The sequence below is a fragment of the Mya arenaria genome, chromosome 3 (assembly GCF_026914265.1).
Source record: "Mya arenaria isolate MELC-2E11 chromosome 3, ASM2691426v1".
NCBI lineage: Eukaryota > Metazoa > Mollusca > Bivalvia > Myida > Myidae > Mya > Mya arenaria.
The window spans coordinates 19042995-19181458 of record NC_069124.1 but is presented as its reverse complement, the minus strand read 5'-3'; the positions used below and the strand labels follow the sequence as shown (position 1 = coordinate 19181458).

Genomic DNA, 138464 nt, shown 5'->3' with positions numbered 1-138464 from the left:
ATCACTTAAATATTCGTTAGACACGTGTTATATGTGACACCACTTATTGCGCATTTTGAATGCTAAATTTCACTAAACACACATGACGAAAGTGCTTTATTGAAATGACTTGCACAATTAACGTATCAATATTGCAACAAGTTTATATATATATATATTTCAAACGCAGAGTATTTTTGAAACATTAATGCAGAAAAATGATGATTCATTTTTGTATTTTTAATCCATTGGGTCATTTTAAAAACAGACAATGAATGCAGTCAAATAAACTTGGGACGAAATCCGTGGTTGCTATGGTGTAAAATAATGATCATAAATCGTCGAGAAAATACTTCGTCAATGACAATCCTTCAAAAAAGAAGTTTGAAAGAAATTAACATACATAGAAAAATTCACTCTTTATGGCATTTTTCATGAATGATTATTTCATTTGTAATAATTCTGCTCGATGGCCTAAAATGGCACGATGCGGCTCATATATCATTGTGCTAATCAATATAAGTCCAAACAAGTGTTCAGTAGTTTCCAGTCTTTAGAAAATAGGATTGGAATGCGTGGTTTATTTAATTTCGCTCTTTATAATACTTGATTTTACCCAAAACAAAGAACTACCAACTATTATTCATTTCCTTAAGGCTTCAATGTATAAAAAGAGGTGTAAAAATAAAAATAAATATAATATGCGGTTCCTTATGTTAATTGTTTGAAAATTCAACATTGATGACTTAATATATGGCATGGATCATTCAGAATTTGAGGCACACGACGTTTATTTTCGACAGAACTGTTAAGGTTTGAATGCCATGTTACATGAAGTCTCTACGTGAATCTCCCTGTCGGAACTTAGTGCAGCACGGTTAACCGACATTTAGCATGTGAATGAAACAAACATCAATTATGTACGTCGAATATAGTATGTACTACACAAACGTATGGCAGTCAAATTTTGAGTGTCGTAAGTCGAACCATTTCGACCATTTAGAGGTCATCTTACTAATGAGCGTATGACCAGATAGTCTAAAAAAAAATAGGGAGCCGTTTCAATTAAGGATTTTAGTCAATATTCTTAAATTTGTATAAACCCCACAGATTGTAACACATATATTTTTTTTTTATATTTCTCAACGTTGACGTGTTTATTTTCAATGTTGGCTGAAGTTCAATTCACACAAATGTGAAGCAAAATAATGAAACTATGACACTAAGATAATTTTGATCTACGACTAAAATCGAGAAAGATTTTAATAGAAACAGTCCCCAGGTACTGAAGACACATTGGAATAACATTTTAACTTTCAAATTCAACTATAATAAGAATGAGTTTTCGAATCAGATCTTTTGTACAAAAACCTTTCATTAAGCTTGAGTAATTAGCTAAATTGATCAGCTAAAGGTTGTTAATTGAGCTCCATGTGGTCTCAGTGGACCGTCCTGTACGATGACAATGAAGCGATTCCTTTCGGACAACGTACTTCAAACAGAAGCAACATATATTTCTTTGGTTGCGTGCCCTATTCCCGTCAACTACATTTTTTGTTGATTTAAGAGCTCTATCACGGCAAGTAAAAGCTTATAATGACATTGGCCTATTAACTAATTCTCATTTACTCTCATTTCCATACCATAACTGACGTAAATTGAAGTATTAGCCTGGATCCAATTCCATCCCTGTTGAACGCATTCGCATATACTTTCCAGTATTGCTATAAAGGGCGCACACTAACAAGGCGGTTTCTAATTACATGAATATGTATATCAAAAATAGGTTTCCACCATTTTTTGCTGATACTGCAATTTGTGGACTCGCATACTTTCAAAACCGGGGACACACAACCAGCACCGGGGAGAGGGACACATCTTGCACCAGCGGTATTTAACGGTGGGTGGGGCACACAGCTCGTAGCACCGGGTTTCCATATCAAGCATCGGGGAAAACGCTCTAACACCGGGGTTCCACACCGAGCTCAGGAAAAACACATTTAGCGCCGGGGACAAAATTCTAACACTGGTGACACATATCTACCACCAGTTGAAATGCACATTTAGCACATGGGAAACACATCCAGAACTGGTTGGCTACATTCAGCACCTGGCGCACTGGGGACGCATAGCCGTCAACTGGGGCACATATCCGGCACCGGAGACATATATCTAGCACCGGGGATCCACATCCAACATTGGAAACACCCATATAGCATCTAGAACACAATTTAAACATTGGTGACAGATGTCGATCAACATATTTAGCACCGGGGAAACACTTCCAGCACCACATCTCAAACCGGGGGCAATCAACTAGAACCGGGGGCACACATCTAGCTTCGGGGCACACATCTAGCACAGGGCTCACATCTAGCTTCGGGGCACACATCTAGCTTCGGGGCAATCATCTAGCACGGGGGCTCACATCTAGCAAGTGGGCTCACATCTAGCAAGGGGCACACATCTGGCACATGGGGTCAATATCCAACCCCGGGGGCTCAAATCTGGCTTGGGGGCTCACATCTAGGTTCGGGGCACACATCTGGCACATGGGGGTATATTCAACCCCGGGGGCACACATCTGACACAGAGGGTCAATATCCAACCCCGGGGGCACACATCTAGCACGGGGGCTCACATCTAGCACATAGGGCCATATCCAACCCTGGGGGCACACATCTGGCACGTTGGGCCATATCCAACCCCGGGGGCACACATCTGACACATGGGGTCGGTTTCCAACCCCGTTGGTACACATCAAGCACATGAGGTCAATATCCAACCCCGGGGGCACACATCTAGCACATGGGGTCAATATCCAACCCCGGGGGTACACATCTAGCACATGTGGTCAATATCCAACCCCGGGGGTACACATCTAGCACATGTGGATAATATCCAACCCCGGGGGTACACATCTAGCACATGTGGTCAATATCCAAACCTGGGGGTACACATCTAGCACATGTGGTCAATATCCAACCCCGGGGGTACACATCTAGCACATGGGGTCAATATCCAACCCCGGGGGTACACATCTAGCACATGGGGTCAATATCCAACCCCGGGGGTACACATCTAGCACATGGGGTCAATATCCAACCCCGGGGGTACACATCTAGCACATGGGGTCAATATCCAACCCCGGGGGTACACATCTAGCACATGTGGTCAATATCCAACCCCGGGGGCACACATCTAGCACATGGGGTCAATATCCAACCCCGGGGGCACACATCTAGCACATGGGGTCAATATCCAAACCCGTGGGTACACATCTAGCACATGTGGATAATATCCAACCCCGGGGGTACACATCTAGCACGGGGGCTCACATCTAGCTTCGGGGCACACATCTGGCGCATTGGGCCATATCCAACCGCGGGGGCACACATCTAGCACATGTGGTCAATATCCAACCCCGGGGGTACACATCTAGCACATGGGGTCAATATCCAACCCCGGGGGTACACATCTAGCACGGGGGCTCGCATCTAGCTTCGGGGCACACATCTGGCACATTGGGCCATATCCAACCCGGGGGCACACATCTAGCACATGGGGGGCATATCCAATCCCGGGGGCACACATCTAGTACCTGTAAAACACATCTAATCGGGGGCATAAATCCGACACCGGGGGATCATCTGTAGCACCTGGCCACACATCTAGCACCGGGGGCCATAACCAGCCTCAGAGACACACCCAAACCCGGGGTCACACATCTATCACCAACGCCCCATACCTTAACCGCTTTAGAAGAGAATAATTCCAAAATTTGAATGGAAATTATTGTTCACCTAATAACATTATAACAGGATACTGGAAAGATGAATTAAATGCTAAATGATCGAGTTCGTTGGTGAGCCACATTTTCAGTATGCTACATGAAGGGAGATAAACATTGTTTAACATCGAGACTTCAATGAAAGTAAACATAAGGTTCAACTAAGGGTGAATTTAAGTGCTCACTGTTTTGAAAACATTCGGTAAAATGCATGAAAAATACAAAAACCTGACAACACCGCCCTGTATGTGTGTCCACTCTACACGCACATCTTGACAACGTCAATCTCCGGCTGTGCTGGATGAGTGCGTCTAGCAGGCATGAATATTCGGAGCGCCGATAAATTGTATCGATGATTCTCAGAAATAATGGGATATGGTTACTATCAATTTCTTATCGGACAATTAATATGGAGGAGGCTAAAAGCCGATCAGAGCTGTTTCTATTTGTGTGTGGGTAACTCGCTCTCAGATATTATTATTTTAACATTTTTACAGCTTCAATATGTTGAGATGTGAAACGTTTTAATTCTGTCGAGATAACAAATTTATTCAATTTATGGGAACAAATAGCGCGCTTATTGTGAAAAATATGGCAGAGCTTTTGAGACTTTGTTTAGTGAGGAGCGAATTATGTTAATATTAACTTACTGAACATAACAATTACATTCAAGTTTAATGAAACCATTTATGCGGGATATGTTGACATTATACCTGGTATTCGCACTTCAAAAAAAACAAAGGTATGGATTTGCTCTTCAACAACCTTGGAAAATCAATTACATTCGCTCGTAAAATTCATAAAACATTTAATTATTCATATTGAATTCTGTGACATCTATGACAACCGATTTGTTTCAAAGAGTTTCACTTCACGATTCACTGAAGCAAGAACAATTGGCGTTAGGCTCGTCTACAGAGAAGAAAATGTTTATATAGATAGGGTATAAAGTATACCAGTATACTTTTATTCAATTGTGCGAGTTGGTCTGAGACTATGAAAAAATGAAACCATGCATGAGGTGGTATTGGTAATTTTGTTTGTGATTCACATTTCAATATACGCAACGTGTAACCCGCTAACAGGAGATACCAAAAGTGCTCAAACGATTAACAATGGAACTATGTTTGAAAGAAAGTCTAGCAATGTTAACCTCACATTGTCGAATAGCAACGTCAAAGGAAGTTATAAAACTCTGAACGCAACTGATACAAGTGGGGCGAACAACTCGGACGTTACACCGCAGCCATCGGTAGAAATCGAACTTCCGCTTCCGATCATTATCGCCAGTCCGGTGGTGGCCGTCTTCATCGTGATCTTCATTTGTGTAACCTACAAGTGGCACACGGTTCAGTTGGATAGCCAAGCCAAGGAGTTGGCCATTCAGGTGGCGGCGGGCGTCTGTGCGCCATCTCAGAACTCTTGCCTCCCGTGTAGCCCGTGTCGGCCCTTGCATACGACCATACCTCCTGACTCACCCTCCGACGTGGAGCTGCTGCCGTCGCCAGTCGCATCCTCGCCTCGCCGGAAGAGTCATCGGTCGCCGACGCATTCGACCATGCTGACGCCGCCGCCGCATGGACTAGGCGGCAGGAGGGGGTCGCGCTGCTCAAACTGGAGCTCCGTCTCCGACCAGGAGGTTCTCAATCATTCACCAAGGCGCCATTCGACATTCCTTCTGTAATCACAAGTGCAACACACCGACCGGTGAATATTATTTCGTGGCCATGGCATTTTATGGTTATTTTACAAAATACAGTCGAACCTCATTGCCTCGAACTCCAAGGGACCTGTGAAAATACCTCGAAAAATTAGAGCCAAGCGGGAATGCTAACCTTTAGGCTGAAGAAATCGGTCCTTTATATTAAGCCAATGATGAATTCGAGCCAAGCGAGTTCGACCCAACGGGGTTCGACTGTATTTATATTTTAATTAAATAATTTCATGTATGCATATACTCATTATAGACATAGTACAAGAATACTACATTATCTATATTGTATTCAATTGAAGAACTTAAGTGTTTGATAGTGAATGCAAGAATATGTATATTAGGTATTTTGTTTTTAAATGATTATTACCCATGTATATTACGAAAATAGTATCCATCTAAATATGTACCTTTTTACTTGTCTTTTATTATCAAAACCCTTCGACCTTTCTGTATGTATTTGAAATTAGGATGAACTTATTGTACATACAGTTGATGTGATCATGTTTAATGTCAACTTATAAACTAAAACATGACAAGTCGCAATAGTTACGTCGACATGTTTTATGTGGACATGCGATTTATGACATAACACATTGCAATAATTATGACGACATATTTAATGTCGACTTATGAACTATAACATGACATGTCGCAATATTCATGTCGACATATTTAATGTCAACTCGCGAACTTTAACATGACATGTCGCAATAGCCATGTCGACATATCTAATGTCAACTCGCGAACTTGAACATGACATATAGCAATAATTATGACGACATTTTCAATGTCGACTTGCGAAATTTAACATGATCTGTCGCAATAGTCATGTCGATATGTTTAATGCCGACTTGCGAATTATAACATGACATGTCCCAAAAATTATGTTGTCTTGTTAACTATATTCATCGACATACCCGGTAAGTATTGCGACGTATTCACTTATTTATTAGATAAGACAAAATAATCATATTCTTGTTATAGCTTATGAAACAAGTCGACATAAATACATGATCGCATCATCTGTTTTGCAAGGGATATATTCTTCCATGGTTATACTACAGTAAATTGCTGTTCAATGTTAAAGGGACTCGATCACGTTCTATGGTCAAACATTGACTTTACTGAAGTACGTGTGGAATGAGAACGAAATGAGTGTTACAATGATAAAACATCATTACCCATTTAAATTGGTGCTTTATGGTTAAAAATGTTTTTAAATGTGACAGAAATTTATATTATTTTGCTGAAAAGCGTTCGAGACGCTATTGAGAATGTCTTGGATTAACCCACAGTGAATTTACTCCTGTTTCAAAATGGTGTCATATGACCTGTAAAAAATTAGTGAAATTTAACCTAAAAAAGTTCTTCGGATTTACCAAAGGGGTCACTCATACCAGCGATCCAGCATAAACTAACTATGAATTACTGCAGTTTAACAATGTCTTGAGAAAATCTCAAAATGCCTAAAATCAGATATTACGGCAACTAAATAGTTTACAACACAGGCATCTGAATCATTGTTTGTCACTAAAATATTGTTTAAAACCATTTTGGGTACATACAATACCCAAAATGGTTTTAAACAATATTTTAGTGACAAACAATGATTCAGATGCCTGTGGTTTACAAGTCATATGGCACCAAGCTCCCATCAAACTACTGTCGATTTACCAAATAATGTTCGAGTACCTGCCGTTCGCTGGTTGGTGTTTGTTCAGTAAGTCAAATAACTCAATTTCAACACCAAAATAAATACAAAAGTCAACAATCAAAGCGTGAATGTCCCTTTAAAGAATGTATTTACGAAGTGGTTGTTAAAATTCGAATGTTAATATTAATATTAATGACATTCTTGTATATCTATTTTCTCTCAAATTTCGACATTGACTCTCTATAGCCCTGTGTATATAAACCATTTTGAAGCAATGTCGGCATTCATTTGGTCTTGTGTATGATTACTATCGAATAAAGGAATGTATGCTTTGAAAGGCGTACACTATTATAAGTTCAAGGGGTTAGTAGCTACTTTATAACCCCGTTACGTTTATAATACATCGATAATCTGTTTGCATTGATCGATTTAAAGGGAAATGTTTTATTTATTGATCGAATTTGGAAAATAAGACGCCATTTTGGCACGATGAATTTTAGTGACCCAATATGGCATTGACCTGTCCTGGACCAATGGCGTTGCGTCATTCATGTTAGAGGCGTGATATAGGTTAATGGAAAAAAACATATTTTGATTTTAATGCATTATCATTACTCATTTGACTGTGATAAAAAAAAAATACGCCATACAGGTATTAAGGTACAGATAAAAAATATAAATCTTTATAATTGAATTTTTTTTTTAATTAATAGGTACGTGGCCATAACATCCACAGTTATAGCCGCACTCTCACAGATTGAACATTTTAACAACTTTTTTTTTTATATTTCTCTTTGTCTTGGAACCAGCCAACTTTTGCGAAAATGCATATAAACCAGTTATAGTAGACCGCTGACAAAAAAATTAGATCGCAGAATTTTATATTTATGTTCAAAAGTTGATGTTTTATGCATTATTCTTAAACCGTTTCTAACGGTTGAAGCCATAAAACATGAATTTTCGAACGGAAATATGAAAATCTGCGATCTGATCTTTTGTTAGCAATCTTTTATAATTGGTTTGCAGATATTTACGCAAAAATTTGCTCTTTCAAAGAGAAAAAATAAAAAAAAGTTGTAAAAACGGTATATCTGTAAAATAGTGCAGCTTTAAAAAGCGCCAAAACAGCGTTAATATTTTTATCGATACCTTAATCATATTCGTTTTTGTTTTGTTTAGTTCATTACACTCAAATAATGAACCACGAATATATATTAAAGTTATTTATTATTTCATGAATATATAGTGTGCGCCTTTAAATTGATGTGAACTACAGTCGAACCTCCTTGGCTCGAACTCCTAGGGACCTGCGAAAATACCTCGAGCATCGGAAAATTCGAGCCAAGCGGGATTGTTTACCTTCAGTATAAAGAAATCGGTCCTTAATATATAGTTCGAGCCAACTAGGAGTTCGAGCCAAACGAGTTCGAGCCAACGAGGAGTTCGAGCCAAACGAGTTCGAGCCAACTAGGAGTTCGAGCCAAACGAGTTCGAGCCAACAGGGTTCGACTGTATAAAATACATTTCAATATTCAAAGCGTTTATCTTCAGCAAAGGGGTGGTTTTGCATAAGTTTCCACACGAATGCGTTAGTACATAGCTGCCAGCAAGTAGAAAAAAATCGTACTAACGAAGGCGTATAAACCATTGTTTTTAAATCGAAAACTATTTTTTTTCCTAGCTGCGACGTTTCTGCAGCCCATGAAAACATCAGCTCGTTTCTAATCGTATAGAAAGTGTTTAATCAAACGTTTGAGAGGCAAACAATTATTGCTTGACACTCTTTTAGAAAATACATCTCACATGGGAATCGAAAGACAACAATTCCCACAAAAATAATTGTTTCAGAATTAATGGGCGGGAATGAAATTAGAGCTTAGGTTTACTTCAAAAATGAGTTATTTTGTACTTTAGTATTTACATTAGCTCGATTGTAAAGCCAGCTGAGTTAAAAACGGAATTCAAACTAGCAACCTTTGTGTTTTGTTTCTCCGTTATGTTAGAGCACGTGCAGTGCATGCCGGGAACCAAATATGAAAACGAAGGGTGTAAGTCTTTCTCGGGTCCGTGTCCTGACTTTCTCAATATTGATGTCCTTTCTTGAGAGACCAAGTATGACTTGAACCGGCGACCCCTTGGATGAGGGTTGCGTGTAAGCTTATTTATACCCGTACTCGGTCCTTGCCCATTCGGCGAGTGCTCCGTAAAGAGTTTTAGTCATTTTATGTTTTTGAAGCATAGTGCACAGACTGAATGCACCAGTGTATAGCACTGCCACACGAGACCCCATTAACGATCCTCCCGGAAGACGATAAGTATTTGTTTAGTGGTGCGATGTTGAATCGAACCTGGTAACCTTTCTGGATTGACAATCAAGTAGGTTACCACTAGACCACGGATCCGCTACTCTCTTGAATGATAGGCATACACCTACTAATCTACAACCAATTCAATTCAGTTCCAATAGTTCATAGAGTGTGCATGTAATCGTTGTCGCACATTGAAGATATACATGTACATTTAATTTGTTCTTTCCTCGTTTGAAGAAGAGCTCGAACAAATGTTAAATATACATTTATATATACCTATGCATATTAATGAGACCGAAAGTTAAAATATACACCAGACATGATAATGAAAATAAAGCAAAATGTAAATCGAAATATAATTTAACCAAAGCTGTCTATAAGTCATACGTATAATTCAAACATGTATGACACAAAATTACGCTACAACTTAAATAAAACTACAATGGGCAACTTGTCAAGAGGAAGGAATGCAAATATTATTCCAGTCATAAAGGATTACAGTGGCCATACTACAGTTAAGCATACAAAGCTTTTAATTGTGTTTTTTTTTTCTTCCCGGTGCCAATATTCTATGCCTTATTGAAGCCGTGAAGGTAATTTAGATTATGAAAAATATGACCATCCCAATATGATTTAAGCATTATATCGCCGCGTTTGAACCTTAAAGATGCACTCTTACTTACAAATAAGATTTACCACAATTAATTGTTTAAATATTTCAAAAAGGGTGAATAAATGTAAAAAAAACAATCGGTCTTATGAAGGATACCGAGATTAATTTGAAAGAAAGGTGCAGAAAACACGGTATTTCTACCTTATGAAACAATAGTAGATCACTGCAAGTCTTTTAGCACTCACCAATCATTTATTTTTTTGCGTTTTCAGCTATCACATACACGGTTGCAATCTTGCTATCAGAAATTAATATATTCCATAAACGCATGATTTAGTAAGTAGTTAAAGGTTTATCACGCAAAATGTATGTGTATAATACATGTGTATGTATTGATTTTGAATAAGAGTGTCACTTTAACATAGTTTTGTTAGTTCCTAAAACTGTTAAGGAGCACAAATGTATTTTACAAATAAGGGTGCAATGTGAATATCTGATAAATTGCCTTGTATAGAACTAGTCGTGTGGATAATTAAAATAGCAATGAGGTTCGAGAAAAAAACCATTGGTAATAATTCAAAATGTCTAACAAAACGACGTGTGCTTATAACTTAAACGAGGCTACACGCAATTTCCCACATATTTATAATGATCATGAATATAACGGTAATTAAGATGAAAATAACACAACGAAATTACCTCATTAACTCATGAAAATGCGCTGTAACGTGGCAGATTGTAACGGTCTTGGAGAGAATTATCGGGCCTGCAAATTCCAGGGAGTCACCAGCCTCCAGCCGCGCTGTTCCATTGTATAAACAAAACACAAGCCAGACATAGCGTACTCTTGTGAACCTGCCTTATACCAAAGTCAGTAACTGGTTGAAACCTTCAAATTAACGCTGTTTAGTATTAATTACGTGGGAAAATAAAAACATGGCATCATATTTCATAGAAACGCTTAAAATGTTGATATAATGTTCACGTGTAAACATACAAACTTGAATATTGCTTTGAAGACTTAGACCAAAGATATTTATTATTTACCCTATACCAAGTTTATTCCTCGTCCCAACCCCGTTATTCCTTAACTTGAAATGCCTCTGTTGGATGAGTCTTACAGGTTATGTATATATTTGTATATAAATGTAACGAACAAGTCAGCAATTTGCCCGAGACAGTCCGTACGGGGCATAAAACACCAATCAGAAAAGGCAGGCGGTGATGATCACGCGCATCACGGTGATATTATCATAGTCGTCGCCATCATCATCATCATCATCATCATCATCATCATCATCATCATCATCACCCCCGACACAACACCACCACCACCACCACAAGCATCACCATCATCGTCGTCGTGGACGACATAACACCACCACCACCATCATCACCGTCGTCGTCTTCATCATCATCATCATCATCATCATCATCATCATCATCATCATCATCATCATCATCATCATTGTATACAGCTTTTGCTATCAGATATAAGCGTAAATATATGCCACGTATAGTTGTAGGTAATACATCATTAACAAAGTGTCGTAAATATGATTTCATATTCGTTTCATATCTATATTTCGCACACATATGATGAACGTTTCACGGAGTGTACGTACTGTCTTGGAATAATTTTGACCAGAGCTCGCATTCTTACGTCATTTTATCAATAAAAGTATGGCAAATATGAACAGCAGCTGGTTTTGAACATGAATCGATGACAATGCCGTCACAATTAATCTTGAATTGATTATGATTGCGTTTAGCATTCGTGACGACCTATTTTAAACTAAAATGCAGATAATTAATAACTGACTGCAATATGTTAGCCTCTAGCTATTAAAATCCATCAGTTGCAGGTTAATGAGCATTCATATAATTAGTAACCTGTAACCTGATCTATGTCTGATAGTAAATTTAACATTAAGGTTTCCAATATACAGTAAAACTGCGGTCGTTCCAACAGGCGGTCGTTCGAGGTCGAAGCTTAGCCTCGAACATTTTTCCTTTTATTTTCATATAAAATATACCAACGCTGCATCGAAACCTAAATAGGTCGAGGAATCGAGCACAATAGCCTGTCCTTAGAATGTCTGAATATTGGATGCCTGGTGACCCTTTATTATTTTGGTATCATTTATTAATGGTTACGGATTGTGAATATGAACTTAACAAAAGTAAATTGGTTGATGCGACGCAGTCCCATGCCCATTCATTTTGTGTAAATTCAATCTTACAATAATTTATATTTTAGTAGTCATCATTAAAATTTGATTATGTACACTTCAAACAAACTGAGCAAGCTACCGTCTATATATATCTACCGCTTTAACCGATTAAAATCAATAACGCCTGACTACTGATTTACTAAAAAAGATAAATTAGCAAACTCCAGAAATACTGCCTACTAGACATAATATAATGTTGACCACTTAAATGGGACTTCTGCGCAGAAAAAAACAACATTTAAATCGTAAGTAGAGAGCAAAATAACAAACAACTGTTTTTGTCCTTCAATGATTGTAAAATATGTATTTTGTGTTTCAGTTGAAATAAAGAACAAATATATAAACTGTAATAATTTTATTTATGATGTATTTTTGGTCATTATTTTAGAAAAAAACTTGGGGTCACCAGGCACCAGGTTAATGGACTAAGTAGAGAACTGGCTTGTATGTGGGTCGGATTCCTGAAATTCTTTCGAATAATGTAGAACCAAATTCAATAACAAGACGAATTGTGATGCAGGCCATCAAAGATGCGGCTGAATCGGTTTAGGTGTGAATATATGTTTTATCATAATTCAAATGAGGGTAAATATAAATTTTAACATGATAAAATAACATTCGTTTCAGACGACATGGTTACTGTTATAATTATGCACCAGTCAATTGTAACCACGCCCCCCCCCCAAGGTCTGGGGAATAGCCGGGAATTTGACTTTCGGTCCAGCCAACCCCGGGTAAAATCCCTGCCCTGCCGGAACGAACTGTTTGTTAAACCACGGCCAAATGCCCCCGCACCCCAGACACTCTTAAATTATAAGGCCCAATCTCCGCTAAATTTGGCGCTATGACAAAACCACCGCGGTCACCCGGCCCTGCGGGGGCACATGGAAAGTAAAAACACGGCCCTTTTCCCCGGCTATCCCCCCGGACCTGGGGGGGGGCGTGGTTACAATTGACTGGTGCATTATATCGTGTTTATTCTGCGACGGGACAGGTACACACGGGTACCTGCGGGTGATAGAGGACCGGGTACCCGGGTCGCCCATGCATTAACATTGACCATAGAGGAAGCAATTGTACATCTAAAATCATTTGGAAGTCTTCGGCCATTTTCCACCGAAATTAACCTCGGATGTATATGGACTGTTTACAATAACGAAGCAACTAGATTGCGTAGTAATTTCAATTTAGCTGTTAAACTTTATGACTATACTCTTTCTAATCTAAATTATTTATGCAGTAATTCACTTCATGGGCAATGAATTCAAACTTAAATACATGTAAACAGAATACACGTTAAACACTATAATTAATGAATACTTTTATTGAAAAAAAAATACTAACTACTTCTAACGATGTACCGGCATTTATCTGATGTTGTTTTTGATGGAAAAAGACCAAGGAGTTCCGAGTGCCTCTTATATAGAAAGACCCTTAGTCAGACAAGACAAGTCGGGTTGGATTAGTTGTGGTATCATCTCATTAAATGATGCAGAACATAAGTTTTGCTTGTTCCATATATACCGTAATTTGTGATTATTTTTGAACAACATCAAAGCTTGCTCATATCGTTAAAGTTCAAGGAATAACTGAATTTGTTAACGGAACTGACATTCTTAATACGGTAGTGTGGTAGTTTCTAAAGGGTACTGTTGAAAAGTCATTTTCCCCTTGGAAATATCAAGTATTTAGTGATAAACGCATTTGGGAAATCCTTCGACTCTGACACAGTTTCTTTTTGTTTTGTTAAGTTTTTCATTTTCCCCTTGGAAATAACAAGTATTTAGTGATAAACGCATTTGGGAAATCCTTCGACTATGTCATGACACAGTTTCCTGACTGGAGGTGGGGATAATCCAGTAGGCTGACTACACAAGCCAATGTTATGACACAGTTTCCTGACTGAGGTGGGGATAATCCAGTAGGCTGACTACACAGGCCTATGTTATGACACAGTTTCCTGACTGGAGGTGGGGATAATCCAGTAGGCTGACTACACAGGCCTATGTTATGACACAGTTTCCTGACTGGAGGTGGGGATAATCCAGTAGGCTGACTACACAGGCCTATGTTATGACACAGTTTCCTGACTGGAGGTGGGGATAATCCAGTAGGCTGACTACACAGGCCTATGTTATGACACAGTTTCCTGACTGGAGGTGAGGATAATCCAGTAGGCTGACTACACAGGCTTTGCATACAGGGCCGATTTGTCAGAACTTTGTTAGTTAACAATGTTGTTAAAGTCATCTCTGTCATCTTTCAGATCGTTGCAAGTTATGGATACACTTGTGATCTGCTGTATTTAAAAAAAAAAACTGTTTAAGCTGTAATAGTTTTCATTTAAAATTTTGGGCACATTATCAAATATTTCACGTATAAAATTTAACAACGATGTTGTTAAACACGTTGTTAACATCAGCAAAGTTCCGACCAATTGGCCTATTGTGTATGCTCCGCCCTAGCCCACCATACAGTTAACCTCTGTATTGACGTCATTGACTTTGATTAGCGCGGCTGAATTATGGAGGCTACTGTGAATGGGAACATTTAGCTATTCATATAGCTACCCGTTCGGAGGAATCAGTGTGTAAAAGTGCATAAATTATATATAAATATATATATTTGTTGGTACAGATATATATATATATATATATAAATGTATTGACTTATTATATTGTCGACCTGTATTTCCCTGTACTTAACAAACAAAACTCGACCCTTTTTAGATGAATTACGTTGTTTTCCTTTAATTACTTTGATAATTTTTGTTTGAGGGTAGACCAGTGTAAATGTTCAAAAAGATCTAGGTTAACAAGTTTTAATTAGCAAAATTAGGCTGTTTAATTGGACTCCATTGGAAACACAGATTTACTCCTTAGATTAGGATCAGTCTATGATGGTTAATAAGGACAGCCCCAGAACACTCACAAAAATTGTTGGGGTATAATCAATGATTTTCAGTTGCTTTAGATATATTTGCTCGATGGAAAGCAAGGGAAAATATCTTAAGTCACATCCTAACTTATTTCGATTTCCTTTTATAGTCATAGTGAAACAAAAAACACATTATGTTTTTGTATATACTATTAAGTCAATGTAATGGACGTATTAAGTTGTAATGTCAAAAGACCAATGAGAAACCTTAATCAGGATAATGACCTAAGTTAGGAAATGATTTAAGATGTTTTATGAATACCGGCCAGGTACTTTTTAAATTTAATACTTCAATAAGGTTTATTTTTTTTTGCTATATATATGTAAACCGGTTGTCTCACTCAAGAGCTCATGGGTTCGAGCCCAAGCATTGACACTTTCTCTTGATATCTCCAAATGGACACTGGTACTGGTTTCTAACCAAGATATGGACTCGAAAGCGAAAAGATGTTTTTGCAAAACGAGCTTAAATAAAATGGCAGTCTTCGAATTTGCATATGCATTCCAAACTTGCATTGCGAATCTTGAACGCTCCCTATCCTTGATAACAGGCTGTATATTTCACATGTGCTAATCTTCACAGGGGCGAAACCAGGACTTGACGTTAGAGGTGGCGTTTCTTAGAGGCATAAGCTTTTGACTTGCGCGCCCCCATCCGAACCGAAACTTACTTTGTTTACAGTGTTGGAAGGGGGGTTTGGGGAAATCCCCCTAGTAAATTTCAACAATTTCTAGCACGAAATAGTGCATTTTGGGCGTAATTTATTCCTTTTTTTCTCCCATATTGATATTGAAAAATAAACTTGGTGGGTTTTATGTGGGGCACCATGGGAAATGCACGACAAAGTTTACTAAGTTTTAACTATTTATTTGAAAACTAAAGTAACTATTGTAGAAAATGTGTCAGCTGATTTTTTAGTGAACACAAAAACTCGTAAATAACAACTTCTTGGAAATATGATTTGATTGTTCAAAAATATAACGATTAGGGTTATGTTTGAATTAAATGAACTAAAACTAAAGCTAATTCTAATTTTCAGGGTTTTGACCAGCGGACATATTTTCTTGAACACCATGTACGCAACAAAATACCCAAAAAATTAAATTCCAAATGAATTTAAAATGTTATAAATTTATAGGACGAAAATGTCTAATGCCAAAATCAAAGTGTCAATAGGCCAATTACGAAACAAATATAGATGTGAAATAAAAGCGTTTATGTAAAAGTGGATTGCGTACATGGTGGTGACATTCCAACTCGCTTTTTCTACTTTTTTGGTGGCTAAACAGGAGAAGTATACACATGTACTCAGAATTAAAATAAAAAGTTTATCTTTTGACTTTTAGCATAAAACGAGTTGCAAAGCCTGGAAATTAAAACACTATTGCACATAAACTATCACAGAAAATAGCCCCCGACCCGAGCCTCTGTGCCCTACCCGCTCAACGCACTTTGCACTAAAGACTCTGCTCGGCCGTACACACCAGGTGCAATAACTCTGGAACTTAAGTGAAATGATAGGCCACTTGGAAGGATGCCGTATTTACTAGTACATGTATAGGCCAATTGGAGAGAAGCATGATTTACTTATTTTATATTAATAGATATGCAGCTCCAGTCTACTCCACCGGACAGAAACACACAGACAGATATAGTGAGTAAGAAACGGTCAGACTGAATTAAATGAAATTCTAATCGATAATAAAAGAATTCCCGAGTTCTGGCGGACGGGCCTCACAGGTGCAATAGTCTAGAGTACATAGTGTTTGAGCGTGGACAGACAACCAAAACCATAGCCCTAACATCCCCAAATAGCCGAGGATGAGCTCCGCCTTAAGCCGACAGCTGGAAAAGAAAAATAGAATTCATAAGTATTTAATGTTCAATTTGATGATAGACTATGATGTTTGTTTTATATCACTTAAAACGTTTAGTTAACGGTTTATAACCAAAAATAGTTGAAATTCGGATTCAATTTTCTTTAAGACCCCTAAAAGAATGGGCAATAAACAATTCATATCATGAAAAAGAACGATAGGTCATTTCTAAAAAAAACGAGTGAAATTCTTTTTCAGCTGATAAGAATTTCGAGCTATTACAAACTAAACATTATCTCAAATATATGTCCAGACCCTTAATGTGACCGAAAAGGCATTAAGTTCCAAGACCTGGGCAAGAAGTGTTGTGGAGGCAGCAGCCAGAGCATGTTTATTCACTTTCTTTTTCCACACAACAAATTCCCCATAACAAAGTTTAAACAAGTGCAGTAAATACAGTATTACTGATTTGTTTTATTACAGATTTATACTTTTCATTTTTGTTTGGAAACATGTATTTTAAAGTGCTTTACTCGTGTTGACATTTCAATTTAACCATAATAAAATCCAATACTATTCAGCAAGAAAACTTCCTCCATTTTGGTAAACCGACGTATTGGTCCGACAACGCGTACGTCACCAAGTCATCCAAAGCATAGTCTCTTTTGGAATAAATTTGCAGAGTTTAAGGGATTGGCCACGGTTTAGGTGACGGCGAAAGATTTGAGTCTTATCATGTATAATTAAGATGCCCATACCCTAAGCATGTCCTTCCTGTTCATCTTACTGGTTGTGAAGCTTGGAATGGTCACCCACTCCTTGTGGCAAGGATCAGGCTGAAAATAACAAGGTTGTGAATAATAATACTAAACAATGATGATGTTCCAAAGTTTTAACAGGTATACTGTCAACTGCTCCAACGTATAGTTCCGACTTCATTGTAGAACCATGAAAATAAAAATACTACTTTAAACAACAGACAAAGTTATTCTTCTTAGTTCAGTCAAATTCTTACCAAGACTTCATCAAAACAGTAAGTGCGTGAAGTCATGCTGTAGATTTGCCTTGCAAAGTCTGCAACCTGCTCAGCACTGAAATACACACAACACATTTACCTTTGAGATATTCTGCTATTTAACAAGCGTGCCCAATTGTAAAAAGTATGCAGTATTTAACAAGACCGAGTTATTACAAAACCAAAATGTTAATACATCTTAGACAATTTGTTTACGGAAATGTTTTACTAAATCTGTGCAAATACTTCATATGTAAGCTAATCAGGAAAAGATGAAAGAGTGACAAACTAGTTTCCAAACCTGACATCCTGCCTGTTCGTCTTCATAAGGCGGATTATAGCCGTCTGCATTTCAGACAGGATCTGGCCCTGAAGGTCCTTAGCTATCTACAAGAAAAAACACTATATTTCAGAATTGCAAACAGTTTTGTGTTTGTTTTTCTCCCAATTCAAATCGGCGTATACTGTACATCTACTATTAATTGCACTATACGATGGAAACTTCCGGGACAAGCCATGCAGTCGAAAGTTAACTATGAGCTTGTACTACACATTGAAAACTACAGGGACAAGCCATGCAGTCGAAAGTTAACTATGAGCTTGTACTACACATTGAAAACTACAGGGACAAGCCATGCAGTCGAAAGTTAACTATGAGCTTGTACTACACATTGAAAACTACAGGGCAAGCCATGCAGTCCAAAGATAACTATGAGCTGGTACTATACATTGAAAACTACAGGGCAAGCCATGCAGTCGAAAGATAACTATGAGCTGGTACTATACATTGAAAACTACAGGGCAAGCCATGCAGTCGAAAGATAACTATGAGCTGGTACTATACATTGAAAACTACAGGGCAAGCCATGCAGTCCAAAGATAACTATGAGCTTGTACTATACATTGAAAACTAAAGGGACAAGCCATGCAGTCCAAAGATAACTATGAGCTGGTACTATACATTGAAAACTACAGGGCAAGCCATGCAGTCGAAAGATAACTATGAGCTTGTACTACACATTGAAAACTACAGGGACAAGCCATGCAGTCGAAAGTTAACTATGAGCTTGTACTACACATTGAAAACTACAGGGACAAGCCATGCAGTCGAAAGTTAACTATGAGCTTGTACTACACATTGAAAACTACAGGGACAAGCCATATAGTCAAACGTTAACTATGAGCTTGTACTACACAATGGAAATTACAAGGACAAACTTGTTTAAAGGCGAACGAAGCAAAGACCAGCAAGACCAAAGACAAGCTTAAATCGGTATTTCAAAGTAAAACCACACCTGAAGGACAGAATCCCTGGCAAGGACTTCATGCAGGAATTTCGTTTTGAATGTCTCCAAGTTCTTGAAGTGAACTGCCCTCTTTTGCATGAGGACGCCCTTCATTTCCTATTCATAAAAACAAAACAATGAAGTTGTTTTTCTTTGAATAGTTCATATTCAAAAACAATATCAATTACATGTACATGTTTCATAAAACTCGGCGTTTGGCGATCAACTTTGAATAGTTTTAAAGTGCAATTTTGTTACTGGGACCATATTGTTAATTTTCCAATTTAAATATGCAGAGCCTGCTTTTAGCATTATATAACAATTTCATCATACGATTGCATAATTGTTTGTCATTTAAAACTTACCTTCAACGCCTTTGTCCTAGTCTCCTTTTGGCTGGGGTTGTGCGGAAGAGCAGAAAGCTGTGTGGATACGATCAGTTCATACTTCTTGAATTTAGCTTCGCTCTTCCAGCAAGCCTGAACAAAATAATGGGATTGCAAGTTAAACCCAGTTTACACATTTCATGTATTGCATTAGAATGTTTATTCCAAATGTACAACGCACATGAAATAAATATGTTCCATTAAAAACTGAGTGTTCTGTAATATATGCATATACGTTTTTGTTATCTCACCTTTCTGGCGTCTCGAAGGTTAGAGAGGGCGTCCTGGTGGCGGTTCATCCTTGTCAGGAGGGTTTTCTTTGTATTCCTCCATTTCTGCATGGTCTCGTAGGGAAACCTTTGAACAGAAAAACAATACATTCTGATTCAATGGGCATACCATCGGCAAGTTTTCACAACGAAGATGCGAAGTAAAACAAACACAGTTAAAGTTCATTGAATCTTAAGTATGGCACAAGAAGCATTTGAAGTACAGGTCTTGAACATTTAAAGAGTAGAAACTTTATCGGAAGAAGAATAGTCTGCAACAAAGCTTACAGCTGCAGAGCCGGCTTGTCTGTAAGAGTGCCATAGTGCTTGTGGCTGATCTTGCTGGGTAGAACAGAGCGCTTGAGATTGCGGAACACATTGCCGAGAGCCCGCACTGGAGATGGGTGGAGGGATAGACAGAATGAGATAGAGATACAGACAACAGGTAGGTAAAAATAGATAAATGAAGGTTAGAGAGGCGGTTTAAACGTTAAAGATGGATTTATCTGACAATGAAGAGGTTTAGGTCTGAGATGGAAAGCAGTAACATACTTCCGACCCACAAATTTGGTGACCTCATATCAGTTTGGTATCAAAAGAAAGTACCGACAAAAATTAAAACGTTTTTGCAGCATACAACGATTGCGAACTATGTCATTTATGTCCGATTTCAGTTCAAATAAAACAAAAATTTAATAAAACAGACCGTAACATCTTTACACACGATGCAATGTCGGTAATTTATTTTAACAAACACCTTCTGAACGATTGTATGGGCATCAAACTTTGACAAAAAGTTAAATGAATTTATCGAGAACTTGCAGTTTGTATGTTGGTTGGCTTTCTTAAATTATTTCGATACCATTACTCTACGGTCATTTATTTCACATGTATTAGTATTCAGCATGCAAATACCTTTCAAATGATGCCAAAATTTTATTGGATCACCATGCATCATCATTTAAAATAAAGGTTAATGGAGCTTTCAGAGAATTAAATAATTAATTTTGTTGGTCGGAAGTGTTAAAGCTGTAGAGAAAGAAAGTACAGTCGAAACCCGTTGACTAGATATCGCTTGGCTCTATTTCCTAGTTGGCTCGAACTGGATGTTAAGGACCGATTTTGTTTTACTCTTTGTTAGCATTCCCGCTTGGCTCAATATTGGCGAGGCTCAAAGTATTTTGGCCGTTCCCTGGTATATCGAGCCAACGGGTTTCGCATACAAAGACATTTAGACGATACTAGAAAGGGAGGTTGATGCGGAATCCACAACAAAGAACAGTTAACATTCATTTAAGAGAACAGGAAAGTTTTGGTTACCTTGGGTGATAATTTTGGGCACCTTTGTTGTCAACCTGGTCACTTGGGAGGTCGGTATGAAACCTGTAAGCTTGCTGAACGCCCTCAGATCGGTGAAGCTGAATAAGAATTAACGAAACACATACAAATATTATGTTTGAAATGATATAGTATATAGTCCATCTTATTAGTATTTTTTTTTCAAACAAATTCACTGTCTGGGATGATCAATAAATATATTTGATTCTGTGGCTCCTCTTTGTCATACCACAGCCTGTAAAAATGAACTAAAAATATACTAAATTGGTGATTAAAATTATAAATATTAAAAAAGAAGACAAATTTCCACAAACAATTCGAGCTTATTTTGTCCTCAAAGTAAACTTAATATATGACTGACTGACTTTTCTTCAAAGAACTTACACGTCCATGTTAGCTGTGAAACCCTTCGGTCTTGGTATAAAAACGACCTCCCGTGGACTGGTGCCAAAAACACCATCAGAGTGCAGACTGGGTGTGGCAGACACTAATGGCAGAGGGGCCTCAATTGGAGCAGAGAAGAGAAACTCATCAGGGCAGACTTCAACTGGTGACAGAGGGACATCCTCCATTAACATGGCGTTACACTGGCTCGAGGCCGGAGCAAAGCAGACATCTTTGACAATAGGGCTGCCAGACAGATCAATCGCCAGCTTGGTAGCTGATGTATGGTGGGGTTGACCCAGAGGGTCAAACTGCTGCAGAACATCTGCAGCGATTGTGGTTGACTGAGAGGATGATACCTCCACAGCTTGAATATATGAAACTGAAGTAGCCATCTGAAAATAGAAAAACAAACGATAAAAGAAATTGCAATTGCAAGAGAGTTGCTGCAAAACAAGCGTATGTACACTAATGTTAAACATATAAACATAAAAGGAACATTCTTCCAACCAAAATAAATAAATAAAATGTATCATTTTATATTCTGGATCTGTATAGTCTGTGTTCATAGAAAACGCAATGAAAAAGCTGGTAAAATGAATGGCGCAACTCAAAATAGTTATGCGGCACACCCCACACTTTTATTAAGCGACTGGCTGTTGAAGAATGACACATCTGGACCACCCCCACCAGTAGTAAGCAAAGACTCAATTTGCGATCACATTTATTACACATCTGGTTAAATCGGATCGGGACAAAGCGATATGGTATCGTCCGATACTGTCTAGCGGGAGAACTGAGGAGACTTCAGACTAGGAGTGTGCTTGCAATGAAACATGATAGAAAGCGGATTATGTAGACTATTTCAAGGGTTGAGCTGCTTCCTTGTGGAAATGTATTTATCCCCAAACAGACTCTGATGTCCCTTACAGTATTCCGTAGATTGTATATGAGTACGTTTGAGCGATGCTAGTGAATGGTGTAGTGTTTCAGTGTTTGGAAACTTGCTTTGTATTGAAAAACTAATTCGGATTTGCTGTGAAAGCGCTATGTTCAAATATAGTTTCAGACAAGAGTACACAACTTATGTAACCATGATGTAAAATCAATGTAAAGATTCAACAACCACAATGAGTTTAACCAGTGTGCACACTGAGAAACTACAAATTCATGAAATGTTCTTGTGTCTTTGTTTTAACTCGGTGAAAATCATCAAAATAATATTAACAGCGCTGAAAAAGTACAAACATATATATCAAATCCATGCGTACGCATTAAATACATAAATATGATACCGTTAAATAAATGAAATCGCTGTATGTGCGCAAATATTCGCAGAAATGCAAGAGCTTGTAAACTGCTTCTTTCGTGTTTCTCTTGTAAACAGAAACTGCTATTGGAAACGTGACGTAACTTCCTGTGACGTCATAATTGAAATGTTTATTAGCCGGTAACCTTGATTTCCGATCGGACTTGATAAGTCAAATTTTGCAAAAGCAGGCAAAACTAGTTTAACTTAAATATCTTGCACTGGATTTAGTAAAAAAATCAAAAAAGAATAAAATCTGCAATGTTAGAGTAACGGTTTTCTGATTTGCAGTTGCTGTTTGTTCGTCTGAAGAAAGAAATGTTACTGTCGCCAGAAATCTGGAAATTATAGATATCAATTTACGGTTCAAGTTTTGCAGAAAAGCAAACTAAGCGAATTAAGATGTTCAAATGACAGGCACAAACACTGCAGAAGGCAAAAACAAATGTTCATTAGAGGTTTCGTGATAATCAATCAGCTTTTCTTGTATTTCTCTAGTTTATGTTATTGTTATATTCCAAAGCTGTTACTGTAAAGTACAATTTCATCACACAATGGAGCACTGCCATTTTCGGTGTCTTTTCAGTTGGGAAAATTACAGCGCAAATACGGCCCTCTATTAAGAGTTACGAAAGAGCTACTAAGAACTTCTAAGAACTACTAAGAGCTACTAAGAACTACTAAGAGCTACTAAGAACTACTAAGAGCTACTAAGAGCTACTAAGAACTTCTAAGAACTACTAAGAGCTACTAAGAACTACTAAGAGCTACTAAGAACTACTAAGAGCTACTAAGAGCTACTAAGAACTACTAAGAACTACTAAGAGCTACTAAGAACTACTAAGAGCTACTAAGAACTACTAAGAACTACTAAGAGCTACTAAGAGCTACTAAGAACTACTAAGAGCTACTAAGAACTACTAAGAACTACTAAGAGCTACTAAGAACTACTAAGAGCTACTAAGAACTACTAAGAACTTCTAAGAACTGCTAAGAGCTACTAAGAACTACTAAGAGCTACTAAGAACTACTAAGAGCTACTAAGAGTTACTAAGAACTACTAAGAACTTCTAAGAACTACTAAGAGCTACTAAGAACTACTAAGAGCTACTAAGAACTACTAAGAGCTACTAAGAGCTACTAAGAGTTACTAAGAACTAATAAGAACTACTAAGAGCTACTAAGAACTACTAAGAGCTACTAAGAACTACTAAGAGCTACTAAGAGCTACTAAGAACTTCTAAGAACTACTAAGAGCTACTAAGAGCTACTAAGAACTTCTAAGAGGTACTAAGAGCTACTAAGAGCTACTAAGAACTACTAAGAGCTACTAAGAACTTCTAAGAGCTACTAAGAGCTACTAAGAACTTCTAAGAACTACTAAGAGCTACTAAGAACTACTAAGTACTACTAAGAGCTACTAAGAACTACTAAGAGCTACTAAGAACTTAAAACTAGTAAGAGCGACTAAGAACTTTTAAACTACATGTACTATGAGATACTTAAAAAGTAGCATGAAATCGGATCGGATAGATATACTGTAACTCAGAAAAGTTTTTTTTGTCTGAAATGGTCCCATGTATTGGCGTATTTTAGAAATATGTTCATGGGCATTTTTGATGACACGTAGTCATTTCAGGTTGTTTATAGAAGAGGGGTTTTGACAAAGGTAAACTCAGTAGACATATATGTAAAAAAAAATTTTTTTAAAGGATCTTGTATTATAAGCGTCGAAAATTGTATGGTATTGAGGAGACTTCGTGTGTCTATATAATGTGAAAGTTGGAGTAAATAGGATTTCAACCAGGTTATGTTGATGACGTTTAAAAGCTCGCGTGGGACGTCAGCAATGAACAGCTTAATTTTAGACACGAACAAAACCATAGTGAACAATATAGTACCCCCTTTTTAAGCTAATTAAATGCAAAAAGTGCATAAAGATGTGACAAACGCATAAATATGAGTCCTTAGAAAATGAAAACATATTTTTAAGGCATGAACTATATTTTTTTTGGACATAAATTGTAATCATATATTGATACATTTTTCTCTCATAATATGGCCAGTAATTTTATCTCATTTTGAGGAGTTGTTTTCATTATGGAAGATATTATAAAATAATGATGGTGATAATGGGATCAACACGTGAGCTTAATTAAACATTTCCAGGCAAAAATAAAATCAGAATCTCGCCAAGGTTGCAAGAGGAGATGTGAGCAGGAGTTTATATGTTAACTGAATGCGTTGTAAATTCCATGAAACTATTCATGACTTCGTTCAGTGTATGCATTTTCTTTCCATATGCTATTGGAACGCTTTGTTATAATAAATCGTAAAACGATGGTGAATTTAACTCAATAACTGTATGGTATAGGTTGTTACAAATGCTTTGACGCACCATACTGGTTGTTTTCCATATGGTCGATTGAATTGGTACCCTCTTACTCAGCGTTACAGACACCCACATTCAGGAGAATTGCCATCGTAATGTTCAAGAGTTCCGTTAACCGCTATTGTAAATAGTACAGAAATTATATCAGATTTATTACAAAAAGACCTACACACAACAAAATCATGTAGTTGAATGATGAATACATATTTTGTGATGTACACTGTAACAAAAAACAACAACAGCAAAAAACAATATAATATATATAATATTTCAAGGCCTTTACTTAAACTTGTAGTAGACACTTGAGTTTTACATCTACTACCGACATGCAACTTAAGTTTCAAGCCTTTTTGTATCCATGGACATTTTTTCGCACCTTTTATTGTCATGACCAAAACGCGCTATAGTAAGGCATTGTTGTTATGATAATACATTTATTTTTAGATTATGAACTTTATTAATAATATAAATAGACTATAGAAAACAAAACCGGAAGGCATAAAAATATTACTTAATCGCTTATATAGGACAAAAGCATCATTTTCAAGAATTTTCGCTCCAGAACTTAGCTCTTAAAATGTGATTTTATAACATGTAGGTTTTCTGTGGACCACTGTGAACATTTATACAAATAACTTGAACACGGAAAGGATAATAAAAATCTGCAATTTTAACCTCCAATTTCATATAATGATACAAAGTCCCGGATTTCAAACCTAGGACGAATTTCTACGGGAACTAGCTGTGCAGGTTTTCGAGCCTGGCTCTCAGACTGAGATCCACCACTCGTACGTGTGGTCGTGCATGGTACGAGATCTGTATTCTCTTCTGTCTTTCAAATGGCTGTCACAGCCACCATCGTACATGCGAATGTTACGAGAACTTACCAATCCACTTTCTTTTATCCTACTACTAGCACTTATGTTATCTAACTCTCGTTTCCTCTTCTCCTTTCCGTAACTTTCACCCTTACTCCGCCCTTTCCTCATCATCCTATTTCACTCATCCTTGTCTCTTTACCTCCTCACATTAACTCTGCTTTATCTCCTATCTATCCTCCTCTATATTTCATTCAATTTCTACTATTCTCATATTCTATATCCTTCCTTCTTCTCATCCTTTATCCTTCAGTCTTCCTCTTCTATCCCAAATTATTCTCCACTTTTATCCTCTCTTCCCCACTTCTACCCTTCCTTCTCCATCTTCTGTCCCTAATTATTCTCTCCTCTTCTATCCTCCTTTTTTCATCTTATATCCCAAATTCTTATCCTATCCACCCTCCCATATCTTTCTATTCTATGCCTCTTCTATCTTCAATTCTTTACCTCTTTTAACCCTAGCCATTCTTATATGCTTTCCTCCATTTTTCCTCTTCTATCTCTAATTATTCTCCTCTTATTTCTTCCTCTTTTCCTTCAATTATCCACCTCATTGCCTCCATTCTACTCCTCTTCTATCCTCACTTCTCCTCATTTTCTATCCTCTCTTCTTTTCTCCGTTTTTCATTTCTATCTCCAGTTCTACTCCTTCTCTTCTTCGTCATATATCTTCCCCATCCTCTCTTCTCCACCTCATCTCTCCTCCCTCTATCATCTTATCCCATGCCTCGCTCCCATATCTCTCCTCCCTTCTCACATTGTCCAATCCGCTTTTCTTATGACGCGGATGATGTTGTCGATATTTAAAAAAAATATATTTGAACTATGATGTGTTAAAGAGAGAAAAAGATAGAAAATGGACCAAAACTGAAAAATATGGCAAAACACCACAAGTCCAGATAAGTCCAATTAACGGGGCTATTAAGTTTAGGAGCGTATTTTATTAATGCTAGTGGTTTTAAGTATTTCTCAGAAAAGCTCTTGTAATAATTCTGAGTAATAATATGCTAATTATACTTTCAGTGCTTATTATTCTTATATACTAAATCAGCTCGCATTCTTTAATAGTAGTAATTATATGTTAAATTACATTAAATAGACTACACTTAGTAAATTCTAAAATTGAAATATACATTAAGTTTAACTTATCCACTTTTCTCTCGATTGTAAAATTAATGCGCTTATGTTAAATATATAATAAGTGTTTGTAACTTCATGTAGCTCTTAGTATATTTTAGTAATTCTTATAAGCCCTCCTTGCTTATTTGAATAATTTAGGTTTTATTGACGCTTTAATATTTCTTTCAGTATATTCTACAATTTAAACCTGCACACGTATATATTGTTACACATAGCTTTATTAACTGATATGAATACTGTCTTTTAAACATGCTGCCTCAAATAAAAAGTCAAACAATTGGGATCATTGTAAGTGTTTAAATTCTGATCAAACACTACAGTACACAGTGAATGTCAAACACTACAGTACACAGTGAATGTCAAATTGAAACTCAGTTTAATTAGTCCTTTAACATAACCTACTTGAACATCTTTATTTTAATTCATCATTTATAAATGCTTCAAAGTCAGTCCTAAATATTCTTAGCAGCTCTTAGTGGCTTTTAGCAGGACCGACTAATCAAATATCTTCCGGATTCCTTATCACAAGTACCAGAATTGTATTCTTCCAAGCCCAGGGTTCTTAAACCTTTTTACAATGTATTCTCACGATGCATATATTCTAAGTTATATGCACACAAAACTATTCCAGGGACTCGCAGTTTATAGCTTAGGTCCCTTGGTTTAAAAGTATGGATATCCAAGGGAATTTAAAATGAACCATCACAAACCACCAATCTCCAGCAAGTTGAATAAAAAAAAACAAAGAGAATTCAGAGTAGTGTACAGAATTAGATTTAACAATGTTTTGTGACAATCTAATGACTGTAAAACCTTCTTGATGCGTTTTTGTAATCGTGTATAGCTATTCTAGAGTCACTTGCTAAAATGCCTATCAGTGGCGCATATTGAGTGGGTGGGGAATGTCAGTGGCATGGCAAAAAAACGATAAACAAAGGTATTTCCTTGTTAAATATTTTCATAAAAATGGATGTTACATGATAATTTAACATTGTTTTCATAAATAATATACCTTTTTACAATGTTTGTTGCTTCTGGACGATATATTAAGGCAAAAATGTAAGAGCTTGTAAACAAGTCTTGCTTCTGTTGTCACAATAAAGTAACTAAGGTGATTCGTTCTTAGCGACATGAAGTCACTTCCGGCGTGACGTCATAATAGAAAAATCGGACGGTCACACACTACCAATTTAAAGATGATACGTCTTCGACGCAGTTATCTCCCCTCAAAAGTATAGATTATTTTATCGAATGGAGCAATGACGCCGCGTGGTGATCAGATATCCAGTATACTTTTTTCGTTTGAATAAACTAGTGGGGGGGTTTAACGATTGTCCGAACGACATGTTAACAATTTAATGGCCCAACACCTACCATTACCTATTTCAAAATAAAGACAAATTGTGCGTTTATAAAAAGCCCCTCATAGGCTCTGTAATTTTTTTAGGATCTTCCATGACCCTCACTTTGTGTACCGCATAAATCATACTCAAAATATTGATTTAATAGTTATTTTGATATGGTGCTTAATGCAGCAATTAATCGCCGCAAACAAGAAATGCCGCAATGCGACGAACCCGGGTTTTCAATAATTGACAGAAGAACTTCAGTCTCGTTAACGTTGTGACATTAAGTATCGACTGTTGTTGTTTACACATATGTTCACTAACAGTGACATTGACCTTGACCTTAGTGGCCCAAAATACAATCCTTCATAAACTATTCTACTAACCTTGGTCACGATAGGTCAACACGTACTGAAGTTAACTCTGATTAAAGTTATTCAGTACTAAGTAATTTACCAATTTTCTAGTTTTATTTACAATGACATCGACCGTGACCATGATTTTTTGGACCCCAAACACAATCCCATGAAATATATATATATATATATATATATATATATATATATATATATATATATATATATATATATATATATATATATATATATATATATATATATATATACTCTGCCTATTTACCAAGTTTGGTTGAAATATGTCAACCCTAACTAAAATTATTCAGTGCCCATCAATTTTCTATTAATAGTTACATTGACATTGACCTTGACCCTAGGGGCCCTAAACGCTATCCCATGAAAGATCTCCATAAGCTTTTCCATTGTACCAAATTTGTAAAAATCTGGTAAAAAATATATAAATGTACCTGCCAAAAGCAATAAAAAAAGCAAAAAAAAAAAAACAACGTCAATCAAGGGCTATAATTTGTAGGGTAAATATTAGGTTATGCAACCTATAAGTAAGATGGTCGTCAGTTATTGTGGGAATTAATTAGTCAATTAAAATATTTTAGCTTTTTTAAGTACATGTAGCTGTTAGAAATTAATAATTATTATTAACTCTCAGTGCTTCATAGTAGAACTTACGTTTTATTGACACTTGATTATTACTTTCAGTATATACTGTATGCTACAATTTCCAATTGCACACGTGTATTTCAATACATAGCGTAGTTGATTGATATAAAAAAAATTAAACATGCCCCCTCACATAAATAGTTAAACAATTGGGATCATATCAGGTGTTTAAATTCTGATAAATCTACACAGTGAATGTCAAGCCTTAAGTAAAAAAAATATTCTAATTAGTTATTTAAATAAACTTATTTAAAATTATTCGTATTTATTTAGATTTCTAATGTATAAATGCTTTAAAGCAACTCCTGAAAAGTCTTAGAGGCTTATAGCAGAACCCACCAATCGAGTATCTTCCGGTTTACTAATAACAATATAATTAATGCCAGTATGCATTGAATTTGCCCAAACCAAGGTTCTCAAAGTTTATTACAATGTATCATCAGGATGCATTTTTACAAGTAATGTGCACACAAAACTATTCCAGGGACCCGCAGTTTATAGCTTTAGTCCGATAGTTTTGAAGTATTAGTTTCCAAGGGATCTTAAAATGAACAATCATGAATTACATTTACCAACATTCCAAGCATCGAATAAAAGTTGAATAAAAAAAAACCCATCAAGATACTAATAATTCTAATTAGTGTGTACAAAATTAGTGTTTTGTGACAACCTAATGACTGCAAAACATTCTTGATGTGCTTCTATAATCGTTTATAGCTTACGGTTATTCTACAGTCATTGCATGTTTGTTACCAATATTGAGTGGGTGGGGAATGTTTTCAGAAGCATGAGCATACCAATGGTGTTTCCTTAAGAAATATTTTCATAAAAAGGGCTGTTCTAAGATAATTAATCATTGTTAACATAAAAAATATACCTTTTTGCAATGTTTGTTGCTTCTGGGCGATATATTTTGGTAAAAATGTAAGAGCTTGTAAACAAGACTTGCCTCTGTTGTCACAATAAAGTAACTAAGGTGATTCGTTGCTGACGACATGAAGTCACTTCCGGCATGACGTCATAATATAAAAATCTGACGGTCACACATAACCAATTTAAACATGAAACGACTACTACGCAGTTATTTCCCCTCAAAAGTATCGATTATTGTTCCGAATAGAGAATAACGCAATGACGCCGAGTGGTGATATAGAGTGTTTTCAAGCGAATTAAAGAGTGTTTTTTAAAACTATGCTCGAATGAAATGTTTACAATTTTATGGACCAACATCTACCAGAACTTAAGTCAAAATTAAGACAATTTGTGCATTTATTAAAAGACCTCTTTAAACGTTTAAGACCTTCCGTGACCCTCACTTTGTGTACTGCATATTTTTTTTATATCATACTCAAAATATTGATATAATAGTTGATAATAAATATTAATGCAGCATTGAAATCCCATGGAAGTCCCATATAAACTCCTCCTATATACCAAGTTTGGTCAAAATATGTCAACCCAAGTAAAAATATTCAGTATTTTAATTACAGTGACCTTGACCGTGGCCCTAAGGGCAATTAACGCAGTTATATGAAAGGTCTCCATAAACTCTTCCTATATTTCAAGTTTGGTCACTATGTGTCAATCCTAAGTAAATTATTCGATACTATTGGTGATATTGACTTATAACCAGGTTTCACTCTGTGAAAACCTAGTTAAAAATATAAAAATGTGTCAAACGCAGTAAAGTCGATCAAGAGCCTTTTTTGAAAATCCCAACTTGCCCTAAAACTATAACCGGACACAATGTGCCCTCAATCTTTAACACAAGGTCCTAAGTCATTCAAGGGCCATACTTGTATAAGGAGGGAATGGTGTTTTGATTGTCAATATTTTACATGGGTAGTGAAGTCAACTGAATGAAGGGTATAGAAGTTATTAGGAAAAAATCTAATTAGCCCTATAACTTTAACCTAAGTTCCTAAGACTAAGACTAAGTCAATCAAGAGCTATAGTTTGGATATAAGATAATGTGTAGTTATGTAACCTCATTGTGTGATGGCCAGAACAATTTTGGGAAGTACATGTACATGACTATATTCAGTGAATTGAATGAAGGGTATTGGTGTTATGAGTTTAATTACCAACTTGCCTTAAAACTTGTCTGGTACCAAGAATAAACAATAGTAACATGGTAATATACCGATAATGAAATGCATTCAAAACACATTGGCCATTTTCCATTGAATGCATTGCTCTGGGTAATTCATGTTTTATAGGAACTAATTATTACCTTAAGTAAATTGATTCAAACTCGTTGAACCATATTGTTATTTTACACTTAAAGCATGGTTTTACCATATTGGACCAATTCACATTCCATCATTATAGGATTTGAAGCTGAATGGTTAGTAATTTAAAAAACAAACTTACTGAACATGCTGAATCTTCTTGTTTTTGTTTACATGTTCAAAGTAATGTGTTTACTTCTATGCCAGCATTGGATCACTATATCAAATAAATAGTAGTTACGTTCAACCAATGTCATTTTTCTTATAAGATTTTTTCACCCATTATAGCTTATATTTAGTACACATAGGGACAATCATTCCCATATATGGTTTAGCGTTTTGTAAACAGTCTAAAAACCATCTGTAAATACACTTTTATCATTGAATATATAGGAAATTGTTTGGTGGTTTCGAACCGAAGTAAGAATTTGTCTGGAAGAAAAATGAGTATAAACACTAGATACATTTTGTAATATCATACTTATTTCGCAAATGTGATGAACATAATATATTAAAAGAATAATTAACAACAAGTCTTAATGTAGGCAAACGTTGAACTTTTATTCTGATTAAATCGTATATATTTACAACAGCACAATAAAGAACTCCATATCACTAACGCCTAAATAACAGCTGTTAGGTAAAATATCATCATAAATTAAGAATTTCAAATCAAATATACCAGCTGATTAGCACTTGACCAGTCAATACTTGTCTGCAGGATAAAAAAAATATATCATTTAACTATTTTGTGACGCATAATTCATAATATTATATCATTATTCACTATTTGGTAGAACAAGTTCAACACATAATCTGTTTTTCAACAACAATCTTTCAACACACACTTATTAAACAGTCAAATAATTTTTAAATGAAACGACAAATTTAAATTATCACATATTGAAATATTTAAAAAAAATAGTACAACACAGTTTCATTATTACAGAACTTTGTTACTTATTGTTACTTGGTCCAGGGACGTATCCGAACAAAAATCCCATTCTCAAGAAATTATGTTAAAGTATGAGTGACTCATTGGTTAGGCAGGGCAAAGGGGCCAGTTAAATCTGTGTTTTTTTAAAGCTAATTATACCCATTTAAGGTATTTGTTACTATTTTTAATGCAAACACCTAGCAAAACCCCACAACTTTACAAAATTAATGAAGGATAGTCTGAAATTGAAAGCTCTAAAGCTGGTTTGGATTAATCCCCAGGCCCCCATTTCAGGAAACTTTTTAAGTCAGTTATAAAAGGATTTAGCTTTGCTCACTATTTCTTTACAATTTGTCATTGATTTACATCTTTACGATTTTTTAGATTTTTTATTTCTATATTTTTTCTTATATTTACTTCTTTAAGATTTTTTACTTCTATAATTTGTGTTATATTTACTTCTTTAAGATTTTTATAGACTTTTAATAGTGATAAGCTCGATGACCATCACAATAAAGCTGTTTTTAATTATCAAAATCAAACTAAAGTATGCATTTTGGCTTATTGAAATAAGCTACTTAAGCCTGTTAAAGCTTAAGAAGTTTTGAGAAATTGGGGCCAGAACTGTTTCATCCCTGTTGGTCCCATTTAAAGGTATATGCATCATTCTAGCACTGAAATGCACCATTCTTCTGCATAATAACAAATATCACATAAAAAATTTATCAGACCACTGGCAAATGCATCATTTAAGTCAATGCTTAAAAAAAGGAAATATTAAAGCACTTGTTATCTGCACTTTGGAAAATATTTGTTTAATATTTATGTAAACATAAAAGCCCCACTCCACTCTCTGTGTTGGCCAACTACCAGTATTTGTTTACACTTACCAATAAAGAAATAAATAATAATTGTGTTGAAGTGGGCTTCATGAAAGTGTCTCATTTCTGTACTACCTCACAGCAAAAACTGTCCACAAAAATGGAATATTTGTTATTAAAGGGACTCACTCATGTTTTGGCATCAATTTTTCCCCCTGGTAATGCATTTCAAAACAACATATTAAAAAACCCATATAAAACTGTATTACTCTTTCAAACAGAAATTGCAGAAAGCAACACTTGTAGTATATATAAAACGTTTTGGTTTTAGTGGGAAGTGAACCCATGCCAGTAGTCAAGGAAAAATTAGAAAACTGACAACAAAACCTCACGCCCACGAGGACTCATACACAAACATAAGGATAACTTAACCTTTAAGCCTTTTGTTGAATGTCATTTCTAATGCTATTCAGAATCGTGGACTTCAAAGACAATATTTGAGCATATTTTAACATTTGTTGAAGGGTTCCCGCCCTCGGTATCTTAGTTTTAACAACTCTTACGATTTGCCAAACTTGATTTCATCATACAAAAAAAGTGCATTTAACAAAAACATGAGCAAGTCCCTTTAAGTATGTTCATTTCCACCCAAACAATTACTGGGATTTATATTTGCTAACATAAAACTAACAGTTAGTGGGCCTTTAAGTTGGGAGTTACAGCCCAACATTAACATCCTTGAGTGTGCAGGAAATTTAAAGCTAGCTTACAAATGTGCATGTACCAAAAGAAAGTTTAGATGCATTTTTTGAAGAATGAATAGTTTAAGTAATCAATTACATACAATATTTTCAAAAAGGAAGGGTTTGAAACTAACTAATTAAGCAACACAATGTAAAATGAACATAATATATCTCATGTTTAAATCGCTGTTTCTATATTATTTTGATCAGATATATGTAGAGTTTATAACAAAACATGTAAAACTTCTTTTTCAAAAAACAACACTACTTAAAGTTTCTTACCTATTACATTGTATTTAAAGATTACACTTAATGTGCCCAAACCATACACAGTATGGTGCATTTCTATTATTTATTGTCTTTTTCTTGGTAAAAACACATTAAATGGTGCAAAAACATTAAATGGTGCAGACATTAAAAACACCCTTTTTATTTTGTATTATTGTATCTCTTTACATTCTTCAATATTGTTTTCTCTCTACACGATCTTGTTAATCCCTTTCCCCATCTCCTCATCTGTCTCAGACTCTGACCCCGAGCCCGCCCCGGCCTCCAGCAGACTGGCATGATCCTGGGTCTGTGGCTTCTTCTTCCCACTCAACCGAGACAGGATGCTTCCCTGCTTGCTTGGTTCCCGGCTTGACATGGAGTCGGTCACGCCCCTGTGGATTGAGATGTTGTCATCGTCTTGGTCCTTGGCAAATCTATGCCAGTAGCTGGTCGTAAGCAGGCTCTCCTTGCTTGGTTTGCGATACCTGTTGGGTAACATAGAGAATATTATAGGAGTTGTCATTCAATTCAAAATTCATCAAACATATTTTATTTTAAATTATTATCTTTTTGCCTCAAACGAATTATAAGAAATTGTTTAGCATTACTATAATTTTGATATTTATAGTATTTATAAATATAGAATTATTTTTAGTGATTACTTAAATTGATTTACAATGTTTAATACATATAACAGTGCTGTATAAGCACATTTTCAACACTATTTATTGATGATATCACGTCAAAAGTTGTTACTCTAGTTATAAATATCCAAAATATATAATGACATTATTTTTCCATGACATCGTCATATATGATATCTGTAGATAATTGAGAATATGTAAATGGATTGCAGAAATATCCAAAAAACAAACCATTTTCATGTAATTCTTGCTTTAATTTATCATATTCTTCAAAATAAAAAATATGATTTATTACCTTGCTGTAATAAGTACATTCTGGCCAGGTTTCATATAGATAGAGTAGAAAATATGGCCTCAACAGTGTTTTAACAATGTTTTCTATGATTTGACTTCGTGACCTAGTTTTTGAACTCAGGTTACCCAGTTTCAAATTTGACATAGACTTCATAAACACAAACTTTCTGACAAAGTTTCATGGTGATCAAAGAGAGAATGTTACCTCTACAGTGTTTACAAAGTTTTTCTATGATTTGACCTAGTGGCCTGGTTTTTGACCTCTGATTACCCAGTTTCAAACTCTACCAAAAGATCATCAAGAATAACATTCTGATCAAGTTCCATGAACATATGGTCATAAATATGGCCTCTAGAGTGTTAACATGCTTTTCCTTAAATTTGACCAGGTGACCTAGTTTTTGACCGCACATGACCCAGATTTAAACTTGGCTTAAAGATTATTAATATAAACATTCTGACCAACTTTCATGAAGATACAGTCATTAATGTGACCTCTAGAGTGTTAACAAGCTTTTTCTTAAATTTGACCTGGTGACCTTGTTTTTAACCCCAGATGACCCAATATCGAACTCATCCAAGATTTTATTGAGGGTAATATTCTGACCAAGTTTCATTAAGATTGTGCCCAAATTGTGACCTTTAAACAGTCAAATTGTTGACTACGGATGACGACGATAGACGACTACGACAGACGACCGACACAGGGCGAACACATTATAGCTCACCTTGAGCACTCAGGTGAGGTAAAAAAAAAAGAAAAGCCTACCTACCCTACCTATTTTTGAAATGGATGTAACCCTAACCAAACCTTTTTTTTTAGGCCTTTTCAAGAGTTTTTCTTTCTCTTTTTCTTGTCTACTTCACAGTAACCCATCAAACAAAAACATTTTCAAACTTACAGTATATTGATTATGTTTAAGAACTTTCAGAACACGCGTTTTTTTTCAATGGCAACATGTGTAGAAAGAAGTTTCATTTGAATATCGAAAGAATTTGGAGTTTAAGCTGCACTCTCACAGATATACCGTTTTTACAACTTTTTTTTATTTTTTGTCTTTGAAAGAGCACATTTTTGCGTAAATATCTGCAAACCAATGATAAAAGATTGCTGACAAATGATCAGATCGCAGATTTTCAAATTTCCGTTTGAATTTTAATGTTTAATGGCTTAAACCGTTACTAACGGTTTAAGAAAAATGCATAAAACGTCTGTTTTTTAACTTAAATATCTGAGATCTAATTTTTTGTCAGTAGTCTTATATAACTGATTTCTATGCATTTTCTATGCAAATTGGCTCGTTCCAAGACAAAAAAATAAAAAACTTGTAAAAACGTTCAATCTGTGAGAGTGAAGCTTTAAGGCTTATGTTTAAGTTTTGCACGCTGACGCCACTGCTGAAGAAAATAAAGCAAAGTGAAGTCTATGACAACATCTAAACTTATTTTTGGAAAACAAGCATATGTAAAGAAAAGGAATGGAAATGATGTCATATACTGTACATGTATTTAAATAGAATAGTATCTAGAAATATAATTAAAAAGTATGTCTTTGTCAACCTATTATTCAAATTAGAGAAAAAAATTATAAAATCATGTTTACAAAAAATTATGAAAAACTAGGAATACTATGAGCATTTTAGAAAAACTAGAAATACTTAAAAAAAACTAGGAAAAACTAGGAAAAATAGGAAAAACTAGGAATGGCTGGAGAGCCTGAAGATGGATGCAAGATGGGTGCATTATGGATGCAAGTTGGATGCAAAATGGGTGCATTATGGATGCAAGTTGGATGCAAGATGAGTGCATTATAGATGCAAGTTGAATGCAATTTGGATGTAGTTTGGATGCAAGAAGACATAGAAACCAATCAAACACAATATCCATTGGCAAAACATAAAATAAGTCCATGACCAAACTTTTTTTTTTTTGGGGGGGGGGGGGGGGGGGAAGTGATGGAAAAAAAATGATAGTTTGAAATGAATTTAAACCAGTTCAAGACATAATAAAATGGCCATGCAATCCATAGTAATAAATATTCACCTTTTATTTATTTTTTACATTAATGATTGGAAAGTGCCATTATACTACCACATTCGTGGGTTAACATAATTCATACTGCAATAGGATCAAGTACATGAAAAACAACTGACATATACATGAACATATGACGGTCATAATTTGATTTAAGCATCATAACAATTACAATCATATGGTGCCAATTAAGTGTTTTGAATTCAAAACTGGTCTGATTTATAGAATAAATATAGCAAAACATTATATTGTGAAGCATTCAGCTTGCATACAGCTTGCAAAGAGACATTTAAATACAAATGCATATGTCAATTCATGACAGACAAGCAAAGTGCTTTGATTTTCTGTATCATGTTGTCATTTCTTTACAAATATTTGGTTCTGGCCAATTTTGCAAGCCAAGGTTTAACATTTGTGATTCCATTACTTTATCCTGGCAAACATCGGTAGCATAATATTTCAATAGGTTAAAATTTACATCCGGATCTATGATTTAACCAATGATTCATTTTACTGCCTACCCCAAGTGCTATACTCATTGTTTTTCCTTGGGGATGGGGACCCATTATCCTTAAACCCTGATCTTAGGGCTATTCCAGTAAAACATATAACCCCCCGGAGGGAAGGCAATTATATAAATAGTATATAGGTGGGTGTCTTTTTTTGCTTATTTGGACCCCGCAAGGGTAAATTTGCTTCTGTAGGGGGATGTCATAATTTATAAGTGCCTTCCCCCGGGGGTAACGTGTTTAAATGGAATAGCCCTTAACACAGGTCCCACAGTTATGAAAATTGTGTATCACGACGAATGCACTCCAGCATTTTGGAAAATGAATCACTGATAAGCCCTCACAGGATTTGACCAATCTACAGCATCAGGTTTGATATGAGATCTAGTTAAATATAGCTACTGATCTGCGTTTATTCCCAAGAACATACAATGTGGGTACAATGCAGACAATATTATAACACAATACATGTATATAAACATTAAAACACCGTTAATCCGTACACCGTTTATCCAAATTTATTACTATTTTGAAATAAAAAAAATTGTCCCGATTTTAATTCTTCTTTGTTCAATTAAAATTTCCATCAATAAACAGAAATCACTATTTTCGAATTTATCGCTTTTTCGAAGACAAAATTACGGTCATGCTTCAGTATTTCACACCTATTTATCAATCATTGTTTGGAACTCTTTCATCTTATGGTTTTCACATCATACTGCGATAGAATGCTGGCATCTGCTTGAGGTGATAATGAAGCACAATTAGCACTTGTTAAAGAATGACATTGAGCATTACCAGGGTAAGTGTATTTTCGGTGCTATTTAAACATGTTTTATACAAAATGTGCTATTTTACAAATGTATGCATGTGCTGTCATTTTGTTTTACATACATAATATTGTTTTAATAAAAAGTATAACAAAATAGTAATGTGTAACTGACATTGCAATCTTCATCACATAATTGTTAATATGAATTATAGTTAAACTTTTTATCTAGGTCCAACCGACTTCGGATTAACAGTGTTTAAATGTTAAGGAAGATGCGCTGCTATGAAAAGCATTTAAGTGCTACACGTCATACGAATACGTACAAGTATCAAAATATACATACGTTTTCAGAAGTAGCGAGGAGCAGACAACAGAAACACTGGAGGCGGCCATGGCTGCAGACGCCATCCATGGCTTCAAGGAAACACCGAATGGGGTGAAGATACCTGAATTGAATAAAGGATATCAAATAATTATTTCTGAATGCAAATAATTTGTTTACTGTGAAATCACAAATAATCGTGGGACATTAATTTTCGTGGTTTTCGTGGGTTGGCATACTCACGAATTCAAGATCCCAACGAAAATTTGATCTTTAATTCTGAAATCATAATGTCTATGTAAAAGGGTATACATGTATTCATGTAAATATACATGGTCACAGAATACAACTTGTAAGTACCTAAATCATTGTTTATTTTACTGTTAATATGGTTTATATTATATATTATTTATTTAACCTCAAGGAATAAAGTCAATTTTTAGTACTTGCATTCAGTTTTTTGTATGACATTGCCGGAACATTAAAACAAGCAAATTAGCAACCTCATGTGTGGCACATGTAAAACGTGCTGATTATTAACCTCATGTGTTTGAGCGTTGCCACTTGATTTTGTTTCTTTGATCAAAGATTTAATCGATTATTTAATTAAACACCCTAACTATGTTTAAACAGTTTGCAAAAACACATTCAATGGCTTAATAATAATAATAATAATAATAATAATAATAATAATAATAATATCTTTATTTAGAGAAGGTATATACACATTATGGCATAATTACAGGTTCAACCATAACAACATCATATTTACAATGTGGCCTTGTGTGAAGAAACACATTCAATTGCTTCACTATTTTATATCCTTGATGTTGTTGCATCTTTATTTATGACCCTTAAATTACTGATCAAGCGATAATTGACATGGGTATCTGCGCAAATTGACATATTGTCCCATTGTAGTGTCATAAACTGTGTGACGTAGATGATACATAGCACGATATCAAAATTACCTGACTCACATGCCTTCTCTTGAACTGACTTATTACCTTCCCTTGAACTGACTTATTACCTTCCCTTGAACTGACTTATTACCTTCCCTTGAACTGACTTATTACCTTCCCTTGAACTGACTTATTACCTTCCCTTGAACAGACTTATTACCTTCCCTTGAACTGACTTATTACCTTCCCTTGAACTGACTTATTACCTTCACTTGAACTGACTCACATGCCTTCCCTTGAACTGACTTATTACCTTCCCTTGAACAGACTTATTACCTTCCCTTGAACAGACTTATTACCTTCCCTTGAACTGACTTATTACCTTCCCTTGAACTGACTTATTACCTTCACTTGAACTGACTCACATGCCTTCCCTTGAACTGACTTATTACCTTCCCTTGAACTGACTTATTACCTTCCCTTGAACAGACTTATTACCTTCCCTTGAACAGACTTATTACCTTCCCTTGAACTGACTTATTACCTTCCCTTGAACTGACTTATTACCTTCCCTTGAACTGACTTATTACCTTCTCTTGAACTGACTTATTACCTTCTCTTGAACTGACTTATTACCTTATCTTGAACTGACTTATTACCTACTCTTGAACTGACTTATTACCTTCTCTTGAACTGACTTATTACCTTCTCTTGAACTGACTTATTACCTTCCCTTGAACTGACTTATTACCTTCCCTTGAACTGACTTATAACCTTAGCCTTTTGCTTTAACAACTATATGTTTAAAAGACAGCTATCACAGACAACATGAGCATGTGTGTTATAAAACTGACCAACATTCTTATGAAGTTTGATGAGTGTAGGTAGAACACTTCTGGAGCTCATGCCAAACAATAGTTAATTAAGGGCCATAACTTTTGTAAGACATAGTAAAATGTCCAGCCATTCACAGGTGCAATTTCCCATGCTGACAAGCATTCCTATAAAGTTTGAGATACATGCAAGACTTAGGTGACATGATGGACGCAACTCTTTATATAGCCCACAAATACATCCATCCGGGGGGTATAACAATGAAGCACCAACCATATACAAGTACCAACTTACCAGCAGCTATAGGAATTCCAATGATGTTATAGACGGAGGCCGCAAAAAAGTTGATCCTGATTCTACGGACCGTCTTTTTGGAAAGCTGGATGGCAGCTGTCACATCTAGCAGGTTACTCTGGAAATAAGGTAATATTATTATATATATCTAACTGGTGGCTCAGACTAATTTTTTAGCCATTTTCTGTTATTGAAATTGGACCAGCGTGGTCAAAATTGGTAAAAACCAGCAAATTGTCGGATTATAGAAGCCCTGCTATTCACTAATATGTAAAATAAATGAAATTAGTTATTATGCATGATGGATGCAAATTTTAGAAAAAGGTCTATCAAAACAATTCATTTAGGCATAAACATTTGTAAAATATTACTTGTTACACATTAAAAAAGACAAAAAGAAGACAATTAACAGAAATAAAATTTGACTTTAATAAATGTTTCATTTTGCCATACACAAAGTCTAATATTCTAAGATTTAATCTTAAACAGACTCTTCTAAACAAGAAAGTATTGGCACTGTGCCATTAGATTTTGCCACCTAATCGAAGCCTAACAAAACATTACCGTATTAAAGGACGCACTATTCATCAACATTTTCCAAATTCTTAAATTGCATGTTTATAATACACCATATAGGAAACCTCTCTTTCATATATCTTTTAGCAAAGTTTGGAAGTCAAAAACAGATAGGATTACAAATACTAGCTAAATCTTCATCAAAATCTCATTACATACAGAACTTACAATTGTAAAGCAAAATATTAGCAGAATTGACCGCAACATCAGTGCCCATTCCAATTGTGATGCATATCAAAAACATAACATGTACGGTAAACAAATCTACATTGATTACATGAACAGTAAACAAACATACACTGTTACATGTACAGTAAACAAACCTACATTGATTACATGTACAGTAAACAAACCTACATTGATTACATGTACAGTAAACAAGCCTACATTGATAACATGTACAGTAAACAAACCTACATTGATTACATGTACAGTAGACAAACCTACATTGATTACACATACAGTAGACAAACCTACATTGATTACACATACAGTAGACAAAACTACATTGATTACACATACAGTAGACAAACCTACATTGATAATATGTACAGTAAACAAACCTACATTAATAACATGTACAGTAAACAAGCCTACATTGATTACATGTACAGTAAACAAACCTACATTGATCACATGTACAGTAAACAAGCCTTCATTGATTACATGTACAGTAGACAAACCTACATTGATTACACATACAGTAGACAAGCCTACATTGATAACATGTACAGTAAACAAGCCTACATTGATTACATGTACAGTAGACAAACCTACATTGATTACATGTACAGTAAACAACCCTACATTGATTACATGTACAGTAGACAAACCTACATTGATTACATGTACAGTAAACAAACCTACATTGATTACATGTACAGTAAACAAACCTACATTGATTACATGTACAGTAAACAACCCTACATTTATTACACGTACAGTAGACAAACCTATATTTATTACACGTACAGTGGACAAACCTATATTGATTACATGTACAGTAGACAAACCTACATTGATTACATGTACAGTAAACAAACCTACATTAATCAGGACAATATCAGCTGCCTCTACAGCGACATCAGTGCCGGTCCCAATGGCGATTCCAACATCGGCTTGCGCGAGGGCGGGGGAGTCGTTAACGCCGTCCCCAACCATGGCCACCTTCAGTCCTGCCTTCTGTAACTGCTTGATCTTCTTGACCTTGTGCGAGGGCAAAACCTCGGCAAACACCTTCTGGATGCCAATCTGAAAAGCAAGTTTGATCATACTGCTTCTGTGGCCTAGTGGTTTGGGCGTCAGCCTAAGGTCAAATATTTCTCAAAACTCCAGCTGGCTGACTCTTAACTGAGAGAGGTAACATCTTGCTGTTAACACTTAACATCTTACTTCTTTTAAGTGATTTTCTAGATTAAAATTTACTACCATTTAGGAATGTTTCATGGATGGAAATGGACTATAAATATAGTTATTGCAGTTTGCATTTTTGTTCCTTATTTCAATCCTACCTGTTTAGCAATGGCCCAAGCAGTTTTCTGAATGGTAATCCTACCTGTTTAGCAATGGCCCAAGCAGTTTTCTGAATGGTAATCCTACCTGTTTAGCAATGGCCCAAGCAGTTTTCTGAATGGTAATCCTACCTGTTTAGCAATGGCCCAAGCAGTTTTCAGAATGGTAATCCTACCTGTTTAGCAATGGCGCGAGCAGTTTTCGTGTTGTCGCCGGTAAGCAGCATCACTTGCAGACCCATGTCTTTGAGTGTGGTGATCGCGAGATGAGCTTCAGTCTTCACTGTGTCAGCTACAGCCAGCATAGCAATGATCTCGCCTGTTAACAGATACACAAATATTTATATTTGGAGTTCAAGCAAAACAGAAACCAATCTCTTTTTAGTGTTAATACTGCGATTACCATTCAATTTCTTGAAGACGCTCAAGCAGTTCTTCATATAACTTGTTAGACTGTGTATCACCTCTTATTTACTTAAGAACTCAAGTCCAAAAACACAGTCAATAGCACAGAGCATTGTGATTTGGACCTGGATCCATGATCATAAACAGTCTCAGCTCTCAAGTCTGAGAGTTTACTCTGACAAAAACCCCCATCTTTATTCCATTCCTTTTACAAAAAAACCCCATAATTATATGTAAATAATTGTAAAATTTCAAATAGTAATAAAAATCAGCAAAGTTCACCATCAATATTCATCTAGAAGGAAAGTTACAATAAAATGAAGATTTGCAGTTTTTCCTGAGTCTGTACTCCAGTGTGTGTATACCACGTGATAAATTATGTCATATATGCTATGTCGGAAGGCAACATTTTGCTTAAAATGAAGACTTAAAACCAAGATAACTTTTCTTTTTCTTCACCATTTTAAATGAAATAAAAGGCAGTCTATGCCGCTTAAAGAGCCCTACCTTCGTTTCATTGCTGGAGTTTGATTAGCTGATTAGTTTACTCAAACACTTCGACAAACCTGTTTTCAAACCAATGTTTTGGCAGTGCTCCATCAGGCGAAGGTTTTGTGTAAAGGTTTGTGGAAGTGTTTTCAGAAACTAAACTCTCAATCAAACTCTGGTAAAAGACTGAAGGCTGGACTCTGTAAGTGGCATAGACTGGGCTAGGCTTCATTTAAAATGGTGAAGAAATTGTAAAGTTATCTTTGTTTAAAGTCTTCATTCAGAGCAAAATATTGCCTTCCGACGTAGCATTTATGACACATTTTATCACCTTGTATACACACACTGTACTAAGAATTGAGACTGTTTGTAATCATGGCCCCTTTTTCTCATGTTCAGCCATGGTACAATCCATCTTCTCAGTGAAGCTCATGCCCTTCTTTTTTATTACTGGTTAGAAGCCAGGTATCAACATATTGACTTCAAGTACTCAAATCCCAACTCACTGTCAATAGCACAAAGCACTGCGGTGTGTCCCTGTTCCTCGTGTTCAGACATGGTACGATCCATCTTCTCAGAGACATTCAGGCCGTTACGTTTCATCCACTCACGATTCCCGATAAGAACCTCGTACACTTGCGATGACGCAGCACCCATGAAGTTGACATCTGAATGATTAGAAACAAAAATTTGTAAGAATATCTCCAATCATAGGCATAACAAGACATGGAAGGCCAGCGAAAAAATAATAATTTTAGACTGATATTTGGACATGAATGAGAATCTAAAATTATTATTTGTCTGGTCTGAATGTGCTCAACAAAATTATGCTAAAATTTTGATAAAATAATTGATAAATAGATAGAATGTGTTTAAATAGGTCTTAGATTGTGGGGGCAACAAGAGTACCCAGAGACACCCACTTGTCCGGCTTGGTGACCACAAACCAAACTGACATACACACTGGACGTAATATTCAACCTTTTCCTTCTTGCGTAAGCCTCATAATTACGCCTTTTTACTCTGTTTTCCAAAGCCTAATAATTATGCCCTTTTACTCTAAAGTTATATAACAAGGGCATTAACTAGGGGTTTTGGATGTGGCTAATGGCCAAATATATATTTGAACACGAGAATATTTTACTAAAACAACAGACACAAACCTTCAATATGGACAGACGTACTGTCATCAACGTTGTCAAACAGAACGTTATCAATCTTGACACGCAGACTGCCATTGATATTTTTCCTGTTGTTGATACCCTCAAAGTCAATCGCAGAGAAAATGGGCTCTAGGTTTGATACACTACATTTAAGCCCACACCCGGGCACTGCCTGGAAGTCGGAAGTTTTACCGAGATTCTCCGTCTTGAGGGTCTGGAAAGGATAAAACAATATATTTTATAAAGGAGTGCAGACAAAGAAAATACGGGCTACAAGTTTGACACACAATGCTTGAGCCCACATCTAGGCATGGCCTGTTAGTAACATGTCTTTCCTATGGTCCCTGTTTTATGGGTCTGAAAAGAATCAGTGCAGCTTTTTGTTGCTTCTCTAATGATATTTTTTACTCCCAACTGTCCTATTCATGTCTGTTCCAGACATTCCCAAACTCAACTTTTTAATATATTTTTCAACTTTTACAATACCTTTTCTTCGACCAATTTTGAAGAAATTACACAACTCTCCAAGATTTAAACCAGCATAAACACTCTCATAAGATTAATCTTAGCTAAACTTTAATTTGATATAAAGTATTTAAACTACATGCTTTCAAATCCTTTCCATGTTCCAAGAATTCATGTAAAAATAAAGAAACCTGTCATATAATAAGGACTTCAAAATAATAGTTTCAATAAGAACATTACTGTAAGAATTGTAACTATCACACACCTCTTTAGTGTACTTGACAATGGCGGACGCAATGGGATGCTCCGAACTGGCCTCTGCAGTGCCGGCAATTGCGATCAGTTCGATAAATCGGAACACCTTCTCCTCAACAAACATGGCGACCCGAGCGACTCGCGGAACTCCATGTGTCACTGTACCCGTCTTGTCAAACACCACTGCTTGGATCTAGGAAATAATGATATTTTTATTGAACATAAATGTTCCTTTTAGTAAATTTTACTTTTTTCTACCTGTGAAAGAATGGTAAAACTTTGAAAGAAAACAAAAAAAGACACTTGAGTATTTCTAACAATTCAATAATCCTACTGGTTTTGTTGCCCGAGAAACAATACTTTTAGTACTACGTAAAAACTTAAGATGACATGATTACATGTAATCTCATTTCCTTTAGCCACATACTAGTTTGATACCTCTTGAGATATCAGAGGATCTAGTTAACTTAGGGCTAATCCAGTAAAACATATAACCCACGGGGGAAAGGCAATTTTTTAAATAGTATATGGTTGGGTGTCTTTTTTTCGCTAATTTGGACCCCGAAAGGTTAAATTTGCTTCTGTAGGGGGCTGGTATATTCTAAAAGTGCCTCAGGGATAGCTTCACTACTTCCCCCACACAACCCCCCAGTACTCCCTATCTTATGTGTGGTCTCCGGTGGTTCCCCTCCCTTGATGAGAATCCCATTGATGGCTATTACACCAGTGCACACCATGGTTGCAGTAGGCATGGCCAGCCTCAGGAATAGCCCCCACTTCTTCCCCTACACACATCCACAGTACCCCCTACCTTATGTGTGGTCTCCAGTGGTTCCCCTCCCTTGATGAGGATCCCATTGATGGCCCCTACACCAGTGCCCACCATTACCGCAGTGGGAGTGGCCAGTCCCAGGGCGCAGGGACATGCAATACTCAGCACAGTGATCGCAAACTGGAATGCCTTCTGGTAAATTATCTCCGCCTTTGTGTAATCACCATCTTCCTGAATATAACACAGCATTTCACAAAAATTTTAGTTATAATTTTCTGGTTTATCTTCAATTCTATATTTATTATTGCACTTGTAAACATTTCATAATTTATGGAACAGAAAATTTTCTAATTTTTCATCACAGAAAAAAATACTAGAAATGGCAACGAGTATAAAATATGTAAGTGATTTTATTATGAAGTATGAACATTTAAGTGACTAGCCACCATCTTATTGGCCTTCTACTTACAGTAGTCGTATTGACAATTCTAGGCTTGTTTTAAGGACAAAATTTATTTGCGGATTTTGGAACCATCTGGTTAGCCCCTTTCAACTAATCTGACTAAAGTGCATGATCTTCATTGCTTGTGGTAAAATCTGACAGCGACCCATTGAAATCTATCATTATTTTGAATGATCTGGATTTTCCAAAATAGCTTTTTATTCTATCAGCTGATAAGATTTCTGATATGTACTATTGACGTTCTAGCATGTGTTGTTTTTTTTTCCAACTTTTAAAAAGGAATAATGTTGGCACCCATCTTCCACATTTGTTGACAATACACAAGCAAGGTGGGATAATTAACAGACAGCAATTTTACTTAAATGAGTTTTTGGTGAACAATTTTTGATTGACAGGAATAATTCTAGCAAGCGATTTCTGCGATTTCATGCATGAAAATCGTCCAAATCGCATCAAAATCACATATATGCGAGATATTCTCGTGCTTGACTGCAGTTTATAGTTTTTGCCTTTTTGCTTTTGCTGTTTTACAAAATAAAGCATTGTTATCGCCGATGGCTTCTTGTTATCAATTACAGATGAATTGCCTCCCCTACATCGAATGCCTTTGTCTTATCAAATGTTTTGATCGATATCGTCCATGCATTTGTTTTCAAGCGTTTTTGTGACCCAGGTTATTTTTTGTTTATATGCATAGCCACTGCATTCAATAATTGTCTACAATTTTGGAAACACCAAAATGTCAAATCAGAAAACATTGTTTGCTTTCTCTAAAAATAGCCTCTGGACCGAACTAAAATACCGCCTTCTGATGGAAATAACAATGGAAAGCCTTCATCAACCCAAAAAGTAAATGCACCTTTTAGCAACAATGGCTTACATCCTATTTTTGGCTCTAGTATGATGACAGTAAAGATAAGATGATGAGAATCATGATCCAGGCACCTAGCCTACAAGGTTATGACTCGGGGAGTGCTGATATTCATAAATAAAGTAACTGTTTTGTATTGTTTAATCACTTTGTTATCTATGTATTATAACAGGGCTCTCGCGAGGGGGCGACTTGGGCGAAGTGGTCGCCTAAAATTCCCAAACTTCGCCCATTTGTATTATCAAAGCGACATTGACTTCGCCGAAAATTTTAGCACATTGTAAATCTGTCAATCAGCGAGTAAAAAAATCTCACTGAAATTAAAATTCTCTCACCAATTTTGGACAAATGGGAGCAATTCTCTCATTGAAAATCTGACATGGAATTATCCCTGGATTGACCAAAATTTGTGATTATGGTGAAATTCAAATATGGTGAAATTCGAACCTATGATGAAACATTCATTTTGTTCCACAGCTGGTAGCTCTATTCTGGATTTCATAATTGAATGTTGAAAATTTTGCCAAAAAATTTAAGGCTTAAACTACAAAACAATTTTGAAATCCAGCAAGAATATTGGATTAACTTAATTTTCCTTTTACACGATTCAAAGTAGGCATCAATGGCTGACAAAAAGGTTATTTGAAGGTGACCTTCTTTGCCTCAACCTCAAATCCTCATGCTAAGTGTAAATTGATAATGATATTAATCAGATTGACATTTAACCAAACATTTCCAAGATTTCAATTTATACAACCCAAATCTTCAATTACCGTAAAGTCTGGAAAAACACGGTAAATGTCCACATATCCCACAATTATCCAGGCAATACACGTCAGGGCGGATAACGTACACACCAAGGGCACGAAGTAGCCCGCTATCTTGTCAGCCACAGCCTGGATTGGCGCCTGAAATGTCCAAATTCTTTATTATTAATTTATGGCCAATGTAACACTTCCTCAACTTTATTCTTACCCTCGGTAACCTTTTTAGTTATGTCCACTGTAGGGGTCAGGCAAAATGCACAAAATCTGGGATCTAGTTTTGCTACATAAGATCCTTTAAAGTGGCACTCTTATTTAAAATCCAATGCATTTATGGAAAATATATATTAACAGGGATGGAAACTAACGGTTGCCCGTTCACCCGAGGCGAGTTATTTTCAGATAGGGCGCGTTAATTGTCTCAGATGGTAGTCCGGTGGGGCGATAAGTTTTTTTGGGAACACATTTTCTTTCAATGTCTTTCTTCTTCTGCACAAATATTAAATGACTGGTGGGTCCTAAAAGATCATTTCATAAGGTAGAAATACCATTTTTTTTCTGCACCTTTCGTTCAAATTAGACACGGAATCCTTCATAAGAACCACTGTTTTCGATATTTATTCATATTTATCAGTTAATTTAAACAACTATATTAATTGTGGTTCATCTTATTTGGGAGTAAGAGTGCATATTTAAGAAAACACAAACAGTAATATGTTCAGATAAGAAACAGAGACCTAGCTTAAACTGGAAGTTTTATTCCTTATACAAGGATTAAGCTCATCCCACTAATATTGTTTAGGTATAATTTGTGTAATATTCTTATTTTGAAGAGTTTTAAGGCTTTAAAAGGATTTTTTTTCACGAATATCCATGTATAGGACATGTCCTATCTATGTCTCATACACGAACATTACCAGTTGCATTAATTTTGTAAAATAAGTTTTAAGTAAGTTTTTTTGGCTTAATGAAATAAGAGGATTAAGCTCATTTTTGACATTTTGGACCCGAGCTTAGAAACTCTTCCTGACAGGCATAAAGGAACATTACCAAATAATTACAAATATCTGCATACCTTTGAAGTTTGGGCCTCTTCTACCAGTTTGACAATCTGTGACAGTGTGGTGTCTGATCCGACATGGGTCGCCTCAACAAGCACCATGCCGTGCTGGTTGATGGACCCGCCAATAACTGTGGAGCCCACGTTCTTTATGACGGGCATCGACTCGCCGGTGATGAGAGATTCGTCACATGTGGAGGAGCCCTGGATCACCTTACCGTCAACTGGGACTTTGTCACCTGGTACTACCTGTTAAAGATAAACATTGGTTTGGGACAAGTGTCACACTTTAATGGAAATTTCTTATCCCTTACAAAGAAATGTGGTAAATAACGTTTGAACCTATTTCAAAAGAAAACACTTTTTCCAAAGAAAGTCCACAATAAAAAATTAATAGTTTGTCTGGCTCACAAAAATACCCACAACCTGAAAGCCTTTTTTATCCTCTCCTGTGGTCATATTTATTTATTTTATTTTATTTTTTCATTATGGAATGGGGGGCAAGGAACTAAAAAGAAAAAAATATTGAATCATAAAACAAGAGATGTCCGAGTCATGTGTCAAATGCCCCTGATTGGTCCTTGTCAGGCAGATGGCTTTCATTACAATTACATAGCTTGTAAAACGTCTTTGCCCAACCATAATGTCAGCTGATTTATCATTTCACATTTAATGTCTGTGAAGCAATCTAAGGTCATAACCAACCACTCCACCAAGTTTGAGGACTGTAGAACTAAGCATTCTATGCTTTTCAATTGGACAAGCTTTTTATGTTCAACATCACCTTGACCACGACCTTTGACCTAATGACTTCAAAATCAGTATAGGTCATACCAAGTTTGAGAACCTTTAGCCCAAGAGTACTCTTGTCATCAATCAGACAAGGTTTGGTCTAATGACCTATCAACGGAATGAGATGTGCAAAGCATTGTACCCACTACTTCACAGAGGAACATAATCATAATCACTTCCAATTTGGAAGATTACAGTCAACAGGCAGGGAATATAATTATAGCCCCTAATCCTTGCTCATGTCAGACTTTGAATTAAAATGTGTGATAAATTTGCATGATACCGTTCTGACAATTGTTTATGCACCGACTTTGATTATGTCTGCCCGTTGCACGAGATCCACTGATACAGTTTTCTTGCTAATAATGGCCCCTTCCATGTCTATGTCTACCAATACTGCCTCCTGAACATGTATACATGCTATCAACCAATCACTTAACATTTCACCTGCTAACACTGACCTTCAGAATGTCTGCCCGTTGCACAAGATCCACTGAAACAGTTTTCTCGCTGATAATGGCCCCTTCCTTGTCTATTTCCACCAATACTGCCTCCTGAGCTTGCATGGAGAGCAGCTTGGCCAATGCCTCTGATGTCTTACCCTGAAAATATATTCATATCATGCCTTATTACTACTGTTGTGTAAATTACATAAAAACATACCCTTGTCAATCAGTTCAACAAAGCATAAATGAAATGCTTTTTTTAAACCAAAAAGGTGTCACTCAAACAACTGTAAACCTCTAAACTCCATTTTACGAATTCAAAGTTGTGGACTGCTTAATATATAAGCGGCACGCTCAAATACTTTGGAATTTATTTGAAGTGCAGAAGAACAGTTAAAAATATATACATCTTGGAGAAACGCTTCCATCAAAAAAGAAGAAAACAGGCAACATGTTGGAGCCATCTACAAACATCTCTAAAACAGCGAATAAAGAATGTGATCAGATGTTGAAAAACAAGAGACTGCTGAGTGAAAGCCAATGCTCGCCTTTTGTTTTTCAGTCAAAAACGCTACATAACTCAACAATAATAAAAGCCAGAGTCATGGGTCTTGCTGTACATGTTCATATTGTCTCTGGCAACATGTGTGCCAAGTTTTAAGATTTTGCATGCCAACGACAATGACAATGACAACAAGGTGTCTGTTTTTCTACAGACAAGTCAATAACTTTTTTCTTACAGTCGAAACTAAGTCAAACGCTCTTATCTCGATGTTCTGTTTATGTTGAACTTTTTTTTAAATATTTTTTATTAAATTAGACATGTTTTGAATTTCGGTTATATCAAATTTCTCATTATCTATAAGTATTTCCTAAGGTCCCAACGACTTTGACATAGCGTGTGTTGGTTGTATTTACAAACAGGATAAATACCTTTGCGACATGTTCCAACCATCTGCCAAGGGAAATAAAGACCATCAACATGGGTGTTGTCTCAAAAAACGTCACGGGACTGAATGGCTCACGGAGACCAATGGCCGCCAACACCACGGCAACGGAGTATGTATATGATATTGTGGTTGCCAGGACAACTAGAACATCCATGTTCGCGGCTTTGTGTTTCAGGGACTTGTAGGCTTGGACGTAGAAGTACCGGCCACCGATAAACTGTAACGTAAGTTATGACGTATATTGTGCAGTGTAAAAGGCATAAATGCTTAAGCATACAATAACATTTATAGCACCCATTAAAGATTATGCCAGGTCAGTAAGTGCATAAAAGAATCTGAATATGACACATTTATATTGGTACAAAAATATTTAAGATGATTCTTAAATGAAAATGTTTTTATGTTCAAGCCAGATGGTATCAAAGCATGATCATACACATTAATGATGCATAGTACCATAAGGCATAAATCACATGAAAATAACTGCAGCAAGTGGAAATGTGTCTTCTTAATTATGACGTAAGCAGGAATTATGACATCATTGTTAGATTGAATTGAGATTGAAAATAGAATAATAATGTTTTGAAGGTAAAAGATTCTCTAAAGGTGTTATCTTCCTTTTTCTGTATATATTTTTGACATGATGCTTAAAACTGACAATTTCAAAAAAATAACAATAAGCTGACATACTTGCACTGGGGAGGCCAACAGGAATAATAACAGGTTATCCAATGAGAGTCCTGGAATAAGCATTATCTGGTAACCATGGCCGCCAGTCATCACCATTTTTTTGGTCGTCATCTCGGTATCGTTGGTGTTGTTGGCTGTAGTCATGTTGTTGTGGTGGTCTTCGTCTGGGTCTTTCAGACCGAACATGAAGTACACCATGATCACCATGGCCGGAACACCGAATATTAGCGACCATAGGAACGATGTACGCCACCTAATAGGAAAATACACAAGTACAAAATGAATATATAATACAGTACATGCTCTTTCTGCACAACAGACAGGCATTACTGGTGAATTTAGCCATTCTGGAAAATCCTTTCAGGCATCCCACCATGTTAAGTGAGTCAAACCCGTGGGCATATTAAGTTTGAAGACTCTGCAACACATTGATCAAAAATATCAATTAAAATTTAAAGTAACAAGAGATGTTAGTGAAACATTTATGCCCCCTTGGGAGCCAAATTGTTAGTAGGATTTGGACACTTAAATAAAATATGGACAATCAGAAAACCTTTTTTCAGCTTACAGTCACACTGACCTTGACCTTTGACCCACTGACCTCAAAATCAATAGGGTTCATCTGCTGGTCATGACCAATAAGCCTACCTAGTATGAGGTCCCTGGGTCAAAGCGTTCTCAAGTTATTGATCGGAAACCGTTTTTCATGTTAAGGTCACACTGACCTTGACCTTTGACCCACTGACCTCAAAATCAATAGGGTTCATCTGCTGGTCATGACCAATACACCTACCAAGTATGAGGTTCCTGGGTCAAAGCGTTCTCAAGTTATTGATCGGAAACCGTTTTTCATGTAAAGGTCACACTGACCTTGACCTTTGACCCACTGACCTCAAAATCAATAGGGTTCATCTGCTGGTGATGACCAATACACATACCAAGTATGAGGTCCCTCGGTCAAAGCGTTCTCAAGTTATTGATCGGAAACCATTTGGTATTCCGACCGACCGACAGACAGACAGACCGACCGACATGTGCAAAACAATATACCCCACTTTTTTCAAAAGGGGGCATAAAAATAATTTCACACAAAGTCAAACAAGCTATTTGATGAGGGGGTGAAAAGTACATTTTCATTCCAGATTTCTACACATATTGAAAATTTAAGGTATGCAAGAAAAATTATCAATCATGATTGTGTTTGCTGTCCATAAAGGAAACTAGACACTCTGGCACCTGCGAGGCAGTAAATCAGCATTCCTGTCTAGCAGCTTAGGTACGTGCCCTTGGTCATGATTTTCTTTTCAGACATAGGATATATCATTATTTTAGACATGCATGCCCTAAAATGACACAAATGGGGTCCTTGTTTGTAATCTGTCTGATTATGAAACTTCAACGAGGCCATAAATAATGAATTTATTGTTTGATGTTTCCTGAGCAACTCACAAAATACCAGCACCCGATTACTCATCAAAGAAATTGCAAAGTATTAACTTTAAATTAACTATATATGCTAACAATGTACAATTGTATATGAAGTAAATTGTAACTAAAAATATGAATGCACATATTCTATGATTGCTTTTCAAATGAATATTTGTGAGTAGTTAGAATATTTATTTCAAAACTTAAAAAGAGCTTTACTGGTCAGATAAAGCTGCACTCTGAAAGATTGACCATTTTGACAATTTTTCAATTTTTTTCGTTTTGCGAAAAATGTCTGAAAACCATTGATATAAGATTGCTGACAAACGATCAGATCACAGTTTTCAAATTTACTTTTTAAAAACTAATGTTTAATGGCTAAAAGCATTACTAACGCTTTAAGAAAAAGTAGTTTTTCGGCATAAAAAAGTAAACATGGAAACCTTTGATCTTATCTTTTGTTAGCAGTCTTATATCACTGGCTTCCAGTCATTTACACAAAATTGACTGATTCTAATACAACAAGTATGAGGTCCCTCGGTCAAAGCGTTCTCAAGTTATTGATCGGAAACCATTTGGTATTCCGACCGACCGACAGACAGACAGACCGACCGACCGACCGACCGACATGTGCAAAACAATATACCCCACTTTTTTCAAAAGGGGGCATAATAAATAAAAAAAGTTGTCAAAACGGTGAGAGTGCAGCTTTTAGGTAAAAAAATAAATAGATTTTGTAAGTGAAACTTTCTATTTGATTTATGACACTCACAAAATATATACCATAAAATCTTGATGTCAGACAAGATATTTTGTCAATTGCTCGTAAATACGGTAGCCCCCTTGGCCTTATAAATCCCACGTCCCCCAACAACATACTGACCTTTTGATTTCATCCCTGTGGTCGTATCTTGCCACGTCATCATCACCAGCTGTGAAGAGCTCTGCTTGGAAACCAAGGCCCTGAATACACATGGAACTGACTTAATGAAGTTAGTGTAGTCGACATAATTATTCAAACAATATGGACTGCAAATCCTATCTTTAACAAAATTGAGGGTTTGCAGCAACTTTATTCAACTTTCATGAACATTATAATTGTAACAATCTGAAAGATATTTAATGTAAACTACAAGAAAAAGGCTTGTAATACTGTACCACTTTAATTATTTAAAAGTACAAGCATTTACTGTCCTACAGACAGCTAACACATGACTTTCGACCTTTAAAATGTTTACAACTAAACTGTTTTGCAAGTTTTCAGAGTAAACAGTATGTCGAAGTGCATATTGTTCTTTTTTTGAAGTTTCTAAAATAGCACTTAATCTCTATGCACTCATATAAAAATCTAAAATGAACTTTTTGAAAAGAATTGTTTTCATTCAAAAATTCTATTTTATCATAATTATGGGAGCATGTTTGATGAAATGTTATCTAAAAATGAAAGCATTCAAAACAAGGGCCACAACTCTTGAAACATTCACAAATTAAAACCCATATGTACAACCCCACATGCTGGTTAACATTCATCTCCAATTTCATGACTGACTCATAATTATTCTTATTGAGAAAGGGTGGCTCAAAGTGTCTAGATCTAAATGTGCATTTGTTTGGAGTCAATCACGGTATCTGCTCACTATACTCAGGTGCACAACTTCACATGCTGGTGAACACTCCTGTAAAGTTTCATCATTCTGGCTCTCATACTTTTTGATATAAGAGCAACACAAGATTTTGTGATAGATGGAAGGAAAACAATGCTTTACTATTTAGCAATTACTTTTGATTGCTTTGATTTTGTGAGAGTTGAGCTTTCATTGATAGGGCAAATCTTAAGATCAGCAAAAAAACAACTCCATCAATGTCGAAAAAAAACCTTTATCAATGTTTTCAGTCAATGATTTAATAGTGGGATCGCGAATTGTAAAATTGACAAAAATCAAAATAACGTGAAAAGTAGCTTCAAAATCAAAGAATTCTATAGTGCTTAATGCTCCCATGTTGTAAGAATAAAATCCCTGCATATGTCCCTCACCTGAATAATCTCTATTATGGTCCGCGGGCCTATATACTCGCTGTTGTAGACAAACTTGCCCTTGTTTGTTGCCAGGGCAACTTTGGCGCTTATCATGCCTTGCCGCTTCATCAGATTCGACTCGATCAAGTGAACACAGGACGCACACGTCATGCCTGATATCTGGAATAGAGTGGCAATATTTGTAAACTGTTTGAGAGAGTTTCCTTTGTTCTCATCCATACATTAACTCCCATATCAAAATAGTAACAAACAAGAGATGTTTGTCAAACATTATGCCCCCCCTGAGCGCCATGTTGTCAGGATTATATGGACAATTGAATGAAATATGCATGGACCGAAATGACAGCTGATTTGTCGCTAACATTGTATGCCGTTGAGGCAGTTTTAAGATTATGACCATTCAAAGTTTGAGGATAGAGTGTGTTATGACCATGACCTTTGACTCTATGACCTCAAAATCCATAGTAGTCATCAGCTGGTCACCAAAAATCTAAATGTTAAGTTTGAGGGCCATGGGTGCAGGCATTGACAAGTTATCACACAGACAAGCATTTTTCGTTCAAAGTCACTGTAACCTTGACCTTTGATCCAATGACCCCTTAAATCATAAGGGGTCATCTACAGGTCAGACACAACTCCAAGTCAAGTTTGAGGGCCATGGGTGCAGGCATTGTCCAATTATCACTTGAAACATTTTCGCATTCAAGGTCACTGTGAACCTGACCTTTGGCCCAATGACTCCTAAAATCAATAAGGGTCATCTCCTGGTCAGGCCCAACTAACATGTCAAGTTTGATGATCATAGATTCAGGCATTGTTGAGATATCACTGGGAGAAGATTTGTTAACTTTTTTGCAATAAAGGTTACTTTGACCTTGACCTTGGCCTGATGACCCCCAAAGTCAAGAGGGGTCATCTACTGGTCAGGCCCAACCTTCATGTCAAGTTTGATGACCATAGGTCCAGGAATTGTCGAGTTTGCTTTCAAGGTCACTGTGACCTTGACCTCTGACCCCTTAAATCAATAGGGGTCATCAACTGGTCAGACCCAACCTCCAAGTCAAGATTGAGGGCCATATGCGCAGGCATTGTTGAGTTATCACTCTGGCAACCTTTTATCGTTCAAAGTCACTGTTACTTTGACCTTTGGCCCAATGACCCCTAAAATCAATATGGGCCATCTACTGGTCAGGCCCAACCTCCAATTCAAGTTTGATGGCTGTGGGTGCAGGCATTGTCGAGTTATCACTCGGACAACCTTTTACCATTCAAGGTCACTGTGACCTTGACCTTTGGCCCGATGACCCCCAAAAACAATAGGGGTCATCTACTGGTCAGGCCCAACCTCCAAGTCAAGTTTGAGGGCCATAGGTGCAGGCATTGTCGAGTAATGACACGGACAACCTTTTACCATTCAAGGTCACTGTGACCTTGACCTTTGGCCCGATGACCCCCAAAAACAATAGGGGTCATCTACTGGTCAGGCCCAACCTCCAAGTCAAGTTTGAGGGCCATGGGTGTAGGCATTGTCGAGTTATCACATAGACAACCTTTTACCATTCAAGGTCACTGTGACCTTGACCTTTGGCCCGATGACTCCCAAAAACAATAGGGTTCATCTACTGGTCAGGCCCAACCTCCGAGTCAATTATGAGGGCCATGGGTGCAGGCGTTGTTGAGTTATCACTCGGACAACCTTTTACCATTCAATGTCACTATGACCTTGACCTTTGGCCAGATGACCCCCAAAAACAATAGGGGTCAGCTACTGGTCAGGCCCAACTTCCAAGTCAAGTTTGAGGGCCATAGGTGCAGGCATTGTCGAGTAATGACACGGACAACCTTTTACCATTCAAGGTCACTGTGACCTTGACCTTTGGCCCGATGACCCCCAAAAAACAATAGGGGTCATCTACTGGTCAGGCCCAACCTCCAAGTCAAGTTTGAGGGCCATGGGTGTAGGCATTGTCGAGTTATCACATGGACAACCTTTTACCATTCAAGGTCACTGTGACCTTGACCTTTGGCCCGATGACTCCCCAAAACAATAGGGTTCATCTACTGGTCAGGCCCAACCTCTGAGTCAATTATGAGGGCCATGGGTGCAGGCGTTGTTGAGTTATCACTCGGACAACCTTTTACCATTCAATGTCACTATGACCTTGATCTTTGACCCGATGAGCCCCAAAAACAATAGGGGTCAGCTACTGGTCATGCCCAACCTCCAAGTCAAGAATGACGGCCAAGGGTGCAGGCATTGTCGAGTTATCACTCGGACATCCTTTTACCATTCAAGGTCACTGTGACCTTGACCTTTGGCCCGATGACCCCCAAAAACAATAGGGGTCATCTAATGGCCAACTTCCATATCAAGTTTGATGACCATAGGTCTAGGCATTGTTGAGTTATCACTCGGACAAGCTTTAAAATTATTTTACCATTAAAGGTCACTGTCTAAGGTCTACTGGTCAGACCCAACCTTCATGTCAAGTTTGATGACCATACGTCCAGGAATTGTTGAGTTATCACTCGGACAAGCTTTGGTCTACCGACGGACCGACCGACCGACCGACCGACCGATATACCGAAATGCCTGTGCAAAGCAATATACCCCTCATCTTCGAAGGGGGGGCATAATAAACGCAGCTTAACCATTAGTTACTAGTATGCAGATAAATTACAGAGCTATTCACTTGTACTGCACTTTAGTTATAGAACATTTAGTGAGAACAACAGTTAGGCTACTGTAAATTAATTGCTAGATTTTCAACCCCCCCCCCTTTCCCGCCACTTAAATTTTATTGACTCAAATAAAATGATGAACTAGGGTCTGTTTTTGCGTATTGGTCTGGCACTGTCCGGGAAAGGCGTTTATTCACACCTACACTGTTGATGTATAACATTCACATGTAAAAAAAGGAAAATTGTTATGTTTGTAAAGAAACACATGAATATGGTCCCTTATGCAATAAGAAAGAGGAAGAACACATATTAAAAACAAACACACACATCTCAGGGAAATAAAAATAAATTGTCACCCCCTACCCCCATTTAATAAAAAATGGATGAAAATCTATCAATTAATTGATATTGGCCTGATCCTACTCACAGAAAGGTCCACAATGGTTTGTCCGGCAGACTCTGACTCAATGACAGAGGCAGTAAACCCGAGATTGGACACCTTGTTGGCGATCTGTGAGGGCAGCACGTATGCAGCATCATACTTCACCTCCGCCTTCTGGGCCATCAACGATACCAACACCTTCTTCACTCCTGGAGAGAAAACAGATTAGAACTAGTGATTGCTTTTTTTAAAAAGTGCTTGTCTTCTCCATTGTGTGGTCGTAGGTGAGAAATAATTAATGATGGACATGAAAGTTGTACTTGTGGCTTTGAGACGAACAAACATAGGGGTCGTCTTCTGGTCATGACCAACCTGCATATAAAATATGAAGTTCCTATGCCCAAATATGAAGTTCCTGGGTCCAAGCGTTCTTCAGTTATTGATCGCAAAGAAGTGTGATGTACTGACTGGGAACCAACAAATGGTTTTTTATCCAAAGCTCACTGTGACCTTGACCTAATGACCACAAATTCAATAGGGGTCATCTACTAATCAAGACCAACTAGCAAACCAAGTATGAATTAAGTTTCTGGGTTTTAGCGTTCTCAAGTTATTGAGGGGAAACAGAGTGACATGTGGACTGACTGACAAACAATGCACCACACCCAAGTACCAACAATGGCATGTGCTTGACCTGGAAGCTAGAGGGCTGAAACCCTTTTGGCGGGGCTTAGGGTAAACTTTTAACCCCCATTACAATAAATAGTGGCAAATCCAGTCATCGCAGTAGTAATATCTCCCTTTTAAAAACACATTTGACTAGCTAAAAATGAACAACAAATATTTAATGAAAATAAAATAACGGTCACCCTCAATACAGTGAGTAAATAAGTTGTTTTCATAATAATTGTTCTATAGGATTAATAGTTATTACTATAATCAAGCGCATATTAAGCTAAGGTGGATTGTCTAGAGCAATAGTTTATATTTTCATTTAATCATAAAATCATCAGAAATTTCAGTCAGATTGATCTGAACATGCCTGTGATATTAACCATATAATTGTCATCTAAATAACCTTTAAATGTGTTTACGTAACTGAGGACAGTATAACATTTATAATAGACAATGAAACGTGATGTACTTTCTACTCTTTTTTTTTTTACAAACATTTCTCACGATTATATCATTATTGAAACCAAAATGACGTAGGCAATGTTATCTTCTAACCAATTATTAACGCATCGTCTTACCAACTTATTATCACTTACGTATCGTTGACATATTAAAGGTTGACATTTTATACTTTCAGATGGAGATTTTTATTTCAGCATGTATTTATTTATTAGGATAACATTATGTTGCAATATGAATGTACTGAAATTATGTGTGTTAATATACCAAATAAATGTATTCATTCATAATAAAACCCTAAGGATATATATAATAAAATACTACATTAGGCATAGGCAATTGTTTATTTGGAGGTCTTTATGGAAATAAACATACAAGCCTAGTGCAGCTAGGCTAACATTTTATTTTCCAACAGACCTCCATATAATGGTTAATTTCATTTTTTTTTTTTACTGACAAGTCCCTTTCAATCATACATGATTTTGCTCCTATATACTGCTTAAATATGTACATGTAAGAAACTGAAATACTATTAACACATGTAGCCATGACGTAGGTATATTTTGTATTTCAACATGTCTAGTTTTTGACATATTGTTTTTCTTCCTTGTTTATTCAGCTGTAACGGGAAGTCATTGAAATAAGATTAGGATTGAAATTTATTTTACAGCATATAAGAATGTGTTGTTATTGCTTTTTGCTTTTTTCAAGACAATTATCCATGGACAATTGTCTTTCGCACATGACAGTTAAGGTGACCCTGTTGTTGTCAGAAATAGATGTTGAACATTAATCAAAACTAGTGTAAGCCTTTGGCCGTAACTGAAAATGAATCTTAATGCCAGCAAAACCATTTCAATAATAGTTTTATGATAAGTAAGTGGGCAAAAAAAGATGTTGACCTCCATGACAAACAGATGAGCGTTTTTATCTGCATACATTAGCTCTTAGTTTTTTGTTAATTGAAGCACAGTATTAAAGTCTGTTTGACAATTAATACGAATTTGGTATTTTAAAAATATTTTGTAAGCAAGACTCACTGCATTAACGATTATGGGAAATAACTACATAATTCTAACAACACTGTTACAAACGATTGACGCTTACTTCACACAATAATCAGATTTCAACATTAATGTGAATTTAAAAGCAAGTCAAATAAGAATATAAAGGCAATGTGACCAGTTTCAGCATTGATGTGAATAAAAAAGGCAATGCAACAAGTTTCAGCATTGATGTGAATATAAAGGCAATGTGACCAGTTTCAGTATTGATGTGAATATAAAGGCAATGTGACCAGTTTCAGTATTGATGTGAATATAAAGGCAATGTGACCAGTTTCAGCATTGATGTGAATATAAAGGCAATGTGACCAGTTTCAGTATTGATGTGAATATAAAGGCAATGTGACCAGTTTCAGTATTGATGTAAATATAAAGGCAATGTGACCAGTTTCAGCATTGATGTGAATATAAAGGCAATGTGACCAGTTTCAGCATTGATGTGAATATAAAGGCAATGTGACCAGTTTCAGCATTGATGTGAATATAAAGGCAATGTGACCAGTTTCAGTATTGATGTGAATATAAAGGCAATGTGACCAGTTTCAGTATTGATTGTTAATATAAAGGCAATGTGACCAGTTTCAGTATTGATGTGAATATAAAGGCAATGTGACCAGTTTCAGCATTGATGTGAATATAAAGGCAATGTGACCAGTTTCAGCATTGATGTGAATATAAAGGATATGTGACCAGTTTCAGTATTGATGTGAATATAAAGGCAATGTGACCAGTTTCAGCATTGATGTGAATATAAAGGCAATGTGACCAGTTTCAGCATTGATGTGAATATAAAGGCAATGTGACCAGTTTCAGTATTGATGTGAATATAAAGGCAATGCGACAAGTTTTAGCATTGATGTGAATATAAAGGCAATGCGACCAGTTTCAGCATTAATGTACCGTATTATACTATGCATAGGATGCACCTTTTTACCCCAGATTATCGTCTAAAAAATTGCCTGCGTCCTTTCTATGCTTTTAGAATTTTATCAGTTTTTCACAAGTCCATTTCAGGCCAAAAATGTTGGACCGGAGACAAACACGGTAATGGTAAGTACCGATACTGTGTCCACCGAAGAGAACAACTGACGTAGGTAAAATCACGCAAGTTAACACACGCAGAAATATATTGAATGGTTACTTTAAAATGATTTATTGAGAAATAAATTGAAAACAAACATGAGTGTTTACTTTTTTACAAAAGGGACGCTACTCACAAAAACTCGATGTGAGTCAGCGCTTTAACTGGATTGAGTTATAACGGCAGCGGAAAATCGGAATATGAGGTAAATATCAATTGAACGTTGTTCATGATTTTAACGTTTCGATATTTTACAAAACATTTTGTTATATTTTCCTGTTTTAAAATAATAATAAAGGAATGTGCATACCGCAGAGTAGCATTATTGTCACTATCAAATATTTTCAAATGTGCGAAGGTGTGAAAAACACCCGCTGTCTGTCATTAGACAACGTCAATAGAATGAACTATTGCGATGGTAATACCGTATGGTTGTTTGTTCGTACTTTACCACGTATTTTAATACTTAGCTGAGGGTGTTGACATTTTGAGAACATTCACGCATACTATAAGACTTGTATCATTGTTGATTACGATACACCGTCAGAAGACGACGAAGGCGAATTGAAGAAAAGCGTCATCAGGTTTAAAGAATAAAACTGTACTATTGCCTGTGCTACTGTTACTTTTCTTGCGTATCTAATGTATCAATTTACTTGAAATAAACAACGAAGTACATATCAGTTTGCTATAAAATTTAATATGGCATGGTTTATATTGACCTTTGCCATTTTCACGATCCCAAAAAATAAATTGTCAAAACAAATATGGCGGATACTGGACTTACCGAAATACGCTAAATTACCGAAATATGACATTTTTTTTATTGTTTTTACATTAATATATGTTATAGATACATTATCAACCTAAATTATTCGGCTCCGATTTTGACATTTTTCCACTGCGTCCTATCTTAAATATTAAGGGTTTATACCAATTTTTTTGCCTGCGTCCTATCTTTGCTAGCGTCCTATACATAGTATAATACGGTAAATATAAAGGCAATTCAACCAGTTTCAGCATTAATGTGAATATAAAGGCAATTCAACCAGTTTCGGCATTAATGTGAATATAAAGGCAATTCAACCAGTTTCAGCATTAATGTGAATATAAAGGCAATTCAACCAGTTTCGGCATTAATGTGAATATAAAGGCAATTCGATTTAGGTATGATGGTATGATAACTAAGTCCTAACCTGTACTAAATATCCTATTTATGTACAGTTGTGATAATAAGCACATAGCTTAAGAGCATCTAAACTGTTTTTATAGACCATAACTTCTTTATATTTTTGGCATAAATTTGAAAAAAAGCTTTTAAGAAAGCAATGATGTGCAACATCTTTAAATCACTAAATGCAGAATGTAGACACAGCAAATGTGAAAGATAGGTGATCTTGCACTTAAGGTAAAATGTTAACATAATTAAACATGCTTCAATTAAGATGTATATGTAGCTACCAATTTTTTACCAGCCATGAAATGTTTTTCAAAAACATGTTCATCTGATTGAGCAACATTAATGATATATATAACAAAAGCTGTCACAGAGACAGCGTGCTCGACTATTCCGCCGCTTTTCAATGTAAGGATTGAAAAGTTTTGGCGAAACATGCATGGATCACTGTTAGATTAGATTTCAATGCAATACATGGTGTGCTGAGATATAAATGACATAAATGTGGTTCCATTCAAAATTTTAACGAGAATTTCTGTCTAATAATAAAGGGCAATTATTTGCAAAATACAGTTATCTCACTTGGTTATTCAATTTAGTTGGGTGGTTGAATACCATTGTATAATGTCTCAATGCAATACATCAAATAGTTGCTGAGATATTATCCTATGTGTGCTAACATGCAAGACCTTAACCAGATTATCTAAGTCGCATAATAAAGGGGCAAAAATTATATATTATAAAAGATAGGGTTATCCTACTCAATTAAATAAGAAGGTTAAACAGATGGGAGCCTGTGTGTAAAGTTTCAATGCAATACATGATATATTTGCTGAGATATTGACTTAATAGTGGTTACATACAAAACCTTAACCAGAATTTCTATGTCAAATAAAAAAGGGGCCATTATTTTAATTTAATGCAAACTGGAGTTATCTTACTTGGTTTTTTAAGTAGATTGGATGGTTGAGTACCATTGTATAAAGTCTCAATACAATCCATCAAGTAATTGCTGAGATATTAACCTATGTGTGCTTACCTGCAAAACCTTAACCAGAACTTCTAAGCCAAATAATAAAGGCCCCTAATTTGCATTATATTCAAAAAAGTGTAACCTTACTTCATTAATTTAGTAGGTTATATAGTTGGGAATACATATCTAATGTTTCAATGCAATACATGATATATTTGCTGAGATATTGACTTAAATGTGATTACATGCAAAACCTTAACCAGATTTTCTAAGTCGAATAATAAAGGGCAATTATTTGCATTAAATGCAAACTAGAGTTATCTAACTTGATTAATTTAGTAGGTTGGATGGTTGAGTACCATTGTATAAAGTCTCAATGCAATCCCTCAAGTAGTTGCTGAGATATTAACCTATGTGTGCTTGCACGCAAAACCTTGACCAGAATTTCTAAGTCAAATAATAAAGGGCAATTATTTGCACTAAATGCAAACTAGAGTTATCTAACTTGGTTAATTAAGTAGGTTGGATGGTTGAGTACCATTGTATCAAGTATCAATGCAATACCTCAAGCAGTTGCTGAGATATTAACCTATGTGTACTTGCATGCAAAACCTTAACCAGAATTTCTAAGTCAAATAATAAAGGCCTATTTTTTGCATTAAATGCAAATTAGAGTTATCTAGTTTGATTAATTGGGTAGGTTGGATGGTTGAGTACCATTGTATAAAGTCTCAATGCAATACCTCAAGTTGTTGCTGAGATATTAACTTCCACGCAAAACCTTAACCAAGGGGTGACGCCGACGCAGACGCAGACGCTTGGGTGAGTAGTATAGCTCTCCTTATTCTTCGAATAGTCGAGCTAAAAATGAAATCAATTTAATTTTAAGCGTTGACCCCAATACCAGTTGGCCCAAAATACTCAAGTCAAATCTCAACTCAATTTACCACATAAAAGCAATTAAATATAAAGTATGATTCAAAATCTTACATGATTTTATATGTTTTAAAATGTATTTTCTCATAGAATGTGTTGATAAAAAGAAGTCATCAATTTTTCAAAGAAAACTAATTCTAGAGCCAAAAAAATATACTTGAGTTATTGTTGATAAACAATGAACTGTACTCAAATACATTTTTGGCTGTAATATAGTTTTACCTTGAAATTTTGACCAAAGGCGTTAATCAAGATATTCTATGGAAGAATGTTCTTTTACATAGATGATTTTGATGCTATGTGAAAAAATGAGTAGAGACGGAGATTGAGATTTAACTTTAGTACCGTATTTTCGTGATATTGGGACCAGGTCTCATGAGCTTGATCTTATTTCAACCACTGAGCAATAAATACTGAGCCACTGACATACCTTCCAGTTTCAGGAGATTTTTCTCAATGGTCGCCACACATGAGGCACACGTCATGCCCGTAACCTTCAGGAAACACTTGTCAAACTCCTCGTCCTCATTGGTACCCGGCCTGTAGCGGGCTGTTCCCATCTGGCTGTCAATCTGCAGGGATCCAGCTGACTTGCTTCCATGTAAACCAGCTGGCATGGGCACAGTGCCGTTTTTCTCTACGAAAAATAATTATAAGACTGATAAAAAAACAACTTAGTTTTTCACCATTAAAACATATGATATATGAAATAGGGAAAAACAGAAGGTCTATATTTTGTGTTATTAAAAACTGAAGAAGGTATACTTTGTTAATAACATTTCATAACTGCCAATTATATGCAATGTCATGATTTGGAAAATATGCTTAAAAATGTCAATTTTATTAAAACAAATTACCATTATGTACACAAAAACCTAAAAGCTTTTAAGTACTTTTTAATTTAAAGTCATTTAAACCACTTTGCTTTATCTGATTTTAATTTTGTTGAGTAATAATAAATTCGAGTAGAGAGCTCACCTTTGACTGCCGCCTCAAAGCCCATGTCATCCACAGCCTCGGCCAGCATCTGTGGTGATGTCTTTCCCATATAGTACACAATCGTTCCTGATTCATTCTGGAGCGAGACCGATATACTCTTCACTCCAGGATGTTTTGACATCGTTTCTTCGATAGTCTTCACGCAGGAGTTGCACGTCATTCCTTTGATGCTAACCGTTACAGTTCCGGTGCTTTCGACCTGTAAAGCGCTATTGCCTTCGGTTCCCGCGACTTTTGCATCAAAACCCATATCATCGATCATCTGTGCTATTTCTTCTGCACTTGTCATGTTCGGGTTGTATGTAACCTTGCCGTTGTTTTCCTCCAGGGATACTTTGATACTTAGAACACCTGATTTGTCAGAAATGTTCGACTCGATATTTTTAACGCATGACTGACAAACCATTCCTTCGATATCAATTACGCACACCTTGCTCTTTGGCCCGACTGACTTCTTAGCAAGGCGATCAAACTCGACATCGACTGAATTCTCTCTCGGCAGTGAAGCCTCAAAACCCATATCGCTTATGATATCCCTCAGCGTTGGTGGGTTGGTCATGTCAGGCCTGTAGATAATAAAGGCCTCTTTGTCTTCCAGCGATACTCGAATAAACTGGACACCCTCCTTCTTCTTCACAAATGACTCAATAGTGTTGACGCAATTCTGACACGTCATTCCTTTAACAGTGATTCTTGCAATCAGAGCATTGGACTTCTTCGATGAAACATATGAATCGAAGCCCATATCAGAAATCTTCTCAGCAATTTCATCGGGCATTATCTTCAGAGGGCTGTACTTGACGTACGCTTTCTTTTCCTCCAAGATCACCTTAATTTTATGAATCCCGTCAACCTTCGAAATATTGCCCTCAATATTTTTCACACAAGACTGACAAGTCATCCCCTCAACGCTTATCGTCGTCTCGAGCAGTGGGGGCTCATCAGCAACCTCAATATTCGGATTGACGACCTTCACCTTGGTTGGAAACCCCATGTCGTCAATTCCCTCGGCGATTATCGGGGGGGACGTCTCAGTTGGGCTGTAGGTCACATGGGCCTCCCCTGACTCCAGGAAAACCTGTAACGTACAAATGTTTGTAAATGCCTATTAAAAGTTTCACAAACTCTATAATAAATCACATAATAAAACAAAATGCTATCCATAAAATCTCTGTCTTGTTGTTGCATCACAGATTTTTTGGCTCAATCAGTTTTTGGTTAAAATACAGTAATGCTCCAAGACCAATCAACATATCAGCAAACCACTGATCAATATAAAATCAACTTCACAATGTAAAATAACCTTTTTTTCTTGATATTTCTACCAATACAAAGCAGAAAATATTTTACAGCTTTGTTTATACTGAATCATGCATTGAAATAAGTACAGAGATTTTGACAACTTTGCCAACTCCCAGGGGTGTGTAGGGCATGGAAGAGTACCAACGGGCCAGTGCATGGTATGTTAAACTGGGTCTCTGAGTATACCATGTAATGGACCAGTCAATTGTAACCATGGCCTGCTCAGGTCCGGGGGTATACCTGGGATAGCCGGGGAAATGGGCCGTGTTTATACCTTCCTGGTGGCTCCCCAGTACCGGTTCAAAGCGGTGGTTTTGTCTTCGCCACAAATATAGTAGGGAATGGGCCTTACCTAGGGTCCCTGGGGTGCAGGGGCATTTGGCAGGGATGTTTTTTGCTAAATGCTTTTTCATTGATGTTCCCCTGTCTTAGTAACTGCGTTAAATGTAACTGTTCTTGTTGTTGACAGTAAAAATATTTAAGGCAAAGGATAAGCAATTGAGAATCAATTGATTGGAAATCAAGAATGTCAAACCAGTTGCAAAACAGTTTATTGATTGATTTACAATGTAAATAAAATAGACATCTATTATGTAACATTTGGTCATTGCTCTTGTAGTTATCTCCCCTATCATGTTGTATGTAATCATGAAACTTAACTTTCATTGTCAATTTGACAACAGCCCTGCAGACATTGAGCGCCAATGCTGGTCTGTTGTTTTTCGGTCGTAAAAGGGGCATAACTCAATATTTATTAAAGCCAGAGTTATGGGCCTTACCATATATGTGCGTATTCTCTCTGGCTATATATGTACCAAGTTTCATTTGCACATCTTGAGTGGTTTTTTTCTTTAATGCACACCGACTATGACACCAAGGCTTAAACAAAACCTTACCATTTTTGGCCTTCAAAAAGAACAAGCGAAAAATACCTATTGAAATGATAATCAGGCATATGACCATGTTCTTGACTGTGGAGAAAAAGAATCACAAATTAAGTTAACATTGGGGATCCTTTTTTTAAACTGATAATATTATAGTGGAAAACAACATAATTATAAATAGTTTACAAATGACATCATCATGGACCGCATGAAAGTCAATGCACGTTGTGGTGTACATTTGTGCAAGACTCGCAACATTAACCTTTTTTAAGTTACCGAACATATAAAAACAATGCACGTTAGTTTCACCACACAACATTCACGTCAAGCAATCTGCACATAACATTAACGTCAAGCAATCTGCACATAAGCATTGCATTTCATTTAAAAATTCATACAGTAAGAAATCCTTTCAAAATGTAACAACATAATTTGAATATGCAGGCAACTTTTACCTAACCATGAGTATGGTACATATATAGACTTTCTGAAAGCATTTAATTGCTAGATACAGCTTGTAATAATGAAACAATAAAAAAAACTCCCAACAACGAAAATGCACAATCTTGATACATCAGTTTCATCAAACCCCTGCACGTTACACAATCATTGAAGTGCCTGAGGCTTATTGTGAACATTATCTTTATTCTGTCACAGTAATAAAAACTTCACATACAGATCCGTAAACAAATGTTATATTTACAACAAAATAAAACGCATTTATTACCGGAAGTCTTTGGTATCCTGCACGTCCAGACATTTTGTCAATTTAAATAAAAATGTGTCTGATAAATATAACCCCTGTGGTCACTATAATGTTTTGCACAGATTTCAAAGCTTGAAGGCATACAAATACTGTTATCATCAAAGTAGGTTAGTTTACTAAAATTCACTAGCGGTCATATCACAATATGACATTGTGAAATTCCTTCTAATTAACAGGTTATCTGTCCGTCATCTCATCTCCAACCATGATAACACTATGAACTTTCACAATTATTCAATTATTGATCAAACGTTTCTTACAAAAATTGTCATTCTATTATAATGACTAAAGTTTAATCTTAAACTATATCCTGCATGTATGTTTACATTATCCATCCGTTTCCTTGAAAACACTTGAACATATTGTGACTATAAGTGACTGCTAATGTTTGTTGTTCACGTTTATGACAATAGCTGTATGCTAGAAGTCGACACACAAGCATTTATGTAACGGGCCATCGTTTTAACAATCCGCTTGTCATCGACAATTATTCATATACACATGACATTCAAGGAGATGTCCTTGTGTTCTAACATCAATCAAATAACAGACAATTAAAAAGTAATTAGAAATTTAAAACAGAATCAAGCTTTTTAATGATTTTATCACAAAATTGGAGATGTCAATTTAAAAGCCCTGGTTATAATTGAAACCAATCAAAGTCAATTAATTGTTTCCTTAAAACACCAAATACTAATGTATTGGTTAACCAAATAAAATGTTCAGATAATTTTATGTGAAAATGGTAATTGGATGTTTGACAAATTTCACCCAGATATATCCTCTCAAAAATCATGGATTTTGATGGAAAGTGGGTAAACAGGCGCCCCCCCCCCCCCCCCTTCTCAAAACAATAATCAAGTTAACTTTTGTGTCAATATTGGAGAAACAACTAAATAAACTACATTGAAATGCACCCTTTCAGACAAAAAAATAGCCAAATTGTTCTTGCAGGAGAACCCCCGACCCCCTATAAATATATATATTTTGGTTCAAAACTTGACCCCCAACTGCCAAATGATGGCAATTCTGAATCCGCCACTGATAAACTTAGTTCAAATATTGGAAGGGGGTCACTTGTGATAACGGACATTATTCAAGTGAAGAAATTATAGAAACACTTAAAGGTGGTTAATCATTTCAAAGCTTATAGGCCTAAAAGAAAGAAATGTCTGGTTAGGGTTACATCTTGTCCAAAAACAGGTAGGCAACAGAGGCATTTTTATTGATTATTTTTTTTAAATACTTGGCTTTATGTAAAACGTTACAGTCATCATTGGGTAATGGCGTTAAAGTAATCTCTTTTTTTTAACCAAGTGACTACCGGTATAAAAGTGGTAGTGTCAGCACCTATTTTGTAGTTAGGGTTAGGTAACCCAAACCAGAAGTATTACTTTTTTTGGCCTTATTTAAAATTTGAAAAATTGCATATGATGAACAAACTCGGCAATGTACCTTTAAAAAACTTACTGAATAGGGTTAAGGTACAAAAAAAATTGTAAAGCTTTAATTTCGGCGTTAATATTAGTATGCATACAGTGTCACACTTTTGCATGAAAAAAAATCCTTACATGTAGTGGAATATTTATTAAATACAATTTACTGAGTCAAATATCTTTCTTCATGAAGTTTACTTGTTTGTGGGGATTAAGAGAAATATAAATTGTTAGCAAAAAGACAACAGTGAAATATTAAAGAAATATTTATGCATTACAGTAACAATTTTGTTGGACAACCATGAAAAAAAGAATTACTCATTCCGAATAAGGGCGAAAAAAGTAGGAGTAACTAATTTGACATCAAATGGTTTTATAATTGTTACATCTTTATGTTAACAAGATTGTATAACCATTTCAGAAGATGCATCATTACATTTTTTAAACAATTAAACGGATTCAATGTTTTTGTCAGTATTTAATGGAAAGTACATTTTGCAGCTCACATCTATTATGTTAAGTATAAGAAATTGATGTTTTTGTTAAGATTAATATAAAAATTGTGTGAAATTTACATATTAAGAAGTTGTCAATAATAATTGAGGAGAATTAAACCACAATCTAATATCATTGCAAACGTGGTTGTTTTAAATGAGAGGAGGATGTGCATATTTCGAATATTGAGGATTTAACCCTTTTTGCGAAATAAGGTATGTTTTATATTAACTTAACGCTAATTTTCATAAAAATGATTTGCCCTGATTAGTGTGTGTGTGTGTGTGCGTGCGTGCGTGCGTGTGTGTGGGGAGGGGGGGGGGAGGGGGTGGTGCATGATGTAGGGGACTTAAGCCAGAGGGTGATTCCCGACAGGTGGGATTTTGACAGGCGTGGTGAGAAATTTGTTTGCAAGATTATTTCCCAAAAAAATTGTTGATGCCTGTAACACCTCCTTTGACAACTTTCCTCACATTTTCAAATCTGCTGTGTTAGCCCACCCACTGTAGAGGCAAAACATTAAATGGTTCGCCATATCTTTGTTTTCTTATTATCGTTGGCTTCATTATTGGGTTTGTCATTATCAAGCATTATCTTGCACACATCATCATCATCATCATCATCATCATCATCATCATCATCACAACTAAAATTTACACTTCTGTTAACAAAGTTTTCTCCCATTTAAAAAATTCAACTAAATTGTTGTCATTTTGAGGTTATTATTTAAAAGTAGCAAAAATCAATGACTTTTTCACATGACATACTAATAAAGCAATGTATGTGAGACCACATAAAACAAGAATGCCTTGAAGCAAATAACAACACTCGTCTGTTTTTTTCAGTCAAACAAGTGGAATAACTCAATAATTTTTAAAACCCAAGTTATGGCCCTTGCTGAACATAATATGTCTTTTGTCTCTGGTAACGTACGTACCAAGTTTCATTTTAATATCTTAAACTGTTTTTTGGTCATGCCCAAGGTCAATGTTTTAGCACTTTAAAGATTATAAGTATCTATCATGTGTTTCCGGTATGGATAGAAAAATCCGACCCGAGGGCACGCAGCATGCCCGAGGGTCAGATTGTTTTATCCAGACCAGAAAAACACGATTGATATTTTTTCTTGCATATCTAAACTTCAAATTTGTGGAAAAATTGGTGTAGAAAACGCACTTTTGTTCATTTCATCAATAAGCACGTGCGACATTGTTTACTGACGTCATCAAGCGCAGTAGTTTTAAATCACTATTGATGTCAAATAGTTCCTCTAAAAATCATGTTTTTACGATTATTCATTTTGAATTTAAAATAAAAGTCTTGCATACTTATATAATTATTTGATTGTGCTTTATTGAAATGGCATAATATACTTTTCATTAACCATACAATAAAAGAAATAAAAAGTGGCGCGTTGTTGCGTGTGACTCATCTTACATGGGGGATGTATTAAAGAAGGGGTTTTCCAGCACTGGTCACAGGACCGGAAACACACGTCCGGTACGCAAGAAAAAGCTGCCCAAGCTGACACACCTTGGAAAAAAGGGGAGCTAATCAGTGACATGTTAATATAGATACCTTTATTGAGATGACTCCCTTCATGTCAGATATATTGGTCTCAATGTTTCTCACGCATGATTCGCAGGTCATGCCGCTAACACTCAGAATTGTTGAGCGCTCCATCTCCTCCTCTAGATCACCCTGAAAACAGACGGATAAACGTTATTTTGTTTAAACTTGTTCATTTAACAACAATTGTGAGACAAGTTATATAATGCAATATAATTCTTATTAGAACACCATGCGGTAAATCTCATGAACAAACTATCAATTTAGTGCTCACGATCATTTCTCCACCAATGAGATGACCGGATGGATTCTGATTTAATTGTTTAGAACACTTTTGACAACACAGCCTCCAATTTAGTCGATTATTATTTTTATTTAGTTGTAAATCACCTTAACTTAAATGGATTTGGTATTTGCACCCAGCCTGTTATACATTATTGTTTGTTTTTTGTTTTGTTTTTACGAAAATATTAATTATGGACCTATCCAAAATTTGCTTGACATGTCCGGCACATTTCAGGAAGATTGAGCTTAAATACACTTACAAGAGTCCTTCAACAAAACGATGGAGAAAATGGATGAAAAATACAATATTTTGTAGATTTGTGAATTTTGCTCAGTCAGACCTTTGTGAAAAAAGTAGTCTTTATTGAATTGTAAATGGGGCCCAATTTCGGCTCCATATTAGTAAAAGAAAAAACACTGAAATCATACCTGTATTTTAAAGTATTCCAATTATACAATGGAGGAAGTCAACCAAACAAACATATATACAGTAAATTTCAGGTGGGTAAAGTGAAGATCAAGTTTATCGACTCTCTATACCCTACCAGTACTGTACTATAATAAACATACTTACCTCAAAATCAAAATATGATAATAAACAAAATAATACATATATTACTTTTGCAGAATAATCCCCTTCCTCATAAACATTTTCACCAGTAGATTCCATTTCTTTCTTTTGTGATAAAACTCATACAGTATATCCCTTAAAGTTTTAAGTCCATATCATTTGAATAGAAATCAATTTATAGGTGGGAAACCAAAGTTGCAGGGCACTCCGATGAATATCAAGTAGTTAATGGACTTTTAATAAATGCCTCAATATAATTATATACAACAAGTAAGCCAAAAATTAATGTAACAGCCGACCCTGGCACCATTGTAATAAAATCTATTTTGAAATGAATGAAACCATGCAACAAATGAAGTGTAAATGTAACCAGTGGCCTACATACAGTATCGAAGCACGTATCAAAACTTACCTGAGTCTCAAAATATCCTTTTTTGCCTTTCAAAATAGCTTAAAAGCTAGAATATAGTAAGAATTACAATCTTAAACCAAACTTGACCAATTTAAGATGAATACATTACAAAATATAGATTTATGATCTAGTCAACATAAACGGCATGCAATTGTGTACTCTATTGAATCTTGAAAGTTTATACCCTATAAAATATGTGAACATGCAGCTTACACTGTTTACGGGCTGTTTTTGAATACCTTATCAGAAATAGACTGCATTGGTTACTGAGATATTACTGATAATTTACTTTGTTGTTGTTTTGAATTGATAAAAGAAAACCACAAACCAGACATAATTTTTAAAATGCTTGTGTAAAGTTCAACGAGTATTAACCAAAACAGGATGAACAACTATATATAATTTCGACCATAACCAGTGTTTTTTGTCGAAATAGGGCCATAGTCACAGTAAGAAAAAAATCACAAATCTGCAAAATATTATATTTGGCATCGAATAACCCCATTTTTTTGTTCATAGGTTGTTGTATTTAAGTTCTTCTACATTTTTGTATTTTAGCATTAAATTCATAGTTTCAAGCATTAATTTAAAAGCCCCTTTATTAGCATTATTTTAATAGTTAATGTTTTAAAAAATGGATTTTCATTATTTAATTTCACTACTGTACCTAAAAGAGCCCCCCGGCGTCGTCATTCAAAAAAAGGTGAGAAAACCACAGATAACATTCCTTACAAAGATTTCACAACAATAACAGCGGACAAAATAAGCACAAGCCCTGTACTGATAAAACGCTATACCAGATTGCTGGCTTAGATTCAGGATTTAATATACGGCTTAATGTTAAAAAAAAGGATGCGTCAAAGCACTATAGTGTAACAATTCTTGTAGACATTAATTTCGATGACAGCAACAAAAATTCTTATTATTAAATATTAAGATTCAGTAAGAACAGGTCTCATTAAACAAGTCAGGGCTTAGTATTTTGTGCACTCCTTCTTGTTTATTGGTGTATGTGACATAGTCAAATAATTTATGGTCTCCTGGAGTTTCAATGATCGACTATAAACCAGTTCATATATTACAAATTAAACTAACTTATCCCTTTGGTTTCTGTAAATTCCATTTATTCCATATATATATATGTCTAATTTGTTAATAATGAACTATTTGAAAGGCCTCAAAAAATAAACCTGTGAAACCTGACCCTATCTTGCAAAACCCCTGACCCTAAGGTTTTCTTTCCACCATAGGTAAAAAAATCAGATTTTCCGATATTTAGTTGTTCTTGACTGTTAAACCATAACGTTATATTGGAAATTTTATTTAAAATTTATGAAAAAAGGTGAATGTTTCGACATTGTGGATTGGGCAAAATTTCAGCCCAAAATGGGTTAGATAAACAACAACCTTCATTGTATGACCATTACAATCATCATTTATAATTGCAGGGCAATTATATGCAGGGCAAGAAATTTCATATCATTTATAATTCAAACATCATGTATTATATGACAATACTTTGTACTCTAAGATTAGGCAATCAGAAATTTACGTACATTCAAAAAAAATCGTTTAACATGTATAAGAATTTTTTGAATACATTTTATGTTTGATCAACAGATCATACCACAGAATATCTAGTTGCAAGGTATAATTAACATCATCTCCGCATGTCATTAAATTAGAAAATTCTCAAATTGTAGGTAAATATTATTTTTTCAAACCAAACCAAAACACCCACTATAAATTATATAATTATATATAACACAGCATTAAGTACCAAAGCTTTCAAAACAAAAAAATAACAGAAACTAGGCATAAACACGTATCATTCAGAGAAAAAGAGAAAGCACTTTTCAGAATCGATATTAATTGTGTCCCTGATTATCCCATGAACAAAGCATTTAGCTAGTTGCTAAACGTCATCGCTAGAATTGATGTTATGATTAGAGTTCTATAATTACAATATCATTATACCATATTTATTTTAATTATAAACCTGTTGCTAGAACAATAGAGGGGAATGCAAACGCTAGCTCTTTTTTTTCTATGTTGATTAAAGGGACATTTCTTTACAATTATTAAAACCAGAGTAATGGGCCTTGATTCTTATGATTTTTTGCATTTAATCACTAATATGTGTACTATATATGCTTCATAAGGAATATGTTGAACAATTTCATAGATCTGGCAAAGGTTAATAAGTCTTTCCACAACAATATCATGACATCAACACTGATACCAATAAAGCTGTTACCATAACCTAACTTTGAGCTAGCCCAACGCACAGCAAAAAGGTGCTGTTATTTTGTCATTTGAAAAAAAAATAATATATATATTAGAACCTTGCTTCTGATGTGCATAGTTGGACCATCTGTTCAATGAGTGTGTGGCAAAATATTGTAGGATCAAGAACTTAAGTTGATAAATATTTTAGAGAGTGTCACAAATCAAACTAAAAGTTTTACTTACAAAATCAGATAAGCCTTGTCTTAACTGACCAGTAAAGCTATAGATTAGAAATACTCATAAATATTAATTCCAAAAAGCGTGTTTTTTTTAATTAAATAATACTTGTGTGATATAAAGATCACCCTGGTGTCTCTCTTAATGCTACGTTTACACTATGTTCCCGGTGGCCACGGCAGCCCCGTTTGCCCCAAACGTATTGCGCCATGTGATTTTGGCCATTTTTGTCTCAATAAACAAGTTTTGTTAGGTTGTGCTAAGTTTCCTCACGTTTTATCAAGGTAACCGTGACAAGCCGTAGGGGCATAGTGGTTTGTCCAAGGCGCACTAAGGTCCGGGCGCGGTCTACCAGGGATGCATGTACGTTGCGTCCCGGTCCAATACGTTCTGATGGGATCCCTCACGTTGTTCACGTCTTCATCCAGGTCTGATGCGTTTTCCACGTTTTGTCAAGGCTTCCTATGCATCGAACGCGAACACCGCAGAACTTTGGATTACGTTTGTGTCCACGGTATAAATAAAATCCCCCAAACAACAGCATTCACTGTATCACCGTATCAGAATACTTCGACAAGTAAACAAGAATTCCCAAGATGAAGAAGATTTTGTGTTTTCACTGCAAATGAAATGTAACGAAACGGCTATCATTCACCCTAGCTTGCCGTGAAAACCGTGACAAAACGAAGCACAAACAAAACTGGAAAGGAACTTCAAATGCCGGGGATTACATATGATTCCCGCCCCCCCTACGGACGATTTATAAGTTGTGTAACGGCCTATTACGTACTGTCACGTGTCATTACGTTTACCCCGTTTTACTACAACCTGTATCATCCACACCGTGGCTGCCTTGGCAAATTTTTGACAGTTTAAAATTCTGGCCCAGCATGCACGGCAATAACGGTCTGTCACGTTTGCATATCTCGTTCCCACGCGCTGTCTCACGTTTATCCCGTTTTCTCTACGGTGGTCTGAAACGGGGCTGCCGTGGCCACCGGGAACATAGTGTAAACGTAGCTTAAGCAACATGTCTGAAACACCACAAGCCTCAGTATCACAATACCCAACATTTTTTTTTTTGAAAAAAAGCAACAACGGAAAAGCTGAAAATAAGCAACCATCAGGCATCAAGTTATCTACACAATTCAGAGGCACCCAAAACCTCAGAAAACACAATGTGAAACAAAAAATAAGTTCAGATTCAGAAATAAATATCCCAATAACTAGTACCACCAAAATATTTACCATCATGGTTAACAACGGCTCGATCAGGTTCTAAAGAAAATGTCACATTTTGCTTATATAATACAATATAAAAATTTGAGCAAAGATCATGATAAATATTACATATTTTACTGTTTTTAACATCCAGATATATACACATGTATAAACATGTTACATAAGAATTTCGCACCAACTTTTCATCTAACATACAGAGCATAAATTTTTAACACTATGCAATGGTTTACATTGACAGTCATCACTAAGTGTCAGAGTTATCATGTTTGAACTTCTAATTAATCTAGCTTACTGTATATCATTGACATAATTTTATACTTGTACATTATTTTAGGGCGCTGAATCATCACACTTACTGGCAAATCCAACAGTTGCTTTTTTACATTTACACATATATAAAGTTGTGGCATCATAACCATCATTAATCTTTTGACATGAAATATAACTTGTATAAATTTTTACATTTATTGCAACGATTTTGAATCAAGTTATTACAACGTTATATTCATCAGTCTTATTGTCACAATGTTACAGGAGAGTGTGGTGTTGTGTTGTGAGGGAAACCAGAATATCCGGAGCGAGGAAACCCACTTGTACGGCTTAGTGACCACAAACCAAACTCACATGTGCTCAGGCTGGGAATCGAACCCGGGTTGCCTAGGTGCGAATGCGTTAATCGGACAACCAAAAAAATAAAGAAAGTAAAGAAGAGGAAATAAAATTAAAGAAATATAACTATCATAATTTGCCATACAGGGAATTAATTTTTTTAGGACCAATCATAAAAACAAAGTAGAAATGTTGCTGAAATACCACTTTCTGGTGCTCGTTAATCATGTTTTTTAAACAGTACTCGGGACTCTAGGGGGTGGTTCGCTGCAACTAAAAATATTATTTGTTACCAAGGTTTTCCGTAAAAGATTGAGGATTAACTGTTACCAAGTGAAAGGGGTTTACACAAAGCTATCAATAAGAAGTGGTGCATGGTGTGGTAAAATTTATAATCTAAATTCCATCAACAAAATTATAACAAGAACAAGGAGGCTGTAGGGAATGAGTACACATGCAAAGATTTCAATAAGTTTGGGTTAAACCGTCTCAAATAGTAATGTAACTGACCAACTACTAATTCTACTTAAAATTCTTCTTTTTTTAAATTTGAACTGGCCCAATAGCCATTTGAACCGTCCATTTTGACCTGCAACCGGTTCTTTTTGAGAACACAAATGATGTTCATTTTCTCTTTATTAGCTATAAACCATGCTACGTAACTCAACAAATATTGAAGCTATGATGATATGACTTACATATATATACCATAATCACATTTCAATGAAAAAATACAACATCTTTAGCTAGTATCTTTACTAACCTAATACTTCAATTCTTCAGAGTGGTTTCCAACTGACTGTCGCTTATAATTATTTTCTGGGGGGCAACACCCACAATAACAATTAATGACGAATATAAGGCTATGACAATACAGTTACCATTTTATTTAAAACAACAAGAGGCCAAAAAATCCAATTATTGCGCCCTAAGTATAATGAGTACAGTCTTCCATGATCCTTCAAATATACTAAATTATAAAACATAGTTTTACCCTTTATCATAACCGTTTTAAAAGTTTAGCAAGACATAATGCTGACACCCAGACAAGGGCAATATGGGAGGGGGAGGGGAAAATAAACATAATTTATGCTACCAGAAATTCATTCATTAGGCGTCAAACTCAGTAAGGGTATACATGTAGGTCTTGTTCAGTTGTGGGCAATAATGCATAGGCAGGTTGTAACCTTGGTTAGAGCTTACTGTTAATGCATCAATGTTAAGCACTGCACACAGAAACCCTTTTAACGTCCCTCTCAGAAGACTGTAATTTATCTTAGTGCTGAGGCCGGGGATCGAACCTGCGACCACTGAATTGACAGTCAAGTGATTTTCCACTAAACCACAGATCCATCACAACAATATGGTCTACAGTGACTTATTTTCTCTCGAAATTTGACAAAGTAAAAAAGTGTATACCTTCAACAAAGCGGTTTCTTCAACGTCTTCCATTTTCACACAGAAATAGTTCCTATTGTTGTTCAAGTATAATAAATCCCTTCACACAAATAGTCTTGCAGTTTGATACTAAACCAGTTCATTTAAATCACATGCTTTCAATATACAATTCAACATTCATTTAGAGCCAGACTGTGAGGTTTATAAAAGTTTTCTCTCCATAACATGAACACTGATACCAATATCATCTATAATTGTTATTTGTACAAACATTAGTTAGCACACATGCATACCACAGCTATTTCAATTCCACATTTATTTCATCCACCGAAACCACTATTTCCCAACAAAAATTGTTCAATGTTTGAAACCTATCAATAGTTCAAGTGCATTGAATTCTTATCAAAATGCATGAACTCAGTGCATTAATACCCTTGAAAATGAATGCCCTTTTTCAAACACAAATAAATAGCATTTCTCACAGAATAAATAAATAAACAACATGTCATCCAAAGATGCACGTTCGCAATAAACTTAATTTATTCATGAACACTTACTGGATATAGTAATTAGTTTTATCCACACAATATATACCCGTATATAATCATATATGATAATGAGAATATCTTTGGTGGGTCAATTCTGGTATTTATTTTTTGGTAAACATGCTTTAAAATCCAGTAAAAAAATCATCGAAAAACTAATATGACATTAGTCAAGCAGAACCTTTTAAGTATATGTCTATGTTTCAACGTGGCTTGTTTTTAATGTTCGCTCCAAGATTAAATCACATTACACAAATTCATTGCCACTTATTTGGCTGCCCCCATGAAATTTTGATCTGAGACGAACATAAAATGTACCGTAACTAAATCCTCTTTTAATGAAAGAATCAAAGACAGAAATTTACATCATAAGAAATAATCATGTTAGCTCTCAGCAAAGTTAAACCCATGATTTTTTTTTCAAAGTTGTCAACCATAAATCTTTTAATGTCACCAAATATATGACAAAACCGTGACCTTTTTTTTTTTTAAAAGAAAAAATCTAAAAAATAACATTGTGTCTAACAAGTAAATGAGTGAAGTCTTCTTTAATCCTTTAACTATACTAAATCATTTTAAAATTGCCCTTCACCATAACTGTATTATTAAAAGGTTTTGCAAGACAATGTTGACACCATAAACTAGGACAACATGGAAGGGTAGGGGGAGGGGGATACCTTTATTTTACGCAACCAGGAAATTCATCCATTGACATCCAACTTAATGAAAATATCAGTCTTGTGAACCATAGTGGCTATTACTGCACAGACAGTAAGTACGGTAACCTTGGTAACAGCTTTTCTGGTTCTATAACATGCACCAGTGAAGAACACTTGCACAAAGGCTAGGACCCCCATATAAAATAACCTCTCTCTGAAGACAATTATTTTTGATAGTGCTGAGGTGGGGGGGTGAAGCCTGCAGCGCAACCACTGGATTGACAGATCAGTGGTCTAACCACTTGACCACTGATCTGCCCAAACAATATTGTTTACTGCGAAATATTTTCCTCCGAAATATGACAATGTATGACAAAAATTGTATACCTTTAACAAAGCGACTGCCTCAAGGTCTTTCATTTTTACCCAGAAATAGTTCCAATTGCTGCTCAAGTATAATAAATTTCTTTCGCACAAATTGTCTTACAATTTGATATTAAACAAGTTTATTTAAATCATATGCCTTCAATATCGAATCAAACATTCATTCCGAACCAGTGTGGGCCCAACAGACTGCAACATCAATACTTTTGATTTGATATGTCACAAAGTTTTCTATCCATATAACATATATAAATGGCGTTTATGCAGATCAATATCACATTTTGGATTTTCTCCGCAAACAGCTGTTAGGAACACATGCATAATGATATATATACCGTAGCTATTTTAATTTCACAAACTATTTTCCAACATAAAATGTTCAATGTTTGAAATATGATATTTCAAGTCAACTCCACTCATCAAAATGCAATAAATTGGGTAATGACCTAAAATAAATACATTTTTTTAAAATACAAAACAAATACCATGTCTTCCAAACTGCACGTTTGCAGTAAACTCAATTTATTCATTAACACGTATTTGATATAATAATTAGTTTTATCTACACAATTTATACCGGGTACACATATTATCATATTATATTGAGAATATCTTCCATGGCTTTATTCTGGTAATTATTTTTGTAAACCCAATTTAAAATCTAGAAATATTGAAAAACTAATTTACATTAGTCAAACAGAAACATTTCAAGTATATGTCTATGTTCCAGAGTGGCTTAAAGCTGCGCTCTCACATTTTGAACGCTATGACAACTTATTTTTATTTTTTTCTTGGAACAAGCCAATATTTGTGTAAATATCTGAAAACCAGTGATATAACACAGTTTACGAAATTTTAATATTTATGTTCAATATGTTTTATGCATTTTTCTTAAAGCGTTAGTAATGCTTTTAGCCATAAAACATTATTTTTCGAACAGAAATAAGAAAAACTGTGATCGCTCTTTTGTCAGCAGCATTATATCACCGGTTTCAAGATATTTACGCAAAAGCTGGCTCATTTCAAGACATAAAATAAAAAAGTTGTCAAAACGGTATATCTGTGAGAGTGCAACTTAAGTGTTCACTACAAGATTAAATCACATCAAGCCACTTATTTGGTTTATTTAATAAAATTTTGATCTGAGACGAAAATAATATGTTCCATAATTTATAAATCCTCTTACAATATAAGAATCACAGAGCAGAAATTTACATCATAGGAAATAACCATGTTAGCTCTAATCACCTTCTAAATTCTGTTTGGTAATCATTTGATTCTATTTTTAATAGCGAGTTAGTAGGAAGATTTTGTATACATGTACCGGGTACATACAAACATCTGTAAAAAAACACTTAGACAGTGTATAATTACTAATGCATCAAACTCATTACATTATAAAATATGCACTATAAATAAACATTAAATGTTTGCTTTGAAACATGTAACATTAAAATGTCGAGCAATACAGCATAATGGCCAATAATCAATTCGTAGACTTAGTCAGTAGTGCATGCCAGTTATAACTCAATATGTAAACAAAACAAGTTACAACAGTCTTGCGTAAAGCCCTGGATTTGCGCAAATAACATCCTAAAAAATATAGCTGTACTGATACATGGTGTACGATTTCCAATCTGTTGACAAATTTCTCAGTCACGTAATACTGCTATATATATAAAACTGTAAAGGGCTAAAGTCTTTCTTGATGACGTTCTGCTTAAAACAATGTATGTATATCTCCATCTGTTTCTGAGGGTTACGTGACAGATGACGCATTTTCCATTTTCATGTTATTATATTCCATAGCCAGAAATACTACTGTTTGCTAGACAAACAGTTAAAGAAAGCATTTTTTTGCAATTTATTTCTGATAACAATGTCACATTATACCACCAAATCTGGACCAGTAACACTCAACATAATTATACATATTGTTAGACTTAGTCACAGCAACGCGTTGGCATTAACAATTCTGCCTTTTGTTTGATGTGAATGATATAAGAGGCCAAATGCCTTAAATTTCAGGTATAGCTCAGTCTAGCAGTCCAAAGATAGGCCTAAGAAAAATAATTCTTTGTTTCACGTAATCTGACCAACCCTACCTTTTATATCCTTTTAAATGAATGTGGAATTGTTTCAGTAATTTCCTAAAACAAAAAATTAATTAAGTCAATATTCTATTTTTAATTTTAATAGACCAATTTATATTTTAAACTTTCTACAATAGCAATATACCCTGATATAGGTCAGTTTGACACAGAATCCCTGTTTACAAAAAAATAAAAATTATGCCTACCTAACTTTCACAATTACTTTTTTGAGATTTTATTGGAAACAAAGTTTGTTTGTTTTTTGGCCTAAGCATTTTTGTCACAGGATTCCTTTACATTCATTAATAGCATTTTTTTTAAATTCCTGAAATTCAGAAGGCTATTTGCAAAACCTTGAAATGCTAATTTCATTTCATTAAAAAAAAAAAAAATTAAAATGTTGACACATTATACATTTACATCATTCAGAAAGCCTTTGTCTGACAAATACAAGCGCCAATTAACCATTTTGTCATTAAAAGATTTTATTACATTTTGAGAGTTATTAAGAATTTTCTGCATGCACACTGGGTAGTATAAAGGCATTTGCAAGGCATTTTGCGCTGAACACTATGAAAGTTGGATTTTATTTTGGGTGTTCTTAACAATCATGTCAGCATCAGGCTGTCCTTGTCATCCATCCTTTTGTTAATGGATTGTTGTAAATTCCTTCCTATGTATTTGTGTATTTCAGCTTAAAGTCATAGTACACAATGTTAAAAGCCATTAGTTATGGCATTTTCAGAATTAAGTGTCACTTTTCCACAATTTAATCAGCCCTAGCCCAAATTACAAAAACATGCGAAAACAACACTGGCAACATCTTGGTATGACAAATGAAGACTTTTCCGTACCTTTTTCCCAAGGTTGCCACCTCAACAAGTCTTTCTAACTTACGAGTCTTCGACATAGAATTTATTCACCATCAACAGTAGTACATTTTCATCTATTAGCAATTTAAATTAAATTCACACTTGACACTAAATAATTTGAATTTGTATCATATACTATAAAAAAACACACAAAAAAACACAGTACATTAAAAATATATTCAATATCAATAAATAAGCCTCAATTTATATTCACAATCACATTGATTGCATTTACTACATGGAGTATTCATAAAAAATAAAGGAATATTCATAAAAGAAAATACTTTATAATGTGTCCTTTCACATATTGTCACACTTAATTTTTGCATAAAAACATTTAAAACAAAGAAACAAACAAATTTAGGTAAGCATTTGAAATAATCAGAATGGCCTCAATACCTCTCTGTTAAAAAATCAGTGCTGGAGGTGAATCTTATTTTGGAATGATTGGAACAGGGTATGAATGTCACATTTCAGCCGATTTGTTTTTTAATTGTCTTTGGTTAAACAGTTTAAAATATGCTATCATTAACTAAATGTAGTTAAACAGTTAATTAAATGAAATTTAAAATCACTGTCCTTTCATTCAGAAATTTCATTCTTTCAAAATAGAATTTTGGGGAAAAAAAAGTTCTGACAAACCAGCGCTCCCGCAGATTATTCAATTTTCTGACATCTTTGATCATGATATAAGAAAAAAACTAACAGTTAACTCACATACAATATAGCATAGTAAATGTTTTTGTGGTTACAAAAGAAGTTTTTATCATGAAAAATTCACAAATAAACTATGAATCATTTGCCATTTGTTCACTATGCTTATATTGCTGTCAAATCTGGCAATTTCCACAAATTTATTATTCTACTGGCCTTTGAAGTCACAGCAGTACATCATGTTAACACCCTATATCTCTATCCCATAAATACTTTTATGCATGTTATGAAAACAATGGACCAATAATCGCTGATTATGCTAGTCAGGCACATGGTGTTAATCTCTACCCTTGAGCAATCTGTGGCTAGACGACTGCAGTTACATCATGACAAATTTATGACCTTACTGGACGTAAACTGCAAATTCTAGGCATTTTTTAAATGAATTTAATAAAAGCACTAGATTAAAACAAAAGTGGAAGATCTTGTCTACCACCAGTGGAATTTCCATGTCTGGTGTTCACTCGCATATATATCTCTGCTAAATTAAAACCGATCACCACACAGAATCTGATTCTATCATTTAGAGATGAGAGGAAAGACTGAAAAGTTTCAATTTAGTCATCAAATGGTTCTTTTTATTATAATTGTACAGCTTTTGGTGCAAAAAGGTTGGCTATTATACAGTCCGAACGGGACAAACACATGTTACGTAATGTTTTATTTACTATTCCGCTTAGTCCATATAAACAGCCACTTTCAGTCTTTGACAATTTTTGTTTTGGTGACTCTAGGGTAGTCCAAATAAATGTACGTTGACGGTTTTTTTACGAGTTTTGATAAGGGAAATCCTCCATGTACAAATTGTTTTGTACCAAAAGTGGGTAGTTATTCCGATCTGGATTCCTGGTTAAAGCACATTGTGTCTATAAAATATCATAAAAACAAGAAATATAACTAGATAATGATATTTTATATAAGTTCCGTACACAAAAAATGAATATCCAACGAATAATTATGAGTTTGATGGGGTTTTCATCATTTCATTTTGTCAAAACATTACGATATAATGAACGGCACCTGCAAGGCTGCAGTTCACAGTTTTACAACAATCGGAACACTTCGGCCATGGCCGAGTTGTTACGATTGTATTTACGAGGTTTATCTCGAAGCTTGTCGGAGGTGGCTGAGTTATTAACAATTGTTGTCTGTGTCAGCCAAGTTTCATTTCATTGAAAAGGTAATTCATGCGTTTTAAATACATTTAATGCTTGTGACTTTAAAAATGCCAAACAAATACTTTCAAATACCTGTAAACATAAGGTAATAATATAATATTTTGATAATGTTCATGTTACAATGTTACTTTCTGTTTTCACCAGCATTATATTATTATTTATATGAATTGTGAATTTTATCCGAAAATAACTATCCGAATCAATGACGTTTTTGTTTCCTTTTCATCATAATTCTCTTCATAATAGCTTGTTTGTAGGTAGAAATGTGCTTTGCATGGCAAGGATAAGTTATTTTATACCTGGTGTAATATATGATGAAATGGTTGGCGTCTTTTCCAGAAAAATCTAAATGGTCTATTTTTATGTTTTGTGTCACAAAAAATAGTAAGGAATGGTACTATCGATTTCGAATTAAAATCATATACATGTCTGAAACAATGATTTTTACGTTAAAGTAATGAAAAAGACATTCAGCCATCCGTGGTCGTTCTTATATTGTTGATATAATATCTATAAAAAAATAGTGAGTCATATTCGAACTTCCTTTCGATCACTTTTGTAAACTTCCGGAGCACTCAACCACTTCCGCTATGGAGTTGGCAACATTAATTTTCCATTATTTCAGGTATTTGACATTATTTGTTAATGATTCTTTACATTAAAGCGAGCTCTTGATTAATTTTGTTTATATAATAATATCTCGAGTTGAAATTCATATATTGAACCATAAATGAATGATGTTTTTATGAAGTTGCATATGTTTCGGATATAACGTTTAGGATATGCAGTATGTCAACACCATTTAAGTGCTCAGAGTAATTGTCAGCATACAAATGGGGAAAACGGTAACATTACAACTGGTTTAAAGAATATCATCACTTTATGATTGTGTATCATTGATTGTGAAGTAATTTTATGTCCATTATCTATTTTTGAATGACATTATAAAAAACCTTAAGTTAAGTGCATTCAAGAGCTACTTAGAATATGTTTTTTTATCTTTTTCTATGTATTTCTTTATTACATGTGACATTGTTGCTTTTATGATCTAATATACGGACTGTTATACTTTAGCAGTTTGTAAAAGAAAAAAAATATATGTGCATTTCAGTCTTCCTGAAATTGTAAAATGGACAGGCATGTTGAATGTTTAAGCCTGTACAAACAAATATTTGCCCGTCAAATATTTTTACACCAAAGCCAAAGCATTTTGAGTGCTGACAATTTTGATAGAACCAAGAACCAATAAAAACAAACTGAAATTTAATGTTGTCACGGATTCATTGTATTTACTCTTTTATCTCTGGCAATCAGCCTCATGATTCCATATGGAAATGTTTGACATTTGTCAATGTTTTGTGACATCAAATATCAATGTGTGATCAAATTATTACTTGTAAGGCAAATAATCAGCGAAAAGACACGTTTTTACATATATTTCTCTTTTCGGTACCTTATTCCAATTTAGTTTTCTCAAAATATGTCAGTCACCAGACCATCATTTAGAGCAGCCGACCCGTACAAAATTTACCTGACATGTCTGCCACATTTCGGGAAGACTGGCATTTGCCTTAATAGTACAGTAGTTTCAACTGTTCAACAGTCATCTTTAACTGATTGAAGATTACTATAAGGATGTGCAAGAAGAAATGGAAATCAAAATGAGAATATGTAAAGTGTAGGGAAAAAAAAGGTTCAAATGATAAAAGTTCAATTAATTTGGCCTTGAGTATGTGTCATCTGACATGTCGGCTGGAGGAAGGCTGTTCCACTCTCTGAGCGGAATGATTGATTGTTGACAGTACAGTGTCCTGCAGAAGGGGGTGTGAAAATTGTGGATATTAACATATTGGTCTGATTTGAGGCATTTTTTTATGGAGACTGATGTGGCTGATGGCTAATTTAGTGTTGATGATCTTGTGTAGTAATATTACCAGGTATTCAGACGGAATATCTGTCATGCTCAACTGATTGTGGTACCTGTTTCTGACATATCAGCGATGTGATTTGTCCGTGGATTTCCGCCCCAGGGACCCCCCTCCCCCCCCCCCCAAAAAAAATTAAATAAATTTTTTTTTTAGCTGATTTAGAAAAGTTAATAGAGTGCTTTTGGTTGTTAGTGTTGATGTTTTAGTTTGCTTCAAATTTGAAGTCAGAAGAACTCTCAAAAGAGCTTCTAAAAAGCCATTTTTTCTTCTACGGCAGTGTGCTTTTGACCCCAAAAGTAGTCCAAGAACCCATGGCCGAAATGGTTTCAGCCCTCCAGTTGCCAGGTCAATCACATCCCTGCTATGATATTAGGCTCATTGGCGATGGACCATTTCTGGTTTGTGGATGTCCCCTTTCTGATATGGATCCCAGACTGAGCTGTCATATTAAACTGTTGGGTGAACTAGTGTTTTGATGGCTTGCTCTCTAAATGGCATGCACTAACATGCTTGTTATTTATTTTTATATCATTTACTAACTGGTGCCTAGATGAATAATAGCTTTAATGATGTATATTTTTTTCCAAATGTCAAATCTCTGATTGAAATCAGATAGAATTTTACATGAATATAGAATTCTGTCAAATGAATTTTGACAGGGAGAAGGTTAGGCTCTGTATAAAAAACCAAAATGAAAAAAATGCATGCTTATTTAAGAACAATTTCATTAGCCATTGAAACATTCTTAGTTATATTCATTAAAATTACAGTGTACTATGACAAAAAAATTTCAGCTTTAAAAAATTGTAATTGTCTAATAAAAAACTGAAAAACTTACCTACTGGCATAATATTTTATTGCTTTCATTTTCTATAAAATTTAACATGTTGGTCTGTTTAAACTAACATTTTTGGGGGTGAAATATTTTCAATTTTGATCATTGGTCAAAAATCAATAATTAATTGTATGGGAAGAAATATGACATACATCATGCAATTTTAATATTGTTCATAAATTCCTCATTTCAATTTTCATAGCAAAATATTAGTATTCCCATTTTGAAGTAATTTGTATGAAAAAAATCATTTATAATTGAGTTACTACTTTTCTTGTTGGAAATGCAGACATCACTCAGGGCTTCCATTAAGAATTTGAAACTGGAAGTATGAAATTCCTGTCCATAAATTTTGGAAGTTTTTCACTGAAACGTGGAAGTTTAATTGTACCGAATACAATATCTTTTTCCACTATTTTTCAACTAATATGTTAAAAATCAAGTAATTTGCAACTTTAACTTTCCAAATTTAAAGACTTTTATTATAATAATTCATTTTTCTTAAAGACTGATTGAAACTGTGACCATAAAATTAATATTGACACAAGGTTTTGATATTTTGAACTTCCAAGCTTTCTACTTTGGAAGTTTTCTTGAAAATTATGGAAGTTTTTGTACTTCCAAGGAATCAATTTTGGAAGTCTTAATCCATTTCTAGGGAGTAATATACTTCCAAACTTCCTTTAATGGAAGCCCTGCATCACTGATACTAATGTGTGTGTTCTATTTCAGTTTCTTGTCAGAAATGCTGACATCACTGATACTAATATGTGTGTTCTATTTCAGTTTCTTGTCCGAAATGCTGACATCACTGAAACTAATATGTGTGTTCTATTTCAGTTTCTTGTCAGAAATGCTGACATCACTGATACTAATATGTGTGTTCTATTTCAGTTTCTTGTCAGAAATGCTGACATCACTGATATTAATATGTGTGTTCTATTTCAGTTTCTTGTCCGAAATGCTGACATCACTGAAACTAATATGTGTGTTCTATTTCAGTTTCTTGTCGGAAATGCTGACATCACTGATATTAATATGTGTGTTCTATTTCAGTTTCTTGTCGGAAATGCTGACATCACTGATACTTATATGTGTGTTCTTCATTGCTGTGGTATATCTTCTGGTCATGATTCTCAGATATCGAATAAAGTCTTCTTCAAATAGCTTAAAAGTAAGTCTCTTTTTTCACTGTTTTGAAAAGTTCTGTGCACCTTTTAATCAACTTGTATAGACTGGTTTGTCAAAATCTTTTGATGAAATGTTGTTCCAAGCAACAGAAATTTAGGTTGTAAATTCAAGCAAAATCTATTTGCATCTTGGTACAACTTATCTTTGATTTCCAAAAAGGATGTCAGTAGTTGTTCCTTCAACCCAGAAAACAGACTCCAGAGTGATTTAAATCAGCTAATGGCTGTTTTCCCATTGTAGCTATACGAAACTAAACTAAAAAAATTCGTGACTATTTCTGTGATTATTTCTGTGACTATTTCTGTGAATATTTGTGTGACTATTTTTGTGACTATTTCAGCGAGACCGAGGTTGGGAGAAGAAGACAGTGGTTGGGTTTTTCCATCCATACTGCAATGCGGGCGGAGGAGGAGAGAGGGTCCTGTGGGTGGCTATTAGGTCTCTACAATTAAGGTTGGTACATTATCATGTTTTATAAAAAGCACAAGACATTTAAGCTGCTGTAGCAAGTCCTACACTGTTAAAACAAATTTTGTTCTGGCCTTTTTGTAGGGTCCGAAAGCAATCTAAGTCAATATTTTTCACATTCACTATAAAAGAAATCACATTTTCTTACCATCATGAAAAGGGAAAATGCATCTTGACTAGTATCTGAACAGTACTAACACAAATTCAATTGCCATTATTCTAAATGTCATCAAACTGTCAGGATTTTATGCCCCCGAAGGTGGGCATATTAAAATCACACCGTCCATCCGTCCAGCTCAATAACTTGTGTCCGGGCTGTAACTTTCCCTTGTATGGACAGATTTTAAAATCACTTGCCACATGTGTTCAACTTACCAAGACGACTTGTCATGTGCAAGACCCGTGTCCCTACCTCTAAGGTCAAGGTCACACTTAGTGTTTATTCACAATGGAGTGCTGCATATAAGGACATAGAGTATAGGTTGTCGTGTCCGGGCTGTAACTTTCCCTCGAATGGACAGATTTTAAAATAACTTGCCACATGTGTTCCACATACCAAGACGACATGTCGCGTGCAAGACCCGTGTCCCTATCTCTTAGGTCAAGGTCACACTAAAGTGTTTATTAACAATGGAGTCATGCATATAAGGACATAGAGTATAGGTTGTCGTGTCCGGGCTGTAACTTTTTCTTGTATGGACAGATTTTAAAATTACTTGCCACATGTGTTCCACATACCAAGAGACATGTCGCGTGCAAGACCCGTTTTCCTACCTCTAAGGTCAAGGTCACACTTAGTGTTTATTCACAATGGAGTGCTGCATATAAGGACATAGAGCATAGGTTGTCATGTCCGGACTGTAACTTTCCCTTGTATGGACAGATTTTGAAATAACTTGCCACATGTGTTCCACATACCAAGACGGCGTGTCGCGTGCAAGACCCATTTCCCTTTCTTTAAGGTCAACATCACACTTAGTGTTTATTCACAATGGAGTGCTGCATATAAGGATATAGAGTTTAGGTTGTCGTGTCCAGGCTGTAACTTTCTCTTGTATGGACATATTTTAAAATAACTTGCCAAATGTTCCACATACCAAGACGACGTGTCGCGTACAAGACCCGTTTCCCTACCTCTTAAGTCATGGTCACACTTAGGTCTTTATTCACAATGGAATGCTGCATATAAGGACATAAAGTATAGGTTTTCGTGTCTGGGCTGTAACTTTTTCTTGTATTGACAGATTTTAAAATATTTTGCCACATGTGTTCGACATACCAAGACGACGTGTCGCCTTCAAGACCCATGTCCCTACCTCTAAGGTGAAAGATACACTTAGTGTTCATTCACAATGGAATGCTGAATATAAGGTCATAAGAGTGTAGGTTGTCAGATATGGATGGTATTTTTTATGTTCAGAGGCAATTTAAAATAACTTGCCATATGTATTTGACACGTAAAGGGCCTAAGGCAAGATTAATTTTTCATGTACTGACCTTGTTCATAGGTCAATGTCACATTCAGGGGCATTCGTCACATACTGTGACAGCTCTTGTTTTTACAAATGTTGCTTGGCATTGAAATTCCAAAATTATTTTGTATTTTTAAAATTTATCTTATATTTCCCAATTTACATTATGGTCCTTTTCCGCAAATAGCTGGAACAACCCATGTTTTAATCTATTTGCCAAGCTTTTTAAAATCTTAATTTTTCATAACAAAGATTATTACTACTTTTAGCTTCTATGTTTTTCGCAGTTAAAAGTTGAGGTATTGTCAATGCGATAGCGTTTGTGTGCCAAAAATATCAGTGGCCATATTAAACTCAAAATATGTTAAAGTTCCATGTGAAATTTGGTACACATATTGCCAGGGACAATAAACACTTGTACAGCAATGTCCATAACTGGTGCTTTAATAATTGTTGAGTTATGCCCCTTTTTGACTGAAAAACAACGGAAGAAAGATCATGGTGTTGGAACAATCCAGGGTTAGACAAAATGGTGCATTTTTCCGATTAAATCAGGAAGGAGCTTACTACCATTCCCAAAATGGTGAAAAAATGTTACATGAATTCAATATTATTTATTAGTATTACATCAGAGTTGTGTAAAAACTGCCTACCTATATAAATATATGAATGATTTTTCTAGTCACCCAGATGTTCAGTGCATCGTCTATACGGGTGACTGCGATGCTACAAGCCAGGAAATCCTCGCCAAAGCCGACCAGAGATTCAACATCACCCTCCCGAAATCCATCGACTTTGTCTTCCTACGAAGTAGAAACTGGGTTGAGGCTAAGAAGTACCCGATTTTCACCCTACTGGGCCAAAGTTTGGGATCCCTTAAGCTAGGCTTGGAGGCGTTGGTTTCCTTTGTGCCAGATGTTTATGTTGACAGTATGGGTTATGCATTTACGCTGCCTTTGTTCAAGTACTTTGGTGGATGTAAAGTAGCATGTTATGTTCATTATCCTACCATTAGTACAGACATGTTAGAGAGAGTATCCCAAAGGGAGGAGTCTTTTAACAATGCTTCGGCTGTGTCAAGAAGTCCAGTTTTAACAAGTTTTAAACTATTGTATTACAAACTCTTTGCTTATTTATATGGCTTAGCAGGTGCTAGAAGTGATATGGTCATGGTTAATTCAACATGGACATATGGACATATTAAATCATTATGGAAAATCACTGACAAAACCGTTATAGTCTATCCACCATGTAATATTTCAGAATTCATTAAAATTGATCTGAACAAAAATCGAAGCAAGTCAGTAAGAATTATTTTATCCATTGCACAGTTTCGTCCTGAAAAGAATCATCAATTGCAGCTTGACAGTTTTAACGAGTTTTTGTCTAAAATTGGAGAAAAGAAATCAAATTACAAACTTATTCTTGTGGGAGGTTGTAGGGACGATAAAGACGCCCAGAGGGTGGAAATTCTGAAGAAATCAGCGGAAGAGCTAGGAATACAGGACTATGTGGATTTCAAGCTGAATGTCTCATTCGAAGATCTGAAGATCATGATGAGTGAAGCCACCATTGGTCTGCATACAATGCGGGATGAACACTTTGGAATTGGTAAGTGATATAATACAATAACACAGGCAAACATAAAATGTACATGTATTGTGATAGCTAGGATATTTTCAGTAGGTGTTGTCGTCATTATGACATTTAAATGATGTGTGGATTGAAACAAGGTGCTACACTTGACAATGTTATGCTAAGGGTGTAATGAAAAGAAGTGATCATGATATGATTTTAATGAGATTTGCAAAACCTTGGCTATAACACAAATAACAGTCAAGATATTCAAATGCAACCTAATGCACTTGATGCCAATACAATACACACATGTATAACAAGGCTTTAGCTTTAACAATCGTAGAGTTATGCCTTTTGTCAACCTTAAAAAACACCAAAAGACAAGTGTTGCGCTCGCTCTTCAGCACTCTTATTTAATTTACATAATGGTGTTTTTCAGGTGTTGTAGAACTGATGGCTGCAGGGACGGTTACTCTCGCCCACGACTCTGCTGGCCCCAAACTGGACATTCTGACCCCCTACAATGGTCAGCCCACAGGGTACCTTGCCTTGGACATCCAATCATACGCTGCTGCCATGGAAACCATTTTCAGGCTGTCAGATTCACAGAGGGAAGCAATATGTGAAAACGCTCGGTGTTCAGTGACACGGTTTTCTGAATCAGAATTTGAACGTGGCTTTTTAGCTGCAATGGAAGCTTTTGTGGGAGGTAGTGCTACCTGATTCTACTGATTGCAGATAAAACTAAGTGAAACAGCTTGTCAATCAGTGAAGCAAAGCATGTCCAACTTCAATTTAGCACTGGTGACGAGGACATGTTATTCCAACTTAACTATATAACAGTTACAAAATGGGCTTGAAGTAATGTTTGAAGTCATTGCAACACATTCGCTTAATTAACTCAGTCAGTGGAATTCATTTTGTTGATTTATTTTCAAGTTTACTGACAACTGAAGGTCAAGCATTATTGTGACAAACAGTATTGTTAATTTGATTATTATGGTAGAACATTTTTAATAAGTTTCATTTTAATAATATTTAAGTATTTGTAAGCTGTGATTTTCTTTCAAAAGAGGGTCAATATGTATACTGGTATGTTCTTATAAGAGAGGTTGCAAAACAAAACTTTTACTTATAAATGTGGGTATCTGTAGATACCTGTACAAGTTTAAGTGGTTATTAAAGTTATTTGTGAAACCTATGTGGTTAGAGCACTCGCTTCTCACCAATGGGACGTTTGTTTAATTCCCAGTCTGGGCAAATGTGAGTTTTGTTAGTGGTCACCAAGCCGGACCAATAGGTTTTCTTCCGGGTTCTCCGATTTCCCCCACAACACAAGAACACACTCACGCGCAAAATCGTGCCAAGGAGAATGACTTTGAATGAGTTCACTTTCTTCTCAATTTTTGTAAAATAAATAAAATTTAAACTATCTTTTCCATAAACAGGTACAGGCTAGCTGACCATAGGATTTTGTAGATATCATCGCTTTCCACGTTGCTTCGATCAGCTTACTCCCAGCTATAGGATGTCGATCGCAATATTTGATTGTGTCCAGCTTGCTTTAACTTTCTAAAAGTGCTCATACCTGATATGACATATTACACAAATTAAATATTACGCCTGCACATAGCTTTTGCCAACTAATTTTTCTTCTCCTCCTTGAAATTCAGAGAGCTTTTTTTTACATTTTGCTCTGTTCAAGATAAATATGTATTTGATGTTAACCTGTTGCAAAAAGTGAATGACGTTGTTTTAAGCAATATCACATTTGTTCAAATAAACAAATGTTGAATGGTTCTGTTTGTGTTTTAAAGACTGTTTAACACACAATTTTGTTACGCAAAACATGGGTCACCCAACAAGGATCTTATGTGAAACAAACATATTGTTTTTGTATTTATTTCGTCTCCTGTGAACCCATGCTTTTTCTTATTTTTTCTGTTAATGATTAAACATCAGATGTGATGTTCTTTGCTTGTTAAATATCATGCTGCAATAAAAATTTGAATATACATGTACATGTATTGCGTTGTTCTTTTCTTAAACAGGCAATGAGTGTCAATGTGATTGCTGAAACGAAATCCTCAATCTTCTTTATATAATGGATGCAGTATAGACATTGTGTTCACTGTCAGATGCAGGAGTCCAGTGGTCATAATAGTGGCACACTTAGCGGGGTCACAATGTTAAACCGTTGACAGTTAAAGAAACCTTGACACAACAACTAGGGACGGTGAATGGAATTAAATGCGGCTAATCCATTGGCACTTAACTTATTATTACATCATGCGATTTTACTTTAAACGTTTCGGTCTTGCGACTTCAATGACTTGCAGTCACATGCACATGAAATAGCATTATTGGTAACAACTATTGAACATGACGTAAGTTCAACACTAGTTACTTCCCTTGTCTTACAAAAAGCTGTCATCTCATTCGTAATTCTTGGCCATAACTCCAAACCATTCAAGATATTCAAATGAAACTGGGTTTATATATGACAAGCGATGCCTATCACTTGCAGTATTCCTTTTAAAATACATGCATTGTAACATGTACAGTGGCTATGCACTAGCGGATCCAGGGGGGGGGGGGGCGCCCCCGGCGCACGCCCCCCCCCCCCCCTAAAATTCCCGGAGCTTACATGTTCTTTGGTATGGAAACAATAAAATATACTATATTTTCCTATTTTTTCTTCGCTCGCTTCGCTCGCGTATCTTTATACAACATTGCCTTTTGAGATGTACTCGTACACAACACAGAGTGCACGCAATTTAAACGTTCCCGTCTTCCCTTACTGTAATAATTCGGCACTATATAACATGATCATGTTGATGCGCCGTAAAACCCATACAAACAAACACATCAGTCAATTAATTTCCTGTTATATTATATATAATATATAATTATATAAGCCATTTAGTCGTCCTAATAGAAACCTCGTTATGATATTAGAACTATAGGTATGCCCCTGGATCTGCTAGTGCAACCTTTAGAGTGATTAAAAGTTACGCCCCCCTAACCCAAAATCCTGGACCCGCCCCTGCTATGTAAGCAATCAAAATTGGTACTATTTCAAAAAAGATCAGATATCATTATAATATATTTTTTTCAAGTAAAAATCTTATAATTGTATTGAAATGTCATATTGTTACTTTTTAAACAATATCAAAGGACTGAACGGCCATGTTTTAGTGTCCAAGCTATGTAACGATCACCTTTGGCTGATACGGTGCCGTAAAAATATACACTTCCATTTTGTGTGTTTGCATGAACTCCAGATAAGTGTATAACACATTAAGTCCAAGAAAATGGGCACGATTTTTAATGAATAAATTAAAAAGTAAATAATAAGCACAATGAATTCTTTTACAGCAAAGAGAACAAAATAAATAAGTAACGACAAAAGCAATACTGCAATCACAGAAAAAAACGCTTCTGACCAGCACTGAACGTTTTTATAACGTTACGTTAATGAGCATCACGTGTATGAAATTCTTACTGCAAACCGTTTACTCCTTTTCTAAATGAATTTTCCCAAACATCGCAAGCATTCGAACAGATAGGGTCATAAGATAGGGGATGAAATTTAAGATTCCATGAAAAGTATGATCAAATGCCGCCACTTTGTACGTGAACAAATTGTCTCTCTCATTACTTATTCCAGTAAAGACGAATTCTTTCGAGAATCCGTCATCAAGTTTTTCCTTCATAGAATCGATCTCGTCTTTTATAAACGGCTGTCGAAGCCTTGTAACTCCTTCACAGTATTTACACAGACCTTCATAAAGATCGTCTGTTTCTTCCTTAAGATCCACCATTGTCAGCCAAAACATGTAGAAGTCGTCCATTTTGCCCGGATTCGTGTCACGTGGTGTCCCGTTTCTAGGAAACCGACGCGACATCGCGTGAATCTTTTTAAAGTCTTCCATTGCTTGAATTTCGGAGGGAACAAGTTTTTGGGATAGAATTTGTGTAAGTTTTATGCTGTCTAAGAATGTCTGGCTTTTTCTGGAAAACCAGTCCATGTATTTGAGCTTGAGGGAGTTGATGCGCTTGATTTGAGACTTGGTCCTTGTCTTGATGAAGTCTAGTTCGATCATGCTGACGTCGAAGGGGGTATAACTAGGCGGTCCACTGCAAAGATACAAAGAACAAAACGTTACATCAAATTTGTATACACTAACTAAAAGAGGTTTATGCAAATGCTATATTGTGTTTGAATCAATCAAATAAGTATACTAATTCATTGAATATCCGTTAGGTGGAAGCTATGGACGCGTATATCGTATATACTGATGCCGTGTCATGTCAATGTGTAAAATTTTAATATGAATGTCTCGTTTTCTGCCGACTTGATGAGTTTTACAATGCATGTCGACGCGTTCACTTATTAACTGGATATATTAACATACATTTTGTCGACAAATGACACAATAATTGTATACGCTTCCATACAAGACTACTTGACCACGTCATCAATATATACGATTTACGCTTTCATCCAAGACTACATGCCCGCATCGTCAATAAATACAATATACGCTTCCATACAAGACCACATGACCACACCATCAATATATTAGACTACATGACAGCAGCATTCATATATACTATGTACGCTTCCATACAATACTGCTTGACCAGATCATTAAAATGTACGATATACGCCTCCACACAAGACTGCATGACCACGTCATCAATATATATATGACTAACTGACCGTACCATCAATACCAACCATATACGCTCCCATACAATACTACATGACCACATCATCGATATATACGATATACGCTTCCATACAAGACTGCATGACCACATCATAAATATATACGATTCGATACAATACTACTTGACAGCATCATTTAACTGTACGATATACGATTCCATACAAGACTACATGACCATCAATATATTTAAGTCTTACTGACCGTACCATCAATATCAACCATATACGGTTCCATACAAAACTACATGACTGCACCATCAACATATTAGACTAACTGACCATATCATCAATATCAACCATGTACGGTTCCATACAAAACTACATGACCATCAATATATTTAAGTCTTACTGACCGTACCATCAATATCAACCATGTACGGTTCCATACAGGACTACATGACTGCACCATCAACATATTAGACTAACTGACCGTACCATCAATATCAACCATGTACGGTTCCATACAGGACTACATGACTTCACCATCAACATATTAGACTAACTGACCATATCATCAATATCAACCATATACGGTTCCATACAGGACTACATGACTGCACCATCAACATATTAGACTAACTGACCATATCATCAATATCAACCACATACGGTTCCATACAGGACTACATGACTGCACCATCAACATATTAGACTAACTGACCGTACCATCAATATCAACCATATACGGTTCCATACAGGACTACATGACTGCACCATCAAAATATTAGACTAACTGACCGTACCATCAATATCAACCATGTACGGTTCCATACAGGACTACATGACTGCACCATCAAAATATTAGACTAACTGACCATATCATCAATATCAACCATGTACGGTTCCATACAGGACTACATGACTGCACCATCAACATATTAGACTAACTGACCATATCATCAATATCAACCATGTACGGTTCCATACAGGACTACATGACTGTACCATCAACATATTAGACTAACTGACCATATCATCAATATCAACCATATACGGTTCCATACAGGACTACATGACTGCACCATCAACATATTAGACTAACTGACCGTATCATCAATATCAACCATATACGGTTCCATACAAAACTACATGACTTCACCATCAACATATTAGACTAACTGACCATATCATCAATATCAACCATGTACGGTTCCATACAGGACTACATGACTGCACCATCAACATATTAGACTAACTGACCGTATCATCAATATCAACCATGTACGGTTCCATACAGGACTACATGACTGCACCATCAACATATTAGACTAACTGACCATATCATCAATATCAACCATGTACGGTTCCATACAGGACTACATGACTGCACCATCAACATATTAGACTAACTGACCGTATCATCAATATCAACCATGTACGGTTCCATACAGGACTACATGACTGCACCATCAACATATTAGACTAACTGACCGTACCATCAATATCAACCATGTACGGTTCCATACAGGACTACATGACTTTACCATCAACATATTAGACTAACTGACTGTACCATCAATATCAACCATGTACGGTTCCATACAGGACTACATGACTGCACCATCAACATATTAGACTAACTGACCGTATCATCAATATCAACCATGTACGGTTCCATACAGGACTACATGACTGCACCATCAACATATTAGACTAACTGACCGTATCATCAATATCAACCATATACGGTTCCATACAGGACTACATGACTGCACCATCAACATATTAGACTAACTGACCGTACCATCAATATCAACCATGTACGGTTCCATACAGGACTACATGACTTCACCATCAACATATTAGACTAACTGACCATATCATCAATATCAACCATGTACGGTTCCATACAGGACTACATGACTTCACCATCAACATATTAGACTAACTGACCATATCATCAATATCAACCATGTACGGTTCCATACAGGACTACATGACTTCACCATCAACATATTAGACTAACTGACCATATCATCAATATCAACCATGTACGGTTCCATACAGGACTACATGACTGCACCATCAACATATTAGACTAACTGACCATATCATCAATATCAACCATGTACGGTTCCATACAGGACTACATGACTTCACCATCAACATATTAGACTAACTGACCATATCATCAATATCAACCATGTACGGTTCCATACAGGACTACATGACTTCACCATCAACATATTAGACTAACTGACCATATCATCAATATCAACCATATACGGTTCCATACAAAACTACATGACTGCACCATCAACATATTAGACTAACTGACCATATCATCAATATCAACCATATACGGTTCCATACAGGACTACATGACTGCACCATCAACATATTAGACTAACTGACCGTACCATCAATATCAACCATGTACGGTTCCATACAAGACTACATGACTGCACCATCAACATATTAGACTAACTGACCGTATCATCAATATCAACCATGTACGGTTCCATACAGGACTACATGACTGCACCATCAACATATTAGACTAACTGACCATATCATCAATATCAACCATGTACGGTTCCATACAGGACTACATGACTTCACCATCAACATATTAGACTAACTGACCATATCATCAATATCAACCATGTACGGTTCCATACAGGACTACATGACTTCACCATCAACATATTAGACTAACTGACCATATCATCAATATCAACCATGTACGGTTCCATACAGGACTACATGACTTCACCATCAACATATTAGACTAACTGACCATATCATCAATATCAACCATATACGGTTCCATACAGGACTACATGACTGTACCATCAACATATTAGACTAACTGACCGTATCATCAATATCAACCATATACGGTTCCATACAGGACTACATGACTGTACCATCAACATATTAGACTAACTGACCGTACCATCAATATCAACCATGTACGGTTCCATACAGGACTACATGACTGCACCATCAACATATTAGACTAACTGACCATATCATCAATATCAACCATGTACGGTTCCATACAGGACTACATGACTTCACCATCAACATATTAGACTAACTGACCATATCATCAATATCAACCATGTACGGTTCCATACAGGACTACATGACTGCACCATCAAAATATTAGACTAACTGACCATATCATCAATATCAACCATGTACGGTTCCATACAGGACTACATGACTTCACCATCAAAATATTAGACTACATGACTGTACCATCAATATCAACCATGTACGGTTCCATACAGGACTACATGACTTCACCATCAACATATTAGACTAACTGACCATATCATCAATATCAACCATGTACGGTTCCATACAGGACTACATGACTTCACCATCAACATATTAGACTAACTGACTGTACCATCAATATCAACCATGTACGGTTCCATACAGGACTACATGACTGCACCATCAACATATTAGACTAACTGACCGTATCATCAATATCAACCATGTACGGTTCCATACAGGACTACATGACTTCACCATCAACATATTAGACTAACTGACTGTACCATCAATATCAACCATGTACGGTTCCATACAGGACTACATGACTGCACCATCAACATATTAGACTAACTGACCATATCATCAATATCAACCATGTACGGTTCCATACAGGACTACATGACTGCACCATCAACATATTAGACTAACCGACCATATCATCAATATTAACCATGTACGGTTCCATACAGGACTACATGACTGCACCATCAACATATTAGACTAACTGACCGTACCATCAATATCAACCATGTACGGTTCCATACAGGACTACATGACTGCACCATCAACATATTAGACTAACTGACCGTACCATCAATATCAACCATGTACGGTTCCATACAGGACTACATGACTGCACCATCAACATATTAGACTAACTGACCATATCATCAATATCAACCATGTACGGTTCCATACAGGACTACATGACTTCACCATCAACATATTAGACTAACTGACCATATCATCAATATCAACCATGTACGGTTCCATACAGGACTACATGACTGCACCATCAACATATTAGACTAACTGACCATATCATCAATATCAACCATGTACGGTTCCATACAGGACTACATGACTGCACCATCAACATATTAGACTAACTGACCATATCATCAATATCAACCATGTACGGTTCCATACAGGACTACATGACTGCACCATCAACATATTAGACTAACTGACCATATCATCAATATCAACCATGTACGGTTCCATACAGGACTACATGACTTCACCATCAACATATTAGACTAACTGACCATACCATCAATATCAACCATGTACGGTTCCATACAGGACTACATGACTGCACCATCAACATATTAGACTAACTGACCATATCATCAATATTAACCATGTACGGTTCCATACAGGACTACATGACTGCACCATCAACATATTAGACTAACTGACCGTACCATCAATATCAACCATGTACGGTTCCATACAGGACTACATGACTGCACCATCAACATATTAGACTAACTGACCATATCATCAATATCAACCATGTACGGTTCCATACAGGACTACATGACTGCACCATCAACATATTAGACTAACTGACCATATCATCAATATCAACCATGTACGGTTCCATATAGGACTACATGACTGCACCATCAACATATCAGACTAACTGACCATATCATCAATATCAACCATGTACGGTTCCATACAGGACTACATGACTTCACCATCAACATATTAGACTAACTGACCGTATCATCAATATCAACCATGTACGGTTCCATACAGGACTACATGACTTCACCATCAACATATTAGACTAACTGACCGTATCATCAATATCAACCATATACGGTTCCATACAGGACTACATGACTGCACCATCAACATATTAGACTAACTGACCATATCATCAATATCAACCATGTACGGTTCCATACAGGACTACATGACTTCACCATCAACATATTAGACTAACTGACCATATCATCAATATTAACCATGTACGGTTCCATACAGGACTACATGACTTCACCATCAACATATTAGACTAACTGACCATATCATCAATATCAACCATGTACGGTTCCATACAGGACTACATGACTGCACCATCAACATATTAGACTAACTGACCATATCATCAATATTAACCATATACGGTTCCATACAGGACTACATGACTGCACCATCAACATATTAGACTAACTGACCATATCATCAATATTAACCATGTACGGTTCCATACAGGACTACATGACTGCACCATCAACATATTAGACTAACTGACCATATCATCAATATCAACCATGTACGGTTCCATACAGGACTACATGACTGCACCATCAACATATTAGACTAACTGACCGTACCATCAATATCAACCATATACGGTTCCATACAGGACTACATGACTGCACCATCAACATATTAGACTAACTGACCGTACCATCAATATCAACCATGTACGGTTCCATACAGGACTACATGACTGTACCATCAACATATTAGACTAACTGACCATACCATCAATATTAACCATGTACGGTTCCATACAGGACTACATGACTTCACCATCAACATATTAGACTAACTGACCATATCATCAATATCAACCATGTACGGTTCCATACAGGACTACATGACTGCACCATCAACATATTAGACTAACTGACTGTACCATCAATATCAACCATGTACGGTTCCATACAGGACTACATGACTGCACCATCAACATATTAGACTAACTGACCATATCATCAATATCAACCATGTACGGTTCCATACAGGACTACATGACTGCACCATCAACATATTAGACTAACTGACCATATCATCAATATCAACCATGTACGGTTCCATACAGGACTACATGACTTCACCATCAACATATTAGACTAACTGACCATATCATCAATATCAACCATGTACGGTTCCATACAGGACTACATGACTGCACCATCAACATATTAGACTAACTGACCGTATCATCAATATCAACCATGTACGGTTCCATACAGGACTACATGACTGCACCATCAACATATTAGACTAACTGACCGTATCATCAATATCAACCATGTACGGTTCCATACAGGACTACATGACTGCACCATCAACATATTAGACTAACTGACCATATCATCAATATCAACCATGTACGGTTTCATACAAGACTGCATGACCACATCATCAATATATTAGACTAACTGACCGTATCATCAAGATCAACCATATACGCTCGCATTCAAGACTACATGACCACATCATAAATATGTACGATATATGCTATCATACAAGACTAAATGACGCTGCCATAGAAAGCAGACACAATACAAAATAAAAATAAAAACACTTTTGGCACGGAAAACACACTATACGTTCATAGTAGGGACAGACGCATCTTGATCTTGATTTATGAAAACTAAGCACTTACATTATTGAAATGTCATGATAAAGTTTTTTTGCGCTTTGGCAAATATAGATTTTGCGCATCGAGTGCATATAAGTGCACTGAATCAGCATTTTATGACAGCAATAAATAAAGCAGAGATGAATAAATCTTTAAAAGCTTATAACTATTCAAAAAAGCATTATCGTGTTCACAAGTTGCGGCTTTAAATCGCTTATTTCAACAAATTGATCGCTAGTGAATTTTAAATTTTTCAGAAGGGCACTCGAAACCTCTGACGCACAAAATGCATGCTTAAAGTATAAGGTTGTTTTTTTCTAATGTTAAACCAATATTAATATTTCCGACTAGACTGTATGTATGAAAAGAACCCTTTAAGCTGCACTCTCAAAGATTGACAGTTTTGAATGTTCTGATATTTTTTGTCTCGAAATCAGCTGATTTTGGCACCGATGCATTTAAGTCAGTCATACAAGATGACTCAAAAGAGAACAGATCTCAATTATTTGGAAAACTGCCGAACACTCAATTATCTTACAACCTTAGTAACGCTTTTAGCCATGAAACGTCGATTTTCGAAAGGAAATATTAAAAAACAAACTGATCTTTTGTCAGCAGTCTAATAAAATGGTTTCCATTTCCCCAAAAATGACCTACTCTTAAACAAAAATAAAAAAGAGTTGTAAAAACGGTCAATTTGTGAGAGTGCAGCTTTAAAGGGACTCGGACAAATTTAAAAGCGGCTGACTTCGAGTTTTTGATTTCGTTTGAAAAGTGAACAAATGCAAAATGCTTGTAACAAGGATATAACATCTACAAAGGTTCATAATACCTCCATTTTTAATAATTATCGAACAATGAGACTGAATATGCTATATTTTGCCGAAAAGCTTTAGTAACGCTATTTAAAGCTTACGTTTACTAAGTTATGTTCAAATAAGTTTACGCCAGTTAATGTTTGGTCTTTGGTCATAAAATCGAAATTAAGCAAAAAACTCGACTTTAAGAAAGACAATTAACATATGTGAACGGGTCCCTTTAATAACCAACAGTCCCGTTTCAATTAAGGATCTTAGTCGAAAGTTTGTTATCTTAAACTTGTATATTTACGTCAAGAATTGCAAAATCAACAATAACTCCTCAACTTTGTGTTCATTTTTAATACCAGTTTAAGGTCAATTGACACTATATATAAAACGTAGCAAAAGAACGAGCATGTAACACCTAGAACATTTTAATTTACGACTAAAATCTTTATTAAAACGGGCGCCTTTCTGGGGTGGTATTCAATATTCAACTTCAGTTGAATTAAATCTTATGGTCATATATACATCAATGACTTCATTCAATCTATTGGTCAGTTATTTAAAACAAGAAATCCGATTAGCTACATCGTTGTTTTCTGAAGAAATATTGAATACCAGCCCACTCTTACTACGCCGAGCTGTAGTAAAAGTACTTACAAGTAGTCGCGGTACGTGAGATCCATGCCAGCGGAACTGTAGTTGGAGGCGACACTGTATCGGCCAAGCTCGCTGCTGACGCTCTGTCGCCCATTTAGCCGCCCTGTGATCGTCGACCTGAAACATAAAAGGCTTTGAAAATATATGTTTCTGCGTTTAAAAAACAGAAAAAGGCTAACTTTACATAAGTCATTAAAGGACTGAGGAAAAAATGGTATGGTTACCAACACAGTCCAGACATTCTGTAACAACGCGAAATGCATGGGAGAAATTGTCAAAATAAACACAGTTGAAAACAATTGTCCGTGGCTACGGTGAATTGTCTTTAACTTATTTCCCACGATCGCCGTAGTTTAGACCTTTTTACACACTATCAAAGACAGACGACCATGGACATAAAATCAGACAGTGCAAGATTTCCAGACAATACAACAATACAGACTTTGTAATAATATGTTGGTCAAACACTATTATCCTGTAAATTATGTTCTATGACTGAAATGCTGTTTTAATTGGGGCTGTATAATGACATTTTTACACTGCGGGTGAAATAACTTAAAAGGAAAGCCCAGTGGCGGTATTCAATACTGTTCTCAATTGGATCTGGATCTTAGAACGGTGTAGCTAATCGGATTGCTCGATATAAATAACGGACAGTGAATTGAGTCGACGCTGTATGACCTTAAGATTGACTTAATTTGAATATTGAATACCACCCTAGTGTGCGTTCTTCTCCTATATATGTGCCTGTAGATAAATTTGTTTACCATGTTTCATTTTAATTTATATTCACACGCCAATCTTTGACCCTTGATTTGAAAGAAAGAAAAGCTAGATGATAGCACAAGGATATATAAAGAAGTGTGCATTCTCATTGTTAAATCCTTAAAGCCAAGCATGTTGACAGGTCAGGGTGTTAACAAGATAAATCACGAACTGCAACCAGAATGATTATAAGGAATTTCATTTTAAGTATATGTAAGAAAAGAACTTGACACTATTGATAGATAAATAAATAACTGCATCTGTGCGTGTGATTTATGCCTTTATCAATGTTTTGTCCCCGGTGAGATTATGACAGGCACCCGGGCATTCGGAGCTCCTCGGCCATTTTTTTCAAAAACAACATGTTGTTTTTGAAAAAAAAATGGCCGAGAAGTTCCGAATGGCACCCGGGAACTTCGAAGCCTAGAATAACTCCGCTCCCAGGGTTTTAACAAATTGTCCTGCCCCACAGTTTAAATTTCGATAACAATAGATGCAGTTTTTCCAAATCCCCTGGGTGGTTCCGTCTCACACAAAAGCCGGCACTGGCACCGGATTTTCAAACTCGATCATTTAAAAAAATCAACTAAAAATTATAATACCAAAAATGTGAAAAAATATTGAAAAATATTGGAACCACCCAGGGGTTTTAGAAAAACTGCATTTATTGTTATCGAAATTCTAACCCTGGGACACGACAATTTGTGCCAGTGACAAGAGGCGTCGTTTTGGTCACCATCGGAACACGTTCTTTTAACCCCTAAATTGGACACCTGTGTGTACATTTCCTGGAAACTAACTCAAAAATAGTCCAACTCCCTAAACCATCTAGCTGAAATCAATTTGTATAAACTAGAAGTTGAAGTAAGGCTAATCGGTGACTGCCCCAAATTGCAATTTATTTTCACCTACTTCTTGTCTGAAAGGTAAATACAATTAAACCCTCTAAAAGCCGAAATGACAACAACTTTTCATTAAGTCAACAAACCTAGGAGTATATTCCATTTTCTATCCAAATTTTTTTTCAAATTCAAGTTTGTAAATCAATCACACATTTTTGAATATGTATAAGTGGCTTAAGAACTGCGAGTTTAATCTATGACCAGTTTCAACTCTAATCAGCTTTTCTTTTCGCTTCGTATCAAAATATGTTTATAAATACGATTATCTTGAACGAAGCTAACTTAACCACTCAAAGAATGGAACATTTAGTTCCATTTCTGGCAATGAAATCGATCAAAAATTGATTTCAGGAGGCAGAAACAAATGTTCGATTTATAGGGTAGGTAGGTGGCGATATTTTATTTATTTATTTTTTTAATTACGTCTGAATATCATTTTTACATTTAAAACCGTAGTAATTTTGTCTGGGTACATTTATAACGCCGTTTTCCCGTGTAAATTACTACTGACTATGTATCCCCCCTCCCCCCCCCAAAAAAAAATAAATAAATAAAAACTATAAATAAATAAAATCTGTTGTTGATAAGTAATAAGTATACTAAGTATGATAGGAGGCAAACAATTGTGGGAGTCGAAAAACTGTAAACAAACTGATTTATTACGCCATATTTTTCACAGACCACATAATTATATAATGTGTTATTTGCAGTTCCATTTGACATACAAAGGTAGTGGTCAACACATGGGAAGACTTCATAGTTTAGATATGTAGTCCAAAGCATTAACTTCAAATGGAATTTAATTCACCTATGATCTATTTTGCCCAAACAGGCTGTGGTTGAAGTGGAAGGGGGGGGGGGGGGGGGGTAGGTGTCACCCAAAGCGGGTATATAGATATTGAAATCTTGTTATCTTAATCTCGCCCCAGGGTACCGTTTCATCAAAGATTTAAGTGGTAGGTTTAATTATCCTAGCGTCACTGTTTCGTTCATTTACCAATGATTATAAATAGAAAACAAAGTTGGGTGAATAAAAAAATATTTGTTTCCAACTATGATGGACACTCAGGATGATTTGTCAAAAGGCCCAGCGTCGGAGATGTTCTAGGCGTTTAGGCAAAGTTCCTTTCACGGATGATAGTCTAACCGGGTACGTCAATATCACCTTAAGTGTCCGCCGCCGTCGGGGCTAAACATTGTACAATGAGGCATGGATCGAAGGTTTTCCTATTCATGTACAGTCGAACCCCGTTGTCTCGAACTCGCTTAGCTCGAACTCCTCGTTGGCTCGAACTAGATGTAAAGGACCGATTTCTTTAAACTGAGGGTAAACAATCCCGCTTGGCTCGAAATTTCCGAGACTCGAGGTAGTTACGCCGGTCACTGGGAGTTCGAGCCAACGGGGTTCGACTGTATATGGAAGTGGCGTTATATAGTTCAGAAGGTATATAACAACGACCCCACATTCACACAATACAACATATTCGATACAATATTTCATGTTTGTAGGTATTTTGGTACGTTCAATGGACCATCTCAAACAAGTGTCAATGAACACTGATTTTTTTTTCTTTTTTTATATATTTTTATTGCTTGTTTGGTTTAACTGAAACTACATAAATTTCTATATATGTATATCTTAAAGGTGCACTCTAACTCCCAGTTAAGATTGACCACAATTAATAGTATTGTTTTAATATTCCAAAAAAGGTGAATAAATGTCGAAAACAATGGTTCTTATGAAAGATACCGGAGTTTAATTTGAAAGAAATGAGCATAAAACACGGTAGTTCTACCTTATGAGACTATAGTAGACCACAGTAAATCTTTTAGCTTTCACCAATCATTTTTATCTTTTTACGCTTTCTGTATTAAATTCACGGTTATAATCTTTTTACCAGTAATTGATATTATTCATAAATGCATTATTTTGTAGGTAGTTGAAGGTTCATCAGTCAAAATTGATGATTGTTATTCATGTGTATTTTGAATAAGAGTGTCATTCTAAGTTCACTCCGTTTATACTCTGTAATGGCTCCATTAAAGAATGATCAAGTTTAATGAATAGTGTTTTTTGTGTTTTTTTTAGGTGAACTTACTGTCAACTTATTGCCAAACTAATTTGTGAGTGTGTTTATATAAACCTTCAAAATAAGAAACTAGGAATTAAAATTGATCATACTTAATGGTGCCATTATAGAATATGAACGGAATTAACTTAAAATCATCGCTTGCTAATCCATATGTTTTGTTTGGTCATTGTAAACTGAACCTTGTATGACCTAATAAGATCAATATATGTTCGATTTCCTAAATAGTTCACCGGCATTCTACCTTTATTGTTGGTACTTACCTAATAAACTACTAATCACCTTGCGGTTTTAGCATTTCTTAGCATACATTGTAAACAAGTGTGTAAGATCCCCCTAGAGTCTTATACTAGTATATATATATATGGTTTGATATTAACATTAAAAGCACATAAGCTGCGGTATTAGAGTAATGAAATATTTCGAAAAGTTTGAACAACATTAAATAAAAGTAATTCCAAAAATATAAAGATTAAGAAAAATAGAAGAAAAATGAAAAAACAAAACGGGTTGAGGTTTTGGACCACTATAGACCAGGTATTTACCGCTGATCCACTGTGACTTTGATATATAACACTTTAATCACAAATCAGTAATAAACAAATCGGAATGTGTCAAACATTCAAATGTCTATGTTTTAAAAAGCGTTCAAGAGGCCTTATGCAACCAGTAATGTATTTCTTTATTCCTGAATATAAACACTTACTGGTCAGAGTCGTGAAGGTGGCCATAAAGGGACATAATATGTGCGCGAAAAAGTTTTAATTTCATTGCATTATAATGTTCAACTCATTGGACTTTAACATCATAACTCTCAAAACATTTGATTTGCGTACAGATAAAAAATGTTAGCGAAATGTTGGCGCTTTTTAACTAGGCAATTAGTGGCCACGTAGATATTAAATGATTTGTTTGTTTATAAAGGCTATATATTACACAACATATGTTTTGATCATTAAAGTATAATAATTAATTAAAATTAATACGCTTCTTTTGTACAACTATTAAGAGCTCATCTTTACTGCCCCCCCCCCCCCCCATTAAGAGCACACACCGCCCCTCCCCCATTAAGAGCACATCTATACTGCCCCCACCCCCTCCCCCATTAAGAGCACATCTATACTGCCCCTTCCCCCATTAAGAGCACATCTATACTGCCCACCTCCCCATTAAGAGCACATCTATACTGCCCCATCCCCATTAAGAGCACATCTATACTGCCCCTCTACCATTAAGAGCACATCTATACTGCCCACCTCCCCATTAAGAGCACAGCTATACCGCCCCTACCCCCTCCCCCATTAAGAGCACATCTATACTGCCCCCCTACCCCCATTAAGAGCACATCTATACCGCCCCCTCTACCATTAAGAGCACATCTATACTGCCCACCTACCCCCATTAAGAGCACATCTATACTGCCCCATCCCCATTAAGAGCACATCTATACTGCCCACCTACCATTAAGAGCACATCTATACTGCCCACCTCCCCATTAAGAGCACATCTATACTGCCCACCTACCATTAAGAGCACATCTATACTGCCCCTCTACCATTAAGAGCACATCTATACTGCCCACCTCCCCATTAAGAGCACAGCTATACCGCCCCTACCCCCTCCCCCATTAAGAGCACATCTATACTGCCCCCCTACCCCCATTAAGAGCACATCTATACCGACCCCTACCCCCATTAAGAGCACATCTATACTGCCCACCTACCATTAAGAGCACATCTATACTGCCCCTCTACCATTAAGAGCACATCTATACTGCCCACCTCCCCATCAAGAGCACAGCTATACCGCCCCTACCCCCTCCCCCATTAAGAGCACATCTATACTGCCCCCCCTACCCCCATTAAGAGCACATCTATACTGCCCCCTCTACCATTAAGAGCACATCTATACTGCCCACCTACCCCCATTAAGAGCACATCTATACTGCCCCCTCTACCATTAAGAGCACATCTATACTGCCCACCTACCCCCATTAAGAGCACATCTATACTGCCCCCTCCCCCCATTAAGAGCACATCTATACTGCCCCCTCTACCATTAAGAGCACATCTATACTGCCCACCTACCCCCATTAAGAGCACATCTATACCGCCCCCTACCCCCATTAAGAGCACATCTATACTGCCCACCTACCATTAAGAGCACATCTATACTGCCCCTCTACCATTAAGAGCACATCTATACTGCCCACCTCCCCATTAAGAGCACATCTATACTGCCCCCTCCCCCATTAAGAGCACATCTATACTGCCCCCCTACCCCCATTAAGAGCACATCTATACTGCCCCCTCTACCATTAAGAGCACATCTATACTGCCCACCTACCCCCATTAAGAGCACATCTATACTGCCCCCTCTACCATTAAGAGCACATCTATACTGCCCACCTACCCCCATTAAGAGCACATCTATACTGCCCACCTACCCGCATTAAGAGCACATCTATACTGCCCCCTCTACCATTAAGAGCACATCTATACTGCCCACCTACCCCCATTAAGAGCACATCTATACTGCCCCATCCCCATTAAGAGCACATCTATACTGCCCACCTCCCCATTAAGAGCACAGCTATACTGCCCACCTACCCCCATTAAGAGCACATCTATACTGCCCCCTCCCCCCATTAAGAGCACATCTATACTGCCCCCCTACCCCCATTAAGAGCACATCTATACTGCCCACCTACCCCCATTAAGAGCACATCTATACCGCCCCCTCCCCCCATTAAGAGCACATCTATACTGCCCTCTCTCCCATTAAGAGCACATCTATACTGCCCCCTCTACCATTAAGAGCACAGCTATACCGCCCCCTCCCCCCATTAAGAGCACATCTATACTGCCCCCCTCTACCATTAAGAGCACAGCTATACCGCCCCCTCCCCCCATTAAGAGCACATCTATACTGCCCCATCCCCATTAAGAGCACATCTATACTGCCCACCTCCCCATTAAGAGCACAGCTATACTGCCCCCTCTACCATTAAGAGCACATCTATACTGCCCACCTCCCCATTAAGAGCACAGCTATACCGCCCCATCCCCCATTAAGAGCACATCTATACTGCCCCATCCCCATTAAGAGCACATCTATACTGCCCACCTCCCCATTAAGAGCACAGCTATACCGCCCCCTCCCCCATTAAGAGCACATCTATACTGCCCACCTCCCCATTAAGAGCACAGCTATACCGCCCCCTCCCCCATTAAGAGCACATCTATACTGCCCTCTCTCCCATTAAGAGCACATCTATACTGCCCACCTCCCCCTTAAGAGCACAGCTATACTGCCCCTACCCCCATTAAGAGCACATCTATACCGCCCCCTCCCCCCATTAAGAGCACAGCTATACTGCCCCTACCCCCATTAAGAGCACATCTATACCGCCCCCTCCCCCCATTAAGAGCACATCTATACCGCCCCCTCCCCCCATTAAGAGCACATCTATACCGCCCCCTACCCCCATTAAGAGCACATCTATACCGCCCCCTCCCCCCATTAAGAGCACAGCTATACTGCCCCTACCCCCATTAAGAGCACATCTATACCGCCCCCTCCCCCCATTAAGAGCACATCTATACCGCCCCCTCCCCCCATTAAGAGCACATCTATACCGCCCCCTACCCCCATTAAGAGCACAGCTATACTGCCCCTACCCCCATTAAGAGCACATCTATACTGCCCCCTCTACCATTAAGAGCACATCTATACTGCCCTTTCTCCCATTAAGAGCACATCTATACTGCCCACCTCCCCATTAAGAGCACAGCTATACTGCCCCTACCCCCATTAAGAGCACATCTATACCGCCCCCTCCCCCCATTAAGAGCACAGCTATACTGCCCCTACCCCCATTAAGAGCACATCTATACCGCCCCCTCCCCCCATTAAGAGCACATCTATACCGCCCCCTCCCCCCATTAAGAGCACATCTATACCGCCCCCTACCCCCATTAAGAGCACATCTATACCGCCCCCTCCCCCCATTAAGAGCACAGCTATACTGCCCCTACCCCCATTAAGAGCACATCTATACCGCCCCCTCCCCCCATTAAGAGCACATCTATACCGCCCCCTCCCCCCATTAAGAGCACATCTATACCGCCCCCTACCCCCATTAAGAGCACAGCTATACTGCCCCTACCCCCATTAAGAGCACATCTATACTGCCCACCTCCCCATTAAGAGCACAGCTATACTGCCCCCTCTACCATTAAGAGCACAGCTATACTGCCCCCTCTACCATTAAGAGCACATCTATACCGCCCCCTCCCCCCATTAAGAGCACAGCTATACTGCCCCTCCCCCCATTAAGAGCACAGCTATACTGCCCCTACCCCCATTAAGAGCACATCTATACTGCCCCCTCTACCATTAAGAGCACATCTATACTGCCCACCTCCCCATTAAGAGCACAGCTATACTGCCCTCTCTCCCATTAAGAGCACATCTATACTGCCCACCTCCCCATTAAGAGCACATCTATACTGCCCCATCCCCATTAAGAGCACATCTATACCGCCCCCTCCCCCCATTAAGAGCACAGCTATACTGCCCCTACCCCCATTAAGAGCACATATATACCGCCCCCTCCCCCCATTAAGAGCACATCTATACCGCCCCCTCCCCCCATTAAGAGCACATCTATACCGCCCCCTCCCCCCATTAAGAGCACAGCTATACTGCCCCTACCCCCATTAAGAGCACATCTATACCGCCCCCTCCCCCCATTAAGAGCACATCTATACCGCCCCCTACCCCCATTAAGAGCACATCTATACTGCCCACCTCCCCATTAAGAGCACAGCTATACCGCCCCCTCCCCCATTAAGAGCACATCTATACTGCCCTCTCTCCCATTAAGAGCACATCTATACTGCCCACCTCCCCATTAAGAGCACATCTATACTGCCCCATCCCCATTAAGAGCACATCTATACCGCCCCCTCCCCCCATTAAGAGCACAGCTATACTGCCCCTACCCCCATTAAGAGCACATCTATACCGCCCCCTCCCCCAATTAAGAGCACATCTATACCGCCCCCTCCCCCCATTAAGAGCACATCTATACCGCCCCCTACCCCCATTAAGAGCACAGCTATACTGCCCCTACCCCCATTAAGAGCACATCTATACCGCCCCCTACCCCCATTAAGAGCACAGCTATACTGCCCCTACCCCCATTAAGAGCACATCTATACTGCCCACCTCCCCATTAAGAGCACAGCTATACCGCCCCTACCCCCTCCCCCATTAAGAGCACATCTATACCGCCCCCTACCCCCTCCCCCATTAAGAGCACATCTATACCGCCCCTACCCCCTCCCCCATTAAGAGCACATCTATACCGCCCCCTACCCCCATTAAGAGCACAGCTATACTGCCCCTACCCCCATTAAGAGCACATCTATACTGCCCACCTCCCCATTAAGAGCACAGCTATACCGCCCCCTCCCCCATTAAGAGCACATCTATACTGCCCTCTCTCCCATTAAGAGCACATCTATACTGCCCACCTCCCCATTAAGAGCACAGCTATACTGCCCCCCGCCCCTCCCCCATTAAGAGCACATCTATACTGCCCCCCTCCCCCCATTAAGAGCACAGCTATACTGCCCCTACCCCCATTAAGAGCACATCTATACCGCCCCCTCCCCCCATTAAGAGCACATCTATACCGCCCCCTCCCCCCATTAAGAGCACATCTATACCGCCCCCTCCCCCCATTAAGAGCACAGCTATACTGCCCCTACCCCCATTAAGAGCACATCTATACCGCCCCCTCCCCCCATTAAGAGCACATCTATACCGCCCCCTACCCCCATTAAGAGCACAGCTATACTGCCCACCTCCCCATTAAGAGCACAGCTATACCGCCCCCTCCCCCATTAAGAGCACATCTATACTGCCCTCTCTCCCATTAAGAGCACATCTATACTGCCCACCTCCCCATTAAGAGCACATCTATACTGCCCCATCCCCATTAAGAGCACATCTATACCGCCCCCTCCCCCCATTAAGAGCACAGCTATACTGCCCCTACCCCCATTAAGAGCACATCTATACCGCCCCCTCCCCCCATTAAGAGCACATCTATACCGCCCCCTCCCCCCATTAAGAGCACATCTATACTGCCCCCTACCCCCATTAAGAGCACAGCTATACTGCCCCTACCCCCATTAAGAGCACATCTATACCGCCCCCTACCCCCATTAAGAGCACAGCTATACTGCCCCTACCCCCATTAAGAGCACATCTATACTGCCCACCTCCCCATTAAGAGCACAGCTATACCGCCCCTACCCCCTCCCCCATTAAGAGCACATCTATACCGCCCCCTCTACCATTAAGAGCACATCTATACCGCCCCTACCCCCTCCCCCATTAAGAGCACATCTATACCGCCCCCTACCCCCATTAAGAGCACAGCTATACTGCCCCTACCCCCATTAAGAGCACATCTATACTGCCCACCTCCCCATTAAGAGCACATCTATACCGCCCCCTCCCCCATTAAGAGCACATCTATACTGCCCTCTCTCCCATTAAGAGCACATCTATACTGCCCACCTCCCCATTAAGAGCACAGCTATACTGCCCCCCGCCCCTCCCCCATTAAGAGCACATCTATACTGCCCCCCTCCCCTCATTAAGAGCAAATCTATACTGCCCCCTACCCCCATTAAGAGCACATCTATACTGCCCCCTCCCCATTAAGAGCACATCTATACTGCCCCCCCCCCCCGTTTATGTCACAAGGAAGACGTAAGACAGGTTGGATTGAAAAGATCAGGCATTTATATTAAATGCCATACGATTTATTGTAAACCATGCGTTATTAGGTAACGTGACACAATTTATCTACCAATATACGTATAAGACCCTTTGGACAAAGCGGCAACTTTGATTTAACTCTTTACCAATGAGGAAACTACGACAATGTGTACTTTAGCATATCGTTTGTCATATTCTTAGCGACAGGTTTGCCTTCATTGATAATAATAAAAATCAGTGAAAATTCATATTAACATGAATATTTCATTGAAGTCCATTGTAAAATAAATATTAACGCTGAACGAAAGGCAGGCAACGAATTGAAATTAGATAGATGCAATAGAAAAATATGTCTCTTAATATATCTCGATCACAAAGGAATTCGTGAGCGATTAGCATAACCCGATAATCTCAGAGAAGTTGGATTTGTTGCTGTCAGGTCATGTGGATTTGCAATAATAAAGTACAAAGGCTGGTTTAAAAAGGTGAAATCTGTAGTTATTTATTCTACTTGTGACATCACTAGGCATCGCTCTCCCAAACGTCTGGTGTGTTTTTTTACTATGCTTCACTATACTTTTTACTCTATTGGTCAGTTAGTAATAACAAGTAATCCGATTAGCTACATCGTTTTTAGATCCGATTAAGACCAATATCGAATACCAGCCTTGAACACCCCATCTTAAATCCCTTCAACATGAAAGAGTGCATGTACAGGTGTACCTACTGGTGCCCTTTACTAGTATTTCAGCTAAAACGTTATAGCGTCGATGAAGGCAGAATAGTACACACGCTGGTCCATGAGGGCAGAAGGGTGCTACCATTGAGAAGACCACCAGGACTCTGCCTTCGTAGAACAAAATGTTAAATGCTTAAGATTTGCTATAACTTGTAATGAAACTCATTTCCTAACACTTCCTTTAAAGTTTAAACTCATCATTTTCAATTTTTTAACGTCGCTAAAAGAGGTGTCTTCTTTTCCATGTCCCTATTTTGCAGCATCTTGTTCTTTTTCTGCATCACACTGTCTCTCTTCTACAGCAACATGTCCTTTTACAAAACCTGGCTTAAACCAAACCTTTATAAATATATTACTGCTACACGCTTCCCTGCTTTGTTCACTAGCGCATCCAGGGGCGGGGCACCCGGCGCCCCCGCTCACTCACTCCATGGTTACTTTTTATTTCAATATAGGAGAAAGAAAGTAATAAAATACGCACCAAATGCACCGTTACGGATTAGAAATTGTTAAATTATTCGAGGGGGAGTACCCCGAAACCACCCATGCCAACTTTTTTATCTAAATAAATTCCGTTTTGAGGGTTTAGCGCAAAAGGTTACGACCATAAGTTACGCCCCCTCTAACGTGCTCCTGGATCCGCACCTACATTATCGTCTTGAACCTTTTGAGAGTTTGTTCTCTATGCACCCAAATCACCGGATTACACATTAAAGCTGCACCCCCACAGACTGAGCGTTTTGACAACTTTTTATTTATTTTGTTTGTCTTGGAACGAGCTAATTGATGCGAAATGCATGTAAACCAGTCTATAAGACTGCTGACAAAACAATAGATCGCAGATTTTTATATTTAGGTTCAAAACTTGATGTTTTACACATTTCTCTAAAACCGTTAGTAACGCTTTTTAGCCATAAAACATTAATTTTCGAACGGAAATAGGAAAATATACGATCTGATCTTTTGTCAGCAGTCTTTTATCATTGGTTTACAGATAATTACGCAAAAATATGATCATTCCAAGACAGAAAAGTAGTAAAAACAGTAAATCTGTGAGAGTGCAGCTTTAATATAACTAATAAATGAAAACATGTAAATTAGTCTCACGATACTTCTCAACTGGCGTCAAATTTCAAAACTGCTACAAATATATTCATTCTGCATAATTTATTACCGTGCAAAACCTTCATGATCACATATAACTTTCAAATCAGAATTATTTTCATACGGTGCATTTAATCAGAGTATACGAAAATCGGCAATTTCAAAACAGATTCCAATAATTTTGCACTTGTTTGTACTGTGGATTAATTTTGCAGGTGATTTTGAAGTGAGTTTGGCAGACATTTGTCAACCATTTATTACGGCAGTTGATTATCAATGTCGCAAGTGAAGATCACTGTAAACAGATAGATGTATCACTTCAGAAAAACGTTCAATATCGCTGATATTGATAATGAAATATAATAGAACGAAATTGAAAATATGAAACGGGATAAAACTGAAGAGCTTTTTATTACAGCTTTACTGTTGTCATATTGATTTCTGTAGAGAAATAATGTGATACAATAACTATTATGTGTATTTTAAACGTTAAAAATCTGCCCTCAAGAATGAACATATTCTTTACTTTGATCACGAATGTAATCATTTTTTTATCCTACAAACTTTCTGTTCTTGTATGCTTGTTTTAAAGTTCAGTAAACGTGGCTTTCGTAGGGCAGAAATAACGTTTTGGCGTCATTTCGGTGACGTCATTTAAACAAAATCAATCCGGGATAGTGAATGCTACGTTACTTTTATTAATTAGTACGGGAACCAAAATCTATAAAAGCAGATAACTTTCACAGCAGTGATAATAACATGATTGAAAATAACATGATACATAACCGAAAAGCTTAAAATAAAACGTTATGTTCCAAAATAGCAAATATTTCGAAAACATGATATGTGGTCAATTTACACGAGCTACATAATTTAAACCATCCAGCTTTCATTCATCGAGGTTCTTCCCTTTCTTGGCATCTAAATTTGAATTTAGGGGGTGCGGATGGAAGCAAGAAGAAGAAGAAGAAGAAGAAGAAGAAGAAGAAGAAGAAGAAGAAGAAGAAGAAGAAGAAGAAGAAGAAGAAGGAGGAGGAGGAGGAGGAGGAGAGTTTATAGAAATTAGCTTATATATCATAAACACTAATCGAACGAATACAAATATATACACTCATCAATATCAATTTGGCCCTCAAATGTGTTTGCACAGACTACCAGGGTATAGAAAATTGTACCGCGCCGTTTATAATGACTGCCTTCAATAACAAATCTATTAAACATAATAAGCGAGTTTCTTTTGTAGTTAAATGTAAAAGATAAATAGATACAGGAATAGGTTTCTTTTTTAAATAAATAACACAAGAGGGCTTGTCATATGTCACAGTCAAGGTAAATAGCAAAAAGTATAAGACTTGAATAGTAACACCGGGTTAAAGGCAGAAAATCATTAATTTGAATTAAGGTTCTTAATAAGAGCCGCTTATGTCTTGTTAAGCTGTTTCAAGTATTAGAATCGGAAGGGTAAAAGATAGATAATATTCTTTGGCAATTAAAGTCTAGTTTTGAGCAAGACCTTGTCGTTCATTAAGGCTTAATTGCAAATATCGTCCATAATCCGATCCAGTCCGTAACGCTGTCATCATAGTTTTCATTAAAGATTTAAATATACCAGGAACAGTTCGATATCTTAAGATTTCAGTTGCACTTCAGAGAATCGAAATGAAACCTGTGGTACTTTCTTGGAAATTATTATTGTCATGTTTGGGGTTCTGCGCTGGCTGTTGTACCACATGGTACTTTTAAAGTACACCTGTATATTTGTTTCTTCTAAATGTAGTATTTGAACAATTGTATTATAAAATATGTATATGACACGTCGGTGGTTAGTATCAAAGAGCGTCGTGTCGAGGATGCATGTGTTACCTTCCTGCCGGGTTCCAAACTCGGTGTGGGGGCTAGTAAGACCTTCCCCGAGGAATTAATTGGACATACTTGTCTTAAATATCCCAAATTATATTCAACATAGCATATAAGCTCGAAAAGTGTTAGGAAGGTGGAGCGTCAGCTGCGACAGCTCCCCCACCCCCTAAATCCGCTATAATGTATTAAGCAACATAGATTATAGTGTAAATAACTTACCCTAAGTCCAGCTTCGGTATATCCATCTTGCTGTCAGTTCCGTTTCTTAGTTCCATGGCAACGGATGTCAGCAAACTTTCTTTGGAACAACCCTATTCGATAATGCTGCGCCAATATATTATTATCGGTATTTATCACCGCGGCAATAAGTTTATTTGCTCTGTTTTCAACGTGTTCGTGACCGATGTCTTATATTTTATAGATCTGAGATCAGCTTCATGGTTAAATCACTTTTTGGAATCGCAGAAAACATGTACTATTTATCCTCTTTTTTTTGGAAATTATTCATACCAACTTCAGAAAAAGTCCATCTTTAAATCGCTATGGCAACACCGAATGTCGCTCATCATAGAATTCCAAACCGGCGAATATTTAATCCCTAACCGGTTTTGAGGCCAAGCGTTGAACAAGTTTCCTTGGACAATTTATGACACTCAATATCGACTGTGGCTACCGATGAAGTATACGAGACCTTCCGTTCCTGTTTGTTTCATACATTTAAGAATGGGTTTTATTGAACTTTAACCAAGGCGTATCGAACTGTGTTTCACTCGATATCACTGGTAAACCCACTATTAAAACTTCATCGACATTAAAAGGGAATACCACTGATCATAAACCCACAGACCCGGCTTATTTATTGGAATGATTAACCGTATTAGGTTTCCATACAATTTTATTTGGTGATCTAATGTTTCACAATTTATTAACGGAACTGAAGTTGTGTATCTCCAGTAGAAGAAAGCAAACAAGAAATCTAATCAAACAGCGTTATTAGAACAAGAAGCGCATTGATCTTGATCTGAAATATGCGATGTATACTACTCAAATTTTGCTACGTATCACAATTAAGTATCACGTGAATTTATTTCGGCTGCAAAATATAAAGATGTTTGAAGAAGCACAAATACAAACAGTGAGTGTTTTCGTTATCGACGCTATTAAAACAGACTCATTGGGATGATTGTTCAGAATTTTGTTCAAGTTAACAACGGTGTTAACGTCATCGTTGTTAACTTCCAAATATACATTGCTCTGGAAGTTTCACAGATACGTTAATGATTCGCAGTATTCCTAACAAGATTTCAGACAACTGTTTTGACTGTATTTGCTGGATTTAATCTAACGAGAACATAAACAAATCGTTCGCCAGCGATATCGTTTGTCATGTTGTTAACTTGAACCGAAAATTATGAACAATCGGTCTGTGAACTTTTTTTTGCTTCAAAAGTGACAAATGAACTGACGTCAAAAAAATGTCGTCCAGAATATAAAAAAAAACATCCTGATACAACATTTTAAAAAAGGACCAATTAAATTAAATAATCGTTAGTCAGAAATATACGTGACATTTTAGAAAAAAAACACTGAACCTTGGAGTTCCATACTTATACGCAAGTCGTACCTTAGTTACGGCCCTTGGCATTGTCGAGCGGTAAACACCTTTGAATGATTTTCAAGTTCAGGTTCAGTTCTTGTTATTGTGTAACAATTTATTTAATATGACAAACAAGTACTATTGAAGTGACAGCCATTCCATAATGTCTAAAAGATTGAAGGCCTGGCAATTTCTGAGTAGTAGACTTGCTCTGTTGCTACAACTAAAACCGCAATATAAGATCGTTAAAATTTCGAGTTACACCAGGGGAACGTTCTCTTTGACTCTAAAATATGACAGCAGTACTTAATAGGTTCGAGAATGATAAATGTCACAGGGGCGGATCCAAGTAGTCGCGTTAGAGGGGTCGCAACTAAGAGGCTTTTGAAATCCGCCCTCCCTCAGAAACGAAATCTTCATGATTTAAAATCGTGGCAGGGGGTTTGGGGTAACTCTCCTTAGCAATTTCTAGTCCGAAATGATGCATTTTGAGCGTAATTTATTACTTAATTTTTCTGATATCGACATAAAAAGAAAACTTGTACGATTTTGGGGAGGCACGCGCCGGGTGCTCTCCCCTCTGAATCCGCTTCTATGTCAGCATTAATCTGTCAATCGAAATAAACTAATTTGAAGATCTATTAACTTTCACAAAAATATTTATGTAGAAACCGTTCACCGCTTTTCGAACATCGTATCTTTAAAGAGGTTGGACACATCTAGAAGTCTATCAAATGTTTACCTATTATTGTTCAATGCGTAAAGGTTTCTTATCATTTTTTTTAACAAATGATCAAGACAGTGCTATGGTCGTTGCTTTACATGTGCGTATTGCCACTGCTACAAATGTCGTGACAGTATCCTGAACAGTATGTATGCTAGACCATAGATTGTCCAAGTGTTATAACAAACAAGTAAAGCCGCCAGACCATAGATTGTCCAAGTGTTATAACAAACAAGTAAAGCCGCTAGACCATAGATTGTCCAAGTGTTATAACAAACAAGTAAAGCCGCTAGACCATAGATTGTCCAAGTGTTATAACAAACAAGTAAAGCCGCCAGACCATAGATTGTCCAAGTGTTATAACAAACAAGTAAAGCCGCTAGACCATAGATTGTCCAAGTGTTATAACAAACAAGTAAAGCCGCTAGACCATAGATTGTCCAAGTGTTATAACAAACAAGTAAAGACGCCAGACCATAGATTGTCCAAGTGTTATAACAAACAAGTAAAGCCGCTAGACCATAGATTGTCCAAGTGTTATAACAAACAAGTAAAGACGCCAGACCATAGATTGTCCAAGTGTTATAACAAACAAGTAAAGACGCCAGACCATAGATTGTCCAAGTGTTATAACAAACAAGTAAAGCCGCTAGACCATAGATTGTCCAAGTGTTATAACAAACAAGTAAAGACGCCAGACCATAGATTGTCCAAATGTAATAACAAACAAGTAAAGCCGCTAGACCATAGATTGTCCAAGTGTTATAACAAACAAGTAAAGCCGCTAGACCATAGATTGTCCAAGTGTTATAACAAACAAGTAAAGCCGCCAGACCATAGATTGTCCAAGTGTTATAACAAACAAGTAAAGACGCCAGACCATAGATTGTCCAAATGTTATAACAAACAAGTAAAGCTGCTAGACCATAGATTGTCCAAGTGTAATAACAAAAAGTAAAGCCGCTAGATCATAGATTGTCCAAGTGTTATAACAAACAAGTAAAGACGCCAGACCATAGATTGTCCAAATGTTATAACAAACAAGTAAAGCCGCTAGACATAGATTGTCCAAATGTTATAACAAACAAGTAAAGCCGCCAGACCATAGATTGTCCAAATGTTATAACAAACAAGTAAAGACGCCAGACCATAGATTGTCCAAATGTTATAACAAACAAGTAAAGCCGCTAGACCATAGATTGTCCAAATGTTATAACAAACAAGTAAAGCCGCTAGACATAGATTGTCCAAATGTTATAACAAACAAGTAAAGCCGCCAGACCATAGATTGGCCAAGTGTAATTACATAAGTAACGACGATAAACTAAATATTCAAAGTGTAAAAATAATCCAATAGCGACGCTAGACCATGTATTGTTAAAGTTTAATACATATATTACTATATGTAGTTACATATTTGTACAAGGATTTCGCGGTTAATTGCATGACTTAGCGATTATCAGTTTTGCGGCCCGGGCCGATTTTCGATTATTATTTTGCGGCCCGTAGAACGTTCGCACGTGAATTCAATTTTCGCCTTAAAATCAATTTTGGCGACTGTAAAATAATGTCTCGACTAAATAATCAAAATTTGTTGATCTGCTTGAACATATTTATTATTATTTATCGCTGTTGTGCGAGAATTTGCCCTTGTGCTCATAATGTCCCTCGACTACGTCTCGGGGCCGTTATGAGTCACTCGGGCCAATTATCACTCAACGCTACGCCGTGTATTAACCTCTAAGTAATAATCATTTACGGCGCTAGACCATTATTTATTCAAAGCGGAAAATCTATTAGACCATCGATTGTTCAAAGTGTAATAATAATCAAGTAGCGACGCCAGACAATGGATGGTTCCAAGTGTTATTACAATCAATTTACGATGCCAAACCACAGATTGTTAAAAGTGGACAAATAATCAAATTATGACGCCAGACCATAGATTTTTCAATTGTAATAATGATCAAGTAACGACGCTAGACCATAGATTGCTCCAAGTGTAATAAAGATCTAGTAACGACGCCAGACCATAGATAGCTTCAAGTGTATTAATACATATGTTACTATGTATAGTAACACATTTGTGTATTTGTGTATTCCGCGATTTTCTGCATGACTTAGCGATTATAAGTTTTGCGGCCCGGGCCGATTTTCGATTATTTTCGGCCTGTAGAACGTTCGCACGTGAATTTTCGCCTTAAAATAAAATTTGGCGACTGCAATATAATGTTTTGACTAAATAATAAATTTTTATTGATCTGCTTGAACATATTTATTATTAAAATACAAAAGGGAGACAAACACAAACGCAGTTTAGGAAGATATGCTAGTGTTTGATAACCAATGTGGACCGTTAGGGCGGCATTTTTTATTCTGCATTAGCATTCAAACAAGAGGGCCCTGAAGGCCCTGTATCGCTCACCTGATCCAATTCAATTACCTTGCTGTAATAAGTACATTCTGACCAGGTTTCATATAGATATAGTAGAACTATGGCCAGTGTTTTAACAATGTTTGACTTGACTTCGTGACCTTGTTTTTGAACTCAGGTTACCCAGTTTCAAACTTGACATAGACTTCATAAACACAAACATTCTAACATAGTTTCATGGTGATCAAATAAAGAATGGAACCTCTACAGTGTTTACAAAGCATTTTATTAATTTGACCCTAGTGGTCTGGTTTTTACCTCTGATTACCCAGTTTCAAACTCTACCTAAAGATCATCAAGAATATCATTCTGATTAAGTTTCATGAACATATGGTCATAAATGTGACCTCTAGAGTGTTAACATGCTTTTCCTATTATTTGACCTGGTGACCTAGTTTTTGACCGCACATGACCCAAATTCGAACTTGGCCTAGAGCTAATCCATATAAACATTCTGACTAAGTTTCATGAACATACAGTCATACATGTGACCTCTAGAGTGCTAACAAGCTTTTCCTATTATTTGACCTAATGACCTAATGAGGTGTTTTTGACCGCATATGACCAAGATTTAAACTTGACTTAGAAATTATTATTATGAACATTCTGACCAATTTTTATGAAGATACAGTTATAAATGTGACCTGTAAATGTGTAAACAAACTTTTCCTTCAATTTGACCTGATTTGACCTGGTGACCTAGTTATTGACCACACATGACCAAGATTCGAACATGACCTAGAGCTAATCAATATATATTTAAATATAATGACCTAATGACCTAGTTTTTGACCGCACATGACCCAGATTTGAACCTGACTTAGAGATTATTAATATAAACATTCTGACCAACTTTCATGAAAAAACATTTATAAATGTGACCTCTAGATTTTTAGCAAGCTTTTCCTTAAATTTGACCTGGTGATCTAGTTTTTGACCGCACATGACCAAGATTCGAACTTGGCCTAGAGCTAATCAATATATACATTCTGACTAAGTTTCATGAACATACAGTCATAAATGTGACCTCTAGAGTGCTAACAAGCTTTTCCTATGATTTGACCTGGTAACATAGTTTTTGACCGTACATGACCCAGATTTAAACTTGACTTGAAGATTATTAATATAAACATTCTGACCAACTTTCATGAAGATACATTCATAAATGTGACCTCTAGAGTGTTAACAAGCTTTTCCTTCAATTTGACCTGGTGACCTAGTTTTTAACCCCAGATGACCCAATATCGAACTCGTCCAAGATTTTATTGTGGGTAACATTCTGACCAAGTTTCATTAAGATTGTGCCCAAATTGTGACCTCTAGAGTGTAAACAGTCAAATTGTTGAAGAGGGACGACAGATATAGGGCAATCACAATAGCTCACCTTGAGCACTTCATGCTCAGGTGAGCTAAAAACAAACTTTAAACTTGCAAAATAAGAAAAACAAACATGTATTAAAGAGGTTATTACACGGCGTAGCCGGGCCTTTGACTGAAAATTGGCCCTCGTGCTCATAATGTCCCTCGACTATGTCTAGGGCCATTATGACTCACTCGGGTCATATTTCACTCAACGGCCCGGCTAGGCCGTGTATTAACCTCTATATGATAAATAATCAGAAAAAGATCCAACCAGTCAACTTTAAACACACATATCAATCAATTATCTGATGACAGGAAAATATGAAATTCTGAATTGAAATTACCATTTTTTTGTAGACAAAATACAACAAAAATGTCAAGATACGGGAACACTTAAACTTTCTATAACACAACAAAGTCACCAAAACTATCCAAGTTCAACTTGGGGATAACTGAATGTTTCAAGCAAAGAAACTTTAACATACATGTAGGTAACTCAATCTAACTAAATGAGAAATTAATTGTCTTGTTTCATTTTGTGACTGCTAGGAAGTCTGCAGTTAGCATCCTTGCACCCACAGGCGTGCATCAGTGACTGAATACACAGCTGTACGGACTGATGGAAGTTTTCCTAAGTATCTTGCTTGCCATTGCCTGATGACCCATCGTCCAGATCGAAGCCAAGACGATCCATTTTATGGTTATGGCCTCCTTTATGGTAACATGTGTTACACAAGTCAAAGTCCTGAAAAGAAAATGAAAATAATTTAAACTTTTGAGTAATTGTGATTTGAGTCAAATTGCTGATAAATCTCAATGAAATTATAAAAAAAATCTGCATAATAACTGGCTCACAATCAACCATTCCTTAAGTTACTATACTTGTTTCAAATCAGCTACTTTGTTATAAATATTTCAAGCTATTTTTCAAAACATAATATGGTATGCACTAATATGTTGTCAAGGAATTCTTACCAGGTTAAAAATGGGGGTAAGAACCATTGAACAACCAATCAATACAGAATATGTGTGAGAACAAAATAATAGAACAATAAATATGTTTAGTCTTTACAGTGTTTTTATACAAAATACAATTTCATTCAGTATATTTAACATCAATTTCCTTCAAAATAGTTGTCAATGTACAGTTGTTGTAAATTCCTTCCTATATTTGTATATTTTAGCATTAAAGTCACAGTTAGCAATATCATAAGCTCCAATGCTTCAATCATGATTATTTAAAATTCTGGCGTGTTCACAATTTAGCTACAACATTTTTTACAAATTGAAGGGCAAAGGCCCCATTTACAAAAACATGAGAAAAACAACAACACCTAGGCTCATAAGTAAAGCTGTTACCTTGTGAAAACTCACCGTGCAGACAGAGCAGTGCCAACGTGTCTCAACTTGCTGTACAAGCTGCACAATCCGGGCAAGGAGAGCTTCGTATACACGTGCAACACGTGCGAAGCTCTCCTTGCCCGGATTGTGCAGCTTGTACAGCAGTGCGATGGAGGAGAACTTTGCCCGACGTAGAGACGAGAACTCATAGTGCTTGTCGCGCGCCAAGGTAAGGAGATTGTCTCTCCCATCCATCAGCTCACAGCTCATGTGCAGATCAGGTTCTACGATTTCTGGCAGGTTCATAGCTGCCTCCTGGGTTTGCAGTTGAATCACCAAGAACCTCTGAGGAAGAAGAAAATATTCAAAACATTATGCATGGTTTATAACAACAACAATTTTTGGGGCCAAAGGGCATTACATGATAATTAATATAGCAAGAGAGCTGGGCTTTGGAATACATATAAAATGTGAAAATCTTAATGTTTTTTAAATATCCCAGAATGCTGCCTGAACACAGGAATGGCATATAAGCATCTATCATGTGTTTCCGGTAGGGATTGAAAAATCTGACTAGAGTGCTAGAGCAGAGCTGGTTACGAGGCTTGCCGAGTTACTGGCCACGCAGCTTGCCAGAGGGTCAGATTTTTCGATCCGGACCAAAAACACATGATTGATATATTTTCTTGCACATCTCAATTTATCAATTTGAGGCAACAAGAGCTGTCACAGAGAGAGAGCGGGCTCAACTATTCCGCAGCTTTTCGGTGTATGGATTGAAAAGTTTTGTCGAAACATACATGGATCACTGTTAAATTAGATTTCAATGCAATACATGATGTGCTGAGAAATTTACATAAATTTAATTTGAAAATATTTGTGGTACGCAAACTTTAATATAAAAGTCAAAAGAGGTATATAATAATAATTTTGAATAACTAAAAATAGCATTTTTAAAAATTATCTATGTTAAATTTTAATCAAAAGTCTTGCAAACATATTATTTGATTGCGCTTTATTGAAATGGCATAATATCTTTTCCATCTCTAGTTTTGAAGTTATTTTGTGGACAATGAAAATTGCAACCAACTGACAAATATATTCCTTCAAACTTTGTTTGTCGGCGTATAATAACCATATATATATATATATATATATATATATATATATATATATATATATATATATATATATATATATATATATATATATATATATATGTATATATTCTATGTAAAATGGGGTCATATTATCAATCAGCATATGACATATAGTATGATCAGGAAATTCAGTTAAATACTAAACTAGTATTAGTTATTAAATTAAGATTTAACTATCTATTCATTTTTACATGTAAATACATCTCATCACTACTAAGAATAGAAGAACGGATCATATGGTACATTCATTAATAAAATGGCTCCATTATCATTATTTTCTTAATCAATAGTCTTACCTCTCTTTCTTTCGTCAAAGTAGAGTAAAGTTTTTCAGTGAGAGCATTTCCACCAAGTGGCTTGTCGAGTTTCTTGCAATATGACTTTTTCTTCTTCTTTTTTTTGCTCTCGCACTTGCCACTAGACTTCTGTAAAAACATGATCAAAGAATTGATATCAATTCAGACTCTTCAGTTGTAAGCTATATTGCATGACATATTTCCTTTTTAAAAGGCTCCCTATCACTTAAGTGCTGAAAATTAATCAAAATATGTCTTAAAAAATAAGACATTATTTGGCCTTTTAGTACCCTTCATTTATGCCCTACTGGGTGAGTACCTAAATCAGAACAGTACCTAAATACGGAACACTCATTATATAAAAGCGTTATTACGATCCAGATTTCAGACACTGCTATCATTTTAAGTTTTTCATGTTCAAATGTCAATACATGGCATGCAGGGGAAAGACAATCACAGCATACTGGTACAGGCTGTATTTTACTGAAATCATCAAATTTTATCAATAAAAATGTCAACAAGAAAAACAAGCTGGAAATTACAGAAATTATTAATTTACTTAAATAAAACAGGGAGCAATAATTTTAAAAGAATACGTAAAAATAAATAACAAATTAAAACATTCATTATTTAGGTACTCCGAGGACGAAAATGGCAGTTATTGACAGTGGGGTTAATAAAGTACTTTTCGTGCAGATTGGTAGTATCTTGAAAAATGCCATTTATATCAACCATTTGGTCTGAGTACTAAAATGCTGATAGAAAATTTTGTAGTTGTGGTGGAAGTCTTACTGAAAGTATTTAAAAAATCCGATTTAGGTACTCACCAAGTATAGTGATAATTACAACAGTGACACATTAAAACATTGGCTATAACAAAGGAATGGATGTTTAATTTGCATCAAGTAATCAATGGCCATGTGTCTGACAAACAGATTATTGACCTTGTATAACAATCAAAGCTGATTCTTCTTGTTTTTGCTTTTCCTCATTCTATAATTACCAAAGGTAACTTACCGCAACTGAAGAGTCCTCACATACCTTAGCAGCTGCAGCCTCGGCCTCTTCCTGAAAGTATGGCATGTCTGTTAGCATGATGAAGTTGTTCTCTCTAAAGTATTCGTAAATGTCCTGTAACACAAAGGAAAAAAAAAATATCTTCATATCAATCTGTATATGAAACTGTTCTTAAAAACTCAAACCCTTTTAAATTAAAGAATCTCAGTTTCTTCCACAAATCAACAAATTAAATTTAGAATACTTTGTGACTTAAGTTGTATGGTCCGGTTTAATCCAATATAAACCTCAGGTTCTTAACCAAATTTTATCTACAAGGTGACAATCATGTTTTTACATTTTGATGTTAGTTACCATATTTTAATAACCATATTTTAATAACTCTTTCATTAACAATCATATATTCAAACTGTAAACATTTTTTCCACAAGAAAAAGCATTACAAAGCAGTACATTCAAGAATATCATTGTTTCTCTTACCTTAAAATCAATGACTATCCCTTCAATGTGGGCTTTTTCCAGCCATTTCTTGTAAAACTCCAGAAGCCGTTCTATTTTGGGAATTTTCTGATCAGGTGGGTGACAATGGAAGATGTAATCGACACCCTTACCGGGAGGGCAAGCCCAGATGTGCGCCCAAACAAAGCCCTGGGACTTGGCAAACTCCAGGTAGCCGCTGAGGATTTCGTGGTACACAGAGGTACGCAGCTCCCTAGGCTGGAAAAAGTGTACACTGTCCAGGTATGAGATGTAACAGCGCCTGCATGAAGAGAGGGAACTTTTTATTTAGTGTATAGCAAATTAACAAAGGTAACAATCAATTCTAAACTATACATGATGTTTCAAAATGGCCAAAACCCCCCATAAATTTCATTTAAAAATAATAATCATTATTATTAATACTTCAAACAAAAAAAACTGTCACACAAATGTGAAAATGCCCCGAAACACCCTCGTTTGGCATTAGTATTTGGGCCTGTGTCAGTATATGGATGGTTAACCTTAAGTATACAACCTTCCCGTGCAGTTTGGGGAAAACTGATAGCTAACATTTTTAAAGAGCAAATTATGAACACGGAGATGATAAAACACTACAAGATGAAGTGGATGTCAACTTATGTCTGTTTAAATGAGATTGATGGGCAATATTGAACATGTATGTATGTAAACAGTTTGTAATGTAAGAGAAAGTTTTGCAAGGGTTCAAGTTTTGATTAAAAACCTGGAAAAAAAAGAATATAATTATGGAAAACAAGAGATGTTTGTCAAACATTATGCCCCCCCTGAGCGCCATGTTGTCAGGATCATATGGACAATTGAATGAAATATGCATGGACCGAAATGACAACTGATTTGTTGCCGTTAAGGCAGTTTTAAGATTATGACCATTAAAGTGTGAGGATAGAGTCTGTTATGACCATGACCTTTGACTCTATGAACTCAAAATCCAGAGTCATCAGCTGGTCACCAGAAACCTAAATGTCATGTTCGAGGGCCATGGGTGCAGGCATTGTCAAGTTATCACACAGACAAGTTTTTTTCGTTCAAGGTCACTTTGACCTTGACCTTTGACCCAATGACCCCTTAAATCATAAGGGGTCATCTACAAGTCAGATGCAACTCCAAGTGAAATTTGAAGGCCATGGGTTCAGGCATTGTTGAGTTATCACTCAGACAACCTTTTACCATTCAAGATCACTGTGACCTTGACCTTTGGCTCTATGAATCCTAAAATCAATAAGGGTGATCTACTGGTCAGGCTTAACATCCATGTCAAGTTTAATGATCATAGGTTCAGGCTTTGTTGAGATATCAGTGGGAGAAGATTTGTTAACTTTTTTGCGTTAAAGGTTACTGTGACATTGACCTTGGCATGATGACCCCCAAAGTCGATAGGGGTCATCTACTGGGCAGGCCCAACCTTCATGTCAAGTTTGATGACCATAGGTCCAGGAATTGTCGAGTTCGCTTTCAAGGTCACTGTGACCTTGACCTTTGACCCCTGAAATCAATAGGGGTCAGCTACTGGTCAGGCCCAACTTCCATGTCAAGTTTGAGGGCCATGGGTGCAGGCATTGTTGGGTTATCACTCGGACAACCTTTTATCATTCAAGGTCACTGTGACCTTGACCTTTGGCCCAATGACCCCTTAAATCAATAGGGACCATCTTCTGGCCAGGCCCAACCTCCAAGTCAAGTTTGAGGGCCATGGGTGCAGGCATTGTCGAGTTATCACTCGGATAACCTTTTACCATTCCAGGTCACTGTGACCTTGACCTTTAGCCCAATGACCCCTAAAATCAATAGGGAACATCTTCTGGCCAGGCCCAACCTCCAAGTCAAGTTTGAGGGCCATGGGTGCAGGCATTGTCGAGTTATCACTTGGACAACCTTTTACCATTCCAGGCACTGTGACCTTGACCTTTGGCCAGATGACCCCCAAATACTGTAGGGGTCATCTCCTGGTCAGGCCAATTCTCCAAGTCGGGCCTGACCAGTAGATGACCCCTATTGTTTGGCCTGATGACCCCCCAAAACAATAGGGGTCATCTACTGGTCAGGCCCATGGGTGCCATGGGTGCAGGCATTGTCGAGTTATCACTCAGATAACCTTTTACCATTCCAGGTCACTGTGACCTTGACCTTTAGCCCAATGACCCCTTAAATCAATAGGGACCATCTTCTGGCCAGGCCCAACCTCCAAGTTAAGTTTGAGGGCCATGGGTGCAGGCATTGTTGAGTTATCACTTGGACAACCTTTTACCATTCCAGACACTGTGACCTTGCCCTTTCGCCAGATGACCCCCAAAAACCATAGGGGTCATGGTTATCACTCGGACAAGCTTTAAAATTATTTTACCATTAAAGGTCACTGTGACCTTGACCTTTGACCCCCAAAATCAATAGGGGTCATCTACTGGTCAGGCCCAACCTTCATGTGAGCATACGTCCAGGAATTGTTGAGTTATCACTCGGACAAGCTTTGGTCTACCGACGGACCGACCGACCGACATACAGACATGCCTGTGCAAAGCAATATACCCCTCTTCTTCGAAGGGGGGCATAATTAAAGAGAATGATGAAACAAAATAACAAGCACTAGATAATTTTTAAATGAAGGATGTATGTCAATGGCATAATCATGTTTATCCAATTTAAATCCTAGTATAGATATATTATCAATAGGTGTCATCTGCTTGTAGGGTTCATTTTGAGGTTCCTTGGCACAAGTGTTCATCACATACCATTTGACAAGAATATTTGAAATCAAAATCAATTTAAGTCTCTGGTCCCCAGCGATCTTAAGTTATCACACAGAAACAGATTTTTAGCTCAATGTCACTACGAATTTCACCTTTGACCCACTGACCTCAAAATAAATAGGGTTCATCTACTGATCATGACCAACCTGACTATCAAGTTTGAGGTCCCTGGGCCCCAGCGTTCTTCAGTAATTGATCAGATCACTGGAGTGGTCAAAAATACTTTCAGGTCACAGGTATTTTTGTGTGTCTTAAAATTTAGTATCTAAATGTCACTTAAAGCTGTTAATACAAACAAACAAGTTACTAGTCAGTTTGTTTGTCTTGCAGCGGCTAACCTGGCGTTTGGGAATTTAGCATTTGAGCCATACTCCTGCACATGCATGCCGAAGATGCAGACATCAACTCCATCAATTTTTTGAAAGGCGAATATCGTCTTGGCCCGGTATGGGAATTCATCAGGGAATTCATGTTTAAACCTGAAATAGTAATATTGTAATTCTTAAGTAAGAAGAAAATGCTCTTTCTTACAACTGTTAGAAATGCCCTTCTTTGCCAAAAATGGATTTATTTTAGACTTGGATTTTAAAACTCTGTTCAAATGAGTACCATTTTCTGTTAATTGCTGTTAACTGTTGTTTGTTTATAAAGGTAAGCTAAAATACCTCAATTATAACAAAGGTTTTAAAATTTGTCAACATCATAAAGTCAGTTAGGTGTCCCTTTGATACTGCAAATCAATGAAATGACTATGCTAACCATATCATGCACTCTCTTATCCACATGCTGAGTGCTAATAATCTAGGGTTCAATATAGAGAATTTTCCAATCACAATTTTCAAACTACTTTCTTGACCAATACTTGCGTGAAAAACTACAGAAACAAGCTCAGTAGCCAAAAGTTGGCACATGGTAAACGCAAAAGACATAGAACACAAAAACAAACAAGAGCTGTCATAAGGAGAAACAGCGCGCTCGACTATTCTGCCGCTTTTCAGTGTAAGGATTGAAAAGTTTTGGTGAAAAATGCATGGATTACTGTAACAAGTCTCAATTCAATAAATCAAGTAGTTGGTGAGATATTAACCTATATGTGCTTACATGCAAAACCTTGTCCAGAATTTTTAAGTCGAATAATAAAGGGGCAAATTTATATTATATGCAAGATAGAGTTATCTAACTTGATTAATTAAGATGGTTGAATGGTTGGGATGTGTGTGTAGTTTCAAAGCAATACATGATCTATTCGCTGAGGTCTTGACTTAAAAGTGGTAACATGCAAAACCTTAACCAAAATTTTGAAATAAAAAAGGGCCATTATTTGAATTTAATGCAGACTAGAGTTATCTTACTTGGTTATTTAAGTAGATTGGATGGCTGAGTACCATTGTATTAAGTCTTTATGCAATGCATCAAGTAGTTGCTGAGATATTAACCTATGTGTGCTTACATGCAAAACCTCACCAGAGCTTCTAAGTCAAATAATAAAGACCCATAATTTGTTATATATTAAAAAAAGTGTTATCTAACGTCATTAATTTAGTAGGTGATGTATTTGCTGAGATATTGAGTTAAATGTGCTTACATGCAAAACCTTAACCAGAATTTCTAAGTAGAATAATAAAGGGCATTTTTTGCATTAAATGCAAACTAGAGTTATCTAACTTTTTTAATTAAGTAAGTTTGATGGTTGAGTACTATTGTATAAAGTCTTAATGCGATACATCAAGTAGTTGCTGAGTTATTAACCTATCTGTGCCTGCATGCAAAACCTTAACCAGAATTTTTAAGTCAAATAATAATAGTAGGTTAGATAGTTGGGAATACATATCCAAAGTATCAATGCAATAACTGATGTATTTACTGAGATAATGACTTAGAGGTGCTTATATGCAAAACCTTTAACCAAGGTGTGACGCCAACGCCAACGCCAGGGTGAGTAGAATAGCTCTCCTTATTCTTCGAATAGTCGAGCTAAAATTCACATACAAGAAACATGGAACAACAGCACAAAACTCCGCAAACAGCACAGTGCATGTACACTATATACAAAAACTAGGTATCTTTATCAAGGATTTTTAGGAAACTCCTTGGACGGTCAGTAAAATGTAATTGCAACAATGCTTGTTTGGCTCAGTTACAATGACTTTCAAGTACATGTAGAAGGTTAAGAGCCACTTACTTTTCTTTCATTCTTGGCTGTACTTCAACCGTTTTCTCTGAGCTAAATAGCACTTTTATGTATACTTCACCAGCACCCACATCTTTCTTTTTCAAGAAAGTATTGATACGATTCTCCATGTGATTGCCCAGCTTGGAACCAGGTAAACCTACAAAAAGTATCATTTTTCAGTGAAGGTCATCATGGCCTTGACTAACTGACCCTCCAAAAATAGGGGTCATGTGCTGACATTGACCAATGTGCTTACCAAGTTTCAAGAATCTACGAATCTTTTAAAAGTTATTGATTTGAAACAAAAGTGTAATGCTGACAACTACACGACACATAATTTTTAGCTCTACTGGCCAAAGGTAGTAGTATGTGCGTCCGTGCGTCAGTAAACAATTCCTTGTCAACACGATACAGCCTTCAGTTTTGATTATATCTTGATGAAACCTGTACAGTATCTACATATCCATTAAAGCTTGGTTCCTTTCGAAAACCAGCCAGATCCGCCCTTGCATGTCTAGATTATGGGCCTTGATAGTATAAAAATCATGTAAACAATTGCTCGTTAACACGATACAGCCTTCAGTTTTGATTGTATCTTGATGAAACATGTACAGTATCTACATATTCATAAGAGCTCGGTTCCTTTCGAAAACCAGCCAGATCCGCCCCTGCATGCCTAGATTATGGGCCTTGATAGTATAAAAAAATCAGTGTGTCAGTAAACAATTGCTCGTTAACACGATAAAGCCTTCAGTTTTGATTGTATCTTGATGAAACTTGTACAGTATCTACATATCCATAAGAGCTTGGTTCCTTTCAAAAACCAGCCAGATCCGCCTATGCATGCCTAGATTATGGCAATACGACGAAACCAGGTTTTTGTTATGGGCAATAAAAAATTATAGCCAATTAATTTGATTTTTCTATTTCAAGTAACAGTGACATTGACCGTAGCCCCTCCCCACTCAAAAGCAATCCCAAGATAGCTCTTCACATAAGCAACTTACACACCAAGTTTCGTCAATATCTATCAATGCTAACTAAAGTTATTAGGCAGAAACCATTTTTCTATTTTTAGTAACAGTGACCTTGACCTTCGCCCCACCCCCTCAAAAGCAATCCCAAGCTAGCTCTTCCCATAAGCTACCTACACACCAAGTTTCATCAATATCTATCAATCCTAATTAAAGTTATTGGGCAGAAACCATTTTTCTATTTTTAGTAACAGGGGACCTTGACTTTAGCCCCACCCCCCTCAAAAGCAATTCCAAGCTAGCTCTTCACATAAGCTACCTACACACCAAGTTTCAACAATATCTGTCAATGCTAACTAAAGTTATTGGGCAGAAACCATTCTTCTATTTTAAGTAACAGTGACCTTGACCATTTTTCTATTTTAAGTAATAGTGACCTTGACCTTAGCCCCTCCCCACTCAAAAGCAATCCCAAGATAGTTCTTCACATAAGCAACTTACACACAAAGTTTCGTCAATATCTATCAATGCTAACTAAAGTTATTGGGCAGAAACCATTTTTCTATTTTTAGTAACAGTGACCTTGACCTTAGCCCCAACCCCTCAAAAGCAATCCCAAGCTAGCTCTTCCCATAAGCTACCTACACACCAAGTTTCATCAATATCTATCAATGCTAACTAAAGTTATTGAACAGAAACCAATGTTTGACGCCGCCCGCCCTCCCGCCTGCCCAACGACAAACTAATTCTAATAACACGGTTTTCCTTGAAAACCTGGTTAAAAATCAGTATGTCAGTAAACAATTGCTCGTTAACATGATAAAGTCCTCAGTTTTGATTGTTTTTGGATGAAACTTGTACAGTATTTGGATATCCATTAGAGCTGGGTTCCTTTGGAAAACCAGCTAGTAGAG

The 138464-nt window shown here is 36.5% G+C and overlaps 3 protein-coding genes and 1 long non-coding RNA gene across 12 annotated transcripts; 1 reads left to right on the top strand and 3 right to left on the bottom strand.

Annotated features, from left to right (window-relative positions):
- Window positions 1-32596: 32596 nt before the first annotated feature.
- On the bottom strand, window positions 32597-87329 carry LOC128228825 (copper-transporting ATPase 1-like). Of its 8 annotated transcripts, XM_052940326.1 has the most exons (22): window positions 82025-82171; window positions 78433-78462; window positions 73460-73582; window positions 66978-68076; window positions 66430-66636; window positions 59680-59843; window positions 56568-56729; window positions 55416-55495; window positions 53105-53357; window positions 52398-52631; window positions 51480-51620; window positions 50242-50475; window positions 49176-49310; window positions 47108-47299; window positions 46307-46489; window positions 45577-45790; window positions 44920-45081; window positions 43696-43838; window positions 43056-43259; window positions 41433-41550; window positions 39424-39526; window positions 32597-35312 (listed from the first exon to the last, which is right to left on the bottom strand). In XM_052940326.1, exons 1-22 carry the CDS (start codon window positions 82055-82057, stop codon window positions 35036-35038), a joined length of 4491 nt encoding a protein of 1496 aa, XP_052796286.1. In that variant the 5' UTR covers window positions 82058-82171; the 3' UTR covers window positions 32597-35035. The 8 variants fall into 8 exon arrangements, with proteins under 8 accessions (XP_052796286.1, XP_052796291.1, XP_052796290.1 ...); XM_052940331.1 differs by lacking the exons at window positions 78433-78462; window positions 82025-82171 and adding an exon at window positions 87178-87329; XM_052940330.1 differs by lacking the exon at window positions 78433-78462 and having other exon boundaries at window positions 82025-82170.
- Window positions 71498-96365, top strand: LOC128228826 (GDP-Man:Man(3)GlcNAc(2)-PP-Dol alpha-1,2-mannosyltransferase-like). 2 transcript variants are annotated; one of them, XM_052940336.1, is made up of 6 exons: window positions 71498-71728; window positions 71888-72096; window positions 90698-90815; window positions 91173-91285; window positions 93455-94383; window positions 94790-96365. In XM_052940336.1, exons 3-6 carry the CDS (start codon window positions 90711-90713, stop codon window positions 95071-95073), a joined length of 1431 nt encoding a protein of 476 aa, XP_052796296.1. In that variant the 5' UTR covers window positions 71498-71728; window positions 71888-72096; window positions 90698-90710; the 3' UTR covers window positions 95074-96365. The 2 variants fall into 2 exon arrangements, with proteins under 2 accessions (XP_052796296.1, XP_052796295.1); XM_052940335.1 differs by lacking the exons at window positions 71498-71728; window positions 71888-72096 and adding an exon at window positions 87439-87503.
- Window positions 96366-97463: 1098 nt separating this feature from the next.
- Window positions 97464-122030, bottom strand: LOC128228763 (uncharacterized). Its single transcript, XM_052940262.1, has 3 exons — window positions 121429-122030; window positions 106952-107068; window positions 97464-98490 (listed from the first exon to the last, which is right to left on the bottom strand). The coding sequence occupies exons 1-3, from the start codon at window positions 121482-121484 to the stop codon at window positions 97866-97868; spliced, it is 798 nt and encodes a 265-aa protein (XP_052796222.1). The 5' UTR covers window positions 121485-122030; the 3' UTR covers window positions 97464-97865.
- A 4141-nt stretch (window positions 122031-126171) lies between these two features.
- Window positions 126172-128773, bottom strand: LOC128228218 (uncharacterized). The gene is made up of 2 exons (XR_008259903.1): window positions 128701-128773; window positions 126172-128071 (listed from the first exon to the last, which is right to left on the bottom strand). It is a non-coding gene; the product is annotated as an uncharacterized LOC128228218 (long non-coding RNA).
- Between the last annotated feature and the right edge of the window lie 9691 nt (window positions 128774-138464).

Coding starts and splice junctions, on each gene's coding strand:
- LOC128228825 (XM_052940326.1), bottom strand. CDS start 82,057: ATGAAAGACCTTGAGGCAGTCGCTTTGTTAAAG. Junction 78,463..82,024: donor AGGCAGTCGCTTTGTTAAAG/GTATACAATTTT, acceptor CATTTTCTTTAG/AACCTGATCGAGCCGTTGTT. Junction 56,730..59,679: donor AAACCATTGTGGACCTTTCT/GTGAGTAGGATC, acceptor ACTCTATTCCAG/ATATCAGGCATGACGTGTGC.
- LOC128228826 (XM_052940335.1), top strand. CDS start 87,469: ATGGAGTTGGCAACATTAATTTTCCATTATTTCAG. Junction 87,504..90,697: donor TTAATTTTCCATTATTTCAG/GTATTTGACATT, acceptor GTTCTATTTCAG/TTTCTTGTCGGAAATGCTGA. Junction 90,816..91,172: donor CTTCTTCAAATAGCTTAAAA/GTAAGTCTCTTT, acceptor TGACTATTTCAG/CGAGACCGAGGTTGGGAGAA.
- LOC128228763 (XM_052940262.1), bottom strand. CDS start 121,484: ATGGAACTAAGAAACGGAACTGACAGCAAGATGGATATACCGAAGCTG. Junction 107,069..121,428: donor ATACCGAAGCTGGACTTAGG/GTAAGTTATTTA, acceptor TTTATGTTTCAG/GTCGACGATCACAGGGCGGC. Junction 98,491..106,951: donor CTCACGTACCGCGACTACTT/GTAAGTACTTTT, acceptor GTATCTTTGCAG/TGGACCGCCTAGTTATACCC.